At 33.8% G+C, this 141,315-nt stretch overlaps 1 protein-coding gene and 1 long non-coding RNA gene across 3 annotated transcripts; one reads left to right on the top strand and one right to left on the bottom strand.

Moving 5' to 3' along the window:
* Positions 1–24,397: 24,397 nt before the first annotated feature.
* On the top strand, positions 24,398–85,564 carry LOC132749112 (uncharacterized). Of its 2 annotated transcripts, none has more exons than XM_060738797.1 (8): positions 24,398–25,010; positions 34,632–34,817; positions 44,370–46,830; positions 53,056–53,224; positions 61,677–61,816; positions 73,648–73,821; positions 77,546–77,589; positions 82,435–85,564. In XM_060738797.1, the coding sequence occupies exons 2-8, from the start codon at positions 34,659–34,661 to the stop codon at positions 82,915–82,917; spliced, it is 3,630 nt and encodes a 1,209-aa protein (XP_060594780.1). In that variant the 5' UTR covers positions 24,398–25,010; positions 34,632–34,658; the 3' UTR covers positions 82,918–85,564. The 2 variants fall into 2 exon arrangements, with proteins under 2 accessions (XP_060594780.1, XP_060594781.1); XM_060738798.1 differs by having other exon boundaries at positions 24,398–24,843.
* A 42,697-nt stretch (positions 85,565–128,261) lies between these two features.
* Positions 128,262–129,005, bottom strand: LOC132749111 (uncharacterized). Its single transcript, XR_009628374.1, has 2 exons — positions 128,921–129,005; positions 128,262–128,600 (listed from the first exon to the last, which is right to left on the bottom strand). It is a non-coding gene; the product is annotated as an uncharacterized LOC132749111 (long non-coding RNA).
* Positions 129,006–141,315: the final 12,310 nt, after the last annotated feature.

A 141,315-nucleotide genomic window follows, 5' to 3' on the forward strand; every position in this document is an offset into this window, starting at 1 on the left:
GTGACCTTTACCTTTTTATTTTCAAAAAAAAAAGAAAAAAAAGTTGAGCTAAAAATCTTCTTTTATATATTTTACATAGGCATTGTCTGGTGGACCTCTACTATTCAAATCATAGTCCTGGGGTCAAAGTTGGCCCTGCCCTGGGAGTAATTTGTTTTCCTTATTTGTATACAGTAGAATCCCTACTTAAGACCACCCACTAATAAGACCGCATTTTTAGCTCGACTATTCGCAGAATAATCGAGCTAATGCAGTCACCCATTTGTCGGCGTCAGCGTCCCTGTGGTTAAGTTTTTGTATGTAAGCTGGTATCTCCATAACTACTGAAGGGAATGGATTGAAACTTCACACACTTGTTCTCTGTGATTATCTAAGATGATTGGCACAAGTCCCATAACTCTGATTTGCTTTTTTTCATAATTATGCCCCTTTTTCGACTTAGAAATTCTTGGTTAAGTTTTTGTATGTAAGCTGGTATCTCCATAACTACTGAAGGGAATGGATTGAAACTTCACACACTTGTTCTCTGTGATTATCTAAGATGATTGGCACAAGTCCCATAACTCTGGTTTGCTTTTTTTCATAATTATGCCCCTTTTTCGACTTAGAAATTCTTGGTTAAGTTTTTGTATGTAAGCTGGTATCTCAATAACTACTGAAGGGAATGGATTGAAACTTCACACACTTGTTCTCTGTGATTATCTAAGGTGATTGGCACAAGTCCCATAACTCTGATTTGCTTTTTTACATATTTATGCCCCTTTTTCGACTCATGAATTCTTGGTTAAGTGTTTGCATGTAAGCTTGTATCTCCAAAACTACTGAAGGGAATGTATTGAAACTTGAAGAGTTTGTACCTTTTCGGACAATTTTATGTATTCATATAGGTAAGCATTATTATACTCAATGAAACACCCTTGTGACAAATTTTCGAATAGTCGAGCGTTACTGTCCTCCGACAGTTCTTGTTAAAAAATGGAATTTTCTGTTATTTATCTCAATAGTTACATGCTCCACTCCGGTAATTCACTTTTAAGACCACCAGATTCAGTCCCCATTCTTTGATTTATTCTTTATTTGAACTCATTATTTAGACCACTGATTTTAAAGTCAACACCTACCAAGATTAGTAGTCACTTGACAACTACACATAATTATGACGTTCTCGACTTGTTCTTTCCAGTCAAGAGTGCATTTTTGTGTCGCCTCTATGGAGTAGTGGCGACAAATAGGGATCACTTCTCTGTCGTCCGTCCGTCTGTCTGTCCGCACTCACAGGACAGTAATTATGTGGCTAGAGGGACAATAGGTAACTGTTCTTTCTCTTTGATGTCATTCATTCATTCATTCATTTTTTGTGCCGCCACTATGGAGTAGTGGCGACATATAGGGATCACTTCTCCTTCGTCTGTCCGTCCGTCTGTCTGTCCGCACTCACAGGACAGTAATTATGTGGCTAGAGGGAACTGTTCTTTCTCTTTGATGTCATTCATTCTGTAATGCTTTTATGTGGCTATTTTCTTTTGTGTGGCTAAAAAGAACAATAGAGAGAACAATAGAGTAGCCACATAATTACTGTCCTGTGAGAACGTCCGTCCGTCCTTCCGTCCATCCGTCTGAATTTCGTTTCCGGAGTAGTTCTCTGGAACTACTGGCTGGAATTCAACGAAACTTTATGGGAATCATCAATATCAAGAGGAGATGCGCATATCCTCGGCTTGTTCCGGTCCGACCCTTTAACTCAGAGTTTCCGTCCGTCTGAATTTCGTTTCCGGAGTAGTTCTCTAGAACTATTGGCTGGAATTCAACAAAACTTTATGGGAATCATCAATATCAAGAGGAGATGCGCATATCGTCGGCTTGTTCCGGTCCGACCCTTTAACTCAGAGTTATGGCCCTTGATTAGTTATGTAGTATGCATATAGAGTAAAAATCGTTTCCGGAGTAGTTCTCTGCAACTACTGGCTGGAATTCAACGAAACTTTATGGGAATCATCAATATCAAGAGGAGATGCGCATATCGTCGGCTTGTTCGGGTCAGACACTTTAACTTAGAGTTATGGCCCTTGATTAGTTATGTAGTATGCATATAGAGTAAAAATCGTTTCCGTACTACTTCTCTGCAACTACTGGCTGGAATTCAACGAAACTTTATGGGAATCATCAATACCAAGAGGAGATGCGCATATCGTCAGCTTGTTCCGGTCAGACACTTTAACTCAGAGTTATGGCCCTTGATTAGTTATGCAGTATGCATATGGAGTAAAAATCGTTTCCGCGCTACTTCTCTGCAACTACTGGCTGGAATTCAACGAAACTTTATGGGAATCTTTAATACCAAGAGGAGATGCGCATATCGTCGGCTTGTTCGGGTCAGACACTTTAAGTCAGAGTTATGGCCCTTGAGTAGTTATGCAGTATGCATATGGAGTTAAAATCGTTTCCGCGCTACTTCTCTGCAACTACTGGCTGGGATTCAACGAAACTTTATGGGAACCTTTAATACCAAGAGGAGATGCGCATATCGTCGGCTTGTTCCGGTCAGACACTTTAACTCAGAGTTATGGCCCTTGATTAGTTATGCAGTATCCATATAGAGAAATATTTGTTTCCTCGCTACTTCTCTGCTACTACTGGCTGGAATTCAAGGAAACTTTATGGGATACTAAGAGGAGATGTGCATATAGTCGCCTTGTTCCAGTCAGATACTTATAACACAGATTTATGGCCCTTGATTAGTGATGTAGTATGCATACATCTCATTGGCATTTCCAGATTTTACTATTTAACACAAAGTTATGGCTCTGTTATTGCCCTAAATATTTATCAAGTTCAAAGAATATTACTGTTTATGCCATGATTAATATATAAATAAAGCCTTATGTCTTCAGTTGTTGTGTTAATAATAACCAGTACTCGGCGGGGGATATAAATTCAACGAATTTGCTTGTTTACATCTGTGTTTAACAACGGGTTGAGCGTCGAAATAATAAGAGTTACAAACCCTAATTTAGAATGATATGGTTTTCTTCAGGCCGTGATCATATAACTTTACCGTGGCCGAGGGGTTTGCACGCTCGCTTATGAATCGAGAGGTCCGAAGTTCAAATCCCAGTTGAGGCAACTCATTTTTTTTTAAAAATTTTAAGTCAAATAAACATTGAATTGACTATCAGTGTTGCAATTAGTCTTATAGCCAATTTACTACAGTTAAAACACTGGAAAGCATTGGTGGCACTTACAAAATCAAATTGGTTTATAATCTCACAACCTTCACTATTCTGACATTCTGAGACCCAAACAAATTCACCGCCTTCTGTGCTTTGATTTCTGTGTGTTGCCAGATGCACAAAAGCTTGTCAGGACTACTCCTCATAAACTACTGGTGCAATTTCATCCAAACTTTACAGGAATGATCAGTACCAAGTCTAGTTGTGCATATTGTCAGCATTTTCCGGTTCAATGATTTTTGTCAGAGTTATTGCCCTTTAATAATTGTTATTTTTAAAGTTTGTCCGGACTACTTCTCTTATACCACTAATGCAATTTCAATGAAACTTTACAGGATTGATCTGTAGCTCAAGTCCTTGCGCATATTGCACGGGTTTTCCGGTTGAATGATTTTTTGTGTTCTTGAATGATTTTCTCGCAAAAGCTTTGGATTATGTCTGATTCTTTTGAGAAGAAGTTATGTGAATTTATGTGTTCATTTGATAATCAACTTAGAAACATTGAGAAAGGTTTATCTGAGTCCAGATTCACACAAGAGTGACATTCTGAGGATTCCATTCCTCCAGCTTTAGGCCTCGTTGGCGCTAGTAATTAGCCATTTTTGTCTTCAGCCACGGGCGCTACTAGTAATCAGCCTGACTTGCAGGCCGAGTTCCAATCGTTGAGTAAGGTAAAAATTCTGGCAGAACTGAGATTAAATGACAGTAGACAAGGTATTAAGAGAAGTGATCAGCCGCTATTGAATGTCATTGTAAAATGTGGTCGGTACTGTCAAACTGGCATAAAACTATTGGGAACTTTGGAAGCTGGCAGCTCATTAGATCAAGAAACTTTGGATAAGTTATTTGTTATTCATCACACACAGGTTAAATATCTTCAAGAGGAGTTTGCTGCCTTACTTGTAAATGGTCAACACGTCAACTGCCAAAATATTCCGCAGTCTTCAGATTAATACTTTGGGTTTTGACCAAACTTCATTGGAAACCCTGCGATCAGCAGCAATGTAAGCTGCAGCTGGACGTTCATCGGGATCTAGTGACGAGCTAGGACATCGTGGACAGTCGTATTCTTATGGTCGTGGCAGAGGATGAGGATGAGGTTCGTTTTCATATAGACAGGATCGTGATGTTTTCATATAGACAGGATCGTGATGTTTTCCACAGTTTTGCCAATAGGCAATAACCTAAGCGAAGGCAACCAAGGGAGGACAACCCCAACTTGCAAGGTGTGGAGTCGATATAAGAGTTTTTTCCCTTTAACATTAAATGTATAATAGTACGCTTCCGAATCATTTAGGCGTGAGGAAAAATATCGACCCACCGTCCTACATTTTGAACTGAATACACACTTTAATAGAAATACCTTTTTCGTCATCAGTAAGTGTTAGTTTTGAACTCAATAATAAATCTTTCAATCGGAAGGAGTACACTTTTCTCAGACACGAAATATGCGGCTAATTGAAACTGATTGTATTGAAAAATGTGTTATAAAACCAAAGTGTGTTAATCCCATTCATTGTGTACCAAAAAAGAATAACAATCTTCGTCTCATCATAGATTTGCGAAAACTAAACTCTTATTGTACTGTGCCAAAATATAGAAATGAAGACATTAGAGACACTGTTTATTTAATAAAACCTGGAGATTATTTTGTCACAACTGATATAAAAGATGGTTTTTTTCACATTCCTGTTGCTGTAAACTGTAGAGATTTTTTAGGTTTCAGATTTGATAATACATATTACAGGTGGAAAGTTCTACCTTTTGGTTTGTGTGCTAGTCCATATTATTTTAACAAAGTTATCCGCCCTATTATTGTTTATCTTAGATCTGTTGGATATGTGTTACTGTGTTTGTTGATGATTTTCTGTTGGCTTTTAGCACAGGAACTTGAAATTCTATCAATATTAATGATAATATCCAAAATATACCCCCTATACAGTATATGTTTATTTATACTGTATAGGGGGTATATTTTGGATATTATCATTAATATTGATAGAATTTCAAGTTCCTGTGGCTTTTAGTAGGTCAACTGCTTCTGATCACGTTGACAGTTATTACAAACATTTGACTGAGTTACTATCAATTTTGAAAAATCACAACTTAATCCATCAAGATTATTAAATATATTAAACTGCCTCGGTGGTCAAGGGGTTAGAGTTGATGACTTCTAATCCAGTTACCTCTCTGGCATGGGTTCGATCCCCGGGAGATGCTTTGGTAGTTTAGCACGGAGGAAGGTAGTCTAGTACTGGTGTAACTCTCCAGGAACGATGGTTAGGAAACTACCTGCCTATATGACTGAAATACTGTTAGGAAAAGGCGTAAAATGAAACAAACAAACAAATTAAATATATTGGATATTCTATTTACAGCACTGTAGAAAATGTAAGAGTTAAGGCGCTTTCTATTCGTACCTCTAAACTGAAGCGTAGCATACATTAAGCGTTACACCTCAAGAGTATTACATTAAGGTTTTAAGCACAAATTTGTGGTCATTGCATATCTGTATCTTGGATTGTATCTCCTGGCAAACTTTTTCTCAGGAACGCATATCATTTACTTTCTAAGTGTAAGGGTTGTTGGTCCAATCAGGTTACACTTACACCTGAAGTGTTACAAGAATTTAGTTGGTGGTTAGAATCTGTTGATTACTGGAATGAAAAAGTAATATATACAGAGGTGGTTCAAGGGCATTGTTACGGACGCCAGCCACCTGGGTTGGGGAGCTATTTACAATGGTCATGCTGCTTCAGGCAACTGGAACAAAAGAATGTTGTACCTGTCTTCGAATGATAGAGAAATGTTTGCTATACTTATGGCTTTTAAGGCTTTTTCCAGCCTTATTCGGGGAAAGAGTATTCAGATTTTAACAGACAATATATCAGCTGTGGCTTATATAAACCATATGGGGGTTCCAAGTCCATCCCTTACCAAGTTAGCAATAGCAATATGGGCAAAAGCAATAGATCTTTGACTCACAGTAAAGTGTGCACATATATCAGAGATAAACAATCGGGAGTTGGATTACTGGTCAAGGACACCCGATAAACACAATATTGGATGTTAAACCGGCATTTGTTCAGATATCTAGACAAACTTTAGGGTCCTCATACCATCGATCGCTTTGCAAATTGTCAGAACAGTCAGTTAGAAAGGTTCAACAGTCGGTACTGGGAACCGTTGTCCGAAGCAGTGGACGCTCTTTCTCAGGTCAACTGGCACTTAGAAAACAACTTTGTAAACGCCCAATTTTGCTAACTGCACAAAGTGTTAGATGTTATTCAAAATGGTTAGGTCAGACTTGGTTCCACCGTCTAGTCAAAATGTCCATTTCCCCACCATTGAGGTTACCAAACAATCCAAGTGTGTCGGTCAATGAGAGTAGCGGAACCCTGCGCAGAAAATGGGCCCTGTATGCTTGGAGGATATATGGAGGCACAAACTTGAACTTAAGGGCTGGTCATTAGAGGTTTCTGATAGATTTCAGTTTTGTATTGCTCCAAGTACGCTTTGATCATATAACCACATATTAGAAAAACTGTATGATTTCTGCCTGTCTAGACCATGTCCTTTTCGTCCTCTATCCATCAAAGATCTTGCAGATTTTTAGCTCGACTTTTCTATGAAAAGGGGAGCTATCCTACTCGCCCCGGCGTCGGCGTCGGCGTTGGCGTCACACCTTGGTTAAGTTTTTCGTACCACCCCACTTTATTTCAGAAGTATTACAAGTATGGCTTTGAAACTTACCATACTTGTTCACCATCATAACCTCCATCTACAGACAAGAGTACATAACTCTGTCAAGGTTTTTTGACAGAATTATGGCCCTTTTTTGACTTAGAAAGTGTATTGAGCTTGGTTAAGTTTTTTGTACCACCTCACTTTATTTCAAAACCATTGGAGGTATTGCTTTGAAACTGACCATACTTGTTTACCATCACGACCTTCATCAACAGACAAGAGGACATAAACTCTGTCAAGGTTTTTGACAGAATTATGCCCCTTTTTGACTTAGAAAATACATTGAATATGGGTAAAATCCACTTATTGCCTTAACCCTTTGAGATATTGCTTTGAAACTTTTAATGCTATTTCACATCATTACCCCCATCTGTACGCAAGAGAAGGTAACTCTGTCAAGGATTTGTTTTAAAAATTAAGGCCTTTTATCGACTTAGAATCTTGGTTAAGTTTTTAGTACCAGTCCACTTTTTGACTGAACTGTTTGAGATATTAATTTGAAAGTTGGAATACTTGTTTACAATCATGATTCCCAAACATGTCCAGGAGAAGGTAATTCTGTCAAAGATTTTATTTGAATTATGGCCCTTAACTGTCAATGTTTTGTATTATAGGCAAGCACTAAAAAACTTAAAAAATCTAAAAAAATTCATTCCTATCCACTTGTTCACTTTACCATAAATTATGTCATATAAACATTGCTGTAATATTCAAGGGTATCAAACAACTAGTTCACTTTAAAAATACAGAGATTCTTGTATTGCCTTTTACTGCAAAAACTTTTTTTATTGGCAAGCAATAAAAAAGTCGAGCGCGCTGTCTTACGGACAGCTCTTGTTTGATAGGGTGTCAGTCACAAAAGCCTAACACAGTATTTCTTACTGCTACAGCTGCTATTGGTCATATATACAAAGTTCAAAGTTTACCAAACATTGCTGATAACTATGAGATAAAGATGCTGATTTGTGCTCTTGTTAAGTCAGGTACTTCCAGGCCCATGCAAAGGTCAAAGGTTATGCCTACAAGTAGTTTTCATGATTTGTTTTGAAATGGGAGGACAAAAATACATTAGATATTAAAGCCATTACTCTGCTTGCCTTGACAGCCATGATAAGACCATCTGATATAGCTCCTAATGCTCAGACTGTTGACACAGATGGTGTTAAGAAGGTGGTTTTGGCTGTTGACCAAGTTGTATTTTCTGTTGAAGATGCCAAAATTCAATTTTTTGGTATCAAGAATGATACTAAACGCACAGGTTTTGAGATTGTATTGCCTCGTGCAAGTATTGTAAAGTTAGATCCTGTTCAAACCCTGCAGGATTACAATGAGAGAACAAAAACCTATAGGCCTTATGAAAATGCCATTTTCCTTACATTAAGACCCCCTTTTTAGGCTTTAGTGGCTAGTTCCATAGCTAAGGTACTAAAAGAAGCCATAACGTTAGCTCAGGTCTTGGTGGTCAAGGTTTTTCAGCAAAGTCTTTTCGCCCCACTGGTGCTACTTCTGCCATTGGAAAGGGTATTAATCCAGAAATAGTAAGGAAAGTTGGTCATTGGAAGGATTCTGAGGTGTTTTTGCTCATTATGTTCATGCTAGAATGCGAGATAATTTCACTGACGATGTTATATTTCATGATTAAGGACATTTTATTCAGTGCTATCACATAAAAGTAATTACCTTTATAAGATTCAAGTGTACAGTCCAACCCCGATTATTCGAATTGCTGGGGACTGAAAATTTACATCGAATAATCAATGGGTTCGAATAATCGACTACTCTGCTTTGGCCAATTATAGCAAAACTACCGCTTACAACATACTTGTTTCCATTTAGCGTTACAATTACTGTAATAAAGAAGTTACAAATCTTTTGGATGTTTTGATAAATGATCATATAGAGAATTCATGAAAATTATCACTGTCATCTTCAAGCAATAAAAATATTCTTAATTTTGGGTAATAAAAGTTAATTAAAGTGTAATTATCACGATTGTCTTAAAACACGCATGACTGTTAAAAAAATTTCACAAGTCAAACGGTTAGCGAGCTGATCTGCGCCAATTAGTCTGGCTTCCAATAATAGGTGTGAAATTCTTTCATGATTGTTTAATTGGGACCGAAATTTTACTTCCAAAAGTAGGAGGTATTCAGATAATGCATTTCGAATAAAATGATTGTTTTTATATTGGTTTATATAGAGATAAAAAACAGGACTGCTGATCTACTTCAGATAATGTGGGTATTCGAATAAAGGGTTGTTGAATAACCGGGGTCAGACTGTAATAGGTTGTACCATGCTCAATGTCAAATTATATTATGTAGGTTACTGGTTTTGTAAAATAAGCACATACATACATTCTTTTTATTATGCCCCCGGGCATATAGTAATTGAACAGTCCGTCCACCTCACCGTCCGTCCGTCTGTCCGAGCAAACATTTTGGGTTTAGGGGCTATGTAACAGTAAAGAAGACAAAAGAGAAAAATTTGTTCATTCCGTGATCAAAGGGTTTATGGGCTAGTAGCCCTTAAGAAAACAAAGAAATAACAAAGAAAATAGACCCTAAACGGTGTTACCCAAAATGTTGGAACGTCCGTACGAGGTTATCCTAGAACGGCAAGTTGGATTTTTCTTAAGTTCTACCTGTACCAATGGCTTCATAATTTACATACTTACTAATCCATACAAAGTATATGATCTGGGCAAGTTACATAACTATGGCTTCCATTTGCATCAAGTTATGGCCCTTTTCAGCACTAAGAAAATGAATAATGGTTAACCTAAACTGGCAAGTTAGAAATATCTTATGTTCTATCTGAACTAATGGCTTAATAATTTTCACACTTACTTATCAATACAATGTACATGATATTGCCAAGTTATATAAACGTGCCATCCATTTTCCCAGTAATTTCCCTTTTTATCACTTTGAAAATAGGCCCTTGTATGGTTAACCTATTCCGCCAAGTTGGATTTATCAAAAAATTTCACCTAATTACTTAATTTATTTAATGATATCTTTCATATTTGGTAGGTGGATACCTTTAACGGTCCTCTAATTTTTGTGTGGTGTTAGGCTTCTCTAGGTCAAGGTCACTTGTGTAAAAAAATAAATCTAAACATTTCTGCTCATACAGCCTTTATTTTTAAGTTAATGTCTTTCATGTTTATAATAGTCATACCAAGGGAGGTCCTCTTCCTTTTCCTTTAGTAAGGGGTCATTTGGGTTAAGGTCACCAATGTCAAATATAGATTTTTTACACTTTTACAGGTGTATTAACCTTATTCTATCGACAGATGTCTTATATATTTTGTAGGAACATAAAATTGAGGTATTCTCATTTGGATGGAGTTAGGGGTCAGTTGGGTCAAGGTCATCAGTGCTAAAAAATAGATTTTTATACTTTTGCTCATACAGCCTTTATTTATTGACAGATTTGTATTATAATTGGTAGGAAGATAACTTACATGGTATTCTTCCTTTGGATGGAGGTAGGGGTCAGTTGGGTCAAGGTCACCAGTGCTAAAAATAGATTTTTTACACTTTTGCCCATACAGCCTTTATTTTAAATATTGTTACTGACAAGAATCTGAGCCGGGGGCATTTGTGTTTAACAAACATGTTTTTGTTTTTTTTCTTTTTCTTTTATTCTAATGTTTATTTTAAAAGTTTTACTCATTAAATATGGCATTATGTTAAGTATTAAATGTTCATAATAAAACATTGTACATGATTATGTTGTTGTTTTCACAGTGACGTATATTTACCAAAATAATAGTCTAGTGATCAACAACTACACATATGACGTTACACATAAGTGTGACGTATTAATTTGTTCTCGACTTGTTCAGGTGCTCTGTGTAATTGGTTATATGATAGGCCTATATTAGTATTATATAGATGTGGAATGACATGTGGAGAATATGGCATATGTTAAGTATTAAATGTTTATAAATAAAACATTGTACATGATTATGTTGTTGTTTCACAGTGATGTACGTGGGTTGTCCCAATATTCTGTGACAAGATTGTTTAAAAGCTAAATAAAATAGGTACGAATTTGATATTTTAATATGTTTATGTTATAAACCAATATAATTGAAACATTTTCACAAATTTACATGGAAAAATATCAACAAACAACAAAAATAAGCCATAAACACCATGGCAACTATCTGAATCTGAATTCTGGTCTCGTTGCACCTGCTTTTAGCTGTAGAAAATATGCGATGGAAATCGGTCTTCCTGTTTGTGTTTTCCTTATTTTTGCTTTTTGTAGCGCAAAACTCTGGTTCCGTTCACGCCTTTAGTAAACAAATGCTCAGGATATGTTGCTAAACTGTTCTATTTGGTATATTTGTTGAAAGACGTAACATGTGTCATCTTGAAAGAGGTTAGATATTTGACATGAAACATTGTGTAGTAGGCCGCTACTAAGATTGTTCAAATTATAGCCCTGGGGTCAAAATTGGCAGGCCCTGGGGGTAATTGATTTTCATTATGTACATATAGTTAAAACTTTAAAAATCTTCATGTCTGAAGGTACTTGGCTTAGAGCTTTGTTCAAATTATAGCCCTGGGGTCAAAATTGGCAGGCCCTGGGGGTAATTGATTTTCATTATGTACATATAGTTAAAACTTTAAAAATCTTCATGTCTGAAGGTACTTGGCTTAGAGCTTTGATATTTGGTATATAATATCAGCTGTAGATCCTCTACCAAAGTTGTTAAAATTTTGCCCCTTGTGTCAAAATTGGCTCCGCACCGGGGTGGTCAAAGGTTTTCATTATATGTATATAGTAAAAACTCAAAAAATGTTTTAATCTGAATTGACAAAGGCTAGAGGTTAGATATTCAGCATGAAATATGGTGTAGTAGACCTATACCAAGATTTTCAAATTATAGCCTTGGGGTCAAAATTGGCCTCCCGAGGGTCATTAATTTTCATTATGCACATACAATACTAATAGATTCCAAAACAAATGTTTTCTAAATAGGAGAAAGCTAGAGCTTAGATATTCAACATGAATTATTGTCTTGTGAACCTGGACCTGTATCAAAATTTTATAATAAAAACCTTGGGGTCAAAATTTTGCCTAGCCCAGGGGAACACTGTGACCTTGACCTTCTTTCTTGTCCTTTGTGCACAGTTTGAGAAGTAAAATTGAACTTAAAAATCAGCTGACCTGACTTACACATTAATATTGGACACCTACCTGTACTGTATTGAAAATACAGTACGGTCAGAACAAAGGAATGACGTCATAGTAGTAATTTAAGTATTCATATAGGTAAGCATTATTTTACTCAATGAAACACCCTTGTGACAACTTTTTAAAATAGTCGAAAGTCGCTGTCCTTTGACAGTTCTTGTTACACTTTGAACTTTGTTCGGGACATAACTCTTAAACTATATGAGATATCAACATGAAACTTTATAGGTAGATAGATGTCATTGAATAGAAGTGCAATGCAAAAGAGCCATAACTTTGCCTTGCCTTATCTTGGAGTTATTGCCCTTTGGTAATTTTTAGCTCACCTGTCACAAAGTGACATGTTGAGCTTTTGTGAATGTTTTTCGTCCGGCTTCCGTCCGTCCTGCGTCTGTCCATAAACTTTTACTGTAAACGACATCTCCTCATAAACCGCTAAGCCAATTTCATCCAAACTTCACAGGAATGTTCCTTTGGTAGTCAACTTTAAAAAATGTTCAAAGAATTTAATTCCAAGCAGAACTCTGGTTGCCATGGCAACCAAAAGAAAAAAACTTGAAATATCTTCTTTTAAAAAACCGAAACAGCTAGAGCTTAAATATTTGGCATGAAACATCATCTAGTCAGTGTTTACCAAGTTTGTTCAAATAAATGCCCTGGGGTAAAAATTTGCCCTGCCCTGGGGGGTCATTGATTTTCTTTATATATAAATATAAAGTAAAAACTTAAAAAGTCTTCTTTTAAAAAACCCAAATAGCTAGAGCTTAGATATTAAGCATGAAACATCCTCTAGTGGGTGTCTACCAAGTTTGTTCAAATAAAAGCCCTGGGGTAAAAATTAACCCTGCCCCATGGGGGTCATTGATTTTCCTTATTTGTGTATAGTAAAAACTTAAAAGATCCACTTTTAAAAAACCAAAATAGCTAGAGCTTAGATATTAAGCATGATACATCTTCTAGTGGGTGTTTACCAAGTTTGTTCAAATAAAAGCCCTGGGATAAAAATTGGCCCCGCCCCAGGGGGTCATTGTTTTTCTCTTTAATATGTATATAGTTAAAACTTAAAAAAATCTTCTTTTACAAACCCCAAAAAGCTAGAGCTAGGATATTTAGCATGAAACGTCTTCTAATGGGTGTCTACCAAGTTTGTTCAAATAAGGGCCCTTGGGTTAAAATTGGCCCCACTCCGGGGGTCATTGATTTTCCTTATATGTGTATAGCAAAAACTTAAAAAATCTTCTTATAAAAAACCTCAAGAGCTACTAGATACTAAGCATGAAATATCTTCTAGTGAGTTTCAACCAAGTTTGTTCAAATAAAAGCCCTGGTGTCAAAATTAGCCCCTCCAAGGGGGGGGGGGGGGTCATTGTTTTTCCCTGTATTAAGACCACTTTTAGTCAGTCCTGGTGGTCTTAATAGAAGGAAATTACTGTATCTGAAATTTAAAGATATTTCTGTAAAATACGCAGAATTTTATTTAAAGTAGCATGCCTCCAGATTCATGCTAATTTTCATGAAAATTTTGAAAATGAATTTAAAAGTAAAATACTGTGATGTGAACAAAGAACGTAATTTACACATTGCAAACCGCACTTACAATCAATGTTAATTACCAAAAAGAGGTCAAAATAAACATAAATACCTCTTACTGTGTTAGTAACGCAGTAGAATTATAATGATTGATACTGCCAAATCAGTCATTAATCGCTCATAACATGTAAATAATTAATTAAATAGTGAATCTTTTTACTTTTCATAAGATCTTAATAAATTTTCTAAAGATTGAATTTCTTGAAATATTTTGGCTCATCTGGAGGTATGCAGCTTTAAATGTAGGAAATGTTTACAGAATATGTCTAATTTGTTATAAAAACCCTCTTCTCTGAAAGAACAATGTACATAGCTATTTAGCATGCAGCATAACTTGCGATGCTCTATATCATGCCGTCCTTGGGTTACTTAGTTTATATCTATGACTTGTATTGGAAAATACATTTACCGTATATCTTCTTTTATGAAAGTACAAGGGACGATTATATATGAAGTTTTCAGCTGCTATAGATGAAATTTTGTTTTCTCTAATACCCATGACATTGCTAACTAGAAACCTTAGGAAAATTAACTGCTAGAAATTATTAATGATTGTGCAGTACAGTAGATCATGAGAAAAACTGACTAATATTCATCACCACACAGAAAATAGGCTGGCACACTGTCTTCTCAGACAGTCTGGAGCTTCATGTATTATAATAAACAGAAGCAGTCTAGACTACATGACCACAAAAAATGTTTCAAAAGATACAGAAAAGTGATTATGTAGACAGAGAAGAAGCATTTTGTGGCAGACATAAACTGATACTGGATTCTCTTCATACATCTTGAGCATGTATATGATTTGCAAGAAGAGAAAAAAAAATAACATACTCTGTAACTATATTAATAGCTTGCTTAATATTAATACATATTTGAAAAATAACATGGATAGTTTTAATAATCAAACATAAATGAATGGAAACACTTGATTTTAAGTCCAACAGAATGAAATTTTATCATGCTAAATTGTTTAGATGATGCTTATAAGGTTGGATTCCTAATTAATTTAGTGCTTGATAAGTTGGATGCTTGTTAAGTTTGATGCTAGTTTAGTTGGATGCTTGTTTAAATAGAAAATTAATAAGTTTGATGCTAGTTTAGTTGGATGCTTGTTTAAATAGAAAATTAATAAGTTTGATGCTAGTTTAGTTTAATGCTTGTTTAAATAGAAAATTAATAAGTTTGATGCTAGTTTAGTTGGATGCTTGTTTAAATAGAAAATTAATAAGTTTGATGCTAGTTTAGTTGGATGCTTGTTTAAATAGAAAATTAATAAGTTTGATGCTAGTTTAGTTGGATGCTTGTTTAAATAGAAAATTAATAAGTTTGATGCTAGTTTAGTGGAATGCTTGTTTAAATAGAAAATTAATAAGTTTGATGCTAGTTTAGTGGAATGCTTGTTTAAATAGAAAATTAATAAGTTTGATGCTAGTTTAGTGGAATGCTTGTTTAAATAGAAAATTAATAAGTTTGATGCTAGTTTAGTGGAATGCTTGTTTAAATAGAAAATTAATAAGTTTTATGCTAGTTTAGTTGGATGCTTGTTTAAATAGAAAATTAATAAGTTTGATGCTAGTTTAGTTGGATGCTTATTTAGTTGGATTCTTTTAAGTTGGATACTACATGTAGTTAATCAGGATGCTAGTTAAGTTTGATCCTTCAAGGTGATGCTTGTTAAGATGGTTGCCTGCTGATATGTTAGTTTAGTCTGATGCTTGTATATGTGGATGCTTGTTTAGTTGATTGCTTGTTTAGATTGAATATCATGTTTATTTCAGTGCTTGTTCAGTCAGATGCTTGTTCAGTCAAATGTTTGTTCAGTCAGATGCTTGTTCAGTCAGATGCTTGTTCAGTCAGATGCTTGTTCAGTCAGATGCTTGTTCAGTCAGATGCTTGTTCAGTCAGATGCTTGTTCAGTCAAATGTTTGTTCAGTCAGATGCTTGTTCAGTTGGATGCTTGTTCATTTGGATTTTTGTTTAATTGAATACTTGTTCAGTTGGAGTATTGTTCAGTTGGATCCTTGTTCAGTTGATGGCTTCTTAATTGGTGGCTGTTCAGTTCAATGATTGTTTTGTTGAATTTGTGTTTGCTCACCTGTTACAAAGTGACAAGGTTAGCTTTTGTGATCACAATTTGTCTGGCATCCGTACATCTCCTCATAAACCGCTAAGCCAATTTCATCTAAACTTCACAGGAATGTTCTTTTGGTGGTCACCTTTTTTAAATTGTTCAAAACAACCTTAAACATCTTCTTTTAAAAAACCCAAAGACCAAGAGCTTAAATATTAAGCATGAAACATTTTCTAGTGAGTGTCTACTAAGTATCAAATAAAAGTCCTGGGGTCAAAATTGGCCCGCCCTGGGGGGTCATTAATTTTTACTTATTTGTGCACATCTTTTGGAACAGTTGTTTTCTCTTAGCAATAGCAACCAGTAATGTGTGTATAAATTCAGATGCAAATATGAACTTTGTGATATCAGTTTAAGATTTAGATTTTATATCTGCTTTTGTTTATAGTTTAAAATATTTCTTGTTCCTTGACATGGAGAGTTTTTATATTCAGGTGAGCGATTTAAGGGCCATAATGGCTCTCTTGTTATACAAACGACTTCTTCAAATTTGATGAAATCGTCCTGGAATGTTCCTAGCATGACCCTCAAATGTTTCTGCGCAATTTAACATCTGGGTCAGGGGGCTAAAAATAGAATTTTAAAGTCTCTGAAAGTGCATGGCCTAGAGGTGTAGCATTATCCTATGATTGTTCAAATTATAGCCCTGGGGTCAAAATTCACCGCGCCCCAGCGTCTTGGGGTCATTGATTTTCCTTATTGGCGTCCGCGCCGAAGCGCGGGGCCCTTATGGAATGAAATCGGATTTTGTGAAAGGGCGACAACAACTTCTCGAGCCTTTTAGTCGGTCATAATAAAAGCCGATCATTCCGATCGGTATGAGGGTGCTTGATTATTAATTAAGAATGAAATGCCGCGAACTGGAGATTCGCAATGCAAACATTTTCAAATGAAATAACCTTTTCCGTCAATAAATCGCGCTCTACAGGGTTTTTATTTATCATTTTGTAGTACACAGTGGGTTATCATGGTATGTTATTGTTGACCTAAATATTCCGAAAATCTATTTATAGATATATCTATTTATCACTCCTATGGTAATTCCCGGTCTCTCCCAGTCTATTTTGACCGGGATTTACTAGTGACCGGCGAATAGTACCACACGTTCATTGTCCGGTCTCTCCCGGTTTTGGAGTAGATGTTTGATATCGTAAAAACCAACAACAACAACAATAGGCTGTTTCATTTCATCTATATGAGATAAAAACAATAAATATGTACAATAATTGCAAAAAAGGTACATTTTTTATGGTATTAATATGACATTATCAACTTTGAAACATTTTATTTAATTTGTTATCCGTGTTTAGTAAAGATGCCGAGGAATTATTCAAAGGTACAAATTAGATTTTATGAATTATTCAATTGATTGATAATTTAAAAAATGATAAAGAAAAATACAAATGTACATGTACATGGTTTAAGAATAAACAATATTATATATTGAAAGATAAACCATAATTTACTGACTTTTTCCAGTTAAGTTTTGACTTATAATCGTCGGTCAATATGACCATTGAATTCTTAAAAATTATTTTACAATTTTAATAAAAAAAGAGTAGTAAACATAAAAACTCAGTATTAATATAGCACATAAAACATAAAAAAGAAAAGAAAACAATATTCATAAAATTTGTATTTTTTTAAATTTAAATTAATAGATATTACAATTATTGTATAATAAACAATTATGCTCAACATGATCAACATGGTAATATAACCAGTGTCATATTTTACTAAGTGTGAAGGGATACCTTAAGAGGGGGGTCTTCGCTAATAGCGATAACATAATAAGGGACAATTACAAAGGTGTGGTACGTGTTGATCATGCGTTACACATATGGATTATAAATGATTGTATACATGTAATTTTCCGTTGCTATTAATAACCACGATCATAAAGAAATAACAAGTATTATTATATGATCTAAATATAGCTGCAATTGGCTGAATTGGATTTTCCCAGTCTAAAAATAGATTGAGACTCATATTCAATGACCATACAACCTTTGACTGTTAATTACGCTTGTTAATTAAAAAAAATATTGTTGCGTTTTGTTCTTTATGGCATATTTCTCGATTAAAATGTCATTACTTTACTATTTTACTTAAAGGCTACAGCGCAATGATGAGTATAAACTTGAATTACTTTGTATGCGCAGCGTTCGAGTACTCGTTGCACGCCTAACATGTGCGTCTTTTTTTCCCGCGCTTCAACGAGGCAAAATGTGTACATGTATATAAGGTTGTACTTTTTGTGATTTTTTTTAATTCTTAGCCTATTCATATAATAAAACAATTAATGACTTGTGAGCAATTGAATATGATGTGATATTCACCGGCAGAAAGTCATATTGACCTCGGCTATCGCCTCGGTCAATATGTCATCTGCTGGTGAATATCACATCATATTCAATGGCTCACAAGTCAATAATTGTATAATATTCTAATCTCTAGCATGCCAGTCAAAGTTTATAATGAACAATGTCTTTCTTCTGCTCATTCATAAGTGATATACATTTCTGGTAGTTTATAAGAATATCTTTTCATCATATTTCTACTAGTTCATCTTCACTTGCTGCATTTCTTGCTTGGACGCCCTTTGATGCTTTGCATCAATGCTTTTCTTGTATGTATATAGTAAAAACTTAGAAAATCATTTTCTCTGTTTTGACAAAGGCTTCGTAGTAGATCTCTATTAAGATTGTTAAAATTATTGCCCTTAGGTCAAAATTGGCCCGCCTTAAGGATCATTGATTTTCATTATGTACCTATAGTAAAAACTTAAAAAATCTTCTTCTCTGAAAGTGAATGGCCTAGAGCTTAGATATGTTATGTGTGTCATCATCCTATCATGCTGTACAAAATTCTCTTAGTCCTCCTCTGCCTCCAGTTTACTCTACAAAATTGTTCAAATTATAGCCTCACCCTCACCCCAGCTGGTCATTGATTTTCTTTAAATGTATATAGTAAAAACTTGGAAAATCATCTTCTCTGTTTTGACAAAGACTAGAGGTTAGATATTTGGCATGAAACATTGTGTAGTAGACCTCTACCAAGATTGTTAAAATCATTAGGTGAAAATTGGCCCCGCCTCAAGGATCATTTATTTTCATTATGTACATATAGTATAAACTTAAAAAATCTGCTCCTCTGAAAGTGCAAGGCCTAGAGCTTAGATATTTTGTGTGTAGCACCATGTAATGATATTTTATAAAAATTGTTCAAATTATAGCCCTGGGGTAAAAATTGACCTTGCCCTAGGGTGTCATTGATTTTCCTTATATGTATATAGTAAATTTTTAAAAAATTATCTTCTTTGAATTGACAAAGGCTAGAGATATTTGGCATGAAACATTGTGTAGTAGACATCTACCAAGATTGTTCAAATTATAGTTCTGGGGTCAAAATTGGCCCCGCCCCTGTTGTCATTGATTTTCATTATACCCCCCCTCACTTGCACGCCTGGTAAATGAAAGAGCTACCTTTTCGGAGGTATACGGTAAATCGTATCTAATCTTCATGGTATAGCATTCTCCGAATTTTGGTATTTGGTGTAGAGTTTACAAAATATATGAAAAATGAAAACACTTCACACTTGATTTTAGTGACATGCACTAGATCGGAAGTAGCGAAAGAGCGATATACTTCCAAAAAGGTAGCTCTTTCATTTACCAGGCGTGCAAGGGCAATAACTCTAAAATGACTAAATAAATCTGCATGAAAATACCCAGGTGCACAACTTCACATGCTGATCAACATTCCTGTAAAGTTTCATGACTCTAGGTCAAATATTTTTTAAGCTATGTGCGACACAAATTGAGAACGGACTGACGGAAGGATGGACAAGGGTAAATCTAAATGCCCCCCCCCCCCTGAAATGGGGGCACAAAAAACCTTGCTAACACTAGAGGCTTTTGTTTTGGTCCAAATATCCTAGATATATGTAAAGAATGTTGTTAAGATGATTTCTAGCTCAAATTCAAATATGGGTCATCTTGGGTCAAAAAGAAGATCATACAGCCGAAATATTGAAAACCTTGTTAACAGCTTAGAGGCTACTGTTTTGGTCCAAATATCCTGGAAATTAGTCAAAAATGTTGTTTGTATGATTTCTTGCTCATTGTTCATCTGTGGTCAAATAAGAACCTTGCTAACACTGTAGAGATACTGTTTAGGTCCAAATATCCTGGGAAATAGTAAGAAAGGTTGTTTAGATGGTTTCTAGGTCATGTTTGAATATGGGTCATCTGGGGTCAAAAACTAGGTCATACAACCCACAATCACACAATACGTATAATTATATAAATGCGTGTATAAATATGTATCTTTTCTCTCTTTTTATGCTCCCCGAAAAATTTCGGGGGAGCATATAGGCGGCGCCTTGTCCGTTTGTCCGTCCGTCCGTCTGTCTGTCCGTACAAACCAGATCTACATTATGGGGTTTGGTCTATTGTTCTCATAACAATAGATGTCTTTGATGTCATTCATTCCGTTTCTCTTGTGGGGTTATTTTCTGCATTGTGGGGTTAAAAAGAACAAAAGAAATAACAAAAGAAAACCCCATAATGTAGCTCTGGTAAGAACATCCGTTGTCTTGTCCGGAGCATAACTTGAAAACCCTTGGAGATAATTTGTTGAAACTTCATACAGTGGTAGAGGGCATTGAGGGGGATTGCAGTGTCAAAGAACCATAACTCTATTTTGCCTGGTTTTTGAATTATCTCCCCTTATAGAAAAATCTTGTCCGGGGCATAACTCTAAAACTATAAGAGATATCAACATGAAACTTTGTAGGTGAATAGATCTCAATGGGTAGATGTGCAGTGCATAAGAATAATAACTCTTTTTGTCCTAATTTTGGAGTTATTGCCCTTTGTTAATTTTAACACTTTTAACTTTGTCCGGAACATAACTCTAAAACTATAAGAGATATCAAGATGAAACATTGTAGGTAGATAGATCTCATTGAGTAGAGGTGCAGTGCAAAAGAACCATAACTCTGTTAAGCCTCATTTTTGAATTATCTCCCCTTTTAGAAAAATCTTGTCCAGGACATAGCTGTAAAACTATAAGAGATATCAATATGAAACTTTGTAGGTAGATATATCTCAATGGGTAGATGTGCAGTGCACAAGAATCATAACTCTACCTTGCCTTATTCTGGAGTTATTGCCCTTTGTTTATTTTTACTTTTTGAAGTTGTCCGGGACATAACCCGGAAATCATAAGAGATATTATGAAGAAACTTTGTAGGTTGATAGATCACATTGATTTGAAGTGCAGTGCAAAGAACAGTAACTCTGCCTTGCCTAATTTTAGAATTATTGCACTTTGAACTTTTTCCAGGGACATAACTCTGAAACTACAAGAGGTGTACTTTCCTGTGTCCAAAACCTATTCGGGGAGCATCACCCGGCTCAAACCGGGCTCTTGTTTTTCTGTAATACATATGCGGCTATATATGGAAAGGCTTATCATATTTTTCACTTAACATATTATGTATTACTTTTGTGGTCTGTAATGATGCAATAACATTATGACTGAATTAAAAGCATTCCAAAGATCTTTGTAATTTCTTTAATAAAGGACTATTGTTGTTTTCAACATTGGCTACTAGACTTGTTCATTAAAAGTAAATCAGAATGGTTCCCTTTGATAAAACGCTAAGACATATTGGTGAATAATTCTAGAAGCAACTAGATCTGTAAACACAGATGTTTGTTCAACTGTTTATGGACTAAAACGTTGTTCTCGTTGTGTTGTTCTCGGAAGTGTTGTTTATACACCACATCCCATATACATAAAAACCCACAAGGTCATTTGAGGGAGTCCGTCTGTAACACTTTTGTGTCTGCTCCATAACTTTAAAACCACTTCAAAAATTTTGAAATAACTTGGCACAAGTAATCACTATTATAAGACGATGTGCAGAGCGCAATAATTGGGTTGCTACCCCCCAAGGTCAAGGTCACACTTTAAGGTCAAGTGCTAAAAAGTCTACATTTAGTGTTTGCTCCATAAATTTTAAACTGCTGAAAAATTTTGAAATAACTTGGCACAAGTAATCACTATTATTAAATGAATTGAGTTGCTACCCACAAGGTCACGGTCACACTGAAAGGTCAAGTGTTAAAAAGTCTACATTTTGTGTCCACACCTTAACATTTAAACCACTGCAATGTTTTTTAAGATAACTTGATAGAAATTATCATCATTATGACACAATGTGCAGAACCTAACATCCAGGTTGCTACCCCCAAGGTCAAGGTTAAATGTTTTTCATTACTTTTTAACTTTATGGAAAATTCTAAATAATTTGGCACAAATAATTACTATCATGAGACTATGTGCCTATAATATGCATGGCACAACACCAAGGTGATGGTTGGTTAAAGGTCAAGAAGTACTCATTTGTGTCCACTGCGGAAGGGGATTTAGCTGTCCTTCAGACTGCCTTGTTTATATATCAGAGAAAAACTGTCCAGAAACAAATACACATGTTTAATTTATTTTGCCCAAGAAGAAAAATATTTTTGTTGGATAAAAATCATGTTTATTATTGACATAACATTAATCGTAAGTGCATTTGTCAATTTCATTGTGAGAAAACTAATTTTTAGTCTTCTTTTTTTTTATTAAATCTGAAAAATAGTGATAAAATTACTTTTAAACAAGCATTAATTTTTTCTTGCATAAGATTAATCACTTGTGCCGGAGTGTGATTACTCATACATTTGACTGTTTTGTTTGTGGTTTCTTTCTTACATTTTTTACACAAATGGAAATTTTTATACATTTACAAATCAAATATATTTCAAAGGTGATATAGATTCCTGATACAACATTAATATTTCATTTAAATTTGCAGCATATTTCACTGCAAAAATAGGAATTAAATGTACTTTTTTGCAGATTTTATTTTTTCTTTCTTTGGGAAGTTGGTAGGTAGGTAAACTGAAAGATATAAAAATAATGAACTAATGCATATAATAAAACCAGCTCTTGTTTAAGATCATTGAACAAACTTCTAACTAATTAATTTATAATGTTCAATCTATTTCACAGAACCCTTTTATAAAGAAAACAATAGTGACACCTTTATATAAGGGTGTGGTGGGGCCAAATGTCCACCCTACAAACTTTTAAAAACAGAAGCCTTAAAAACATATGGGGGGAGCAATTTGATGTCCTAGAATCATCTGCAAAATTGTTGGGTAACCAAATGCATAGCCTAGTTAAATAAAGCTTTTAACCATCAAAAAAAATCTGTGGGGAATAGAACCAAATTGTTAAGGCTCTGACTGCAAGAGAAAATAGCTGTAACTTTGAAAGTTAAGCTGTGAAGGCCTTATCATGCAAGTACTGGTAGTTAATAACAGATAATCTATAGATGTTAATAAACATTTGCTGCTTTGATAATTACAGTCACTGAACAAATTGCTCATTAATTAATCAACTTTTCAGAACATTAATATACAGTTATGATGACACCTTATGAAGAAAACAGAACAAACTGCAAGGAAATTAATTAAATAACAATGTATGTCTTTTAAAGTTTTTTAGAGGGGCAAAAGTCTGTCCTTTTAAAAACCTGAGTAGGCAAAATAATGGGGTAACTGTCAAGAGGAAAATGTCCTAGAATCACCTGGCTGCAAGAGGGTTAGCTATAAATGCGTGTATTGTAAACTTTAATTTAGTAAATATCAATCAGAATTACTTAGGTTCTGGAATAGATAATTGTTAGTGTAATTTGTTGTAACGAAAATATTGTTAACTGAAATGAATGTCCCGGCATGGCATTAAAAGTGTGGCTCCTGAGAGGCTCAAATACAGGAAGGAAGGGTTTAATTACACAGCAAGCTAGCAGAGACTTTATGTAAAACTGCTCAGGATAATGACAGCAAGAATTATATGTTATCACATTAATTTAATTATTGACATGAATTTAGCATTCTTCTTGGGGAAAATATTCCTCCTTCATTATATTGGCAACTGGTTAAGGCCAGGGAAACTCAGTTAATTGATTGTGGATAACTTCTCAACAAACATTGAAAATTTCCTTGTTTTTGTGTTTAAAATTGAAATTAAAATTTTTGTGTTTTTTTTTGTTTTTTTTTTTTTCAATTTTAAAGATTATTTGAGACAGGTTTTTTGTTAGCTTTTTTTTGGATTTTTTTTTTTCAATTTACTTTACATCATAAGTAAATCACAGACTCATATTCTCTTGTATTTTTTCCTGAGAAAAAAAAGTATTATACATGTTACATGGATTGGAACTATATTATACCAAGTCATTGTATCAAAAGCTTATTGCTTCGGTATAATAGTTGTCTATCTAGACAATATACTGTTACTTTGTCATAATACAAATTATTACTGATTAAAAAAATACATTATCTCTGGCTGTTTTCAACTATATGAGATGATCTCCCACGTATTTGTCACATGGCTGTAACTATGAAGGAGGCAAATTACTTCAATTATTTAACATGCTCTATCATTGGTCTAAAATCTTAAATCAACACATCCTTTCTGCTAATCAGGCAATAAATTAATGTTTTAATTTATTATGATTTACTGCTGAAAATAAACTGGCATGCACTTATTGTAACAAGCTTGACAAAAAAACGCAGATAAACCCTGGCTGGATGTTTAAAGATTTTAAGTATAAAAGGTAGACCTAGTGTCTAGACATACAGTCTGCTGTCTAAACAAGCTATCAGATTCACGTCTGTCGGCTTGGTATTGATTCACCTCTCGTGTATTGTTAATGTAGTCTCAAACATGGGGAAAACTGCCGTCTTTACAGTCACTAGTGTCTCTTCTTATCTACAAGTTTCTGAATTTTAATCAGGCTTGTTGTTTTTAACCATTTTTTATTGGGATATAAATTATTATATTTCCAAAGATTACTTTTTACTAAAGGTTAGTCATATTTACAACAGACGGTTTTTTTTGGAACATTATATATGTGTGTGTGTGTGCATGTGTGTGTGTGTGTGCAGACTTCATTTGGAAAGAATGTTTTTTTTGTGAAATGTCGGATACTATGTAAGGAAGTTAACCAATGAATTCACCTCAACTTTTGACAGGTATGGCAAAAAAATTTCTTGATCAAATTAAAATTGACGTGAACATCAATTCACAATTCAGATAAAATGATCTCTTATGCTAACATGTGTGTTCTTTACAAAAATGGAAAGAAGGTAATGTAGGCTATTTTAATAAAAATATAATTTAATGAATATTTTAGCTTGTGCTACACAATAGAGGGTACACAAAATATCACTATATCTCATCGTGTAGTACAATAAGTTAGACTAACCTCAATATGAGCAAAAATATTTCAAACATCAAACTTCAGAAAAACACTTGAGTCCTACAGGGCTTCACATGTAATATGCAAAATAAATTAGGTACAACTGAGTTCACTATTTTTATCATCCTGATTTAAGAGCTATTTCTGCATATTTTGATGTATAGAATCTACCAATAATCTACTTAGAATATTAAATTTCTGTGGATGGTTAGGCTAGGTAAAATCCCTCTAATTATACATTTGAAAATCTTGAACCTTTCTTATTTTAAATTTTCTTAAAGATTAACATAAACTCAGAGAAATGTCTCAATGCAGAACCAGTTTGTACGTTTTAGTACTTTTGCATATTTTCTAGCATTAATATGAATAGATTTAAACTATGTTGATGGGGACTTATAAAAGATAATTCATATAAAAAAACTAACTCGGCCCTCCGAGTCATCTCGGCCCTGTACCCACTTGGCACAGTTCAACTTTGTTTAATCTGATTTGATGAACGATATGTTACATTCTCTCTGTTCTGTATTAAATTGTGTGAAAAAAATCAAATAGTTTATACCAGATCAAAAGCCTAGTGACTGTCATCCAATTAGACAGTCAATTATTGTGAGGACAAAACCCCAGACATCAAAACACCACACCTCAAAATATGATAGAGTGGACAAAACTCCACACCAGTAAATATAACCCCACACTTTCTAATTATTTGTTATAATGCCATACAATTCATATGATATCAAAAGAACAAAGAAAAGAACAAAACAGATTATTTACTAAAGTTTGATACATTATTATAGTTACTTTATTTATTTTACACAGTTTCTTTGATCATGATAACTAATGGTATGTTATATTTTATTTCAATATACAATAATTTTATAATATGATTGAATGATAGTAGACTATACACATATTACAAACCAAAGGGTAAACATTCAAATATTACAAACTGTAAGGGTAAACATTCATTAATCTTAATTAACATTAATTATTCTAAGTGTCAACAATGTTGGTTATTTTATTGTCAATCAAAGACCTATACAAATTAACAATAAAAAGTGTGGGGTTATGTCCACTCTGTGGGGTTTTCTCCAATCTATAACGTTTTGAGGTGTGGCCCAGTTTTGATGTGTGGGGTTTTGTCCGTCTTCCATGATAAACATTGATGTTTATTGTAGATTATAGGTGATAATTGACTACCTAACCAGATTATAATGTAAATATACCTTTTGATCAAGCTTATTATTTAACTAGTCCAATTATAGACATCCTTACATATTGGTACTTTGCTAGCGAACTAACACTAAACAGTGTTTAATATAATTACATTTATTGTTACAAAATTCAATCTAAAAACTTTCTTTATGGACCAATCATAAAATATCTTAAACAAAGATAATTTCAAACAATACCGTGTTGTCTTTTTATGCCATTGCAGCATTTGTGATGTGGTGGCATATAGCGATTCACCTGTGTGTGCGAGTGTGTGTGTGTGTTATTTAGATGTACATGTGTGTTATTAAGATTATAAAGTTAAACTTAAAAAATCTTCTTGTGAAAAAAACACTTGTCCAATTCCAACAAACTTGGCAGAATTGTTCCTTGGGTAAAGAACTTCCAAAATTGTTCAAAGAATTTGATTCCATGCAGAAATCTGGTTGCCAGGGCAACCAAAAGGATTTTAAGAATGAATTATAATAATCTTCTTGTAAAGACCCACAAGGCCTAGAGCATACATATTTTGCATAAGGCATTGTCTGGTAGACCTCTACCCAAGATAATGTTAAAATTATAGCCCTGGGGTCAAAATTGGCCCCGCCCCAAGGGTTATTGATTTTCACATATAGTAAAAACTAAAAAATCCTAGTCTAAATGTACAAGGCTTAGAGCTTTGATATTTGGTATATGATATCATCTATAGGTCTTCTACCAAAGTTGTTCAAATTTTGCCTCTAGTGTCAAAATTAGCCCCACCCTGGGGCCACAGGTTTTCCTTATATGTATACAGTAAAAACTTAAAAAAATCATCTTCTCTGATTGACAAAAGCTAGAGGTTAGATATTTTGCATGAAATATTGTTTATTGGACCCCTACCAAGATTGTTCAAGTTACAGCCATAGTCAAATTTGGCCCTGCCCCAGGGGTCATTGATTTTCCCTGTGTGTATATATAGTAAAAAAAGGCTTAGAGCTTTGATATTTGGTATTTATAATCATCTATAGGTCCTCTATCAAAGGTGTTCAAATTTTGCCTCTCAAGGTGTCAAAATTGGTCCTGCCTCAGGGGGTCATAAGTTTTCCTTATATGTATACAGTAAAAACTTAAAAATCTTAATCTCGGAATTGACAAAGGCTAGAGCTTAGATATTTTGCATGAAACATTGTGATGTGATCCTCTACCAAGATTGTTCAAATTATAGCCCTGGGGACAAAACTGGCCCCACCCCGGAGGTCATTGAATTTGATTATGTACATATAGTAAGAACAAAAACTAAAAGAAATGCTTTCTGAAAAGGAGAAAGCTAGACATGAAACATTGTCTGGTGGACCTTTATCAAGATTGCTTGAATTAAACCCTTGGGTCAAAATTTTGCCTTGCCCAAGGGGACAAGTAACTTTCATGTCTTTTGATGTACAGCCATGGACCATGTTCAGAGTTTGAGATGTAAAATCATGCATGCAGCTGACCTAGATTTTGACAAATGACCTTTTATGTCATTGATGTACAGCTATGAAATTATGACCATGATGTAAAATTGAACTTTGACATCAAAGTATGGTGTTCCTACACTACTATTTAGTGTTGTATTAATGCGGTGGCATAGCATTTTTATGCTCCCGCCATAAAATGGCCTGGGCATATAGTGTTACCCTGTTCCGTCATTCTGTCATCATCAGTTTCCATTCATTATCTTAGTAACCTTTGCACACATTCAACTCAAATTTGACATATGGATATATCATAAGAAAATGCAGGTCATGTTCAAATTTGGTCATGGTCCAATGCAATCTCCTACGCAGTGATCTCCCCTTATCAGTAGATCTCTGCCATCACAAACATCAAATAACAAGATTTTGATATTTTATTTTTTTTTTTTTTTTTTTTAATAGAGGTATTGTGATAGTCGCGGCGACGTTGCCGTTGCCATCCGCAAACTTGTACCTGGATCATAACTTTTTTAGTTCTTGGTGTATTGTCTTTATACTTGGCCACAACAACCCTTGGGACAAGACCTTTCAGTAGACCACACTAACCTTGACCTTCGTCCATAAATGACCTTGACCTTCAAGGTTAAAAGTCCAAATTTGGCTTGTTCTTGCTATTATTGGCTGTAACTTTGTTATTTTTGAATGGATTGTCTTCAAACTTGAACATAATAATCTTCAAGGATATCCTTTAAAAATAAGCAGATAGACCTTGACCTTCACTGATAAATGACCTTGACTTTGAAGGTCAAATTATTGAAATTTTCATTTTTTTGGCTATTATTGGCTGTAACTTTGTTATTTTTGAATGATGACCTTGACCTTGAAGGTTAAATAACTGAATTTTCTCAGATTTGTGCATTAACCTTTCACCCCATGAGCATATTGCGAAAAATGGCCGTTTTCATTGAAAAGCCTCCTGTAACAAGTTCAAACTGCTATGAAACTTTGAAAAATGCTTCAATACTGATGAAATTTGGCACAAATGTTGACTAGACCATAGCCTCTGTAACAGCATGCTCAATCGTAAATTTCCTATCACCATGGCAACGGGGGGACGTCTCAAAATTGCCAAAAATCACTACATGTATTTTGCATTGTTTTTTTCCATCAAAACTGATTTCAAAGTGCTGCAACTTCTCAATGAATTGAGATAGAGTAAAAGGCTTTTCAGCGTCGGTTACTAGTTACCCTAAGATCGACCTGAGGCCATTTTTAGCCTGTCACATGTCCAAAATTTTCTTTGCGATGAGGCGGACGGACGCCCCCCCTTTAAACCCCCCAAATAGAAGGGCCGAAAAAGTGGTCACTTTTTTTAACAACATTTCTCAAACAAAAAACAGTGTTTGGGGCCTATATATCACTATCATCATCAACAACAACATGTATCTATTTATAGAATGTATTGCGTGTATCTATTTATAGAATGTATTGTATGTATCTATTTATAGAATTTTCTATTGATAGAATTGCGTGTTTTTATATATAGAATTTTCTATTTATAGAATTGCGTGTTTCTATATATAGAATTTTCTATTTATAGAATTGTGTGTTTCTATTTATAGAATTTTCTATGTATAGAATTTTGTGTGTTTCTATTTATAGAATTGCGTGTTTCTATTTATAGAATTTTCTATTTATAGAATTGTGTGTTTCTATTTATAGAATTGCATGTTTCTATTTATAGAATTTTGTAATTATAGAATTGCGTGTTTCTATTTATAGAATTTTCTATTGATAGAATTGCGTGTTTCTTTTATAGAATTTTTTATTTATAGAATTGTGTGTTTTTATTTATAGAATTGCATGTTTCTATTTATATATATACAGTCCGACCCTGGTTATTCGACAACCCTTTATTCGAATACCCGGCATTATCCGAAGTAGATCGGCGGTCCCGTTTTTCTCTCTATCTAAATCAATATAAATATGAGCGTATTATTCGAAATGCATTATCCGAACACCTCCTATTTTTTTAAGTAAAATTTCGGTCCCGATTTTACAATTATGAAAGAATTTCACACCTATTTTTCAAAGCCAGCCTACTTATTATTCGAAGCCAGTCTAATTTGCGCAGATCCACTCGCTGACCGGTCGACTTGTGAAAAATATCAACAGTCATGTGTGTATTTAGACAGTCATGATAATAACTCTAATCAACTTTAATTACCGAAAAATGAAAAGCAGTGCACTGTGTCCGATTTGTCACTGTTAATGCAATAATTTTCATACATACCGTATATGTAAATTTGTCAAAACATCCAAAATATTTTTTTCATTAATTGTAACCCTACATGAGAGCCTTTCATAATCCTCATCCAAAATACCAGAGTTTAGCTGTACATACCGTAGTGACAACACGGCCATTATCAAGGCTTTGCGCGAAACAAAACGGTACATAATGTAGAATAAAATGCAAGTATTTATGTCTTCAATGTTAATACAATAATTTTTACCCATCTTTTCTTTAATATTTATTTTTCTCAATTGATTACAGGAAGTAAGTGTGTTGTAAAAGGTAGTTTTGCTATGATTGCTCAAAGTGGAGTAGTTTTCGTCAATCACAATATTCCGATTTCGATTATTCGAACCCATCGATTATTCGAAGTAAATATTCAGTCCCAGGCAGTTCGAATAAACGGGGTTGGACTGTATATATATATATAAATGAGTATATTTGTATGTTCAAAATATATAGACAAAACTAATGTGACAAGACAGACCGATTAAATTTATAAAAAGGAAACGTTAAGATTTGTTCAAACATTTCTTTGTTTGCTTATAGAAAAAATAAAAAGTCGAGCGTTGCCCCCGCCCGGAGATGGCTCTTGTTTGATAAAATATAACCATATAACAGACATAGGTACGAAAAGTTAAAAATTAAACAGAAAGAGAAAAATGACATTAGATTTTCTATGTAACGGTCGATATTTACATTTGAATTTCGACGTTTCGTCATGTGACTTTCATCGTCATGGGACGTCTGTGAAGGCAGTGATTACAATTCTGCCGAGGGAGGTAATCACTGTGAGGAGTTTGGGTCCAATGATTTTTGACAGAGTTATGCTCCTGGATGAAATTTTCAGTTTCCATTCATTATTTCCCCAACAGTATAACACATTCAACTCAAATTTGACATAATTATGGATACGTCAAAGGAATGCACAGGTCAAGTTCGAATTAAGTCATGGTTCGATGATTTTTGGCAGAGTTATGACCCTTTCACTTTGAAAATAATATAAAATTTTCAGTTTCCGTTTATTATCTGCCCAACGGTATTACACATCCAACTCATATTTGACATATGGCTACGTCAAAGGAATGCACAGGTCAAGTTCAAATTTGTCGTGGTTCGATGATTTTTGGCAGAGTTATGCCCCTTTCACTTTGAAAATAATATGAATTTTCAGTTTCCGTTCATTATCTCCCCAAAGGTATTACACATTCAACTCAAATTTGACATATGGATACGTCAAAGGAATGCGCAGGTCAAGTTCATATTTGGTCATGGTTCGATGACTTTGGCAAAGTAATTCTTTTAACTTCGAACAAAAGGAAATTTTTAGTTTCCATTCATTATCTCTCTAATGGTTGTACACATTCAACTCAAATTTGACATATAGTTACATCTTAGGAATAAGCAGTTCAAGATTGAATTCGGTCGTGGTTCAATGATTTTGTACAAAATTATCACTCTTGTCATCTAATAGACTAGTTTTATGATATAGTATGGACAATCAACAAGCTTTAAAAAGTATCTAACTTAATTAGATATTGAACTGATTCGCAAGTGTTTAATCAAATTGTCATGAATGTAAATGATAATCGCATAATAAATATAGTGAATCATAAATGACATACTTATGTACACGTTTATTATTTAATTATGGCCTGCTGATTAGTGTACAGGGGATTTAATTGGAATGGTACTATCATAGCACAATATAATTGGGACAGGGTGGCAATCTAATTTTAAACTGAAAATAGAGAACAATAGAGTTCATTCCTTAAAAATAGAGGAAGGCATCAATGACCCTCTGTCTAAATCCACTTTCAATAGCAACAATTGACTTCAGTAGCAAGCATTGACTTTCAAACGCAACCAGACACTTCCATAGTAAATATTGACTCCAAAGCAACCAATGATTTCCATAGCAAGTATTGGCTTTCCAACTGCAACAGTTGACTTTCCATAGCAACCATTGGCTTCCCATAGCAACCAGTTATTTTCATAGCAATCATTGACTTTCCATAGCAATCAGTAACTTCTATTGTGACTTTCATAGCAACCTTTGACTTTCCATTGCAGCCAGTGACTTTTATAGCATTTACATGCCAGCTTGTGACTTTCATTGTAAATATTGACAACAAATATTGACATATTAGCAACAAATGATTCTACCATTGACTTACATAGCAACCATAAACTTTCCATAGCAACCAGTGATACCAGTTGAAGTTTTAGACTTAAAATCTGCTATTCATTAATAGTTGTCATTAAAAGCTTTCATAATCAGGTGAGTGATATTAGGGTCATCATGGCCCTCTAGTTTATACAAAAATATGTTGTTGTTGTAATTTCAGAAATTGAGATATTTGTATTCAGGTATCTATTTAGCTTCTTTTTTTTGTAGAAAAATTTAGATGCTGTTGTCCATTGCTATTCAGAAACTGTAACATTGGATATTATTTTTTTATTATGGAGTGTCTTCATACTTTGACACAACAACCCTTCTGACGAAACCTTCAAGAAGACTAGACTGAACTTTACCTTTACACACAAATGACCTTGACCTTTAAGGTCAAATATTTGAATTTTGCTTGATTTCAATCAGACTAAAGTTAAGATCTACTTAAGTTATTTCTTGCATGTAGATCTGATTGCCACCGTATTTGTTTCATCTTCATTGTGATTCAGATTTCCCAAGAAAGCTACTTTTAGCCATGTAATATAACCATCCTTTACAGAAATCACTGTTACTAAAAATAGAAATTCAGTTTCAGCTCAATAAATTTTGTTTGCTTAGGCCTATTGACACCAAACTTGGTGTATATGTAGCTTACATCAAGAGGCAGCTTGGGATTGCTACCCAGGTGTCTGTGATCAAGGTCAAGGTCACTGTTACTAAAAATAGAAATTAAGTTTCCGCTCAATAACTTTAGTTTGCTAAGGCCTATTGACACCAAAGTTGGTGTATGGGTAGCTTATATCAAGACGCGGCTTGGGATTGCTATCCAGGTGTCTGTGATCAAGGTCACTGTTACTAAAAATAGAAATTCAGTTTCCGCTCAATAACTTTAATTTGCTTAGGCTTATTGACACCAAACTTGGTGTATGGGTAGCTTATATCAAGACACAGCTTATGATTGCTACCCAGGTATCTGTGACAAGGTCAAGGTCACTGTTACTAAAAAAAGAAATTTATTTTCCGCTCAATAACTTTAGTTTGCTTAGGCCTTTTGACACCAAACTTGGTGTATATGTAGCTTATATCAAGACGCAGCTTGGGATTGCTACCCAGTAGTCTGTGAACAAGGTCAAGGTCACTGTTACTAAATATAGAAATTCAGTTTCCGCTCAATAACTTAAGTTTGCTAAGGCCTATTGACACCAAAGTTGGTGTATGGGTAGCTAATATCAAGATGTGGCTCGGGATTGCTATCCAGGTGTCTGTGATCAAGGTCAAGGTCACTGTTACTAAAAGTGGAAATTCAGTTTCCACTCAATAACTTAAATCTGCTTAGGCTTATTGACACCAAACTTAGTGTATATGTAGGTTATATCAAGACTTCAGTTTCTGCTCAATAACTTTAGTTTGCTAAGGCCTATTGACACCAAACTTGGTGTATGGGTAGCTTACATCAAGAAGCAGCTTTGAATTGCTACCCAGGGGTCTGTGATCAAGGTCATGGTCACTGTTGCTAAAAATAGGAATTCAGTTTCCACTTAATATCTTTAGTTTGCTAAGGCCTATTGACACCAAACTTGGTGTATGGGTAGCTTATATCAAGAGGCAGCTTGGGATTGCTACTCAGATGTGGTTTTGATCAAGGTCAAGGGCTTGTTGCTAAAATTGTAGTTTCAGTTTCCGCTTAATAACTTCAGGTGTAACTTTTGTAATCGCAGAGTGTTTAAAAAAAAATTGATTTTTAAAATGAAATATAAAAGTAACAAAAAAAGAAAGGAAGGAAAGAAATTGAAATTCAAAAGAACAAAATATATTGAAAAAAAAACGCAAAGTAAAAAAAAAAAGGAGAAAAAAAATTATCAACATCATCATTATAAATAACATGGCAGAGCGTGTTCGAACCTATGAGTTCAAATTATTTAAAGTTACAGTGGCGTTGATTTACCAACTAAGCCATTACAATAGTACACATTCTTCTTAGAATTAAACTCTAAAAATTATATAGTTGTTGACACTTCCAATCTCGGATAATATGCACACTAACCCTTTGAATGGACTTTCCCATGTACCATTTAAACCAAATTATCATCCGGGTACAATACCTACCGGTATTAAAATTTAAAAAAAAAAAGAATAACACTTTTTTTTCCTGGATTTTTTTTAAAGATTTGTTCAAACTTTATGATTGCTTTTAGAAAAAGTAAAACAAGTCGAGTGTTGCCCCCACCTGGGGGTGGCTCTTGTTTTAATTATTTTCAGAGTGACATTTATCTTCCCCAGGTATTCGCTAGACGAGGCATTCATGGAATGAAAATGACAGATGTTTTGAATCCTACTGTTTGCTTTGGAAAAAATGTTGTACAATCCAAAAGTGTTAAGGAAAGTATGTGTAACACTGATCTTCCAGTGGCTTTAAAGGAAGATGTTGAAAGTGGAAGTAATGATGATTTAGACACTGACAAACTGGTAAGTAGTAAAAGCAATGTTGGGGGAAAAAAGAACAAAGGCAATTACGATTAAGAATAGAGGTTAGGTGGTTAATAGTGGTTAAGCTTTATTATAAAAAGGAAGTAATGGTCTATTTGTGAAGATGTGAGCCTCTCAATCCAGGGTATGAAAGATCTTAGATTAAAGCCTTGGTATTGTCCTCATAATTATGGCAGCAAAACTTCTTTGTGAAGGATGATTATGGTAGCATGACAAGTAAAAAAAAACTAACCTATTTTATTGGCTACTCAGCAAGGCCATATACCAAAATATTCCCAGATGTTTGTTGTTTTCAAAACTGCAGGCATAATTTGGCATAAATGGTGGAAAACAAAGAAATCCAAGACGGTTGAGGTATGAATCACCTGTAGTGATAACTCTAGTTATTATTGGCTGGGTTGCACTGGTGCAAACCCTGGTTATAGTATGGTGAATGTCGGGCAGCGAAGAAAAACTGTTCGTAACACTGTTCTCAGCAACTATTAGTAGCCTCTTGATATTTGGCATACAGCATTGATACATGGTCCCATACCATGGGATTCGATTTCAGGTCTGTTGCTTATCCACTTCCTGTTAAGCAACTTAGTTAAATTTTCGACATTAATGGTCAATGGTAGGAAATTTTCGTAACAGTTTTCCCAGCAACTACTTATCACAGCCTTTTGATATTTGGCATACAGCATTGATACGTGGTCCCATACTGTGGGATTCGATTTCAGGTCTGTTGCTTATCCACTTCCTGTTTACCGACTTAGTTAAATTTTCGACATAAATGGTTAATGGCAGGAAATTTTCGTAAAAGTTTTCTAAGCAACTACTTATCACAGCCTCTTGATAATTGACACGTGGTCCCATATCGTGGGATTCGATTTCAGGTCTATTGCTCATCCACATCATGTTTACTGACTTAGTTAAATTTTCGACATTGATGATCAGTAGCAAATTTTTTTCGTAACATCACAGCATCATGATATTTGGTATACAAATGCAACCTGGCCTTTTCTGTATTTGACCCATTTTTTTACTGTATTGTCCTGAAAGTTTGATGCTTTGGAGAGAACAACTTTACACTTTTACCTAGTTAATAATATAAGGCAATAGGTCTTACATATTGTTTATGTCTCTCCCTTACCAGTTCCTCCCCCTGACGGTTCTCTCCAAAACCGTTTCCTCCCCTGACGGTTCCTCCCAAATTTGAAATATGCAGACAGTTCTCCCCCATTTTTAGCTCGACTATACAGTATATGGAGAGCTGCCCTACTCGCCCTGGTGTCCGCGTCCAGATTTCAGATACAAAGTTTTGGTGCAGTAAAATATTTTTCACTATAACTTTGTCATTTCTTAAGGTATCAACTTCAAACTTCAAATATATGTTCCTTATCATCAACCACATCTTATGTGACAAGGTTTATAACTCTAGCACCAATATTTTTAGGTTTATCTCCCCTTGAACTTAGAATTTTCCTCAAAAAATACTATTTTTTACTGTTACTTCATTATTTCTTAAGGGATCTTGAACTTCATACTTCAAATATATGTACTTTATGATCATCTACATCTTATGTGACAAGGTTCATAACTCTAGCACCAATATTTTCAGATTTATCTCCCCTTGAAAGTAGAATTTTCCTTAAAAAATACTACTTTTTACAGTAACTTCTTTATTTCTTAAGGGATCAACTTCATACTTCAAATATTTCAAATATATGTATCTTATCATCATCAACATCTTATGTGACAAGGTTTATAACTCTAGCACCAATATTTTTAGGTTTATCTCCCCTTGAACTTAGAATTTTCCTGAAAAAATACTATTTTTTACTGTTACTTCATTATTTTTTAAGAATCAACTTCATACTTCAAATATATGTACCTTATCATCATCCACATCTTATGTGTCAAGGTTCATAACTCTAGCACCAATATTTTCAGATTTATCTCCCCTTGAAGTTAGAATTTTCCTTAAAAAATATTGTTTATTTCTGTTACTTCTTTATTTCTTAAGGGATCAATTTCATACTTCAAATATATGTACCTTATCATCATCCACATCTTATGTGGCAAGGTTCATAACTCTAGCACCAATATTGCAAGAATTATCTCCCCATGAACTTAGATTTATTTACTAGAAAAATGTTAATTTTTACTATAACTTCTTTAGTTTTAAAGGTATCTACCTCAAACTTCATATACTTATTCCTTATCATCAATTACATTTTGTGACAATGTTCATAACTTTTGAATCAATATCTACAGATTTATCTCTCTTTGAACTTTGAATTTTATTTACGAAATATCATAACTTCTTTACTTTTTAAGGTATCTACTTCAAACTTCAAATATATATTTCTTATCATTACACACATGTTGTGTGACAAGGTTCATAACTCTAGCATGACTATTTCTAGAATTATTCCCCTTGATCTTGGAATTTATGTTAACAATATTATTTTTTTACTATAACTTAAGACATAATTATACATAATTAATTTTTCTTTCATAGTTTTGTCTTCCTTACTGTGTCCAGTATTTTATTAGTCCAGCTTTGCTGTCTCCTGTGACAGCTCTTGTTTTATAAGTTATCATTTTAGTTTTGACTTAATCTAATAATATTTCTTAATGAAGATTATTAAAAGATATTAAAAGTGTTTTTAAATTTAACACCTTTTTTCGGTATTTTAACCCTTTCCCCCATGAGCATATTGTGAAAATTGGCCGTTTTCACTGAAAAGCCTCCTGTTACAAGTTCAAACTGCTATGAAACTATGAAAAATGCTTCAATACTAATCAAACTTGGCACAAATGTTGACTGGACCATTGCCTTTGTAACGACATGCTCAGTCTTAAGTTTCCTGTTACCATGGCAATGAGGGGACATCTCAAAATTGCCAAAAATCACTATTTTGCCTCAATTTTTTCCATCAAAATTTATTTCAAAGTGCTGCAACTTCTCAAGGGATTGAGATAGAGTCAAAGGCTTTTCAGCGTTGGTTACACGTTACATTATGATCGACCTGGGGTCATTTTTAGCCTCTCACAAGTCCAAAATTTTCTTGGCGATGAGGGGGACTCTGCCCCCCTTCAAACCCCCCTAACAGAAGGGGGCAAATCCCCCTTCTGGCAACCCCCTGATGTATCTTTTGGATGGGGGGCGGCGCCGAAAAAGTGCTCAATTTTTTTAGCAACATTTCTCAAACGAAAACATGTGTTTTGGGCCCAAATAGGACATTTTTTCACTATTTGAGGTCTAAAAAAGGGGGGGGGGGGGTCAAAAGTGCGTTGTTTCAAATATATATGAGGTAAAGGGTTAATCCTATCAACACCTTCATTATGAGAGATATAGATTATTGGACAGTGATTGATATACACCTGTAATTATGTTAAGGTCTGGCTTGTGATGTTCATTCATTTGTTAAATAGCGAATAAGGTGGATAGAAAATAAATAAGTAACAACTGGTATGCAATTGAAACTTGAATTAAACATCTAAATACTTCAATAATTGGGAAAGAACCGTCAGGGAGGAAAGGTCAGGGCAGGAACTGGTAAGGGAGAGAATAGTCTGACTACCATTGTTTATAGATACAATGCAACTACATAAACTAAGAAATGATTTCTTTAGCAAAAAGGCTTTTTATGCCACTGCAGCATCTGCGATCAGTGGCATATAACGATTCACCTGTATGATAAATGAATATAGAATATGCTGGTATATTGATAACCTTGGCTTTAAACATGAGGGGACTTGAAATATTTTTTTCTGATTTGTATTCCAAATGATGTATGTCTTGACCAATAACTTTTGTGCAGCATTTCAGATAATTTGCTCACTCCGTTTTTTCCAGCCTTGCAACGCTTTTTACACGAATTGGGCTATGAATAGCACAAAAATACAGTGAGCAATTTATGACTGAGTATATTTCTTATTCATCTTTTATATATCTTTCTGTTTTAAAATGTCTCACTAGATCTACGCAAAAATTCCGGTGTTGTTGTTTTTATGCTTTTGGACCTCATTGGAGTTCCTTAACAAGAACTTTACCAGTCTGCATAATTATGTTTGACAAGATTAGTGGAAATCGCACTGAAGATCTATATCAAAGTAGGAAAATCAAAGTTTTTTGTGAACTGGTCACTGTTCTAATATGATCCTTGCTTTTCTGGATGTGATATGGTAGACAATTTCCGGGATTTCTATAATTTGTTAATACGGTACCTGCTTAGTATAAGGTTTTTAGTTTTCAACTTATGGCACATGTAGCCCAAAAAATATTTGACCTAGAGTCATAAGATTGACAAAAAAGTGGAGTGGGGGCACCCGTGTCGTATGGACACATTTCTAGTTTGCAGTGTTTCCCTTTACAAATTATCATTTTCTTAAATAAGCTTTTTCTTTGTTCAAATTCTGGAAATACCCCACCCCTTACTCTGCTTATTATTAATCAACTGCAGCAAAGAAGGCTTAACATATTTTCGACGTGATATGGGACTCCTGCTTTTCCTGTCTTGGGAGTCCCTGGACTCCTGTTTTGAAAATCCGAGTGAGAATCTTGCTAATACGACTTCTCTGAATATGATATTGTTATGGTCAAATCCCTGGATCTCTATATATCTGATATGGCAGTGGTTGATTCCAGGGATATCTATATATATAATACGCATATACGATCGCAGCTTTTTATGCTCCTCAAAGGAAGAGCATATAGTCGCCACCTTGTCCGTCTGTCCGTCCGTCAGTGCCCGTCCGTCCGTCCATCCATCCGTTGTCTTGTCCGGAGCTTAACTTGAAAACACTTGGAGATAATTTGTTTAAACTTCACACAGTGATAGAGAACATCGAGGCGGAGTGCAGTGTCAAAGAACAAAAAACTCTATTTTGCCTCGTTTTTGAATTATCTCCCCTTTTAGAAAAATCTTGTCCAGGACATAACTCTAAAACTAGATACTAAAAGAGAGATATCAACATGAAACTTTGTAGGTAGATAGATCTCAATGGGTAGCTGTGCAGTGCACAAAAAAGGAACTCTGCCATACATAATTTTGGAGTAGCTTGCCCTTTGTTCATTACTACACTTTGAACTTTGTCCGGAATATAACTCTAAAATTATAAGAGATATCAGCATGAAACTTTGTATGTAGATAGATCTCATTGGGTGGAAGTGCAGTGCAAAAGAAACATAACTCTGCTAAGCCCTGTTTTTGAATTATCTCCCCTTTTAGAAAAGTCTTGTCCGGGACATAACCCTTTGCCCTTTGTTCATTTCTACACTTTGAACTTTGTCTGGAATATAACTCTAAAATTATAAGAGATATCAACATGAAACTTTGTACATAGATAGATCTCAATGGGTAGCTGTGCAGAGCACAAGAAACGTAACTCTGCCGTGCCTAATTTTGGAGTTATTGCCCTTTGTTCATTTTTACACTATGAACTTTGTCTAGAACATGACTCTAAGGTTATAAGAGATATCAACATGAAACTTTGTAGGTAGATAGATCTCAATCAGTAGATGTGCAGTGCATAAAAACTGTAACTCTGCTTTGGAAAATCCTTGTTAACACTCTAGAAGTCACATTTTAGACTCACTTGTTAGGAAACTTGGTCAGAATGCTTGTCTAGGTAATTACTCGGATGAGTTCCTTGGGTCAGGTGAACGATCTAGAGCCATGTTAGCCCTCTTGTTGTTTTTTTTAGCTCATCTCAGGATGAGCTTTTAGGATCGTTAAATGTCCATCTGATGTCGTCCGTCGTCTGTTGTCCATCCACATTTGTTTGTTAATACTCTGCTGGTCACATTTTTGCCTCAATCATTATCAAACTTTGTCAGGATGCTTGTCTAGGTAATTGCTCGGACGAGTTTGAACATGGGTCATCTTAGGTGAAAAACTAGGTCACTGGAGCTAAAAATAGAAAAATCTTGTTAACTTTCTGGTGGCTACTGTTTTGATTCAAATATCCTAGAAATTGGCCTGAAAATTTGTTTTGATGATTTTTAGGTCAAGTTTGAATATGGGTCACCTGGGGTCAAAACCTAGGTCACATAACGCCCAAATATGGAAAAACCTTATTAACACTCTAGTGGTCACCTTTTTGACTCAATTGTCATCAAACTTGGTCAAGATGCTTGTTTAGTTTATTGCTCAGATGAGTTCGAACAGAGGTCATCTTGGATGGAAAACTATGTAACAGGAGCTAAAAATAGAAAAATCTTGTTAACACTCTATTGGCTACTGTTGTTATCAAAATATCCTGGAAATTGATCTGCAAGTTTGTTTTGATGATTTCTAGGTCAAGTTCGAATATATGGGGTCAAAAACTAGGTCACACTGCCCAGATATGGAAAAACCTTGTTAACACTCTAGTGGTCACATTTTTTAATCAATTGTCATCAAACTTTGTCAGGATGCTTGGGATGAGTTTGATACTCAGGTGAGTGTTCTCAGGGCCATCTTGGCCTCTTGTCCTCACTGGCTATAACGTTGTTATTTGTAAATGGATTAACTTCATATTAAGACACAGCATTTATTAGGTCAGGACCATCCTGTGTATCAAACTCATTGACCATGACCCTTGAAGGTCAAATTATTTTCACTGATTATCACTATAATTGGCTGTCATTTGGTAATTTATCAATGGATTATTTTCATACTTGGACAAAACAACTTTTTGGACAAGGCATTCTAAAAAGTTTAACTGACCTTGAACTTGTGCTTTAAATGACCTAGACCATCAAGTTCAAAGTCTTGAATTTTGTTTAAATTGTCATTATTTTGTTATATATGTACAGATTTAATTCATATGTGGACTAAACAACACTTTTGACCAACAAACATGTGGAATAATTTAGATATGACCTTGACCATCAAATGATTGAATTTGGACTATATTTTCTAAACTTTGTTATTTTTTATTTTTGTGCCCCCACTTTAGTGGCAGGCATTTTGATTTACCCTTGTCCGTCCGTCCTTCCGTCCGTCCTTCCGTCCGTTCACTTTTGTGTCACACGTAACTCAAAAAGTATTTGACCTAGAGTCATGAAACTTTACAGGAATGTTGATCAGCATGTGTAGTTGTGCACCTGGGTATTTTCGTCTTGATATTTTTAGTATTTTTAGAGTTATTGCCCTTGACTTAGTAAAATTTGCAATTTTATAATAAAGTCTTTATTTCATAATAATAATAATAATAAAGTCTTTATTTCAAGAGGCTACACATTTGCAACAAAGGCAATCTACCCTGTGGGCCTCATAAAATGTACATATTTACAATCATATAGTTGTGAATCACATGAAATATTATGCAATAACATTAACATAATTATTTTGATATTAGACAATAATGATAATAATTATATAAAGTGCACAAAAAAATATACAGTGAACAAGGCATTTCAAAATTACAAATAAACCTTTGACAATAACAATATTTCAATTAGAGCAGTGTTTTTCTTATAATTTTATATTTGATTTGTCTTTTTCCAATTTTCTATGTATTTATGTTTAAAGTTTTGAAGTGATTGTGCAGAGTGTATGCTGATTGGTATTTCATTCCAAATTTTTGATCCTGAATAGTTAAAACTTTTTCTGAAAAATTCTACTTTTGGTTTTGGTTGGTATATGTTAAGTTTTGAATCTGTTGAACGTAGGGTGCGAGAATGAATAGTATGGTTGAAGGTAAATTTTTGTGTTAAGTACTCTGGGCAAATATTGTTAATTGACTTATATACCATAATTGCTTGTTTATATTTGACTTGGTCTGGGAATTTCATCCAGTTTAATAAAATGAATAGATTTTCAGACGGGGCATCATATGGTTGATCTAAGTATAATCCTAGCTGCTCCTTTTTGAAATGTATTTGCTCCAAATTACAATTTCCCCAGATAGAGCAACAATAGTCTAAGTGAGGTAGTATGTAGGAGTTAAAAAATAGTTTTCTAATGGGAATGTCTATGAAATATTTAATTCTTTGCAGTAGGTATAATTTGGAATTGCACTTTTTTAACACATGATTAATATGGTTTTTCCAGTTTAATTTGCTGTCAACATGGACACCTAGAAGTTTTTCAGAGTTGGAACATTCTATTAAATTATTGTCTAAATGTAGCATGTTTAATATGGAGTCTGTTTTGTTTGATGGACAAATTGCCATTGCCTTTGATTTCTTTGCATTTAGGGACATAGCGTTCATTTGACACCAAAAATTTACATTATCTAATGCAGTTTGTAATTTAGTTTGTACTTCCAGATAAGTTGTTCCAACTGCAGAAATAGTTGTATCATCAGCAAATATATCTCTAAAAATTTCCTTTAGTTCCTTTGGAAGATCATTTATATATATAAGAAATAAAAGTGGACCAAGAACAGATCCTTGGGGAACTCCTGATTTTACATGTCCTGGTTCTGATAGTTTCCAAGATATAGATACCTTTTGAAGCCTATCCTGTAGGTAGGACTTAAACCACAGTATTGTTTTATTGCTGATATTAAGGGTTTGTAGTTTCTGAATAAGAATTGAGTGATCTACTAGGTCGAACGCCTTTGAAAGGTCGAGAAACAGTGTTCCAACAACTTTTCCATCATTAATAGCATTTATCCACCTATCTACTATTGAAAGTCAGGCAGTTTCACAGGTAAAGCCAGACTGATAGTTATAGATTAAGTTAATTTTCAACTTGTGTCGCATGTAACTCAAAAAGTATTTGACCTAGAGTCATGAAACTTTACAGGAATGTTGATCAGCATGTGTAGTTGTGCACCTGGGTATTTTCGTCTGGATATTTTTAGTATTTTTAGAGTTATTGCCCTTGACTTAGTAAAATTTTTGCAATTTTCAACTTGTGTCGCATGTAACTCAAAAAGTATTTGACCTAGAGTCATGAAACTTTACAGGAATGTTGATCAGCATGTGTAGTTTTGCACCTGGGTATTTTCATCTGGATATTTTTAGTATTTTTAGAGTTATTGCCCTTGACTTAGTAAAATATTTAAATTATACAATTATTTCATTCCTGGTCTAATTGGATTAAATGAATTTGATAATTTGAGCATGAATTGGCATTGCTTTCACTACCCTTGAATTCTAAAATTTAATTTAAATGAATGACTAAATGACATCCATAATGTTTGTAATATTGTAAAGTCATTTTTTCTCAGATTTATGTCAACTTGCCTAAAACTTCTTAATTGGTTGAACTTTGTACCATAATAACTAAAGATACCAAATTAATTTTCACTTTTATTCTTAGGTACATACTATATAGAAGTTTCATGAAATGAGTTATATCATTTGACAGGGTATTAATTAAACAAATTTGCCTGATTGAATTTGCACTAATGTTGCCAAAGGGATCAATTGTATACTGAAGGAAGAAAATATAAAATAATGTGATTTTCAATGCATAAACGTGTATATTTCAAGATGTTAAAAAGGTTTTACAGTCATATTACAAAACATACATTTATATACCATTAAATGGTGTGTTAGTGTAAACAAAACAATTTATATGTTTTTCTTTTTCCTTTTTTTTTAAGATTCCAGGCAATAGAACAGTCTTTGAAAAAGTAGAAACAGAAGAAATTAACTCATTAGGAGGGAAATATCCAGTATTTGTAGCACAAAACAGTAAAGTTTTGAATGAGAAAGTATCTCAGGAAACTATCATAACCAAAGAAGTGTCTGGACTTAATGACTTGTTGGGTGAATCAGGGAAAAATGAAAAGAATGTCTGTCAGAAGAAAGTTAATAATGAAAAAGATGTCAGATGTTTGGACACAGCATTAAATACATTACATGAAATGGAACCAGCTGAGATCACTAAAGATGTTGTTAAACGCAATCGTAAATATGTTGTTAGAAGAAAGTTGAATGGTAACATAGATCTTACAAAACCAAACATTGGTGTTGGAAAAGACACAAAGCTGTCTGGAATTAGTGAAGATGTCAATGACAGAAACAACAGTAGTTTGAAATTTGATGTTGAAGAGACAAAGAAAAGGTTAAAAAGAGGAAAGCTTTTTCCAATTAGAATTGAAGAAGATAAAGGATATGATATCTCTGAGGATGATATGGGTTTTACCGATGATTCTGATGATGACCCAGATTGTACAGATTTAGATAAACTATTTTTAAATAGAATAACAGATGTCAATTTGAAAGAAAATGTTAAAGACTTGTTGAAATTTGCTGAAGTACTTTATAAGTGTACCTTATGCACATCCATTCCATCAATTCTTACATCAGAAGAAAGTTTCATCAAACATGTTAACAGACAACATTTATCTGAAGATAATCACTGCCATACATGCAAAATGTGCTTATTGAAATTTAGAACAGAAGAAGATTTGAAAGAACATGTGATTTATTCACATACAGGAAGTGAAGAGAACTTGTCAAGCGATCTTACAGGAAGTGACATCACAGGGTCACATGACCAGGTAATTGACAGTAATAATGACAGTGATTCAGATTCATCGGGCCACAGGCAACTGAGGGCAAAAGTTATAAAGAGAAGTAAACCAGTACAAGACTTTGAAAGTCCTAAACAGTTAGTGGATCACACTGGAATAGAAACATTAAATGGTTCTCTAGATCTTACACAAAGGCATTTTGATGAAAAGCAGGAAACAGATTGTGCAAACGGAAGCAAATCATGTAAAGAAGTAAGTGAGATAGATATCAAACAAATTACTGATCAGATAATTAAATCTGATGTTCAGGGAAGAAATGTGTCACAAGGAGGTCATTCAAAGTTACCATTTATTCCAGGATTTACCCTTGAATTTGGAAAATATACAAAGTTAGTCAGAGAAGGTGGTAATATTGTGTACTTTTGTCAAATTTGTAACTGGAAATCGCCAATAAAAACAACATTTGAAGTTCATTGCAATATGTCTTCTCATAAAAATAAAGTGTTCAATGCAAACAATCCAGATGATAGTTATGATTCAAGTTTGAAAAGTCCAAAATACAGTGAAAAAAATCATTGTCTATTTACAAAAACTGACCACACTAAAGATAAAGGTAAGAGATCTTATGTGAACAAAAATATATCAGTAGGTCCCAGAATGCCAGATCAAAATTTGTTTTATGACTATATAATGAGACCAAGGGGAGGTAACCAGTATAGAGGAAAAACCCCAGTTGTCTCCCCTTATGGTACTAGTAGTTTTATTGAAGATGCAAGGTTCACTTATAAAAGACCAAATGAACACCCAGTTGATTTAGCAATGAAAAAAAGAAAAAGAAATATAAAGCATTCAGATGTTGGACATAAGTCTGATTCTGAGAGTGATGATAGTAGTGATATTAAAAACTGTTTTTTATCAAAATATAATCATTCTTCGAATATGACATTGTTAAGACAAAAGTTACTAGAAGGAAGTTGTGGTAAAAAAATGAAGAACAACGGAAAAGAATTTAAATATGTTGTTACAAATTCAAGGTGTTCTTCAGACCTATCTGCAAATGAAAATTCAAAGGATTCTAATCATTATGAGAGAAGTTCATTGAAGAATGAAAAGCTGGAAGATTTAATGTCTGAAAGTAAAGAAACCAACTCAGAACATAAGGTGAGAAATAATGTAAGTAGCTCCTTGGGAAGGGATGGTATTTCATGTTCAGCAAGTTCAGTGTTGAAATATAGAGCAAAGGATGACATTAAATTTGCAGACTCATTATTTACAATATATAAATGTCATGCATGTTCATTTAGATATTCTGATGTAAATGAATATGAGAAACATTTTGACAAAGAACATAAATCATCTGTGGCAAACTTTGTGATCTTACAAAAGGGAAATCCTGAATCCAAGCAGCCAATGTGCTCACAAGGCCACAGAGAGATTGAGACTGGTTCCGGGTTCATGGTGGAATCAGGACTAGGTATGGAAGGAAGAGATCTATTTGCTGGGAGAAATGGGGACCAGCCAGTCTCAGGGAGCTGTGAAATGGGAGAAAATTGGAGAGTGCAGAAACTGAAAGAAGTACTTCCAGGTAAAAATATATAACATGTTATACTTTTGAATGGGGGGCAAAAATAAAAAAGGACTTAAATACAATTTCATTCATAATACTTCAACTGGAAACTCATTGCCATGTGGACCTCAACAACAGTGATGTTAGTTTAGGCATTGGGGCTAACATTTTTTTATGGTGACTTGCATACTAAAATCTTGTTCTCTAAAAGAACAATGTGTAGAGTTAAGATATTTTGCATGCAGCATCACCTTGTGGTCCTCTACAAAAGTTCAATAAACCATACCTTTTGGATCAAAATTGGCTCTGCCCATTGGGTTACTCAGTTTATATAGACTTACATATTAAAACACATTTAATTCAACTTTCTTGTGTGAAATGACTGTGCCAAGGGCTTAGATATTTGTCATGAAGATTTTTGTAGCAGACATCAACAAATACTTTATAAATTATGCAGCTTGGGTAAAAAATGACAAATCCAATGTGATCTCATTACTGACTTTATCATTGAAAAATAAAAATTGTGACCTTTGTATTGTAGATTAGCAATCCAGGGCTATCTTTTTAGCTCACCTGAGCTTTAAATATCGCTGAGTGTCCAACATCTATCATCCGTTTTCTGTCGTACATTCAAATTTAATTTGTTCACACTATAGTGGTAACATTTTTGTCTCAGTTGTCAACTTGGTCAGGATGTTTGTCTAAGTAATTTCTTGGACGAGTTCGAACATGGATACTTTCGAATGAAAAACTAGGTCACATGAGCCTAAAATAGAAAATCTTCCAAGTATCTTTGAAATTGGCCAGAAAGTTTGTTTTGATGATTTTTAGATCAAATTTGAATATGGGTCTCCGGGGTTAAAAACTAGGTCACATAGCCCAAATATGGAAAAAACTTGTTAACACTCTTGAGATGAATTTACAGCTTATTAAAATATCCTGGAAATTGGTCAGAAAGATTGTTTAGATGTTTACTAGCTCAATTTTGAATATGGGACGACTTGGGTAAAAAACTAGATCATGAAGACCAAATATGGAAAAACCTTGTTAACACTCTAAAAGCTACTGTTTTGTCCGAAATATCCTGTAAATTGGTCAGGTTGTTTAGATGATTTCTAGCTAAAGTTTGAACATTGGTAATCTTGGGTCAAAAACTAGATTGTAGATCAAATATAAAAAAAAAACCTTGTTAACACTCCAGAGGCTACTGTTTTGGTCCAAATACCCTGGAAATTGGTCAGACAGGGGGTTTAGATGTTTGAATACGGGGTCAAAAACTAGGTAACTATGGATAAAACCTTGTAACCATTGTAGATGAATCACTTCTAGTCCAAATATCCTGAAAATTTGACAGAAAGGTTGTTAAGATAATTTCTATCTCAAGTTCTAATATGGGTCATGTTTGGTCAAAAACTAGATCACACAGCCCAAATATGAAAAAACCTTGTCTTACTGTCGTAAAGAGGACAGTTTGCTAGGACAAACAACGGCTTCACCTCTGTATCTGAGCAAACTGTCTTCTTACATCTGTAAGAAAACACTTTTGGAATAAAAGCTTTACAATATACTGTATTAAGGACACATTATATACACAGCAATGTTTGCTTTAATTTGTAAGGGCATGCCCTGGCGGTCACATAGTATATATGGAATAAATATATAGAAAGATACATTGAAGTTTTCTTTTGTGAAATTACAATAAATATTAGACTTGTATTTTATTGGTAAAAATGTCTTAAAAACTTCTCTGAAACTACAAAACCCAGAGCTTACATGTGTATGATTTATGAGTATGACCTTGTGGTCGTCTACATAAGCTATGTAAATGGTCAAAATAAGCCCTGCACAAGGTATAGAAAATACATGTACATTTAAGTCTCTTTTGTGAAGCTACAATGCCAAAAGTTTAAATATTTTGCATGTAGCTTTTGCTTAGAGAATCTTTATAAAGTTGTATGCCCACATGGAGATAAATTGCTTTATGATCAAAATGTCTTATAAATCTTCTCCAGAGCTTAGACATTTGGCATGTAGCATCGTCAAAATTTGTAGACATCATGCTCCTGGGGTCAACATTGGTTCCAATCCCTGTGGTCACTTACTTAATATAGACTTACATTTAAATTCAAAGAGCTTAGATATGCATTTCATAGCAGACATCTACAAATATTTAAAAATTATCATTATTATGCAACTTGGGTAAAAAATTACACACCCAATGTAAAATTATTACTGACTTAAACATTGAAAAATAAAAATTGTGACCTTTTCTACCAGTTTCTTCTCTTGTTGAATTTGATATTAAGTAAGTCAAGTTTGACCCCTGTTTGTTCAAAAAATAAAAAACTGTTTGTGATTGTTTGTGGTGGGGGTATTTATCACATTCAGCAATAGTAATTGTTGATAGCAGTGTATTTAAAATTAATTTTCCTTTTTTAAGTAATTTTTAAGTGGGCTCTAAACTATTATCTGCTTCTTTTTTTTTCAAAATTCATAAACATAATTTAGCAAAGAACAGTTCCTAATTCAATTAAAGCAGGACTTATCAATTATATAAATTAGAAAGATTAGGAAATTAATTTTAGTCTGAAGTCGTAATTGTATTTTTTTTTTCAATTTTAATTAATTATAAATGAATTATTTAGAAGAGAAATTAATTTGAAATATTCTGAAGACTTAAGAGGACACTATAAAATTTAACTTGCACAAACACACTTGAAAAATTTGTGAGAAATTGTTTTTCATAGAAAATCTTGTCTGGGTAACTAATCTAAAACACTTTCCATACAATGGTTTCAAATTATATTGCATTTTGAAATTTATATGATGTTGATACAAAAGCTACTATTATGTAAAGAAAAATTCAGTGTGTTGTTAGTATGAACTTTGCAAAAGACAAAAAAAGTTAAGTCTGTCTGGCAGATATATTGCGTGATCTTTAGAAATTTGACGTCTGTAAAAGTATTTTAATATCACTACTGTTTAGGAATAATTTATTTTGAGCTGACTTTATGCTGAATTTCAAAATGTTTTATCAGGTATGTATAGACACAAATAGCAAAATTACAGAATCAAGGATTTTTTTATTGCACTGTAAATTAAAATAATATAACTGGTGTATGTTTGTGTGTGTACATGTATGTGTGTGTGTGTTATATAGATTATATAGTGAACGAAAAAAATCTTCTTGTTAAAAACCACTTGTCCAGTTTCAACTAAACTTGACAGGATTGTTTCTTGGGTGAAGAGCTTCCAAAGTTGTTCTAAGAATTTGATTTCATACAGGATCTGGTTGCCATGGCAACCAAAAGAAATTATAAGAAAAAAATTAAAAAACCCACAAGGCCTAGAGCTTTGATATTTGCACAAGATACTGTCTATTGGATCTCTGTTTGTTTGTTTGTTTCATTTTACGCCTTTTCCCAACAGTATTTCAGTCATATAGGCGGGTAGTTTCCTAACCATCGTTCCTGGAGAGTTACACCAGTACTAGACTACCTTCCTCCGCGCTAAACTACCAAAGCATCTCCCGGGGATCGAACCCACGCCAGAGAGGTAACTGGATTAGAAGTCATCAACTCTAACCCCTCGACCACGGAGGCGGTATACTATTGGATCTCTACCAAGATTGTCCAAATTATAGCCCTGGCGTCAAAATTGGCCCGGGGCCCAGGGGGTCATTGATTTTCTAAATTTTTGAAAACCAGAAAGTTAGAGCTTAGATATTTACATGAAATATTGTCTGGTGGACCTATATCAAGATTGTTGAAATTAAAGCCTTCGGGTCAATTTTTGCCATGCCAAAGGGGACACAGTGACCTACTTTCTTGTCCTTACAGTTTGAGATGTAAAATTGAACTTTGATATCCTAGATTTTAACAAAGTGACTTACTTTCTTGTCCTTTGATGTCATGGAATTTAGGTCATGTGAATATCACCTTGACCACCAAATTCACTAGACTCTACTGCATTATGGCAAAGTTCAATTGTATAGAAAGAAAAAAGTTCTTCTGTACCTACACGACAATTTAGTGTTGTATTAATGCAGTGGATTTTAAGCTCGACTATACAAAGTATATGGAGAGCTGTCCTACTCGCCATGGCGTCTGCGTCCACGTCCAGATTTCAGATTAAAGTTTTGGTGCAGTAAAATATTTTTCACTATAACTTTTTCATTTCTTAAGGTATTAACTTCAAACTTAGAATATATATTCCTTATCATCAACCACATCTTATGTGACAAAGTTCATAATTCTAGCACCAATATTTTTAGATTTATCTCCCCATAAACTTAGATTTTTTTACTTGAAAAATGTTTTTTTTACTATACCGGTAACTTTTTCATAACTCAAGCACCAATATTTTTTAAGATTTATCTCCCCTTGAACTTAGAATTTTCCTTAAGAAATAATATTTTTACTGTTACTTCTTTAATATTTCTCAAGGGATCAACTTCATACTTCAAATATATGTTCCTTATAATCAACCACATCTTATGTGACAAGGTTCATAACTCTAACACCAATATTGCAAGAATTATCTCCCCATAAACTTAGATTTTATGTTTGAAAAATGTTATTTTTTACTAAAACTTTTTTACTTTTTAAGGTATCTACCTCAAACTTCAGATACTTATTCCTTATCATCAATTACATCTTATATGACAAGGTTCATAACTCTTGAAGCAATATTTTTAGATTTATCTCTCTTTGAACTTAGGATTTTCTTTAAGAAAATTATTATAACTTCTATACCTTTTAAGGTATCTACTTGAAACTTCAAATATATATTTCTTATCATTATACACATGTTGTGTGACAAGTTTCATAACTCTAGTGTTACTATTTCCAGAAATATTTCCCCTTGAGCTTGGAATTTATGTTAACAAATGTTATTTTTTTACTATAACTTAATACATAATTCATAATACATAATTGATTTTTCTTTCATAGTTTTGTCTTCCTTACTGCATCCAGTATTTTATTAGTCGAGCTTTGCTGTCTCCTGTGACAGCTCTTGTATACAAATGCAATCTTGTTTCTCCTAGAGACACATAAATAATGTCTTAAAAAAAAAGAAAAAAGATTGCTCTTCTGGGGTTTGAACCGCGCCCCTCCGTTTCAATGCAGTTGATAGTAGTAGTAGCCTATCTGAATACCCTTCAAAGCATTAGAAGTGGGGGGGGGGGTCATACCTTAATAAAGAAAAATGCATTCTTTATTAAATTTCTTTATTAAAAAAACGTCTTGTTATTTAAAAGCATATTATAAGACATCAAAATGAAGTTGTGACAAGGCTTTCTACAAGGTGTTGGGCTCATTTGTAGTTTTGATTGATTGTCACTTGTTACTTTCATAGTGCTGTGATGTGAAATGCTCTGTTTTACTCTTTTTGTTTCTTTTTTTTTCGTTCAACTGTTATTTATTTTTCCAAAAACCAGGTACATTTAAGTAATTCATGGTATTATATAAAATTGGGCCCTGGATTAACCCTTATATATGGCTTGGTTTGATGATGACCATATGAACTTACAACCAACATGTTACAGAATATTAGCATTAACTAAAAGGTGTTAACAGCCTTTTCAAGTATTGAATCACAATTGCTTATTTCAACTGAAAGAAAAAATACAAGGACTTTAGAAATACTTTGGACATAGTAAACCAATAACCACTCTTCACACAGATTTGAAAGCAAAATAATGGAGTACATGCATTAATATAAAGGGAATGTTTTAATTACAAAATATATATACACACATTAAAAACAAGTATGTAAAAAACTCTTTGTTTCATATCCTTTCTCTTGCATGAACAAAATCATATGAATTGTAAGGTTTTAGAAAGTGTGGGTTATGTCCACTGTATTAAATTCGTTCACTCTGTAAAATTCATGTGTGGTGTTTTGTCCACTCAATAAAATGAGGAGGTGTGGGGTTTTGACTTGTATGGATTTGTCTTCCATCACAAACATTTAAAATCTTTATACTATTACCTGTGCAATGTTGTAGAAACAATTTCTTTGTAAATGTATTTCTTCTCTTTCTATCTGTCTAGGTCACCTTCTATTAAGACATTGTCAGGGTTTTGAATGACATTCAGTGATACTACATGCATTTCAGACCGATGTGATTACATTTTATTGAAATAATTTCTTCATTTTGATTGGCTGAGAGTGATACAAGAATTTTTTAGATTACATACAATCATGCTGATAAAAAATTTATCTTTATTTTGTTTTAAGATTTTGTGATTGAGTGTGACCGGGGAAACACATCTCGAGACTATTTGTTGCAGTGCATCAGCAGCTCCTCAGGGATACAAGATGCTGTACTTTGGTCTTCTGCATGTAACAGAGCCATGCGTGAACTATTTCCTAACAGTCAAGCACAGAGAAAAGGCAAATATAAAAAATATCCTTTTACAAACATTATATTTATACAACTTAAGAGGTATACTAAAAAAGTTTGTGGACTGTGGCTCTATTATTCACATCTTTTAATTTGTGCACATGGTTTTTCAAATGACAAATATCAGAACAGGTCCTTAATTTACAGTGAAAATACATTAATAATACAATATTGTAACGTTTAGACATTTTTACTTGGCTAAATGTTTTGATTTACTGAAATGATTTTATTGTTACTTGACTATTATGTTATTTGTTTATATTGCCTCAATGTAACTTAATTTACGGTACTTTAGAATAAACGTTTGGTATACATATTTTTAATAAACGTTTGATATCATATAATATAATAATCGTCTCAGTGATAATGATTATTTTGATCAGCCAATGAAAATTAAGACATGCTTGAGTAATCATCTCAGCAGGTATAAGTATGTGATTAGAGCAAAATTTCTCAGTCTGCAAGAGGATTCACAGGGACCAGGTTATTCTATGTAACTGAAGCCTCACTTCATACATAAAGGATAATTTTGTCAACCTAATTGAAGCCAAGCTTCATAGGTAGAAACGAATAATTAGCCAAAAGTAATTAATATCAAAACTAATATCAAATTGAAGCCTTAAGCTTCATGGAAGTAGAGTTTATATATTCAAGTTTGTGAAATTGCAGTTGAGTCTGGGTACTTATAAACTTCCATATTTTCTGAAAGCCTCGCTATCAGAAAATTGGTAACATATAGGTGTTAAAAATCCAGACATAGAGTTAAAGGAATAAGCTTTGTATAGATACATATAGTTGGAACTTTGTTGTAAATCCCTACCAGCAGCTTCTAATAGAAGACAAGAGAGGTAGTAGCTGGACTATCGGGATAGGACATTATCGGTCTATAGTTTTGAATTATTTCATAGTGTTATATCTTAAACATATTTACTATATTGTGACTTTTAAGAATTTAATAGTTTATTTTGAAGTATTAATTCAAGCTGATTGTTTATGATATATGATAATTTCATAATCATTTGTATCTAATCAAACGGCAGGTAGCCCATAAAAAAATTAGATATTCATTACATATTTCACTGATACATGTTACAATGTGTTTACAAATAATTATTCTGTGAAAATTCAAATAATTTGTGACAAGGAAAATAAATAAAAAATGTCACCAGCGTCATTGTCTTTGAAACTACACATGTACTCTCTCAAAGTGTTTGTTCAATGTCTCTCAATAAGCACTGAAAATGTTTTTATGAAGCATAATATTGCAGGGCGTACACTCTCCTATATTGTCTACATATTCCTATACTTTAACCATTGTGCATTAATTTTCAATATTTTCCTATAATTTTCCAAAATTCCTATAAATTCCTATGTTTTTGGAAATAGTTCTTGTGTGTAAGCAAGATAAGCAATATTTTGAAGGAATAAATTTAATAAATGGGCTCAGAACACCTCTTTATCAGTATATGCTATTTTCTTCATTCCTACAGGCATGGTCACCCAGCCCAACCCAGCCAGTTTTTTTTATTTTATAAATAAGTAAATATTTTTAAGATAAAAACAAACATTCCTATGAAATATTTCAGAGTGCAGAAGTGACATTTATTTTTTTGCAGGTTAGTAACTTACATTAATCATTCTTATGCAGTATTAAATTCCTGAAATAGCAAAGTGGTACATGTATATTAACCCATTTTGTGAAAAATGGCTGTTTTCATTGAAAAGTCTCCCGTTAAAAGTTCAAATTGCTATAAACTATAAAAACTGCTTCAATACTAATCAAACTTGGCAAAAATGTTGACTGGACCATTGTCTTTGTAACGACATGCTCAGTCTTAAATTTTACTGTTATTATGGCAATGAGGGGACATCTCAAAATTGCCAAAAATCACTATTTTGCGTTGATTTTTCCATCAAAATTGATTTCAAAGTGCTGCAACTTCTCAATGGATTGAGATAGAGTCAAAGGCTTTTTGGTTACACGATACCTCATGATCGACCTGGCACTTACAAGTCCAAAATTATTTTGGCAATGAGAGGGACTGCCGCCATCCTTCACCAAAACGGGCAACCCCCTGATGTATCTTTTGGATGAGGGGCGGCGCCGAAAAAGTGGTCACTTTTTGTGTTGCCTTGAAAAGAGCGTCATATAGGGGTTACTTTTGTCGGCGGTGTCGGCGTCCCCTTAAGTTTGTCCGGAGCATAAGTCAGTCATTATAAGTCGGATTGACTTCAAACTTGGAATGCATGCTTCTTATAATGACCCAAAGTGCAGAGCACAAGAACCGATACCCTGCACTTCTTAATTTTTGAGTTATTGCCCTTTGTTAATTTTCATACTTTATTTTTGTCCGGGCCATTTCTCCTAATGTATAAAAGCTATGGACTTGAAACTTCATAGGATGATAGAGCTCATTAAGAAGAAATGCAGTGCACAATAACCTGTACTCTGCATTTCTTATTTTTTGAATTTTTGCCCTTTGTTAATTTTCATACAGGTCATTTCTCCTAAAGTATAAAAGCTATGGACATGAAACTTCATAGGATGATAGATCTCATTAAGAAGAAGTGCAGTGCACAAGAACAGGTACCCTGTATTTCTTATTTTTAGCTCGACTATTCGATAAGAATAAGTAGAGCTATTGCAGTCACCCGAGCGTCGGCGTCCACATCGGCGTAACCACTTATGTTAAAGTTTTTGTAATAGTTCAAATATTTTCAAAGTCCATAGACATATGGCTTTGAAACTTTGCACATTTGTTCACCATCATGACCGCAACCTGTAGACAGGAGGAGGTAACTCTATCAAGCATTTTGACAGAATTATGCCTCTTTTTCGACTAGAATTTACGTTAAAGTTTTTGTAATAGTTCAAATATTTTCAAAGTCCATTGACATATGGCTTTGAAACTTTACACACTTGTTCAACATCATGACCCCAACCTGTAAACAGGAGGAGGTAACTCTATCAAGCATTTTGACAGAATTATGCCCCTTTTTCGACTTAGAATTTACGTTAAAGTTTTTGTAACAGTTCAAATATTTTCAAAGTCCATTGACATATGGCTTTGAAACTTTACACACTTGTTCACCATCATGACCCCAACCTGGAAACAGGAGGAGGTAACTCTATCAAGCATTTTGACAGAATTATGCCTCTTTTTCAACTTAGAATTTACGTTAAAGTTTTTGTAATAGTTCAAATATTTTCAAAGTCCATTGACATATGGCTTTGAAACTTTGCACACTTGTTCACCATCATGACCCCAACCTGTAAACAGGAGGAGGTAACTCTATCAAGCATTTTGACAGAATTATGCCCCTTTTTCGACTTAGAATTTACGTTAAAGTTTTTGTAATAGTTCAAATATTTTCAAAGTCCATTGACATATGGCTTTGAAACTTTGCACACTTGTTCACCATCATGACCCCAACCTGTAAACAGGAGGAGGTAACTCTATCAGGCATTTTTTTTACTATCAAGCACTAAGAATAGTCGAGCGTTGCTGTCCTACCGACAGCTCTTGTTTGAGTTATTGCCCTTTGTTAATTTTCATACTGTATTTTTGTCCAGCCATTTCTCCTAAAGTATAAAAGCTATTGTCTTTTAACTTCATAGGATGATAGATCTCATTAAGAAAAAGTGCAGTGTACAAGAACTGGTACTCTGCACTTCTTATTTTTTGAGTAATTACCCTTTATTAATTTTCATACTTTATTTTTGTCCAGGCCATTTCTCATAAATTATAAAAGCTATGTACTTGAAACTTCATAGGTTGATAGATCTTATTGACTAGAAGTGCAGTGCACAGAAACTGCTGCTCTGCACTTCTTATTTTTTGAGTTATTGCCCTTTGTTAATTTTCATATTAAATTTTTGTCCTGGCCATTTCTCTTAAACTATATTGTTCACAAGGCGACACATCCGACTCGCAAACAACATTTCTCAAAAAAAAAACAAGTACTAGTATTGGGGGCCTAAATAAGGCATTTTTTTCACCATTTGAGACAGCAAATAGGGGAGGGTGAAAAAGGCTTTAAAAGGCGTGTATATCAAGTAATGGGTTAAGAGAAAAAATTGCTTCAATGTTAGAAAAGATTTAACAAAGGAGGAAGACTGTCTCAGAGCACACTGAAATCTTATTGTCAGGGGGAAATGAAATTTTATTCTAAGCTTGTGCAAGTGTTGCTCAAATGATTATCTTTTAAAATTGAAAAACTGAGAAAAGAAATTGATATTTAACCCTTTCACTGCCATATGCCGTCCCTATTATTTTCGGCGTATTTGCCATATGGACGGCTTTTGCTGTTTCAATAATAATAATTATAATAATAATAATAATCATAATAAATATATTGATAATTATACCATCGGCAATAATTATTATTATACTAGCAGATTTGGAAACATATATAATTATTATAATACTAATAACAAATAATAATAATATTAATTAATAATATAGTAATTTCTTAGAAAACCTTCTGGCAAATAAGTGATCAATAAATAAATGACCCTCTGGCAGCGAAATGGTTAAGGGAACAGCAAAAGGAGGTAGAAAAGGGGAAAAACAGATGTTTGAAAAGACATGTGAAGGCAAGAAACAGAAACTGATGACCAGTTTTTTTGTCTCCTTTTCAGAAAAGTACCTCCTTTAGTTCTGTGAAAAACAAAGGCAAGGGGAAGGAATTAGCAAAAGGCAAGTGGAAGCAATTAGCAAAAGGCAAAGGGAAAGAATTAGCAAAAGGCAAGGGGAAGGAATTAGCAAAAGGCAACAAGAAAAAATAACAAATAGTTTCTATTCCAGTTGTAAAGTCTACTTTGATGTTTTTTCAAAGCAATATAGCAAAGTAGACAATGAGAATGATTCAACTACTTTCTCAGGAGGTTATGTTGCACCATTCTTAAGCTTTTTGTATCAATAATTTTAATATACAAAGTCATGTATCTATAATTTTTAAATGTTTTCAAGAACAGGATAAAAGTGTTTTTATGTCTAAGGAGAGCATCATTATTTTGATAAATAGACATAAATAATGCTTATTTTACTTCATGTAAAGATTATTTTTGGGGCATCATTAAAAGTATTCAAAATTTCTAAAATTTTATTGTATCTCTTCCATAATAGTCCCTAGTGTTTTTGCAAAGATTTCTTTTGTACTTTCAGCATTGTTCATTTTTTATGCTACAGTTTTGTTTCAAGATATTAAAGTTATTGCTTGGTCAAACAGTGGTGTACTCACTGTAGGTGAGCGGAAGAAGAGGATAAACCTTCTTTGGCTTGTTATTTCTATTCCTATATTTTCCTATATTTAGGCCTTGAAAAGTCCTAATTTTGATGGCATTCCTATATTTTTGTGATGGGAAATGAGTGAACACCCTGGTATTGTTATGCACCTGGTTGTCTGTCCCACCGGTGGGAGGAAATTGAATCTACTTGGCAGAAATGTTAACCATAATGAGACGATGTGCAGAGCGTAGATTTGTCCTTTCTCAGGTCAAGGTCACACTTATTCATTTTGTAACAATATCAAATATGTATAATTACATAGAAGAACCCTGCAATTGTTCCAAAAATCACCTCGCTGTTAATAAAAAATGGAGGCTGAGCATGTGTAGACAGTATTCCATTTTGGTTGTATGTAAAACATCGCATTTTAAGGACTTAAATTTACCACCAATAATCATGCATGCGTTAGAAGGCCACATGATCAGCACCGGAAATAGCATGAGAAAAACACAAGTTAAAGACAATATATTTTGTTATTAATAAATAACATACTAATAAAAAAAACACTATATTTTTTGTGTCTCCTGCTACACAAAAGCTGAAACATGCTACAAAGTAGCATGACATAATTGTCCAATCACCCCTCAATACAACTGCTGAATTGGCAATCATCAGAATGATGACACATGTCATCTCTCTTGTTTAATATATTTAAAATAAATTTCTATTATTATACAATACACTGTCTACTTCCTGTGATCACTGCAATGATACAAGTTGAATTGTACTATATGATAAAACAAGTTAAATGTTGATGCTGCATATCAAAGACGCCGCCAAATGATGTGAACAGTCACAGGTAATGTACAAAATCTGAATTGAAAATCGTTCTCTATTACAGTTGAATATCCGAAGCACTAATCAATTTTTTCTCCATGTTCTTGTTATGTGTCTGAAATGTTTGTCTGTTGCGACAATGATTGAAACGTCTGGTCGAAGCAAAATAAATTGGATAACAAGAAAAATTGAAATTATTGGTAAACTTAAAATGAATTCAAGACAATATGTGCCGAGAATATGTCCATTTAAATATTGGTGCGAATTGCATAATGTTCATTCGAATGAATTTGAGGACGAACTGTCTCTTATTTTACAAATAGCAAAAATATGTCTGTAATATCAAAAAAGAGTTATGAATAAATTGATATATATAATCAATTCTTAGATACGTATTTTTTTCTTATTTATAAAAGATTAAACTACTTGATTAAACTAAAGATTGCATGGTCGCCTAGAATCTAGGTATAGGACCACTAAATGTAGTAAAAAATCAAGGTGACAGAGAACAATCGTCAGTCACAGAATCCTTCAAAATAACCTTTTACAAATATTTGTGATACATTTTAAAATAAACATACTTTTTTCAATCAGTTAATCTGTTTTATAACTTAAATGTTAATTATTTTCATTAATTACATGTTGAACACGTTTTGCCTGTTTTGCAAAAAATATTTCCACTGTGTCCGTAACGCCAATAAAATCTCCGTTGCGTATTTTAATGATACCTCTTGTTCCCTGCCCGACATTAGACTAGAACGATCGTCTATAGACTGGCTATTTGGCACATTATTTATTAGGTAGATAAAATTAGATAATTATAAAAAGAATATGATATTCAAATATGGCACTATCACTTCAGTTAAACGTTTATTTTAATCTCTTAAAGCTCTGTAACATGTTGTACATCAGAAAACAAGAAAAAGATGCTCAAAATCAAGTCTAAAATTTCCCCCATTGCTATATGAACAAATGCATATCTAATAGATTGCTACTAGATTACTAATTGCACGCGCCGTCTATAAAAAGAAATTTTAAGCAAGTTACCTATACATGTGGAGTGGAATAGACTAAATGTAGTCATTCTGTTTCTACACAGTGCAGTAGATTGTCACAGCTTTCATTTCATTTTATATAAGTTGTAAAAAAACAAGGAAACTTTCGAGATTGGTGAAAATGCTGCAGTTTGATTGAACCTGTTCATGTACTGTAGTGGTAAATGCTAGCTATTGGTTTGATTGAACCTGTTCATGTACTGTAGTGGTAAATGCAAGCTATTGGTTTGATTGAACCTGTTCATGTACTGTAGTGGTAAATGCAAGCTATTGGTTTGATTGAACCTGTTCATGTACTGTAGTGGTAAATGCTAGCTATTGGTTTGATTGAACCTGTTCATGTACTGTAGTGGTAAATGCAAGCTATTGGTTTGATTGAACCTGTTCATGTACTGCAGTGGTAAAATGCAAGCTATTGGTTTGATTGAACCTGTTTCATGTACTGTAAGTGGTAAATGCAAGCTATTGGTTTGATTGAACCTGTTCATGTACTGTAGTGGTAAATGCAAGCTATTGGTTTGATTGAACCTGTTCATGTACTGTAGTGGTAAATGCAAGCTATTGGTTTGATTGAGCCTGTTCATGTACTGTAGTGGTAAATGCAAGCTATTGGGTTTGATTGAGCCTGTTCATGTACTGTAGTGGTAAATGCAAGCTATTGGTTTGATTGAACCTGTTCATGTACTGTAGTGGTAAATGCAAGCTATTGGTTTGATTGAACCTGTTCATGTACTGTAGTGGTAAATGCAAGCTATTGGTTTGATTGATGAACCTGTTCATGTACTGTAGTGGTAAATGCTAGCTATTGGTTTGATTTGAACCTGTTCATGTACTGTAGTGGTAAATGCAAGCTATTGGTTTGATTGAACCTGTTCATGTACTGCAGTGGTAAATGCAAGCTATTGGTTTGATTGAACCTGTTTCATGTACTGTAGTGGTAAATGCAAGCTATTGGTTTGATTGAACCTGTTCATGTACTGTAGTGGTAAATGCAAGCTATTGGTTTTATTGAACCTGTTCATGTACTGTAGTGGTAAATGCAAGCTATTGGTTTGATTGAACCTGTTCATGTACTGCAGTGGTAAATGCAAGCTATTGGTTTGATTGAACCTGTTCATGTACTGTAGTGGTAAATGCTGCAGACTTGGTTTGATTGAACCTGTTCATGTACTGTAGTGGTAAATGCTAGCTACCGTCTGTGCCCCTAGGCTTAAACAGAACACATGAAAATGGTGAACATTTTGAATTCATTAAAAATATAATGTTTAATAGATTGTCAAATATATATGGGTTTTTTTTTGCTTACTTTTAAATTCCTTAACAGTTCTGTACAACATATTATTTTGGTATTTCTCTTCTTGATGTCCACCAAATACAGGAAGAACCGCCAGGATTAGAAGGAGAATCACTGTTATATCAGCCACATAGGGATATCAATATTGACATGGACAAAATCGTGGAACATCTTCCCTGTAAGTTGGATATTTATTTCTTTTGTTTACTTAGTAAATATAAAAAAGCGATCTCATCACATGACTTTTTTGTTGTTTAATATAATATAAAAATACACATTATCATATTACGCTTGTAAGAAAATTAATTCTCCATATAATAATATAAATACTTTACAAAGAATATCTAAACAAATTGGTGACCAAAGATCAATGATGAGATTGTAACTTTGTGTGCACCTTGCAAGACATCAGTGTTATGAAAGAAATTACTTACATAACCATTAATGTAAATTTCTGCTATTTCAATTAATGTAAATTTTAGTATGACTTTTAAAAAGAAATCAAGCTATTGCTACAGTCATGTCATCAGTTGAGAATTGCAGACTCGGTTGGATAGAGTCTGTACATGAGGGATAATGAATAAGTGCAACATCCCTCACGCCCCCTAGCACGGGCTTGAGCGGTACTCAGTTCTCAACACTTAATAGTGCTGGCATCAATAATCCCGAAGAACCAGAAAAATATAACAACACCCATTTGGTAAAAAGACTTGTAAAGTAAAGATGTTTTAAAAATCTTCTTTGAAAGTACAAAGCCAAAAGTTAAGATATTTTGGATGTAGCATCACCTTGTGGTACTCCACAAAGCTTATATAAATCATGACCCTGAGTTTAAAATTTAGTAGATTAGTTTCTATGAACATATACTGAACCAAAAAAGAAACTTTCGCAAAGTATGTGCCAGTTGTTCAAGGGTACCACTTAGATGTACACACTTATATACATGTAGTAGCTTGTAAAACTTGTTTGTTTGCAAAATAGGTCAGCTAATCCCCGTATAAAAGCCCGATATGTTTATTCAACGTAAAAATCGAGTTTCAAATGGATTGAAAAACTGTACTAGCATATCTACATTCAAACTTGGAGAAAGTTTCTTTTTTGTTTCAGTATATTTAGTAAAAAAGTTTTTGTCTTCTTTTGTGTTCAATACTTTCAAAAGCTTAGATATTTTGTGTGAAAAAAGCTTAGATATTTTGTGTGAAGTATTGTGATCCTCTAGAATATTCAAAAATGGTGCCAAGCCATGGTGAGTTAGTTTATACTAACAAGGGGGTCATTGGCCCCAAAGCACTCATCTGAAGACAGACTGTTATTTGTGTAAAAGCAGTAAAAGCATGTGTTTCACAAGAATTTGAAAGATGTTGGTCACTAGACCATACCTCAACCAAAATACATTTTTTAATTTGTACTATATACCTGGTCCTTATTTTAAAGCATCAGACAAGAAAGTAGGTCACTAGGTCAATATTTAGGTCATTTGATAAAAAACACCTGAAACTGTGCACATGGTCAAAATGTCATAGCTGTATATAAAAAAAAAGCCAAAGTAGGTCACTTCATCAAAATCTATGTAAGTTAATACCAAAGTTCATGATCCAAATTTCATAGCTGTACATCAAAGGACACGAAAGTAGGTCACTTTGTCAAAATCTAGGTCAGCTGATGACAAAGTTTAATTTTACATTAAAAACTGTGCACACGGTCCAAATTTCATCAAAGGACAAGAAAGTAAATCACTTCATCAAAATCTAGATCAGCTGAAATCAAAGTTAAGTTTTACACTTCAAACTGTGCACATATGGTCCAAATTTCATCAAAGGTCTCTCCCTTTTGGCAGGAAAAAATTTGACCCCAAGGCTTTAAGTTAAACAATCTTGATACAAGTACACCAGACAATGTTTCATGTCAAATATCTCTAGCTCCAATTTTCTCCTTTTCAGAAAACAGTTTTTATGCAACTGCAGCATCTGGGATGTGGTGGCATATAGCGATTTACCTCTGTGTGTGTGTGTGTGTGTGTGTGCGTGCGTGTGTGCGTGTGTGAATTTAAAAAATCTTCTAGTTGAAAACCACTAGTCTGATTTCAACCAAATTTGCCAGGATTGTTCCTTGGGAGAAGGTCTTCCACAGTTGTTCAAAGAATTTGATTCCATTTAAGGAATTGGGTTGCCGTGGCAACCATAAGGAATAACCGTTAGGGCAAAGGTCAATGTCATACTTTAAGGTCAAATGTAAAAAAATGGTCTCAAACAGCTTGTCCGCACCATAACTCAATCACTAGCTGGTGGAATTTCAAATAACTTGGCACAAATGTTTATCATTATGAGATGGCATGTTGCACGCAAGAACTGTGTGGCTAGGTCAAAGGTGAAGGTCATACTACAGTCTGGATTATGCTTGTTTGGGTCATAACTCTGTCATTAGTTGGCAGAATTTCAAATAACTTAGCATAAATGTTCACAATAATGAGATGGCATACTGTGTGCAAGAATTGTGTGGCTAGGTTAAAAGTCATACTTTGAGGTCAAATGCAAAAAATGGTCTTGAACAGATTGTCCAATCGTAACTCTTTCACTAGCCAACCGTAACTCTATCAGTAGCAATTGGTCTGAAAGTTTGTTTTGATGATTTTTAGGTCAAGTTTTCAAAGGGGGATGTGCCCCCTTCTGTTTGGGGGGTTTGAAGGGGGGCGGTAGTCCCCCTCATCGTCAAGAAAATTTTGTACTTGTGAGAGGCTAAAAATGACCCCAGATCGATCATAAGGTACCGTGTAACCAACGCTGAAAAGCATTTGACTCTATCTCAATCCATTGAGAAGTTGCAGCACTTTGAAATCAATTTTGATGGAAAAAATCAACGCAAAAGTGTGATTTTTGGCAATTTTGAGATGTCCCCTCGTTGCCATGGTAACCTTGTTGCCATGGTAACAGGAAATTTAAGCCTGAGCATGTTGTTGCAAAGGCAATGGTCCAGTCAATACTTGTGCCAAGTTTGATTAGTATTGAAGCAGTTTTTAGCTCACCTGTCACAAAGTGACAGGGTGAGCTTTTGTGATCGCTTTTTGTCCGGCGTCCGTCCGTAAACTTTTACTTTAAATGACATCTCCTCATAAACCACTAAGCCAATTTCATCCAAACTTCACAGGAATGTTCCTTTGGTGGTCACCTTAAAAAATTGTTCAAAGAATTTAATTCCATGCAGAACTCTGGTTGCCATGGCAACCGAAAGAAAAAACTTTAAATATCTTCTTTTAAAAAACCATAAGAGCTAGAGCTTAGATATTTGGCATTTAACATCTTCTAGTGAGTGTCTACCAAGTTTGTTCAAATAAAAGCCCTGGGGTCAAAATTGGCCCCGCCCCAGGGGGTCATTGATTTTCCCTATATGCATATAGTAAAAACTTAAAAAATCTTCTTTTAAAGAACCCAAAGAGCTAGAGCTAAGATATTTAGCATGAAACATGTTCTAATGGGTGTCTATCAAGTTTGTTCAAATAAAATCCCTGGGGTCAAAATTGGCCCCGCCCCGGGGGTCATTGATTTTCCCTATATGCATATAGTAAAAACTTAAAAAATCTTCTTTTAAAGAACTCAAAGAGCTATGGCTAAGATATTGAGCATCAAACATGTTCTAATAGGTGTCTACCAAGTTTGTTCAAATAAAAGCCCTGGGGTCAAAATTGGCCCCGCCCCAGAGGGTCATTGATTTTCCCTATATGCATATAGTAAAAACTTAAAAAATCTTCTTTTAAAGAACCTAAAGAGTTAGAGCTAAGATATTTGGCATGAAACATGTTCTAATAAGTGTCTACCAAGTTTGTTCAAATAAAAGCCCTGGGGTCAAAATTGGCCCTGCCCCGGGGGGGTCATTGATTTTCCCTATATGCATATAGTAAAAACTTAAAAAATCTTCTTTTAAAGAACTCAAAGAGCTATGGCTAAGATATTTAGCATCAAACATGTTCTAATAGGTGTCTACCAAGTTTGTTCAAATAAAAGCCCTGGGGTCAAAATTGGCACCGCCCCGGGGGTCATTGATTTTCCTTATATGTGTATAGCAAAAACTTAAAAAATCTTCTTTGAAAAAACCCAAATAGCTAGAGTTAAGATATTAAGCATGAAACATCTTTTAGTGAGTGTCTACAAAGTTTGTTCAAATAAAAGCGCTGGGGTCAAAATTGGCCCCGCCCCGGGGGTCATTGATTTTCCTTATATGTGTATAGCAAAAACTTAAAATCTTCTTTGAAAAAACCCAAATAGCTAGAGTTTAGATATTAAGCATGAAACATCTTCTAGTTAGTGTCTACAAAGTTTGTTCAAATAAAAGCCCTGGGGTCAAAACTGGCCAGGCCCCAGGGGTGTCATTGTTTTTAACTATATGTGTATAGTAAAATCTTCTTTTAAAAAGCCCAATGAGCTAGAGCTTAGATGTTTAGCATGAAACATCTTCTTATGGGTGTCTACCAAGTTTGTGCAAATAAAAGCCCTTGGGTTAAAATTGGCCCTGCAACGTTGGGGGGGGGGGGGGTGGAGGGGGCCTATATACAGGTGAGCGACCTCAGGGCCATCATGGCCCTCTTGTTATAGTTTTATAGCAATTTGAACTTGTAACGGGAGACTTTTCAATGAAAACAGCCATTTTTTCACAAAATGCTCATGAAGTAATGGGTAAATTGCTATCAAACTTTGTCAGGATGCTTGCCTAGTTAATTGCTCAGATGGGACATCTTGGATGAAAAACTAGGTCACAGGAGCTAAATATAGAAATCAAAGCACAGAAGGTGCTGAATTTGTTTGGGTCTCAGAATGTAAGAAAGGTGCAGGTTGTGAGATTATATGTTTAGTGCCACCAATGCTTTCCAGCGTTTTAATTGTAGTAAATTGGCTATAAGACTAATTGCAACACTGATATTCAATCCAATGTTTATTTGACTTTAACAATTTAAAAAAAATGAGTTACCTTTACTGGGATTTGAACTCCAGACCTCTCGCTTCCTAAGCGAGCCCGAAAACCCTTCAGCCACGGTTAAATTTATATGTAAACGGCCTGAAGAAAACCATATTATTCTAAATTAGGGCTTGTAACGACTTTTAACTGTTGTTTAACACAGATGTAAATAATCCTGAAGCTTACTATAAGCATGTATATTTATAAAGAATCAAAGGGCTTCAAGTTCTTTGGTATTTTCTGATCTTTGCAATCTAAATCGTACTGTATATCTGTATGCATTTTCCTGTATAAGTTTATTTTTATGTATTATAATTCATTTTGTAAGGCACATACGGAATTCTGCATAACTAGAGTTGCATCAAAAAATCATTTATGTACTTTTTTTACGACAGCCACACTTTATCCTTGTAAATCATGGCTACTTCCTTAACAAAAACAATTAAAAAAAGAATTTAACAAAAAAAAAATTTCCTCGACTGGGATTCGAACTCGAGACCTCTCACTCACTAAGCGAGCGCGTTACCTCTGTACCACGGAGAAGTTATACACAGAATGTCTGAATAATATCAAGTGATTCTAATTTAGAACTTCCATTGCATTTCAGGTTTGTAATCCTTATTAATTTCGAGGTATTTTGTTCAGGGTAAACCTGTTGTTTAAAATTGAAGTAAATATTTTAGCGAAAATCCTCTCGCCCAAACAGTCCGACATGTAGAATCTATATATTCCACTACTCGGTTTGTGTAGTATTCGGTAATCTACATGGCTAAAAATAGTATTTTCATTGATAAAATCATATTCATCCGCGTAATTTGTGATTGTGCATTTATTGACAATTCTATAAGCCAACGCTATTGTTTAACTTTAAATGCGTTGTAATTTGTTGGATACTTGTAACAAAATAAAATATTTCTTTCTTTTAAATCGCTAGTTTTAAGCTGTTTTGAGAACTACTTGTTGTTAGGTTTGTCATAAACTTCTGTGTCAGAGATTGAATGTCCGCTTTGTATTTAGTTATTTTCGATCAGAAAATACCAGAAAACAATATTAGAAATCTTCGACCATTCGGGAATTACTTTGCTTGAAAATTGATGCGCCTGTCTTTGACCATCTTTACGCAGTGATCTCCCCTGAATTTTTCGGCTTTAGTGTACATACAAAAGGGAAGTAACCGCTTCAAAAAAGTGGACTACTTTCGGCATTTGCAATTAAGAACATTAGACTCTGAAATTTCGCTACCATTATTTGTTTGGTCTGACGACCCAAACAAATAAAAACCATGTTAACACTCTAGTGGCTACTGTTTTGATCCAAATATCCTGGAAATTGGTTTGAAAGTTTGTTTTGATGATTTCTAGGTCAAGTTTGAATATGGATCACATGGCAGACACCTCCCAAATATGGAAAAACCTTGTTAAAACTCTAGTGGTCACATTTTTGACTCAATTGTCATCAAACTTGGTCAGGATGCTTGTCTTGGTATTTGCTCAGATAAGTTTGAACATGGGTCATTTCGGATTAAATATTAGGTCACAGGAGCTAAAAAAATAATTATCTTTTTAACACTCTAGTGGCTACTGTTTTGATTCAAATATCCTTGAAATTGGTCTGAAAAGTTGTTTTGATGATTTCTAGGTCAAGTTCGAATATAGGTCACCTGGGGTAAAAAACTAGGTCACACTCCCCAAATATGGAAAAACCTTGTTAACACTCTAGTGGTCACATTTTTAGCTTGATTATACAAAGTATATGGAGAGCTGTCCTACTCGCCCAGGCGTTGGCGTCCAGATTTCAGATTAAAGTTTTGGTGCAGTAAAATATTTTTCACTAAAACTTTTTCATTTCTTAAGATATCAACTTCAAACTTCAAATATATGTTCCTTATCATCAACCACATCTTATGTGACAAGGTTCATAACTCTATCACCAATATTTTCAGATTTATCTCCCCTTGAACTTAGAATTCCTTAAAAAATACTGTTACTTCTTTATTTCTTAACTCTTAACCTCATATAGACGTGTTTTGACCGCTTTTCGACCCCCCTCCCCTTTTGAGGCCTCAAACAGTGAAAAACTACTTTATTTAGGCTCCAAACACTGTTTTTCGTTTGAGAAATGTTGTTAAAAAAAGTGATCACTTTCTCAGCACAGCCCCCATCAAAAAGATACATCAAGGGGTTACCAGCAGGGGGATGTGTCCCCTTTTGTTTGCCTATAGCTAGCGAAAACACGACAAATTGCCAAACGGTGCAGCATGCCAAATGGTGTGATGGCATGCGGCGCATTGGCGCGATGCCGCTTGGCTTATTAGCCAATCCTTCAATTTGAACCAAGCAACAATGTGACATTGCAACAACACGCCGCACGACAACGCGTTGTTTGGCATGCCACACTAGAGACAGGAAGACAAGACGACAGCGCGCCGTTTGGCCCATTGTCCTGTTGTCGCTAGCGCCAACGCGTCACACAAAAGCGTACCAAATCAGCTAACATAGAAAAGCCTTTCACTCTATCTCAATCCATTGAGAATTTGCAGCACTTTGAAATCAGTTTTGATGGACAAAAACAATGCAAAATTGTGATTTTTGGAAATTTTGAGAGGTCCCCCCCATTGCCATGGTAACAGGAAATTTAAGATTGAGCATGCTGTTACAGAGGCTATGGTCCAGTCAACATTTGTGCCAAGTTTCATCAGTATTGAAGCATTTTTCATAGTTTCATAGCAGTTTGAACTTGTAACAGGAAGCTTTTCAATGAAAACGGCCATTTTTCACAATATGCTCATGAGGTAAAGGGTTAAGGGATCAACTTCATACTCTGAATATATGTTCCTTATCATCAACCACATCTTATGTGACAAGGTTCATAACTCTAGAACCAATATGTTCTGATATACATTGTAATTATCTCTCTTTGAACTTAGAATTTTCCTTAAAAAAATACTATTTTATACTGTTACTTCTTTATTTCTTAAAGGATCAACTTCATACTTTCACAATATGCTCATGAGGTAAAGGGTTAAGGGATCAACTTCATACTTCGAATATATGTTCCTTATCATTAACCACATGTTATGTGTGAAGGTTCATAACTCTATAGCACCAATACAGAATTACTTATAGAAGTTAGGGAATTTTACATGGAAAAATGTTTATTTTCCCAATTATGCCTTCTTTATTTAATTTATAAAAATATTTATTTAGCGACAGTTAAGATTATGCTTGACAAGGTAACTATTTCTAGTTTTCCCCATTTGAGCTTGGGGAAAATTCATCAAATTATTTTAACTTACTAAAAAACGACATAATATATTCGGCTTATTCTTTCATATTTCCCTTATGTTCAATTTTTTTCACTTTGGCCGACGCGATAATTAAAACTGCGGAATTTGTAGTTAATTGTAGTATGTTAAATTCAATTCTATGAAAATTGATGTCATAGGAGTATATAAATAATTTTTTAATTTAGGCTTCTTTTTACCTTGAAGGGAGTTTTTGATGATCATCAATATGTATATCAAAACTGGTACATCCTTTACTTGTTAATTAATTTCCTTTTTTAATAGTTCTTTGTCAGGGTGTATGATAAATTATTCCGATATGTAAATCTGTTCGCTATAAAAACTCCTGATACAAGGAACTAATTCGCTATATGCTTACAAGGAACTCCGGATATAAGGAACAGATTTTGAATGTCCCAATGAGTTCGTTATAAGCGGAGTTTACTGTATTGCAAGAATTATCTCCTCATAAAGTTAGATATTTTTACTTGAAAAATGTTATTTTCTACTATAACTTCTTTAGTTTTAAAGGTTATCTACCTCAAACTTCAAATATTTATTCCTTATCATCAATTACATATTATGTGACAAGGTTCATGACTATTTCTAGAATTATTCCCGCTTGAGCTTGGAGTTTATGTTATCAAATGTTATTTTTTTACTATAACTAAATCATGACATAATTATACATAATTGATTTTTCTTTCATAGTTTTGTCTTCCTTACTGTGTCGAGTATTTTATTAGTCGAGCTTTGCTGTCTCCTGTGACAGCTCTTGTTTACTCAATTGTCATCAAACTTGGTCAGGATGCTTGTCTAGTTAATTGCTAGGATGATGTTTAACATGGGTCATCTCTGATGAAAAACTTAGAGGTCACAGGAGCTAAACATATAAAAATCTTTTTAACTCTCTAGTTGCTTCTGTTGTTATCCAAAAATCCTGAAAATTGGTCTGCAAATTTGTTTTGATGATTTTTAGGTCAGGTTCAAATATGGGTCAGCTGGGATCAATAACTAGGTCACACTGCCCAAATTTGGAAAAACCTTGTTAACTCTCTATTGGTCACATTTTTTAATCAATTGTCATCAAACTTTGTCAGGATGCTTGTTAAAGTAATTGCTCGGATGAGTTTGATACTCAGGTGAGCATTCTAGGGCCATCATGACCTTGAAGGTCATATTATTTCATTTCCACTGATTATCGCTATAATTGGCTGTAATTTGGTAATTTATCAATGGATTATTTTCATACTTGGACAAAACAACTTTTTGGACAAGGCATTCTAAAAGGTTTAACTGACCTTGAACTTGTGCTTTAAATGACCTAGACCATCAAGTTCAAAGTATTGAATTTTGTTTAAATTGTCATTATTTTGTTATATATGTATGGATTTAATTCATAACAAAACAACACTTTTGACCAAACAGACATGTGGAATAATTTAAATATGACCTTGACCGTCAAATGATTGAATTTTTGCTATATTTTCTAAACTTTGTTATTTTTTATGGAAAGGATTCATACTTGGACAAAACAACATGTGTGACTAGACAGGCGTATTGAAATTAAAAAAAGGAAACACTTTTTTTTTCTTTAATTTTCTTTTAAAAGATTTGTTCATACCAATTATTTGTTTGCTTTTAGAAAAAATAAAAAAGTCGTAAGTTGCCCCCGTCCGGTTTCACAAATGCAATCTTGTTTTTTAACAGATGTGATTAATACTTGGACAAAAGAACACATATGAGAAAACTGACATGTTGAATATTCTGAAGTGACTTTGACCTTTAATTGAATTTTACTGTTAAGGTCAGATTATTGAATTACCTTGAATTATCATAACTTTGTTATTTATATAGATCTATGGGTTTTATTCATTCGTGGACAAAAGAACACTCATGGCAAAAGTGAATTGATAATTATTTCAGATGAGACCTTGGCCTTTGAATGACCTTGATTGTATAGGTCAGATATAAAATTCAAATTTTATATTTTACAAGAAAATTATGTTTTCTAGAATAACTTTTTACTTCAATATTCTTCCTCTGTGTTTGACTTTACAAAAAAAGGAAAAGTGGATTGTGACCCCCTGTAATATTGAGATGACCAAGTTATGAACAGCAAGTTTAAATGGCTTACGGCCATATAGTTACTTGATAATCTTTATGGCAAAGTGTTCACTATTTCTTAACATGGGTGACACAAAATAGTTCTCTTTAAATGTTTACTGTTTGTGCTTTGAAATAAACTTCTTTAAGTTAGATTATATTTTTCGTATGTACATTATCATTTTCGTTATTGAAACCTATATAAATAAATTTTATTTCAAGTTGTATAAACTTGAAACCCAGTGTGATTTCTAAAAATAGATCAGTGACATGTTATGACGTCACAGGAACAAGCATGGGAACAAAATGAAATTTTTAAACTATTTGTATTCTGCACTGTTTTGATCTTTTATGCATCTCTTAAGACTTTTTTCTGCTTATTTAACTCATTTTATATATAAGTACCATTTTGCATTTACATGCATTTGTCTTCACCTTGAGTCATGGCTAGGATCTATGTCAACAGTATTGCAAGAAAACAATTTTGTCAAGTCTCATAGTTTTAAGTATTTTAAATTACCTTACTAATTTATTACACATCATTATATCACTTTTAAGTGCCTCCTATCTATAGCGATTAAGTGTAAGATTTGATTAATTTATCCGTTAAAAGTCCCCAATAAGATATGTAAAAGTTTGTTATCAGACTAAAACAAGAGCCGGTTGAACCGGGTGATGATCCCCGACTAGGTTTTGGACACAGAAAAGTATATCTTTTGTAGTTTCAGAGTTATGTCCCAGACAGAGTTCAAAGTGTGATAATTCCAAATTTAGGCAAGGCAGAGTAACTGTTCTTTGCACTGCCCTTCTACTCAATGAGATCTATCTACTGACTTGTGCGTGACACGTCGTCTCAATATGTTGATCATTTCTGTGAAATAGTTGTAAAATCCAACTTCAAATAACGAAGTTATGGGCCGGTCACGATTTTGCTGCCAGGTCATACTGTAACCTTGACCTTCAAAGTAGCGACCCAAATGTTGCTTGCGACACGTCGTCTTAATATGGTGATCATTTCTGTGAAATAATTGTAAAATATGACTTCAAATACCGAAGTTATGAGCCAGACACGTTTTTGCTTCAAGGTCATGCTGTGACTTTGACCTTCAAGGTAGCGACCCGTATGTTGAGCGTGACACGTCATCTCAATATGGTGATCATTTCTGTGAAATAGTTGTAAAATCTGACATCAAATAACAAAGTTATGGCCGGACACGATTTTGCTGCAAGGTCATGCTGTGACCTTGTCCTTCAAGGTAGCGACCCAAATGTTGCACGTGACACATCGTTTCAATATGTTGATCATTTCTGTGAAATAATTGTAAAATACAACTTCAAATAACAAAGTTATGGGCCCTAAACGATAATGCTTAAAGGTCATGCTGTGACTTTGACCTTCAAGGTAGCGACCCAAATGTTGAGCGTGACACGTCATCTCAATATTGTGATCATTTCTGTGAAATAGTTGTACAAGAATTCGGGACTCTGTGAAATAGTTGTTAAATCCGACTTCAAATAACAAAGTTATGGGCCGGACACGATTTTGCTGCAACATAATATTTAACTTAGAAATAGCTTATATTATACTGATCTGCTGAACAAAATGGCCAATAGAGCCAGAAATAGAGAGAAAAAAACTTCATTTATTTTATCTTTGTTGCATGATATTTCAGCAATTCTGAGATGGACAGGAAATATGGAAAGTGGTGTACATCGTCAGGACTTGCTTATATTACTGTGTGAGGCTATACAGGACACAGATGCAAGTAACTGGGGTGCACAATGCAACAGAGCAATCCGACTGGTATTTCCTAACATTGACATGAAGAGGAAAGGCAAATATAAGGCATATCCTTTTTGATGAAAAAAAATCTTCAGTGTATGAGTTCTTAATCAGTAGTATCCAGTACCCTCTTTGTTGATCCAATGTTGATGTTATTTTCTTTATTATGACTGTGATAAAATTATAGTTTCAAAAATACTAGAGCCAACAACGGGTAGGGGGCAACGCTCGGCTTTTTTATGCCCCCGCCATATAATGGCTGGGGCATATAGTGTTACCCTGTTCCGTCATTCTGTCATTCCGTCATCATTAGTTTCCATTCATTATCTTAGTAACAGTTGCACACATTCAACTCAAATTTGGCATAGGATATGTCATGAGAAAATACAGGTAAAGTTCGAATTTGGTCATGGTTCGATGATTTTTGGCAGAGTTATGCCCCTTTTACTTTAAAAATAATATGAAATTTTCAGTTTCCGTTCATTATCTCCCCAACAGTATAACATATTCAACTCAAATTTGATATATGGATATGTCAAAGATATGCACAGGTCAAGTCTGAATTTGGTCATGGTTTGATGATTTTTGGCAGAGTTATGCCCCTTTTACTTTGAAAATAATATGAAATTTTCAGTTTCTGTTCATTATCTCCCCAACAGTGTTACATTTTCAATTCAAATTTGACATATGGATATGTCAAAGGAATGCGCAGGTCAAGTTCGAATTTGGTCATGGTTCCATGATTTTTGACACAGTTATGTCCCTTTCACTTAGAAAATATTATCTCATCTAGGGTATTACACATTCAACTCAAATTTGACATATGGATATGTCAAATAAATGCGCAGGTCAATTAAAATTTTGTCATGGTTTGGTGATTTTTGGTAGAGTTATGCCCCTTTAACTTTGAAAAAAAAAAGGAAATTTTCAGTTCCCATTCATTATCTCCCCAACAGTGTTACATATTCAACTCAAATTAAAGATATGGATATGTCATAAGAATGCATTGGTCAATTTCCAATTTGGTCATGGTTTGATGATAGCTGACAGAGTTATCCCTCTTGAACTTTGAAAAAAAATCAGAAATTTTAAGTTTCCGTTCATTATCTCCCAAATGGTTGTACACATTCAACTCAAATTAGATACATCTTAGGAATAAGCAGTTCAAGTTTGAATTTGGTCGTGGTTCAATGATTTTGGACAAAGTTATCTTTCTTGAAAAATTTTGAATTTTCAGTTTCAGCACTCATACTTTTGTGGAAATGTATAGTAGCCATTATTTTGGCTACAAAATTAATATGCAATATGCAATTAACAAAAGGTTAACACTGAATAGTTTCAGTGCCTTGAACTTTGTTTAAAAATGGTTTGTGTTAACATTGAATAGTTTTAAGGGCTTTGAACTTAAAATGAAAAAAATAATTTGTGCAAACAAATTTGAAACTAAATATTATAACATCTGAAATTTTGGCTGCATGCGGGGGCATCCGTGGCGTGACGACACATTTCTAGTTTCTTTACGATTTGTTTAAATTTATAAAAAGGAAACGTTAAGATTTGTTCAAACATTTCTTTGTTTGCTTTTAGAAAAAGTAAAAAGTCAAGCGTTGCCCCCGACCGGCGGTGGCTCTTGTTTATGGTTTTATATCATAAATTTGATGCTCTTGGACCTCTACATTTTCTTTCCAAATAATAGCCCTTAGGTCAAAATTGGCCCTGCCCCGGGGAACAAAGATTTTCCTGTTATGTGTATGTAAAAAACTTTTTAAAAAATTCTCTAAATCTACAGAAGCTAAAGCTTAGTTTCCATAGCATAGCAGTCGTTGACTTTATAGAACTGTAAAATTTCATAGCAACCAGTGACTTCCATAGCAAACATTATCTTATCTACCATTGAATTTCCCTAGTAATGTTTTTACATCTGTACTATTTCAGATACAGTTATGGACTTTGTGATATCAGTTTAAGATTTAGATTTTCTATCTGCTTTTGTTTAAAGTTTACAATATCACTTGTTCCTTGTTATGGAAATTATTATTATTCAGGTGAGCCCTCATGGCCCATTTGTTACTTGCATGATTGCTCTATATTTAAATATTACTCTGATTTTATGTATGATTTGTCGTCATACTTTTTTTCAGCCCACCTGTCTCAAAGTGACATGGCGCTTTTCTTCCAACTTTTTCTTTAAACTACATCTCCTTATAAACCGCTAAGCCAATTTCATCCAAACTTCACAGGAATGTTCCTTTGGTGATCACCTTTAGAAATTGTTCAAAGAATTTAATTTCATGCAGAACTCTGGTTGCCATGACATTGATTTTCCTTAAACATATAGTATAAACTTAAAAATCTTATTTTAAAAAAACCTAAAAAGCTAGAGCTTAGATATAAAGCAAGAAACATCTTGAAATACCAAGTTTGTTCAAATAAAAGCCCTTGGGTCCAAAATGGACCTGCCCTGGGGGGGGGGGGGGGAGGGGCATTGATTTTCCTTATATGTATATAGTAAAAACAACAACAAAATCTTCTTTTAAAAAAACCCAAAGAGCTAATGCCTAGATATTCATCTTAAAACATCTTCTAGTGAGGGTCTACCAATTTTGTTCAAATAAAAACCCTTGAGTCAAATTGATTATTGATTTTCCTTATAAGTATAAAGAAATTTTTTTAAGAATCTTCTTTTTAAAAACCCAAAGAGCTAGAGCTTAGATATTTAGCATGAAACATCTTCTAGTGAGTGTCTACAAAGTTTGTTCAAATAAAAGCTCTGGGGTCAAAATTGGCCCCGTCCAAGGGGATCATTGATTTTCCTTATATGTACACATCTTTTGGACCTGTTGTTTTCCCTTAGCAATAGCAAGCAGTAATGATTGTACACATGCACTATTATAGATACAAACATGAACTTTGTGATATCAGTTTTAGTTTTATATTTTATATCTGCTTTTGTTTATAGTTTACAATATTACTTGTTCCTTGTCATGGATTTTTTATATTCAGGTGAGCGATTTCAGGGCCATCATGGCCTGTTTATGCTTATGGCTTTAATTCAATAAAAGCTATGTATGGTTGTACTTCGACCGAAAGAAAAATGTAGCAATTGTTATGATGCTTACTTACAGTCATATATATGATCTTCAATCATAATTTTATCATTAAGGTAAATGATTTGTGTAATTAAACTGAAAATAAACGCTTTCAACAGATCACGACAAATTGTATGTGTTTTATATGATAAAATCTTATACTGTTTGTTAATTTGGATGTTATTTGGTTGACAACGTCTACAATCTCAGTTGTTGTCAAATTCAATCTGTAGTTATTGCATAGTTTCATACATTCCTGAGGGGGCATCCATCGCAAAACCAAGCTTGGACCCTGCTTTGCAGTTAGTTTTGTTTTCATTTACGAACTTTAAATTAATCGTGTGTACAATAATAATACATACATGTATATTTTTTTCTCAAAAATTAAATTACATTGTTTCCTCGAAAATAAAATTGAACAAATTTCCTTTTGTTTTGAATGCTGTGTTTCTGATAATATTTAAACAAAAAAATTATTCATAATGCAAAAATGAAAAAATACTGAGAAAACTGAAATAATATAATTGTATTAGATATATCAAATGTCATCAATGTATTATTTAATAATCGCAAACTGTGTACCATAAAGTATAGATATATAATAAATATTTATGTTAAAATTTGAAAGAAATTGTTGACAAGATAATCATGTTTTATTGTTTCAAGATTTCTAAAACATAGTTTCCTTAACTGTATTCACTACCATGTACTTAGGCGTTGAATTCCAGAGAGACGTTCTTAAGGTATGTTCGTTTTATAATAACTTTGTTCCTGGGTAGGAGAGGAAAATTACAAGAAAGCCATTCACCTTGTTTATTTTTCTAGCCTGTATACTTAAAGCTTTTGTCATAAAAGTTTGTGTGGAGTCCACCGTACATCAGTTCAGAACTTAGAACATCCAATGGCTTATAAGCTTAATTCCATCAATAATTTTAGTTAACAAAAAGAGGGAAACCACCTAAACCAGATGCTTTATGTACTAATTTTACTGGCTTAAAACAGCAAAAATGCATCAAAGATCAATGAAATTTCCCTGGGATGTTTCTAGCATAAATGTCTGCTAAATTTTTCAGATGGTTCTGCTCCATTGATCAGCTGGGTCAGGGGGGTTAAAATACATTTTAACAAGAGCCATTGCCAAGCTCGACTTTATTTCCAAAGTCAAACACTTTGGAGGAAGGATATTGTAGTAAAGAATACTCTATTCACTAAAACATAACTGTCTTGAACAAAATGTATTTCAAATATCATATTTGACCTTGACTGTCAAGGTCACATCTAAATTATTCATCACGTAAGTTTAATCATACATGTTCTCTTGTCTATGAATGATTCAAATTTATGAATAAATAACAAACAGTTATGAAAGTTTTAGCAAGTTTCAATTTGACTTTGAAAATAAAGGTCAAGGTCATATCAGAATAATTCAACAGATCAATTTTATCAAATATGTTCTTTTGTCCAAGTATAATTCAAATCTGTAAGTAAATAAAAATTGACAATTCAAGCAAATTTCAAAAATTTGACCTTGACAGTCCAGGTCAAGTAGACTGGTCAAAGACATATCGTAATAATTCAACATCTCCGTTTAGTCATTATTGTTCTTTGTTCTTGTTGGTTTTGTTATTAGTGTACCATTTTGGAGTATAAATCAATCCATAAATAATAAAAAGTTATAACATTCTAAGTTAATTCAATAATTGACCTTGATGATCATGTTCTTAAATGGGTCAAGGTCATATCTAAATAACTAAACATGTCAGTTTTGTTATAAGTCTTCTTTTGCCCAAACTGTATAAATCAAATCCATAAATAAATTAAGATATGGACAATAGTAACAAATTCATCATTTTGTCCTTTAGTATCAAAGTTCTTGGTCAAGTTCAAGACAATAGTAACAAATTCATCATTTTGTCCTTTAGTATCAAATTTCTAGGTCAAGTTCAAGTTAATATTGTTTGATGTCTTGTCCCAAGGATTATTGTGCCAAATAATGTGACAATTCATTTATTACTTACAAAAGTAATAGCAAACAACTGTGAAATTACTATAATTTGACCTTCAAGGTCAAGGTTATTTATGAGTCAAGGTTAAATTGAGTTTGATTTTCTTTAAGACATTGACCTTAAGGTAGTTGTTCTCATGTATGAAGATTATCCATTCTTTAATAATAGTCATAGTCAGTTATAGCAAAACAATGATTTGACCTTCAGGGTTAATGTTATAGCCAATAATAGCAAAAATCAAGCAAGATTCATTTGACTTTGAAGATCAAGGTCATTAAGAGTCATGGACAAGTTTAGTCTAATCACCTTAAAGGTCTTGTCCACAGGGTTGTTGTGTCACATATAAAGGCAATATGTTTAGAAATAAAATCAAAGCACTGAAGGTACTGATTGGGAGGCTATGTTCAGAACTGTAGACAGAATGTTTTTTGACAGTTAAAGTTTCTTTATATGTATACATTGTATAGTAAAAACCTTAAATGTATATTGTAAAAAATTTAAACAATCTTCTCTGGAATGACAAAGGCCAGAGCTAAGATATTTGGCATGATACATTGGCTAGTGGACCTCTATCAATATTGTAAGTCCCCTACCAGTTTAACCGGAGGGGACTTCAGGTTTAACCTATGTCCGTTTGTCGGTCCGTCCGTACAAACCAGAGCTACATTATGGGGTTTGGTCTATTGTTCTCATAACAATAGATGTCTTTGATGTCATTCATTTCGTTTCTCTTGTGGGGTTATTTTCTGCATTGTGGGGTTAAAAAGAACAAAAGAAATAACAAAAGAAAACCCCATAATGTAGCTCCGGTAAGAATGTCCGTTCATCAGTCCATCTGTCCACATAACGCAAAATCCGTCTGTTAGCAATTTGGTTTCCGGAGCATAACTTAAGTTCCATTTGGCCCACAAGATTCAAACTTCATAGAATGATTGTCCATATTGGGTAGAAGACCCCTATTGATTTTGGGGTCACAAGGTCAAAGGTCAAGGTCACTATCACCTTAAAATTGAAAACAGTTTCCGGAGCATAACTTAAGTTCCGTTTGGCCCACAGTGTTCAAACTTCATGTGATGATTGTCCATATTGGGTAGAAGACCCCTGTTGATTTTGGGATCACAAGGTCAAAGTCAAGGTCATTATTACTTTAAAACTGAAAACAGTTTCCGGAGCATAACTTAAGGTCTATTTGGCCCACAATATTCAAACTTCATAGGATGATTGTCCATATTGGGTAGAAGACCCCTAATGATTTTGGGGTCACAAGGTCAAAGGTCAAGGTCACTATAACTTTAAAACTAAAAACAGTTTCCAGAACATAACTTAATTTCTATTTGGCCCATAGTGTTCAAACTTCATAGGATGATTGTCCATATTGGGTAGAACAACCCTATTGATTTTGGGGTCACAAGGTCAAAGTTCAAGGTGGCTTTTACCTCAAAACTGAAAACAGTTTCCAGAGCATAACTTAAGTTCCATTTGGCCCACAATATTTAAACTTTATAGGAGGATTGCTATTTGAAGGAGGTAATACCTTATTTAATTTATGTAATATCTTACAAATGCTTCATCCTTACTAAAAAAAATAAAGAAACATTTTTGGGCATATAATGCTCCGCCTAGCGGTGCTCTTGTTTTTCCTATATTGAAAAATTTGGTTACTTATGGCAACGAACAGACTTAAAATATGACCTTCAGGGTTAATGTTATAGCCAATCATAGCAAAAATCAAGCAAGATTCATTTGACTCAAAAAGTACCTAAAAATTTTTTATGTAACTTGAAATATGGATAGCTTGCAGTATGGAAATAAAAGGTTCATAACTCCACCAAAAATATAAGATTTACCCCCCCCCCTTTGAACGAAAACATATTCTTTTATTTGTATAACTTATTTATTTCTTAATGTATCTTGACAAGGTTCATAATTCTAGCACCTATATTATCAGAACTTAGAATTTTCATGAAAAAAATGTTGAAACTTCAAGTATATGTTCATTATTATCACTTAAATCATGTGTGAGAACCTTCAATACTCTAGCTTGACTATTTCCAGAATTACATCCCCATTGAACTAAGATTTTTTTTCTAGAAGTTATCATTATGTATCCCAAAATTTTTGGGAAACATATTGTTTTTGCCTGCGCCATCCGTCTGTCTGTCCAGCCGTCCGTCTGCATTAAGCTCGTCCGCCCTTCACAGGTCAAACTACTTCAACCAAATTTTACAGGGGTGATCAGTATCTAAAAAAAAACAAGAATAAAGATCAACAAGGGAAGGCGACATTCCCAGGACGCAGCCCCCTATAAGGGTGAAAAAAAAAGGGGGGGAGCGATAAAAAAATTGGAGAAGGGGGTGTGTGAGAAAATACCTACTGTCAACTAAAATGCAACAAGGCAGACATCACAAAACATGCAAACAAATTTTGAACTTAATATTATAACATCTGAAATTTTGTCTGCATGCGGGGGCATCCGTGGCGTGACAACACATTTTTCATTACTTTTTTCCGTCCTTAACTGAGTGAATGGTTAATTTTTTTTTTAAATATCGTTAGTGACAAGAATATGAGCGGGGGGCATTTGTGTTTAACAAACACGTTCTTGTTCACAATTACAAAACGCCAGGACTGTCTAGTTATATAACTGCCTTTACAATTTCTTGGCAATTTTCTGTCCATAACTGTGTGAATGGGTAAACATATTTTGAAAAATTGTTTCCGACAAGAATCTGAATAGGGGGCATTTGTGTTCAACAAGCATGGTCTTATTTTCGTTGACTTTGATTTTGACCCAGTGATCTACTTTTTGTTTACAGAGGTAAAGCTATGAAATTTTGACTGTATGCACAGTTTCAGGTGCAGAATTGAACTTTGACCAATATTTTGACCCAGCGACCTACTTTATGTGGTTAGACTTACATGTATGAAATTTCTTCTACATGCACAGTTCCAGATTTGAACTTTCATATCAGTTTACATAGACTTTGACATATTGCCTGCCTTTCATCCACAGTTATCAATAGCATCTGTCCTCTGTTATTTTAAGCCTCTATTTATTTTGAGCCTTTATACCTCAGTAGAGCAGTCAAGGCCATCATATTTTGGGGAACTGTGCCTGTATTTGTAAACAGTACCTTGGTATCAAACCACAGAGAACTGGAAGGGTATACCATTAATACCATGCTTCTCTAATTAGTTTCATCTAGATTGTGAATATTTATTCATTTCTTAACTACAACAATATTTGTCTTTAGTTTTAACACAGGAATTATCTTTCTAATGTCTTCAAATATGCTCTTTAAATGGATAATCTTGATCATTGGAGCTTGATACTTCAACTGAAATTACATGAACCAGTACATAATGCACACAAAAGAACAAGTTCAGGGGTGGAATGAAGAATCTCTGTACTTTCACATTACTTCAAAAATGACAATTACAACATGAAATGGCTAATCCATTAAGCCTAATTGCTGATTTCCAACAACAACTATATAATATATTGTGAAAAAGTAAACTTTGATACTTAAAATATTTTATTTTTTGTTGTTATTTTTATGGGTTTTTTTTGTTTTTTTTCAGAGACTATCCAAATACAGAAAGGGTTGTGTTGACAGCAAGGGGTGTGTTGACTTAAAATGTATAGATTCGAGCAGCAGAAAAAGTCCTGTTCAGAATTTAGTAGATAATTTAAAAGACCATAAAAGGGTAAAAACCCTTGAAAGACTGCTCACAAGGAATAGTAGCTGTCTCGAAATTGTGCCACAAAGAGAGGAGACTGTTAATGAAAAATGTTCAACAGTAATAAATCATCAATGGATAAAGGAAAATGACCAAATCGAGATAGATGATTATCTGTCTATGTTTGGTGGGGTTTCCATGTTTAAGTTCCAAAACGGCGTATCAGAATCAAAGGTTTTCAAGGAAAATGTATGTGATAAAGAAAGTGTTGACCAAAGTGACGAGAAATGTGATGAAGAAATACAAATTGATAAGGGTGATGATAATGATGGAGATGATGAGGAAGAATCTTTAGACAATGTGCAGAGTTGTCAAGGAACTTAACCTTTTGCAATGGTAAAACTGAAAACATAATTGCAATGCCTTTGTTACTGAAAACATAATTGCAATGCCTTTGTTACTAGTATAAAGCAAAACCAGCATGCACATCGCTGACAAGACTATATTTTGGCCAACAATGCTCTAATTTTTAGCTCACCTGTCACAAAGTGACATGGTGAGCTTTTGTGATCGCTTTTTGTCCAGCCATCGTCCGTCCATAAACTTTTACTTTAAACGACATCTCCTCAGAAACCGCTAAGCCAATTTAATCCAAACTTTAAACGAATGTTCCTTTGGCAGTCAACTTTAAAAATTGTTCAAAGAATTTAATTCCATGCAGAACTGAAAGAAAAAACTTAAAAAATCTTCTTTTAAAAAACAGAAAGAGCTAGACCGTAAATATTTGGCATGAAACATTGTCTAGTCAGTGTCTACCAACTTTGTTCAATAAAAGCCCAGGGGTCAAAATTGGCCCTGCCCCAGGGGGTCATTTTTTTCCCTTTATGTATAAAGTAAAAACTTAAAAAATCTTCTTTTAAAAAACCCAAAGAGCTAGAGCCAAGATATTTAGCATGAAACATCTTCTTATTGGTTTCTCAAAACTGTGTTCAAATAAGGGCACTGGGGTTGAAATTGGCCCCGCCACGGGGGTCATTGATTTTCCTTATATGTGTATAGTAAAAACTTAAAAAATCTTCTTTTAAAAATCCCAAAGAGCTAGAGCTTAGATATTTATCATGAAAGATCTTCTAATGGGTGTCTACCAAGTTTATTCAAATAAAAGCCCTTTGGTTAAAATTGGTCCTGCCCTGGGGACCTATATAAAGGTGAGCGATTTCAGGTCCATCATGGCCCTCTTGTCATTGTAATATGATGAATGGTGATAGACATTTTAAAATAATAGATTGACCCGTCTTTTTGGAAAAGTTAAACTTTAAGCTCAACTGAGCACAAGGTGAAACAAGAGGGCGATGATGACCCTTAAATTGCTTACCTGATTTAGGCTCTTAATATTGTAAACAATGAATGAAAAGCAGATATTAAGCAGATATTAAACTGATATTATAAAGTTTATATCTGCACATAAAATAGTGCAAATGTAAACAAGATGTATCCATATTTGGTCTTTGTGACCTAGTTTTTGACCCAAGATGACCCATATTTGAACTTAACCTATGTATAGTTTGGTGACAGGAAGAAACAAGAGCACTGCGGGGCAATGTATGACTGAATGTAAATTTGTTTGAGAAATCAAAAATAATTTTTCAATTAGGGCAGAGAACCATTCAAGAAAGTTGTCTGAAAATTGTTTTATCTTAATTATCCTTATGATGCTATAATGACCTCCAAGGTGTAGAAATTTTTTATCTTAAGTGCATAATTCATATAACTTTTATAGTATATAAGTATAAGGCAATGCCAAATATAGAGGCATAGTATTATCCACAAAAAGATAAGATGTGTTGTTATCTTGTAGACCTTGGTCTACTTAAAGCAACTGACTCCCTGAGGATAATGATTAATAAATCTTTTGTAGAAATCTACAGTTTGATGCTACATGCCAAATATCAAAGCTGTAAGCTTTATAATTTCACACAGTAAGACTTAAAAGTGTTTTCCTATAATCATTGACCCCAGGGAAGACCAAATTTGCAGACATTCACAAGGTAATGCTACATGCTAAATATCTTGGCTCTTGTCATTGTAGTTTCACAAAATAAGACTGAAATGTTTTTCTGATACAAACATAAATCAAAATAAAACAAACCTTTGATATGGTGGAGGTATATTGACAATATTTTTATGATTTGGCCACACAGCAGACAGGAATTGTATTCCTTCATGGCCACTTTAAACAGTTTCTGCCCGGCAATCAAATTTACACATGATGAAGACCTCAGGTCAGCACATTTTCTAGATATACACATAACAAAAGATGATGTAGGGAAACTACATGCTAGTTTGTATACAAAACCTACCGATGCACACATGTACTTACATTACACTTCCTTCCATCCTGAACACCAAAAGAGAAGTATTCCGTACAGAATATGCGGTATATGTAGCAATGACCTATCTTATGATGAATGCACTAATTGTCTTTATGAGAACCTAAGATCTAGAGGCTACCCTTCCAGTCTCATACGTCATGCAATAAATAAGGCCAAAAAAAACACAACAGACTTGAATTTCTTTCTAAACAACAAAAGTACACGGAATAAAAAAATGTTATCCCTTTCAAAACAACATATAACCCCTATGTTCCAGATATACAACAGATTCTCAGCAATTGTTTAAGAATATTAACAAAAAACATATCTACGCGTTTTAAAAATAATTCCAAAATAATTGCTGTTCACCGGAAAACTAGAAATATTAAGAATAATCTTGTCAAAACAGACAACAGGATATAGGGACTTTTCATTAACAATTAAGAACTTTACAACAGACCACTATTTAAATAACTCTTGGCATGTTGCCAATTTAATTCTATTTTTAGTAACAAGATTCTTATAATTAGTAACAACATCATAAAGCGTAGCTGTTTTTTTAGCACTTTAATAGACAAAATTTTGATTGAAATTGTCCTGATGAAGGTCATATAATTGACTGTAACTTAAGTAGACTCAAATAAAATATTGTAAACTTGCCCTGGTGTTGACTTGTATTACTTGTGTATTACTTGTTATTTTGAATTTACCTTGGTTGAAAAATAAATCATGATTAATACCCAAGGGGCATGATTCATGAGTTTTATAAAGGTCAATAAGGCAATGCTACATGCTTAAATATATAAGCTCTGGACATTGTAGTTTCACAAACTTTAATGTGTTTTCCTATATCAGTCTATATAAATTAAATAATCCCTGGGGTGGGGCCAATTTTATTTCAGGAAGCATGAACCTGTGTTCTGCACAAAGACCATTTTCATTATAAGTAATATTTCTGCCAAAAATGTTTATTTTTTTCTCTCAGTTCAAAAGATCGAACAGAGCGAAATTAAATTTTGAAATTGGTACAAAATGACTTAGGGTGACCTTTACCTAAGAAAGAGCAAACTTGCGCTCTGCACATCATCTCATTACAGTCTGCCAAGTAGTTTTAATTTCCGTCTACCTGTTCAGATACAGAGGGGATACACAAACTCCTATACAAATATATAAATGAAGTAATCCCCGGGTCATGTCCAATTTTTATCTCAGGAAGCCCCAACCTCTGTTCTGCACACCGATACTTTATATATAATATTTCTACCAAAGAGTTTTAATTTCTTTCTATCAGTTCAAAAGATACAGAGCCACAGGCGCTAGTCACATAATCAAATATTTTACATAATCGGTCTATATATGTATATAAAGATATAAAAAGCGTTGACACTTGGATTGATCCTTTCAGATGGCGACCAGAAAGAGATAACCGTGATCTGGTCGTTTATTGCAGCAGTGTTCTTGTTTGTTCTGCATGATGTTTTTGTTTCGTTGGGGGCCTTATATCTTTATATACATATATAGACCGATTATGTAAAATATTTGATTATGTGACTAGCGCCTGTGTACAGAGCTGTGGGACACAAAATTTTGAAATGGATACAAAATGACTAAGTGTGACATTGGCCATGACCTAAGAAAGGTCAAACCCGCGCTCTGCACATCGTCTCATTATGGTTAACATTTCTGCCTAGTAGTTCCAGTTCAAAAGATACAGGCCGGATACGAAAACTTACAGATGACCTGAGGTGCATAACAATATATGCTGAAAATTTTTTGGGTGTATAAAATGAGACTTTCAAAATGAAGAGACTTTCAAAATGAATTTTTGAGAATCTTCTGAAGAATTACAATACTCTTTGGTTGTCAACAAAATTATGTGCAATTTACTGATTACCATGAGGTCAAAATGGCCCCACCAAGTGATCACTAAGTTTCAAAATGGCCCCACCAAGTAATCACTAAGTTTAGGAAGGAAACAACATTTAAGCTTTCTTTTATGAAACTTAGATATTTTGCATGTATCATTGTCAAGTTGACATTGATAAAACATAACCCTGGTGTCAAAGTTGGCCATGCCCCTGAGGTTACTCAATTTATGTACACTTGTAAAAATATCTTCAGAGACTTATTTGTTCTCTGAAACTACAATGCCTAGAATTCTCTAGGATATTTGTCATGACACATTTCATAGAAAACATCTACAAATATTATAAAATTTATGCAACTTGTGTAATAAAAATGACAAACCTCAACTCCAATGTGACCTCATTTACGAGTACTGTCACAATAAGTCATGGACTTTAATACAAATTACTAATCATGCTTTTAAAAATGTTTACCAGTGTTTAATACGTGGCCATTTCTTAGAAACCACTGAAACAACATAACATAATGATATCATTATACCACCACAAAACATAGTTTTAGGGGGCTATATAGGAATCTTTTGCTAAACTTGGCTGTAACTTTGCTATTAGTGTATGGAAATTATTCATACTTGTACAAACATGAAATAAAAATGCAAAATTACAAAACTAATGTGTGTGTTCCAAGTTACATAACTTAGATAGTTTAGTTTACCATAATTATGCACTCTTTATAACTTTAGAAATATCCCAAAAATATACCAAAGTGGCCCTAACTTAATTATTTATGAATGAATTGTCTTTATACCTGGACACATCAATCATCTGGAATGTTCCTTCAAGTTGACTACATTGACTTTGATTATAAGTCATAAATGAACTTGACCTTCATGGTCAAATTATTAAATTTGTTTATGTTTAGCTCACCTGAGTTAGCTCAGGGTCAGCTTGTAGGGTTGTCCATCGTCTGTCCATATTTGTTCATTAACACTCTAGTGGTCACATTTTTTCCCCAATCATTATCAAACTTTGTCAGGATGCTTGTCTAGGTCATTGCTCAGATGAGTTCGAACATGGGACAGGACAGGAGCTAAAAATAGAAAAATCTTGTTAACACTCTATAGTGGCTACTGTATTGATCCAAATACATGTATCCTGGAAATTGGTCTGAAAGTTTCTTTTGATGATTTCTAGGTCAAACTCGAATATGGGTCATCTTTGGTGAAAAACTAGGTCACACTGCCCAAATATGGAAAACCTTGTTAACACTCTAGTGGTCACTGTGAGTTTTGCCTCAATCATCATCAAACTTTGTCAGGATGGTTGCCTAGGTAATTGTTTAGATAATTTCGAATATGGGTCATGTTATTGGCATTTGAAATGATAGTTTTCATATCTGGACTTAAATACCTTTCACTTAAAATTTTGCAGAAAATTTAACTGACCTTGAGATTTAAGACACTTTATCTGGCATGATCAAATTATTGAACTTGAATTGTCATATCTTTGTTATTAGGTATCAATCCCATTCATTCTTTATCAAAAAGTCTCTTTTGACCCAACCAACATATTGGATGATTCAAATATGACCTTGACCATCAAGGTCAAATTATTAAATTTTGATTTTTTTTGTCACAACATTTTTTTATTTATTCATTAATTTGATTTATACTTTTGACATTGGAATATTTTTGAAACTAATAGAGGTTTGACCTTCCTCAAGTCAAGTTCATGCTTAGTTATTTTGTATTGCTATCAAAATTTTGTGTCTGCTATTGTTTCTTTTAAACGGATAGTAGGGAATTAAGTCTATTTGGTAGAAATATTTATATTTCTGAGATGATGTGCAGCGGGCAGTTTTGGACTACCTTGGGTTAAGTTCAAGGTCACACTGACTCATTCAAAATCCTTATTTAAATATATATATTACAAAGGGAGATTATTAAATGTTGGACATGAATGATGTCTGAAGTACTTTACCCACAGTTGTTAATTTACCATGCTACCTCTGTTTCGCCATTTATTGGTCAGCCTTTCTCTTATTGAAAGACTGATATGGGTTGAAGGGCTGAAGTACCTGTTTTATAATACATTAAAACAAAATATATGTTCAAAGGGAGGTGATAAGAGTATACCTTTTCATATGCCCAAAAATATTATATTTATGTTAACAGTTAAAGCTTAGATATTTTGCATGAAGCATGCCTTGTTGACATATACAAAATTGATATATTTTATATAACTTTTATTTTCTTGTATGTATTCTTTTGTAAAGTTACAAATCCCAGATCATAGTTATTTGGCATGGATCATTACATAGAAGAACCCCGGCATTTGTTCCAAAATCATGTAACTGATATTAAAAAATGGCTGTGCCCAGTGGGTGGGGGGTGGGTAGGTTTCACACAGTTTACATGTATATAGATTTATACAGCATACATGTTTTAAAGTCTATTCCTACAACATGCTCAACATAGTTTTTTAGCATGTATCATCACTTTGTAAAAGTAGAATTATTATTTTACATAAGATGGATATTTGTGTGAGTATTGATATTAAAAATGTAAAGGGAGGTAATAAAAAAGAATATTATTTGTAAGCATAGCATTTTGATTATTCTTAAGGCTTATATTATGTGCTTTTAAAATTTTTGTACATGTTTTTTTTTTAATTTTTATCATTTAAAAAAATATTGATGTTTTCAGTCAGTTTATAATATTAAAATCCGTCACCACTCTGTGCTAGGAAATTAGCCCTTTAAGGGCTACTCAACAGCGAAAGTACGACAAAAGCCCCCCCCCTCTCCCCGGACAGAAGCCCCCCCCATCTAAAAATGACAAGATGGACAAAAGCCCCCCATGAAATTTACACATAGGACAAAAGCCCCTGTATTTTTGATGGGGGGGGGCTTTTGTCCTAAGTTTAAATTTTTTTTGGGGGGGGGGGGGGCTTTTGTCCACCTTGTCATTTTTAAATGGGGGGCTTTTGTCCTACGCTCTATCAATATAGATCTATATACTGATAAATGAAATATTTTTAAAACATGTTGCAGACAAATGTTATAAATGGGTATCCTCTCTGTTTAAAAATTATTTTTGACTACTTTAAATCTTATTTTCTTAAAACAAATTTGCATTCGGGCGTATATTGCCCGCCAGTATGCAGTGCTCTTGTTTTCAACACCTCTTATATATTTCTAATAGAAACGATCTCAATACACTCTGGTTATTCACACAGATTTTTTTACTTATTTATATGACCATTTATTTTTCAAAATTAGTTATTGAACTGCTTTGATATTAATTAACAAAAGTGTCATATATGTATTTTGATGAGGGCATTATAGGGACAGTTAAATGACATGTGTTGTATAAACTACAGATGTATTGTTCAATGATAACCTTTTGTTACTTTAGGATGCAAGAGCTATAAAATAATTATTGAAGAATACTGTAAAGTTACATACCTAACCTCACATTAAAACTTCCAATATTTGTCTGCACATTTGAAAACGTTTTATTCTCAAAATTCTTCTATAACTATAATTATGTAACTGTAATATTTTAGACTTTTAGGGTCTTAACAGTGATTGTATGAAATGTTCTTGTAAGATACATGTATATCTCAAAGTAACCATCGCAAAATCAGTAAATATAAAAAATTATGTTAATTCCTGTACGGTGCCATATAGGGGCTATCAGAAATTTTTTATCTATCATGTGCGCACATGACAGCTACAACGTGTGCATGTGATAGCCTCTACGTGTGCATGTGATAGCCTCTACGTGTGCATGTGATAGCCTCTACGTGTGCATGTGATAGCCTCTATGTGTGCATGTGATAGCTACTATGTGTGCATGTGATAGCTGCTATGTGTGCATGTGATAGCTACTACGTGTGCATGTGATAGCTACTATGTGTGCATGTGATAGCTACAACGTGTGCATGTGATAGCCTCTACGTGTGCATGTGATAGCCTCTACGTGTGCATGTGATAGCTACTATGTGTGCATGTGATAGCTACAACGTGTGCATGTGATAGCCTCTATGTGTGCATGTGATAGCTACTATGTGTGCATGTGATAGCTACTACGTGTGCATGTGATAGCTACTATGTGTGCATGTGATAGCTACTACATGTGTATGTGATAGCTACTACGTGTGCATGTGATAGCTACTATGTGTGCATGTGATAGTTACTATGTGTGCATGTGATAGCTACTATGTGTGCATGTGATAGCTACTATGTGTGCATGTGGTAGTTATATGTGTGCCTGTGATAGCTACTACATGTGCACACGATAGCTACTACATGTGCACGCGATAGTTAATACGTTTGCATGCGATAGTTACTATGTGTGCACACGGTAGCTACTACGTGTGCATGCGATAGTTACTTTGTGCTCATTAGATTCTATAAATTCAAGCATAAATTTGCATGCTTTGCTACATTTGAATCCTTGACTTCTTAGTTACACATTGTCAATAAGTGACCAAATTATGTAACACAATTTCATATAATCATTTTAAATATCATTAATTTAATTTATTTATCATACCCCCGAAACGAAGTTTGGGGGGTATATAGGAGTCACCCGGTGGTCGGTCGGTCGCATTTTTCTTGTCCGGAGCATAACTTGAAGACTAATGATTGGAATCCAATATAACTTCATACAATGGTCAAGTACATTAAGAGGAAGTGCAGTGCACAAGAACCCTAACTCTATCTTGACTAATTACAGAGTTATTGCCCTTTGTTACTTTTCCTTGTCCGGAGCATAACTTGAAAACTACTGGTTGGAATTCAAAACAACTTCATACAATTGTCAAACACAATAAGGGGAAGTGCAGTGCACAAGAACCATAACTCTTTAACTCTATCTAAAGTTGTTACAGAGTTATTGCCCTTTCTTACTTTTCCATTGCTTTCTTTTGTCCGGACCATAACTTGAAGACTAATAGTTGGAATTCAATATAACTTTATACAATGGTCAAGCACATTGAGAGGAAGTTTTCCTTGTCTGGACCATAACTTGAAAACTAATGGTTGGAATTTAAAACAATTTCATACAATGGTCAAGCATAATAAGAGGAAGTGCAGTGCACAAGAACCATAACTCCATCTTGACTAATTATAGAGTTATTGCTCTTTGTTACTTTTCCTTGTCTTTCTGGACTTAATACAGAGTAATTCAATAAAACTTCATCAATGGCCAACCACATTGAAAGGAAATGCAACATACAAGAACCACAACTATCTTTAATTGCCTGTGCACAACCATAACTCTACTTCAATTCTTTACAAGGTATTCTGTTACTAGTAACATCCTCATTTCTGAAGCAGTCTTGCAGGGGGAGGGGGGTGGCTATTAATCACATTTAGTGATAGTTCTATTTTATGGACTTTAGATAACTATAAGGCTCCAGTCAAGTGATCATTTCAAAGAAATTGTTTGTTAAACATGCTTTAATTTGAAAATCTTGTGTCACAATGATAAGACTTGAAACATTTGTGTCAGATTGTTTTGTTACAGCTTTTTGTTGTTTTAATTCTGGTATACAATGTCAAAGAGTGTGTAACTATGTGAAAAAAAATAAAGTCAATTTTTAATTCTCTTGTAGATTTCCTTCTATCATCTTTCTGACATTCTGAGACCCAAACAAATTCAGCGCCTTCTGTGCTTTGATTGTTAATGGTCGGTAAGACTCGGTAGCTTAAATTATGACTTTGAAACTTTACATACATATATAACGATAAGTTTTGCCTGCACAGTCCATTTTAAGGCCAAAGTGAATGTGACGTTAAATTCAAATATTTCCTTATTTAGAAAATGTGCAGTATGCCATCAGTAATACAAGGAATATTGGCGCGAAACTGTACTACCGGTGCAAGGATAGAATACAGCCTTTAAAAAAAGTCCCGTCAATATTTCAACGCATTGCTCATTTGGTTCCATATATTGGAAAAGTGGATTCATATACTAGCAACCTATGTTAATATATTGAGGAATTGGTGTCAATCAACATATACATTGATCAAATGGTTTCATATATTGTTAAAACGAATAAATATATTGATAATTCGGTTTTATATAAGGACATCTGGTTCCGTATATTGCTACATTGGTATCATATATTGAAGAACTGGTATCATATAATGTGATTATCAACTTATATATTGCTACTTCGGTGACATACATTGATAAACTGGTTTCATATATTGTAAAAATGAATTAATATATTGATAAATCGGTTTCATATAAGGACATCTGGTTCCATATATTGCTACTTTGGTACCATATATTGAAGAACTGGTACCACATCAGGGCCGGATCAACTTATAAATTGATATTTTGGATCAATACATCGATGAAATGGTTTTACATTATTGTGAAATTGAATAAATATATTGATAATTCGGTTTCACATAAGTGCATCTGGTTCCATACATGACTTACTTGGATCCATATATTGAAGATCATAATTATAATGTGATAATCAACTTATATATTGATACTTTGGTTCAACACATTGATAAAATGGAATCATATATTGTAAAAATGAATTAATATATAGATATTTCGGTTTCATATAAGGAGACCTGGTTCCATACATGGCTACTTTGGTTCCATATAGTGAAAAATTGCTATCATATAACGTGATAATCAACTGATATATTGCTACTCTGGTTCCATACTTTGATTAAATGGTTTCATACCGGTATATTGTAAAAATGAATTAATATATTGATAAATCGGTTTCATATAAGGGCATCTGGTTCCATACATGGCTACTTTGGTATATATTGAAGAATTGGTATCATATATTGATAAAATCAACTTATGTATATTGTAACTGTGGATTGATATAATGGATTCCGGTTAAATAAGAAGGTGTTTTCAAATCATATATAGTCGAAGTGAACTTATATATTATCCAAATGGTTAAATAAATTGAAAAAGAACAATATCAGACAGCAATGGCTTTCCTACGGAAACGTATACTGACCCCCCCTTATATGTGTTGCTATTTAGTTGATGTTTTTATCATTTTATTTGTCGGCACATATTTATAAAATAAATCAATAACGGTCATTAAATAACTGTTAAGAAAAGTAACAGTCTATGTTCAAGGAAATTTATATTTGACATGATATTTATAATTCGTATTTGTTAGATTTATTTAAACCGATACAAATAAAAGTGTGTTTACAAGACTTTAAATATTTCGCACAATAGATAACTCTTCGTGATGATGCAGATTATTAATTCTTATCCGCGCGAGTAGTGTAGTGAGGAGAATTGAAGAAAGTGGAAAAGGTTTTACAGGTATTTTATTCTTTTTTCATTATGTCATAGTTACATCATGTATAAGCAGAATGAAAACTGTAAGACAGATTTTTCAAAACGTTTTTTTAACAATATCTAAAAATATGTATTATGATATCATAAAAATACAATCACGGAAAGGGGTCGTTTTCGAGTTATCTGCCTTTTTTTTTCTTGTCTGTTAAAGGGCAGATAACTTTACCCTTAGTCTCACACACCTCATTTATACAATTAGTAGAGGATAAAGAGACTGACAATGACAATTCTTTAATAATGGGTATTTGAAAAAAATGGCAAAGATAAGGATATTGAAACAAACTACTTTTCACTAATTACTAAAATGTTGTACGGTTGACAGGAAATCAGCTACATAAAAAGCAGAAAAATAAGAGAATATAATTATCTGTTTTTGTAATAAGCAGGTTCTAAAACAAGCTCAGTGATTCCCATTTCTCCTCTTTATATGTTTTTGATACTCTAAAAATATTTCAAATGTCCTGTAGGCTATTTAACATTTATTAAATTTGCCTTTCGGAGATCAACGTAAGTATAATCATGTTATATATATGCATTGATTAATTTAATTTCAATAAATTTCCTTTCAGGCGCCCCTCAACAGTTCAAGATGTCCCATCTGTGACGAGAGGAACAGAGGATATTTGTATATCACGTGGTCACATCCTCTGCAAATTATGTGATAAAACACAAAAATCCAGTGGCAATAATCTGTGATTGTGCCCTTTTCGCCGGACAACCATCCAGAGCATAGGAAATATTCACTGTTAAAATATCAGAAAACAAGACATAATCATCATTCTTAGTTGTATTTTCATTACGATGTTTTTCTTTGTAAACATTCTGTGCAGTGCATTGCTCACTTTTGTATAATTTTTATTGCACTGTTTTCATTTTCAATTTGTGTCGAAAATTTAAAAGAAATTTTACAGCCAGAATAAACTTATAAAGATGAAACGCACCATAACACTTTTATGTGATAACCCTCTGTGTAAAGTTGTTTTTTTTCTTTTTTATCTGGAACAAAACTGAAAAAAGGTACTTGATATATCAAATTGAAACTTCAAAGATTTATTGATCTTTTTAAAGAAAGGAGACTTTTTCAAGAACAATAATTCTTTTATGCATAATTTTGGATTTATCGAACATTGTATTTGTTCATAAAAGTTAACATGTCCCGGCCATGATAATGGCAAGGGAAAATATAGTTTTAACCCTGTCCGTCTTTGTGTGCGTAATTGTGAAGCTTGATGAATTGGTTTATCATTTGCAAGTCCTAAACCCATAGCTTCAAGATAAAATTCACATAAGACAAACGGTCAAAGGTCAACAGTGAGAAAATATTGCCTGACCCTTATCGCTGTCATGTATCAGGGGATTTTAAAATAACTTTGCAACTTGATGATAACCTAGACCTAGACTAGCTCCAATGTAAAGGTCAGACTTAGAGGTCAAAGGTCAGTAGTCAGAACATCGTGTCCGGCCGAAACTGTCATGTAGCGAGAGATTTCGAAACAAATTTGCACAAATCATATTGAGACGGTATGTGACGTGTAAAAGCAATACGTCTACCTCCAAGGTCAAGGTTACACTTAATCTGGGGATTATAAACTTAGCATGAGGAGTCGGTGTGTCATGCGCAAGACCTAGAACCTTTGATCCAATGTAAAAGTCACTCTTAGAGGTCAAAGGTCAGCTGTTAGAAAATCTTGTCCAGCCAATATTCTTGTCATGCATCAATGGATTTTGAAATATATTTTTGTAAATAGTACACATGTGTAGCATGATCAAGGGATTTTGAAAAATGTTAGCGCATTTGTTAAGCATGACGAGATAGTGTGTCAATTGCATGACATAGACCCCTAGGTTCTAGGCCAAAGATCACACCTAAAACTTAAAGGCTAGAAAATCATGTCCAGTCTAAATGCGAGATTTTAAAGTCAGATGGCAAATGTGTTAAGCATTATGAGTCCTTGTTAGCAATTGTGACATTCAATGATTTGACAATACTTTACTTTGTCTTATCATAAATTTGGTATCCTAACATATATAGCGGGGACATCCGTGTCTTTCAGACACATTGCTAGTTTTACTTTGTAATTTATCATGTTTATTTTTTGTCTACAGCTAATAAAGTCAACACGATTTATCAAGAACTAGATATCACTTTTAAGACTCCGATAATTGTTTTGTTCAATCTTTAATTAATTGATACATGAGGATATTTATCCCACAATCAATATAATGAAGTAAATCAGAGTTTATGTTGTTAACAGTATGATTTTTCCTGGTCTAATTACATTAACTGATGATTCAGTGACTTTTATAATATGGGCATAAAGATGCTTTCATTGTACTTTTAATCTTGAGATTGTAATTGTAATAAATACTTTAAATAAATTAACAAATCACAAAAAGAATGTTTAAAAAAGTATGTTAATGTTATTACATGTATATCTAAAATGGATGACATTTTGCTTGACTGGTTGGCTTTTATATCATTATAACACTCTGATATACATAATACTAAGTAGCTTTTTTAGATTTTAGAGTATTTCTTGTAATTTTGTTCCTAGACATTATTTATGTTTTTATTTTTTTACCATTTACAATTAACAAAATGACTTTTAGAGGTATGTATGTCAACATTTTTTAAATCTTGTATTAACGCATGAACGCTAAGTAGACTCCCTTTATACAGAATCAGAAATGGCACATCCTTTCCAACACATTAAACCAATGTCTATGTGTTCTTTAAAAACATGTTCAAAGGTACATACATAACATGTAAAAGTATTGATCAAATATTTTATCGTCTATAACTTTTACTATAAACGTTTGGCAAAAGTCAGTCCCTCTAATCAAGCAGCATGTTATGAAAAGACAATGGAATTGAAAATTTGTGTTTGCAAGTGGTTGCCATTTTGTTTGATCATTACAAATATGCCATTGCTGTTAGTAATTTACATATGTTGTATCTTTTGGTTCGTGTCATGATAACATTATGGCCAAAGAAAAAAGGTTGCCTTAAAAATACTGGAATTAAATTATATAAACAGAAGATTTGAAATGCTTAGTGCAAGAACATGCACTTCATTCTGTTTGCATGATAGAAATTTTGCATAAAATACAGTATTAAAGGTTAATATTAACACAAACTACAACAGAAACAACATACAATCCTGTAATAATTTGTTGCCCTTTCACTATTGTGTGGTATTTTGCACTTACTCTATTGCCGTCTGTGTTTGTTTGTTTGTTTCATTTTACGCCTTTTCCCAACAGTATTTCAGTCATAAAGGCGGGTAGTTTCCTAACCATCGTTCCTGGAGAGTTACACCAGTACTAGACTACCTTCCTCCGCGCTAAACTACCAAAGCATCTCCCGGGGATCGAACCTTGCCGTCTGTGGTTAAGGAGTTGCATGTATTAGAAACTAGGAAAAATTACCCTTAGTCATGATAATTATATGTCATATGTTGCAGTTTGGATAAGAATATCCGTCGCGAGGTTACCCACTATTTGGGCTTGCCGAGTTGCAGGTAATGGGCGGGTATCAAAGAGAGAGATATTTCGATCTGAACCGCAAATACATGTCAGGTGTTTCCGTAAAACTAACATGGGGGTGACAGTTTTCAATGGCGTCATTTCAGCACACTTCAGGAATGACCTCTGGAAATACATAACAAGAATGACATATATGTAAAATGAAATATTTTTCGCAATGATTGAGCGTTTAACAAAGTAATTAAAGGCCCTGTATGCTTCACTACTGCTTTTAGTTTATGTCTTTACCGCTCTTACTTTATTTCTCAAAGTCTTTTATTTTTAGTGTACTTACAGTTTCCAAATAGTTATTTATTTACCAATGGCCTGAACCATCTTTTTGTTCTGTTGTTTTTTTGCAAATTGTGCAGTTATAGTGATTTGGTATTCTGTATGGAAGTCAAAATACTACTTTGTTTACATTTTGAAACCTGTATGACAAATCAGCTCACATTTAGCTCTGCTTTTCTCAAGCAAAAACAATCTAATAGTTTCACAACAATTATTTAAGCATTGTTAAATTCATATGAGCCGCGTCACGACAAAACCAACATAATGGGTTTGCGACCAGCATGGATCCAGACCAGCCCGCGCATTCGCGCAGTCTGATCAGGATCCATGCTGTTCGCTTACAAGTAGAGAAACTGATAGCGAACAGCATGGATCCTGATCAGACTGCGCGGATGCGCAGGCTGGTCTGGATCCATGCTGTTCGCAAACGCACTATGTTGGTTTTGTCATGACGCGGCTCATATATGCCTTTTCTAAAGAAATAAGCATTTATTCTTTTTTTGAGGCATAATGTGCCTTTAAACATACTTGCCAATATTGTAATAAAGGTTAAACCTATACAGCAAATTAGCAAATTGCTACATATCGTAAAAATATATTAACGTATAGTTTACTTATATGGCATGGTCTAACATGAAATAAGTACATATTACATACATATACGTTGTTTTTCTTTCTCACTTCTACATTGGGCATTTTAAGCTCACCTTACTTGTAGGTTGTTAATATGTTGATGACAGTAACTGAACTTAGAGATCATTGATCATACGTTGAGTGAGAACGGTGAAAATTTCTGAACATGCTTAAAATCTTGGTAACTAAAAATAATTTGATCTGAAAAATAGTTAATGTAAAGATCATTAAGTTTTTACTTCAAATTTTATTAACCTGATGCCAATGTATTTGTGTTCGATAGTAGTGCCGCTGCTTTCATTTTCAGTATAAATGAAGGTTTCATTCTTTCTTGCGATGATATATCTAGACTATAATAATAATTTGCCGTTGCACCTAAATTTCGTTACGTCAGTTATTCACAGGCCTGTATATTATTAGTTATAAAAATTTTTGACAGGTTATATGGCCCTATATAAACGATTGTTTGTAAATATAACCCGAGCTGCTAGGCGAGGGACATATTGCAAACAACCATCTATATACAGCCATATAACCTGTCAGAAATATTTATAACGAATTTATAATACAGCAAGCATCTTTTTTAGAGGAATAAAGCGAGATTTCTTTAGGACACAAAATGTACCCTCTAACAGACTATGTTAATCTTTGACCTCTAAGTGTGACCTTAGATGTAGGAACCCATGTTTTGGGCCTGACATATCGTCTTATTATTGTGATTATTTGTGCAAAGAGGTTTTAAAATCCCTTGATCTATGAACAAGTTTTGGACAGGACACAAAATTTAACCTATAACAGATGTAAATCTTTGACCTCTACATGTGACCTTGACATTATGATGATTATTATTATTATTATTATTATTATTATTATTATTATTATTATTATTATTATTACAGTCCGACCCCGGTTATTCGACAACCCTTTATTCGAATACCCGGCATTATCCGAAGTAGATCGGCGGTCCCGTTTTTATCTCTATGTAAATCAATATAAATTCGAAGGTATAATTCGAAATGCATTATCCGAATACCTCCTATTTTTCGAAGTAAAATTTCGGCCCCGATTATACAATTATGAAATATTTTCACACCTATTATTCGAAGTCAGACTAATTGGCCCATATCCACTTACTGGCCGTTCTACTTGTGAAAAATTTTCAACAGTCATGCGTGTTTTTAGACAAACGTGATAATTACGCTTGGGTGTTCTTTTATTACCGAAAATGAAAAATTATGCACCGTTGTTACTGTGAAGATGACAGCGATAATTTTCATAAATACTCCATATGTGAATCTATCAAAATAGCCAAAATATTTATTTTTCTTCTTCATTAATTGTAACGCTACATGAGAGCCTTTACCCTCATCAAAAATACTAGAGTTAAGCTGTAAAAACCGTATTGACAACACGGCCATTATCAAGGCTTTGCACGAAACGAAACAATACATAATGTAGAATAAAATGCAAGTATTTATGTCTTCAATACCAATAATTTTTGTAATGTATCTTTTCTTGAATATTTATCTTTCTCAATTGATTGCAAGGAAACAAGTTTGTTGTAATCGGTAGTTATCCTATGATTTGCCAAAGTGGAGTACGTTTTCGTCTGTCAAAATTTCCGATTTCGATTATTCGAACCCATCGATTATTCGAAGTAAATTTTCAGTCCCCGTCACTTCGAATAAACGGGGTTGGACTGTATTGTAAAGCAGAGACGAAACAGAAAAACAAATAGATGTATATTTGATACTTATAGATTTAACTATTTTTCGACATTATGAATTTTAACTACATATAACGTAAGCAGATTGCTCATGCTTTTGGTGCCCTCCATCCTAGTAGTTGCCCACTGTGAAGTAGGTATATTTTCTATTGGTTCCGACTGTAAATCAAAGTGCTGAATGCACAGAATGCGACGGACATGCAACTGGAGAGACGTAAAGGTTGTTATTTTTAGAAAGAAAAAAAACACAAAAGATATAACAGAGACAATTTGTTCCATACAAGTTCTATTTCTTGGGCTGTTATTCGGTTGAGGACACTTGCTCGATTGTAGCCGACGAAATACCATGTGTAAATGGCATAGCTCTGAACGCGCATGAGGGCGCGTCCGTCGCAAAAATTGTGCTGAAAAGCCTGCATAAAAGGGCCGGGCCCGAGGTTCGCCAGCATTCTTTACCATTATTCACAGTTAAAGGCTGGTAATAAACTGTGTGCCAACGGCCAGAGCTAAAGATTGTGTTCTTCCATAAATAGAAGAACGTCCTGTTTAGTTAATATATTAAATGAGTGGAAATGTATTAAACATAAATTTGCTGAGGTTAGCGTCATAATGAGTTTCTCAGGATTTTTACCTTCTTCAGACTACGCTTTTTGAACATTTGTAAATCATATACCATTGAAGGTCTTTCTGCTAACTGGGATCAAATACCAGTATTTATCTATAGCAAGGCGGCCAAAATTGCATGATGACCTTAATCTTGCCATACTGGCCTTGAAATACCCTAGATTCTGTTACTATATATAGTAACATAGGTATTTATGGGTCTTTATTGCGAAGAAAAATGAAATGAAAATATGTATCAGCATAAAATGTATTTTAAAATATGAAAATTTAAACAAAAAGTTTATGTTTGTCTGTGGTGACGCTTTTCTTTGACTGTCTGTCTAAAAATTTTCTTTTCATTCAAAGTACGGTACAAAGAGCATTGATGCAAAGCATCAAAGGACGTCCATGCAAGAAATGCAGCAAGTGAAGATGAACTAGTAGACATCTGATGACCAGATATTCTTATAAACTTTTCAATGGTTAATTGGTTTTTACCAAATTGTTGGAAAGATATTGTTCATCGGCATGCTAGAGATAAGAATATTATTTTTTCCCCTCAGGATCTTGAAATTCTATCAATATTAACGATAATATCCAAAATATACAGGTCTATAATATCCAAAGTGCAATTAGTTGTATGAATATGTTTCATTTTTCATATTTCATTTCCTGCAAAATTCTCCAGTTCGTTATTTATAACCATAGCGCTTCACGAATGACCGTTTCGTTAAACTAAAACTACTTCTATAAATAGATTTTCGGACTTTCACAATGTTAAGGTCATCATTCTATTTATAGTTACAGCAATACACAATAACCCACTGTGTGTACTACAAAATGATTAATAAAACAAAACCGAAGAGCGCGATTAATTGACGGATAAGATAATTTCATTTGAATATGTTAGCATTGCGAACTCCAGTTCGCTATTCATTGTTCGCGACATTACATTTTGATAATAATCAAATATCCTCATACCAATCGGAATGATCGGCTATTATAACCGACGAAAAGGCCCGAGAAGTTGCTGCCGCCCTTTCACAAAATTCTGATTTCATTCCATAAGGGGCGCCAACAATTATTATTAAACTGTCGAGTAACTTTTTGATATTGATACATATGAGACTGAAAAATGCAATTACCTTCGCTGTTTGCTACAAAAATAATAATAACCAGCAAAAGGCAAATGGCGTAGAACTAGTAAAATAAAATAAAAATTCCAAAGACCCATTTGTTAGTGTTCATTACTGCTGTGTCGTTCTTGGCCAATTAGATTTTTTAAATGCTTACTATGTAGTAAGAGTGCATATCTTTTGCCCCTAATAGTATCTCATTTTCAGTATAATATATAAGCAATGGTTTTTTATCCTTAGCCTTATTAATAAAGTCAAGTATTTTTTCATGAAGTGTATGCAGGAATATAAGCCGGAGTCACATTGAATTAAGGCTTATTTACCTCTATCTGTTAAATAATGACCCAACCACGCGTTAAAAAATTGGCCCCGTCTGAAACTGATAAACTATTCACAAAGACAAATATGGCGGCATTTTAATTAATCCCGTGTGCGCTAGATACTGTGCCATGCGCACGAGTTACTAAGTCATGCACACGAGATAATTAAGTCGTGCACGACATAATAACTCGTGCGCACAAATATGAACGAGCGACATTGCACACTATTCCAGCCTCGTAATCCATTCCGAAAAGGCATTTTGAACTGTTTTTGAGTATACTGTTTATACACTGGTAGAGAGCTGTTCCAACGGCACTACGGGTTTCAAACCGGCGACTACCAATGCAAGATATGATGTATGAATTTAAATAAAAGTCACAATGAGGGAGGTCAAAACTACAGGCGGGATGTAGCAAAACCTAAATTCTCTGCTTCTCATACTAAGCTTAAACCAAGGCTGGCCGGTGCGCAGGTGCATTACCATGGAGTAATCTGATCTTGCACACCCGGACCTTGGTTTTAAACGACAAGCAGCGAGTACATGGACTCGTGAAAATATTCCAGTGGCACCTCCACTCTCAGACACAGCGACATGAACCATTATTCAATCACTGTACAGAACTCGTTTAATGCCCCTGCTGAACGATCACCCTTTTTTTAAAGCTGCCGCCTCCAGCTGAGCAAAATATTTCAAGAAAATCAATATTGTAGACAGGACTGATTTTAAGAAAATATGAATGCTAGAGGCATTTTATAGTACAAGTAATATCTTGAGAGTTTTAACCTAATATGGGTATGCTGAAGACGATGAGGGTGGATACCAAGAAAATAAAATTGACCTTGATCTTCAAAAGGTCAATTCAAAATGGCCGCTTAAAAATACTAAAATAGGTCATTATAACTATGATACAATATGATGCAATTAATTATTCTTGTCAAAATCAAATGATTATTCAATATGATCAGATTTTAATTAGATTAGCCACCAAATATAACGATAATAAGCCCAATGGCTCAATAAACAGTAAAATACAGTACTGTTTTACTAGCGCGTTAAGGTATAAGACTAAGATTGAAAAAATAATTACTTTTTATGTTTTGTTTACTTGACTTATATTTTTTAAACAATAAACTTAGTTTCAAATCCTTCTTTATAAATATTACCAAAGAATGAATATTTCATAATAACAAATTAATATTTCGTAACTACGAAATAATATTTCGTAATAACGAATTTATATTTCGTAATTACGAAATAATATTTCGTAATAAGGAATCAATATTTCGTAATTAAGATTTTATATTTCGTTAAAACGAAATAATATTTCTTATTGGGAATTACTATCTCGTAAAAACGATTTCAAGTAGAAAGTGTGGAAAATGTCACTTAAGGTGTTCCGTAATTTTCAACATTATTTGTAGCTATGATTTTTTTTAAGATGTTCATTTTGTTTTCATTTATTTTGCACTTATTAAAGTATTTATGGTTTAAAATTAATATTTAATTTAATTATTTTGAAATGTCAAAAAATGTCATTTCAATGCCATAAACACAACACAAACCGAGACAAAGGTGTTTTAAAATATGTACTGCAACGACCCCACCCCTACCCCCAACCCCGACGCCCCCCCCCCCCAAAAAAAAAAAACAACAAAAAAAACAGTAGGTCTTAAAAAGGGAAACAGTGAATCGAACCATAGACCTCTCACACATCAGTCAATCACTTAACTGGCAATGCTACTGCGGTAGTAACGATAACGTTTACATTTTTTAGCAAATATGACTTCCACTAAACATTAGTTTTATAGTTTACTATACTCGTGGGAATACTGTTTTTAAAGCCCACTCGATGAAATAAAATTTCATCTTACAAATAAAACAAACAAATATCCTCTATTAATTCTCGTAAACTTTACTAACGAAATCGAAGTGGAATCTTATATTTCAATGAGTGCTGTAATGTATTCATAATTGACAGGTCAATAAAATAAGATTACAAAATAAGCAATTAGGCTGTGTATACAAACAAATAAAATAGTGTTGTTCCAACATGCAAAAGCGGGATTAAGTATGCGCAAAATCACCACAAAATCTTTTTAAAGGCGACATGTGACACATTATGAAATTTATATATAAAATAAAAGATACCAAGGCTTTTCTCTAGAAACTATTAACTAAAGACATAATAATAACATAATTGCACGTATTAAAAAAAATGAATTAAGGCAGTACAAAATTTTAAGAATATGTTTATCCTACTGAAAACATTATCAGGATCAAAAACTCCTGTTGTAACCCAAATATCTACGACATTATGGCTCTATCTCAATCTATGAAAGTTGTTTTCTGCCTCAGGTTTATATATAATCAAAGTGCTGCAGCACTGAATGCGACGGACATGCAACCGGAGAGACATTAAGGCTTTTTTTTTAGAAAAAAAAACAAACAAAAATAAAACACAAAATATATAACAGAGATTTTTAGAGCAATATATTTTGTGTCCCAATCTGATATAATTCAGACTTTCTACTTTCAAGCATTTAAATACAGAATGAAATTTATGCCTAAAAACTCTGGTCAAACTTGCAAATCAGTGTCCTTATCGATTTATTCCAAGAAATGATATGTAAATAGAAAAAAAACTGTCAACGAAATATTTCTAAAATAAAACCATGCAAATAAACTTCAAGCATAATATATTATACATGTGAGAATGTTATTTAGAATTGCTTCGTGTTATAACATAGTGGGCATATAGACAATAAAATATAAGTCATTTGTATTTTTATTTCTCTTGGATATGTCTCATTAAAAATATTTTTGGTATTTTTTAAGATTTTTTTTATTTACAAGGGCCAGCTAGAGCACATCGTTTTTATTTTAATTTAAATGTCACTTAAGCACTACGGTGTTTAGTTGTCTTTTCATTTTCACACTAAATTCCATTTTCAACTTGTTTGCTTCTTACAATTGTATAGAATTTCTAAAAGTATTGCATGTAAACAAAGTAAGTATCCGCTGGTTTATTACATGCACTAATCGCCTGTCCGAAAATCAGCACAGGTGCAGCAGAATCTATTTTTAGAATAGCGAAGGTTAACTCATATCGTGACCTAGAAAAATATGTAAACAAACCACAAGACTGATATTATAACTTCCTTCATGAAAGACTACATGGTGGTAAAGTGTTGAAAAACCCTCTTGTTACATGCATTTTCAAAAATAGATATTTAAACTAACCATTGTACTGTATCTAATTTATTAATAACTGCTGAATATTCAGCTAAACCCGCGGTATGAGTCACGAAAATAGTTCTTCTTTTATTAATGCGCGAGTTATTCTAGAGTCACGAAAAACTTTTGATTTGTTAATTATAATGTTTTGTATAATGTAGAAATATTTATTTCCTACTAATAATGTCTTGGAACTCAGAGGTTACACCTTTATTGTAGTATAATTTGCTGTCCTACTTTTTCGACAGCGGTAAATCGTTTCGGCAGTAATTTGCATATTGCGCAATAATACTACGAGACTACAACGTTTTTATCAATAATATTCGTTTATATTTTAACTTGGATAACTTAATTTGAAATTGAAAAGGCTAAATATGGAAGATTTTAAGATATCCAGACAAAGTATGGAAGTTTTGAAGGATAAAATTCATGTACTATTTCTTGGGCTGTTAATCGGTTTAGGACACATTGAGCGATTGTAGCCAACGAATTCCCATGTGTAGATGACTTAGCTCTGAACGCGCCTGAGGGCGCGTCCGTCGCAAAAATGTGTCAATTGAGTGTTGAGCAAACTAGGTAAAAAATAGCCAACTTACAAATTTTTACAAATCCTACTCTTTAAATGGTTACAACAACATTTCTGTCCCATTAATTTATAAAATGTGTAACTTGCTGAAATATTGAAATTAATTAAGAGCCGTTTTTCAGCACATTGTGAACATTACACATGTATGCTGCATGTAAGTTTTTTTGTGTGTGGTTTTGTTTGTATTTGTTGTTTTCTGCTGAAAATAATGTCTGCATAATTCATTTTTTAGATTCAATTATAACTGCATTAAGGTATACGATGGATAAAAAGTCATCTTAAACTTAGAAGTGTATACTTCATCACATTCTTAACAAAAATTACAGAAAACACCAAATGTTTACCATCTTGTTTAAAAATAAGTGACTATTTAATTTGAAATTTAAAGTTAAAGTTAAAAACAACAACAACAATAACAACGCCATATTTTCATCGAGTCATAAATTGTCTGAAACCGGGAGATTACTATTTGTGCTTGCTTTACCATGGCAGCTCTCGAAAATTTTGGAATTCAGTCACGGTTTTGAGAAAATTCTACAAGAAGATCACATCATTTGATATACATTAGAATTCCGGGTACCCTCCAATAAATCCAGGATATCTTAAAGTAACAGCAAAGTTATCTATAAAAATATTACTTGTAATAAATCGAGTAATATTTACTCTGACCATATATAAAAGTCACGTGGGTTGGCTACATAGTAGAGGTGTTAAAATATAATTGTAATACACCCTTTGTTAGCCATTGAAATAGTATTTAATGTATAAAGGACTTTCAAAAATGGTTATTATTCAGAGCGGGCGCTATGGTGCAGTGGTAACACTGTCTGCCTACAAATCAAGGGGTCGTGAGTTCGATCCCCCGCTACTCCACCGAACGAATAAATGACTACAAGACTGACAAAACCAGGACATTGACACAGAATGACGGCAACCATAGTATACAAGAGAAGACCTTAACGGAACAGGAAACAAGTACCGAAAGTACAAGACCGAAGACGACGACCGATAACAGAAGGAAGAACGGAGACAACAACTGACAGGGGATAACAGAAAAACTGACAACAAGCGAACGGAGACGAGGACCGATAACAGAAGGACAGAGACGAAGACTGAAAACAGAAGAAGAGAGACATGGACCGTGACCACAAGAACTGAAACAGAGACGTCGACCAATAACAGAAGAACAGAGACAGGGACCGATAACAGAAAAACTGACAACAAGCGAACAGAGACGAGAGAAGAAGAGAGACATGGACCGTGAACACAAGAACTGACAACAAGCGAACAGAGACGTCGACCGATAACAGAAGAACAGAGACAGGGACTGATAACAGAAAAACTGACAACAAGCGAACAGAGACGAGAACCGATAACAGCAGACCTGACACGAGGACCGATAACAGAAGAACAGAGACAGTGACCGATAATAGAAGAACTGACAACAAGACAACGGAGAGAGGATTGATAACAGAAAAAAAGAAACGAGGACCAATAACAGAAGAATTGACAACAAGAAAACGGAAACAAGGACTGATTACAGAAGAATAGATTTGGGAACCGATGATACATGAACGGACAAGAACGAAGGCAGAGAACATCTGACAACAAAAGAACTGAGACCAGGACCGATAACAGAAGAACAAACACGAGAACTGATAACAGAAGAACAAAGACGACGACCGTAAACAGAGACGTGAACCGATAACAGAACATCTGACAACAAAAGAACTGAGACCAGGACCGATAACAGAAGAACGAAGACGACGACCGATAACAAAAAACGAGCATCAAAACCCAAGAGTACTCAGAGAAAGGTGCCTTTAATTAATGTATATTTTGTATGCACATGTTTAACCTCCTCACACATACGCAGTAGGAATCTGAGTAGTCACGTTATATGCTTGCATAGAGTGCCAGATAAAATACATGAAAGCCCTATATCAAGCAGATAGGGCAGGGAAGAGTGAAGTGTTCGCTGCGTAAACCCTAAATACAGGTCTCTTATGTTTAAATGCCTTAAAATTTTCAGTACTATCTTTAATATTACTTCTATATTAGTATTATATTGGCCTATAGAAAAATGTCCACCATCTTGGATTATTCGGCCATATTGGATTGTTTTGTTTTTTTAATTCTGGTTGGTGTCTAATTTGTTTTTACCTAAACATGCTTTGTGACAAATTTCAGGCTTTTCCTTTCCTTAAAAGTTTTATTTGATATATCATCCATTTGATATATCATCCATTTCATGTTAAAGAAATTTGGCGCCCATTTTAGTGGTCATTTCAAATGGCCATTTCAATGGTCAAGATCAAGTTTTTCAATTTGGTATCCACTTTTACCGGATTCAGCATACCTTAAATAGGTTAAATACACCAATATACCACTTGTACTACAAAATACCTCTAGCATCTTATAGGGAGCCAAATTCTCAAAATCAGTCCTGTCTATTGAGGAAAAATTACTAACATTTTAAGAAAGGTAAAAACATTCACGATCCAAGTAAAATTTTACATGTTATGTGTGGTTTAAGATTGATTTTGCAGTATTTAATCACCATATTTCTACGTTACTAACGCAGTAAGGGCTATTTTTGCAATTGTAGACATTTTTTTGATATTTTCTTGAATATTAAGTGCCGGTTGCAACATGTAAATTACTTTATTTGTCCACCTCAAAATATTTTACTTTTAAATACATTTTCAAAATGTTCATAAAAATTAATATGAATCTGGAGGCGTGCTGCTTTAACTTACATTTTGTTACTGAGTGCTAATGTCTTTTTCAGAAGAAGCGGCATCTAGCTGCCAAGAGTGGGTACATCTTAAACACTGACTTCTCCATAAACAAAAGCTCGATTCGTTTTTATTTCTGACGCGCATTTACTCAATAACCCACAAATTTTGCATTTAGCTCTTTGCTCCACTCAATGCAACCCAGCCTTGTATTTAAATGACATGCTAAACTTTTATTTCACGTGCAAATCGTGCGAAAATAGACTGTTGGTTTGAAAAGTCAATAATCTTTCCAACAGTAAATTTTACATGTACTATTATGGAACGCCATAGCTGTCTCATGGTGTTACATTTCGTTTTTTTCCCGTAAAAGCGTCTTATTATGTATTATAGTAGTGTTGGCTTGCCAACGTTTTATGAGAACCTGTCTTAACGAAGTCTTATTAGGTCAAATATTCATGTTATCTTGTCAAAACGTGGTGCTGACATGTCCAAACACTGTCTTATTATTTCAAAACGTCATGTTATCATGTTCAAATCCGGTGTTAACATGCCTAATGGAAGTCTTAATATGTCTAACATGCACACCATCTTTTCGAATTAAGATTTCAACATGTCTAAACACAGCCTTGTTTAAATGTGGTGATGAATTGTCTGGAAATTGTCTTATTATGTGAATCAGTAGTTTTGTCTTGTCGGAACTTGGTGGTATCTTGTCCAAATGTGATCCTGGTTTGTAATGACACTGTTGTATTATGTTATACTGTCGTTTTATCTTGTCTAAATGTGGTATTGACTTGTCTAAACACTGTCACATTTTGTCAGACTGCAATGTAATTGTGTTCAAATTCGGCGTTATCTTGCCTATAGAATGTCTTTCATGTCAAAATAGCATGCTGTATTGTCCAACTGTGGTGGTAAATTGTCTAGAAATTGTCTAATTTTGTGAAACAGTAGTGTTATCTTGTCGGAACTTGGTGCCAACTTGTCAAACTCTTGTCTTATAATGTCGGCTAGTAGTGATATCTTGTTCAACTGTTATATTGACTTGTCTGGATATTGTCCTGTTTTGTCAAACTGTTATGTTGCTTTGTATGAGGCAGTGTTATTCTGTCACAATACAGTGGCGTTGACTTGCCAATTTATTAAGTTAACTTGTCTTATTACCGTCCCATTATGTCAGATAATCGTGTAATCCTGTCTAGATGCGATGTTGTCCAAATTTAGTATCACGTGACCAGAGCCCGCGCAGAGCGTGAAAAGATAGAGCAAAAAAGATAACGGGACAGTGTAACAAAATCAGACAGCGCTTTCTTAAGACAGAATTAAATATGAACAAAATAACACAATTACTAGACATAATAAGACTATTTTTGTTTTTTACAGGAAAACATCAAATTTTGACAATATAGCACTTCTGTTTCACATTATAGGAAAGGGTTTCGACAAGTCAATACCACATTTCGACAAGATACCGTAATTTTTTGACTTTATAAAACTGGGTTTTAACAAGTCAAAAACGCTTTTCGACAAAATAGCATACAGTTTATAACAATAAGGCATGATTTAGTCCAGTCAACACCCCATTTCGGCAGCATAATGCGAATATTTGATATAATATAACAATTAATGTATATTTTGCATGCACATGTTTAACCTCCTCACACATACGCAGTAGGAATCTGAGTAGTCACGTTGTATGCTTGCATAGAGTGCCAGATAAAATACATGAAAGCCCTATATCAAGCAGATAGGGCAGGGAAGAGTGAAGTGTTCGCTGCGTAAACCCTAAATACAGGTCTCTTATGTTTAAATGCCTTAAAATTTTCAGTACTATCTTTAATATTACTTCTATATTAGTATTAAATTGGCCTATAGAAAAATGTCCACTATCTTGGATTATTCGGCCATATTGGATTGTTTTGTTTTTTTAATTCTGGTTGGTGTCTAATTTGTTTTTACCTTAACATGCTTTGTGACAAATTTCAGGCTTTTCCTTTCCTTAAAAGTTTTATTTGATATATCATCCATTTGATATATCATCCATTTCATGTTAAAGAAATTTGGCGCCCATTTTAGTGGTCATTTCAAATGGCCATTTCAATGGTCAAGATCAAGTTTTTCAATTTGGTATCCACTTTTACCGGATTCAGCATACCTTAAATAGGTTAAATACACCAAGATACCACTTGTACTACAAAATACCTCTAGCATCTTATAGGGAGCCAAATTCTCAAAATCAGTCCTGTCTATTGAGGAAAAATTACTAACATTTTAAGAAAGGTAAAAACATTCACGATCCCAGTAAAATTTTACATGTTATGTGTGGTTTAAGATTGATTTTGCAGTATTTAATCACCATATTTCTACGTTACTAACGCAGTAAGGGCTATTTTTGCAATTGTAGACATTTTTTTGATATTTTCTTGAATATTAAGTGCCGGTTGCAACATGTAAATTACTTTATTTGTCCACCTCAAAATATTTTACTTTTAAATAAATTTTCAAAATGTTCATAAAAATTAATATGAATCTGGAGGCGTGCTGCTTTAACTTACATTTTGTTACTGAGTGCTAAAGTCTTTTTCAGAAGAAGCGGCATCTAGCTGCCAAGAGTGGGTACATCTTAAACACTGACTTCTCCATAAACAAAAGCTCGATTCGTTTTTATTTCTGACACGCATTTACTCAATAACCCACAAATTTTGCATTTAGCTCTTTGCTCCACTCAATGCAACCCAGCCTTGTATTTAAATGACATGCTTAACTTTTATTTCACGTGCAAATCGTGCGAAAATAGACTGTTGGTTTGAAAAGTCAATAATCTTTCCAACAGTATATTTTACATGTACTATTATGGAACGCCATAGCTGTCTCATGGTGTTACATTTCGTTTTTTTTCCCGTAAAAGCGTCTTATTATGTATTATAGTAGTGTTGGCTTGCCAACGTTTTATGAGAACCTGTCTTAACGAAGTCTTATTAGGTCAAATATTCATGTTATCTTGTCAAAACGTGGTGCTGACATGTCCAAACACTGTCTTATTATTTCAAAACGTCATGTTATCATGTTCAAATCCGGTGTTAACATGCCTAATGGAAGTCTTAATACGTCTAACATACACGCCATCTTTTCGAATTAGGATTTCAACATGTCTAAACACAGCCTTGTTCAAATGTGGTGATGAATTGTCTGGAAATTGTCTTATTATGTGAATCAGTAGTTTTGTCTTGTCGGAACTTGGTGGTATCTTGTCCAAATGTGATCCTGGTTTGTAATGACACTGTTGTATTATGTTATACTGTCGTTTTATCTTGTCTAAATGTGGTATTGACTTGTCTAAACACTGTCACATTTTGTCATACTGCCATGTCATTGTGTTCAAATATAGCGTTATTTTGCCTAGAAAATGTCTTTCTTGTCAAAAGGGCATGATGTCTTGCCCAAATACGGTACTAAATTGTCTAGAAATTGTTTATGCGAAACAGTAGTGTTATCTTAGTGCAAACTTGTAAATGTCAAACTCATGTCTTATTATGTCGATATGTAGTGACATCTTGTTCAACCTTTATATTGACTTGTCTGAATAATATCCTGTTTTGTCAAACTGTTATGTTGCTTTGTATGAGGCAGTGTTATTCTGTCACAATACAGTGGCGTTGACTTGCCAATTTATTAAGTTAACTTGTCTTATTACCGTCCCATTATGTCAGATAATCGTGTAATCCTGTCTAGATGCGATGTTGTCCAAATTTAGTATCACGTGACCAGAGCCCGCGCAGAGCGTGAAAAGATAGAGCAAAAAAGATAACGGGACAGTGTAACAAAATCAGACAGCGCTTTCTTAAGACAGAATTAAATATGAACAAAATAACACAATTACTAGACATAATAAGACTATTTTTGTTTTTTACAGGAAAACATCAAATTTTGACAATATAGCACTTCTGTTTCACATTATAGGAAAGGGTTTCGACAAGTCAATACCACATTTCGACAAGATACCGTAATTTTTTGACTTTATAAAACTGGGTTTTAACAAGTCAAAAACGCTTTTCGACAAAATAGCATACAGTTTATAACAATAAGGCATGATTTAGTCCAGTCAACACCCCATTTCGGCAGCATAATGCGAATATTTGATATAATATAACAATTCAGCAGTGTACGTTGGCTAATTAACACTAATGTTTCACACAATAAGACAATGTTAAGGCATTTAAACACTGGGTTTTTTTGGACAAAATAACATAGCAGTTTGATAAAATAAAGCAGTGCTTTGACAAATCAACACCAAATTTCGACAAGAGAATACTACTGTTTCAAATGGTCAGACAGTCTTTTGACAAAACAGCTCCACAATTTGACCAAATAGCGCGACTATAGTTAACACAATATGACACATTTGAGACAAGCCAAAACGACATTTTGACATGATAACACTACTGTTTGAAATAATTAAACAATGTTTAGACAAGTCAATAGATAAAATTACTGTCACGCATAATAAGGCAATGTTTAGACCTATCGACAAAATACTTTGGCAACACAACACTAATATTTTGACATAATAAGACGCATTCTAGGCAAAATAAAAAGAGATTTAACAACATCAGGCAGCTATGGCGTTCCATATATACTTTCGCGTGCAATGAGTTGTTATTATGTCACTAGTATTGGTTATATAATGAGAAATACACCATACAAGCGCTAGGTGTTCATTGGTTCAAAGCGTGAAATATTTTAGATTTTGGTAGAAATAAAATCACTATATAATTATTATTATTATTATTATTATTATTATTATTATTATTATTATTATTATTATTATTAAGCAATTTGCATATTCAAAACAAAAGAAAAAATAACTAATTTTCGGTTTGTTGAATCGTATTGTTTTTTCTCATTCTTTTCAATATACAGTCACAGTCACCGTAATACGGAAGCGTCCTGGTGCCAATTTAACATGTTCTATAAAAAAAAGATAACTCCTACTAGGACTTTGTAACTCCTACGTAGGAGATAAAAAAAAGCCTAATTAGGAGTTTATAACTCCTACGTAGGACTTTAAAACTCCTAATTAGGTTTTTATATCTCCTACGTCGGAGTTATAAAGTCCTACGTAGGACTAATAAAGTTAAAAAAGCCTAATTAGGAGTTACTAAGTCCTACGTAGGAGTTAAAAAGTCCTACGTAGAAGTTAAAAATTCCTACGTATGCGTTTTAAACTCCTAATTAGGCTTTTTTATCTCCTTCGTAGGACTAATAAAGTCCTACGTAGGAGTAACAAAGTCCTACGTAGGAGTTTAAAAGTCCTACGTAGGACTTAAAAAGTCCTACGTAGGACTTGTAGGAGTTATAAACTCCTAATTAGGCTTTTTTATCTCCTACGTAGGAGTTATCATTTTTTTATAGAACATGTTAATTGGCACCAGGACGCTTCAATAATAACGAATCAATATTTCGTAATTAAGATTTTATATTTCGTTAAAACGAAATAAAATTTCTAATTGGGAAAACGAATTTTCATCTCGTAAAAACGAATTCAATTCCGGGAGAAAGTGTGGTAATTGTCACTTCAGGTGTTCCGTAATTTTCAAAATTATTTGTAGCAATCATTTTTTTTTAAGTTCATTTTGTTTTCATATATTTTGCACTTATTATGGTATTTATGGTTGAAAATTAATATTGAAAGATTATTTTGAAATGTCAAAAATACCATTCCAATGCCATAAACACAGCACAAACCGAGACTTGATTGATTGAAGTTAAATCTTAATGAGGGTCCATCCAAAAGAAAATTGGTTTGTTTGTTGTGTCAAATGTAATTTTATTTCATCTCGTGAACTTCAAAAACAGTATTCTCACTCGTGGCTACGCCACTCGTGGGAATACTGTTTTTAAAACCCACTCGATGAAATAAAATTTCATCTTACACACAAACAAACAAATATCCTCTATATTCTCCATATTAATTCAAACGAAATCGAAGTGGAATGTAATATTTCAATGAATGCTGTATTGTATTCATAATTGACAGGTAAATAAAATAAGACAAAATAAGCAATTAGGCTGCGTATACAAACAAATAAAATATTGTTGTTCTAACACGCAAAAGCGGGATTACGTATGCGCAAAATCACCACAAAATCTTTTTAAAGGCGACATGTGACACATAATTAATTTATCTATAAAATAAAAGATACCACCTTTATTAAGCCTTTTTTCCAGAAACTAACTAAAGACATAATAATTACATAATTGCACGTATTTAAAAAAAATGAAATAAGGCAGTACACAATTTTAAGAATATAAGCTTGTTTATCAGAACAGAACAGAACAGATACTTTATTTTTGACTTGTACAATTATACATCGTCATACATAAATAAACAATGTTACAATACATACTAACATAAATCACAAGATCGGATCTAAACATGTCTCTTTCATATCAATATAGAGGATGAATTATTAATATATTAAGTTATCCTTCTTAAAACATTATCAGGATCAAAAACTTTTTGTAACCCAAATATCTACGACATTATGGCTCTATCTCAATCTATGAAAGTTGTTTTCTGTCTATATTCTGTACCCCAGGGTTATGTATAAAAATGTGTTAATTGAGTGTTGAGCAAACTAGGTAAAAAATATCCAACTTACAATTTACAATCATACTTTTTAAATGGTTACAACAACGTTTCTGTCCCATTCTTTTATAAAATGTGTCACTTGCTGAAATACAGAACAGATCTCTTTATTTCTTTCCCAGGGTACATGGCAATACAACATGGGGATATACTATAACAGATACAATATGATAAACAAACTTCCGATAGTACTTTATCAGCTGATGAATAGTGTTTTAATTCAAAAAATAGTATGAAGATTCAGTAACATTTATAGATAATAATGTTAATTGGGGGGGATCCTTCAATAAAGATTTAATATGCACATTATTCATCTGATGATATAGTTCTTATCAATATAAGTATTTAAAAAAAGCAAAAAAAAAAAACAACTAAACTTTTTTTTATTGACATATCATGGAAAAGAAACCTTAATATTAATGTGTTCAAATCATTACTATGTTATTGTATGTTAAAACAAGAAAAAAGAAAAGAAAAAAGAAATGACCAATAGCACACTAGAGTGTTTTCATTAACATTTTTTTTTTTAATTTTAAGCTAGTTATCCTTTGAAAAAAACATCAAAAAAAAAACCACGTCAATGTACAGTAATACATAAACACATATATATGATTAAATATATTTGCTACCCACGAGTGCTTTGCGCAAATATATATTTTCTATGAACTGTTAAGATCAACTAAAAGATTTCTAGGAAAAAAAATGTAGTTTCTTTAAGTAGGGAGAGTTTGTGGGCTATTCACGTAAAAATCGTGGACTTAATACATGTAATTTTACAACGAAAAAGAATGTCATTCATAAGTTTGTGTAATATTTACATGGATTTATTACAAAGGTAAAGTTCTTTTGTCGGAAAACGGTAGCTATTATAAATGTATACACAATGTCTAAGTGCTGTAATATGATAACACGTTCATTTAGAAAAAAAAAATAAAAAGAAGAAAGAAAAATGTTGAAATGTTGAAATTAATAAAGAGCCGTTTTTCAGCACATAGTGAACATTACACATGTATGCTGCATGTAAGCTTTTTGTGTGTTGTTTTGTTTGTATTTGTTGTTTTCTGCCGAAAATAATATCTGCATAATTCGTTTTTTAGATTCAATTATAACTGCATTAATTAATGTATACGAAGGATAATCGATAATATTAAAAAGTCGTCTTAAACTTAGAAGTGTATACTTTATCACATTCTTAACAAAATTACCGAAAACAACAAATGTTTACCATCTTATTTAGAAATAAGTGACGATTTAATTTGAAATTTAAAGTTAAAGTTAAAAACAACAACAACAATAACAACACCATATTTCCATCGAGTCATTAAATGTCTGAAACCTGGAGATTGCTACGTGTGCTTGCTACACCATTGCAGCTCTCGAAAATTTTGGAATTCAGTCTCGGTTTTGGGAAAATTCTACAAGAAGATTATCACATCATTTGATAGACATTACAATTCCGGGTACCCTCCAATAAATTACCAGGATATCTTAAAGTAACAGCAATGTTATCTATAAAAATATTACTTAAATCGAGTAATATTTTCTTTGACCATATATAAAAGTCACGTGGGTTGGCTACATAGTAGAGGTGTTAAAATATAATTGTAATACACCCTTTGTTAGCCATTGAAATAGTATTTAATGTATAAAGGACTTTCAAAAATGGTTATTATTCAGAGCGGGCGCTATGGTGCAGTGGTAACACTGTCTGCCTACAAATCAAGGGGTCGTGAGTTCGATCCCCCGCTACTCCACTGAACGAATAAAATGACTACAAGACTGACAAAACCAGAACATCGACACAGCATGACGGCAACGATAGATACAAGAGAAGACCTTAACGGAACAGGAAACAAGTACCGAAAGTACAAGACCGAAGATGACGACCGATAACAGAAGGACGAAGACAAGAACTGACAACAGGCGAACAGAGAGAGGGACCGATAATAGAAGAACTGACAACAAAACAATGGAGACAAGGATTAACAACAGAAAATAGAGACTAGGACCGATCACAGAAGCACCAAGACTGATTACAGAAAAATAGAGACGAGAACCGATGACAGAAGAACTGCCATGCCAACAAACGAACAAAAAAGTCAACGATAACAGGAGAACAGAGACAGGCACTGATTACAGAAGAACTGACAACAAGACAAGGATTAATAACAGAACAATAGACACTAGGACCGATAACAGAATGATGATGAAATTCCATATATTTTAATGTGCTTTATACGTAGTTATATATAGAATATACATGTACATGTTCTAATATGTTTTATGTTGTATTATCAGTGACTGATTAAAAGTAGCTATAATTAAAAAGCTCGCGGTAGAATATTATTACGTCATAATAGTTAATGAATGGTGAGACGTGTCCGGGGTCCGTACTCTCAGTGTCTGGGTAAAGGCTGAACTAGGCACAAATACTTAAATCAGAAGAAATAACGAGTTTGAAAAGGGTAATACAGACACTTTCTGTAAAGTTAGCTAGCATGCATGCTGTTATGAATTAATAATAATCTAAGTCATTCAAAAATCACTGCGCCGAAATGAAAGCAAATCATATGGAAACAAGATAACACTTAAACACAAACAATGATAGTTTGACAAATAATGAATGAAAACAAAGACATAGAATAGTTAAATGTGAATTACGTTACCTTTTTAGTAGTTTAATGAGATGATAACTAAGAAAACAACATGTGCATTATGCCTTTGCTTATAAATGAACGCCTTTTTATGTTGTTCTTTTGTTTACCTTGCCCACGTATTTTATAAATCCGTACTTTGCCTGACTTTTCCATTAAAATATATGCTGAGATGAGATCGAATTATTTAAAAAAATATGTGAAATACAAATCTTATGTTGTAGAACTGCTGTCATAAGACAGATTCGATGTCTCAAATAACAGGTATGCTGTCAAGAAAGGTAATTTACTACATTTCAGACGTAATTGAGTTACTTCCCCTTAATCGTTATGCTATATATTTTACATGTACCTTTCTGATTCTTAAGAATTCAAAAATAAAATAAACATAAAAGCTAGAATATTGGTATCATCCATGCAATATAGCAAAGCCATCGCATTGAAATATCTAATGCTATTACTTTACTGAAATGTTATACTGGGATATTACCACAAACTTGAATCATCGCCAAAGTGTAATCCGACATGCTTAGTAATGTAGATGTACATTTTAAACAAATAGTGCTACTTAAAGAAAGTGCCTTTTCTTATGTAACACTCCATCAGCACTACGCGAACTATATTCCAAGGTCCATTACTAGAAAGTCACGAGGATTCAATGGGGCGGAGCAATTTTATCATAAAGTCTTGTTTCATAATCTCCAGCAAGATGTTGGATTACAATTTCTAAAGGTACGTTTGTCGCGTTGCACTTGTTTTACTACATATGCTAGTAATGCCGCCATGAAAGATTTGAAGAACTGGCATTGCAAAATCGGCCTATCGTACATAGTACTCAAGCCCTCCTTTGTCTACGGTGGCACTTGTGCGTATTTGTTTATCTCGTGTGCACGAGATTGTCGTCACCAGTTACTAAGTCTTGACCACGAGGTAATTAAGTCATGCGCACGAGAAACACAACTCAGTTTAACTTTTAATATGAAATGGTAATTTAGGTAACCGATTACAATATTTCACCATTTTCATCACAGAATAATACTTGGAAAAAACTTTGAGTTAAAATAATTTATTTTTAAGAATTAACTTTCTTTTTAAAAAAAATGAAATTATGTCCATCCAAAGGTGTATAGTGAGTACGGTGAATTTCCAGAAAAAGTTTATATTTTGTGTCATAATTCCATTCAATTTTATTATTTACTTGGCACTCACGTGACCCATTGAAATTTATGTAAATAACAATCGGAATGTACCTGTAACGTTCAATTCATTAAAAGCATGGGGCAGTCTTTTTACATTTTATTATCCTAACCATTGACCAAGATCAGCTTTTGGTCAGTCACCAATATAACTTTTAATCTTTTAAAATATATATTCTGGTCAGCTCAGTTCGACTATAAAAAATTGACCACACTGCCACCCGATATACTGCACGAAAATATCGTGCACTCATGTCACGCTTTACTAAGTAGCTTTACGGTGACTGACCTATCTTAAGGGAAAATAATTTCCTTCTCATTGGTACTGAATGAATCTGCATCATTCTCAATTGACACTTTCTTAATTCCTGCTTTTCATTGGTTGAGGCATCGTTCCGCCTGGTTGCGCTCGTTTTAAGATTTGGAGGGCTTTAGAACTGTGTTGATGAGGATCTATTTATTTCTTTATTTCTGTTTGTTCATCTAATTGTTTATGGATTAAATATTTTTAATAAGGTATGTTTTTGATCTACTGTTGGTAGCAAGTCATTTATAGTTTATTTGTAATGATTTCGTAGACGTTTGGCTTAGAATTATTAAAAAAAATATTACAAAATGGCGGTAAAATGAGTAATTATTGACTTAAAAATCCAAATAAAAATCTAAATATCATTCTATATCTTTAATATCTTGACAATTTATTTATAACCTCTTTATCTACAGTTTTTAGGGACAGTCCGAGGATGTCATAGGTATCTGGAATTCGTGCATCTGGTTGTTGTTGTAGTGGACCGTGCCGTGCACAGGTAGGTTATTTTGACATGTATATTATAGGACAAAACCCAATACGTCAAAACACCACAACAAAACACTACGCCTCAAAATTTTATAGAGTGGACATAGACCCACACTTTCAAATTATTTGTTATAAAACCATACAATTCTTTAGATTTTGATCTTGCAAGAAAAGAACAAAACAGAGTATTTACTAAAGTTTGATACATTATTATAGTTATTTTCATTATTTTACACAGGATGGTATGTTATATTTTATTTCAATACAAAAATAAATATTACAAACTGCTGAATCAAAATCAAAGGGTAAACTTTCAAATATTACAAACTGTTAAATAGATTAATAAATTAATTGTCAATTAAGTCGTGATTTCTTCTATCATTAAAGTGAACCCTCCAAAAGATAGTAAAGTTCATCACCAATCATATTCTTATCACAAAAAGTACACATTCTTAGGTGTCACTGTAAACCAAGATGCTGACCAAGATGCTGACCATTTTCTGATGGCAGATAATGAGTCATTGTTCTAAATTTAAATAAAATTTTATTTAAATTAACAGACAGGATATTCAAATAATTTTCAAAGCAGAATGTAGTTTTGTACATATTATACAGGCCCGTCATCACGATTTTGTGATTCGTGCGGCCAATTTGGTGGTTCCAGGAGGGTACAGGGACATGCTCCCCGAAAAATTGTTTATACTAGAATCCTCTCAGGAGCGTTTTCACTGTATTTGGCACAGTTTACTGTCTGTCGCTAGTTAATATTATTTTGGCATATGTCACTGATTGTTTACAAATATTTGTGCATCGTGGTGAAAGAGAGGATTATAAGATTTTTTGTAAGTTAAGGAATCAGATTCAAAGAGATATAAAGACTGCTAAGTCAGAATTTTTTACTAACAAAATAGAGGAAAACAAATTGAATCCTAGCAAACTCTGGCAAAACTTAAAGACTTTGGGATATAAAAATGACAAGAAGAAATCTTCAAATATTGTATTATCAATTAATGGGGAAAACTGCCATGACGCTGATACTGTTTCAAATTATTTTAACGATTTTTTTACAAGTGTTGCGTCCAAACTTGTTGAGAAATTACCTTCAAGTAAAAAATTGTATGATTTAAGGTCTGAAAAGCTTTTCAATTTTTATAGTAAAAGAAATCCTGATAGTAATATTTTAAATCTACAACATGTATCTGAAAATTTTGTTTTTAAGGAACTATGCAACTTAAATGTTAGTAAAAGCACAGGATTAGATGGTATTCCTGCCCGATTTTTGAAGGATGGTTTAGTGTTCTGAAAATACCAATTACTTACATTGTTAATCTATCTTTTTCTGAAGGTAAAGTACCAGATGAAATGAAGTTGGCTAGAGTAAAACCACTTTACAAGAAGAATAGTGTTCTAGAAGTTGGTAATTATAGGCCTGTCAGTATTTTAAGTGTAGTTTCAAAAATTTTAGAGAAAGCTGCTTATGTTCAACTTGAAACATTTTTGGTTTCCAATAATTTACTGTATGAACACCAGTCTGGTTTTAGAAGGTGTTATTCTACAGATAGTTGTCTTATTCACTTACAAGATGTTATAAGAATTAATACTAGTAAAGGGCTATACACAGGTATGGTGATGCTTGACTTGCAAAAGGCGTTTGACACTGTAGATCATGATATTCTTAGTGGAAAGTTAGAATTAATGGGTGTTCAGTCTATTTCCTGGTTCAGATCATATCTTTCAGAACGTTCACAAATTGTTAATATAGGAAAGACTTACTCTAAATCAAAAAATGTAACCTGTGGCATCCCACAAGGTAGTATTCTAGGGCCGTTGAACTTGCTTTTTCTGTGCTATGTAAATGATATGATTTTAAGTACTGATAATGATTGTAAGTTAATACTATATGCAGATGATAGCACTATTTTATTCTCACATAAAGATCCAGATTTTATCTCAGAAAAACTTGGTGCAGCCCTAGAAAGCTGTTCAGAATGGCTCATGGACAATAAGCTGTCACTCCACCTTGGTAAGACAGAATGTATGCTGTTTGGCCCCAAAAGAAAATTACGAAAGCAAGAACAATTTACTGTTACATGTAATGGTCATAGCATAAAGGGTACTAGTTTAGTCAAGTATCTTGGTCTTTATATCAATAGTGATTTATCTGGGGAAACTATTGTTAATAACGTTATTTCTAAAGTGAATGCCAAGCTCAAGTTTTTATACAGGCAGAGCAGACTTTTAGATACTAAAACAAAACAGCTTTTATGTTCAGCCCTGATTCAGTGTCATTTTGACTACTCTTGTTCCTCTTGGTATGAAGGTTTATCAAAACATTTGAAAAGAAAGTTACAAATTACTCAGAATAAGGTATTAAGATTTGTCCAAAACTTACCGCCCAGAACTTCTGTAACAGTGTATGAGTTTGAAAAATTAAATTGGTTAAATGTAGAAAACAGAGTCAAACAGTTAAGACTAAATCATATGTATAAGATTTTTTACAAAAAGAGTCCATCATACCTTAGAGCCGACTTTAGATGTTGTGCTGATGCAAGATTTTACAATACTAGATCAAGCAATTTTAATTTTATTGTCCCCCAGTGTAATTCTGTGATGAAACAGACCTTTTATTATAATGGAATTAAAGACTGGAATGATCTGCCAGAATATATAAAATCCATTTATAATTTCGTGCAATACAAAAAATCTGTTAAAAAGTACCTACTAGAAAGCTATAAAAGTCTTTCAGAAGATATATATGTGTACAACTAATGTGTTAGGCACTGTGATCAAATATTTCTGTGATAGTAATACTAGGCTTATTTTAAAAAGGGCATACTTTTATAAATATATTTCCTTTTTCAACCAAAATTTTGACCAAAGTTAGTGTTTATTTTTTTATCTTGTTTGTTTTTTAGGGGGGAAAAGGGTTAAAATTATGTTAGTTTTTTTTGTTTTTTTATTTCTATGGACCCCATTGGAAATAAGCATTTAGCTTAATGGGCTATCCATAGGTGCATAGTACCTCTTATTTTATTTTTTATGACAAAAGTGTGCTCTTTTATGCTGTTTTATGATCTCATTTTATATATATGATTTATTTATGTTATCTCTTAACTGTATGATTTTATATTTGTATCTTGTGCTATGTTCCTAAAATGTATAAATAAAATAAATAAATCGTAAGTTTAAGGAGTAAAAGGTTGACTACCAATTGTATAACAGACAAACAGTTGCACATAAAATATATTATTTGGCAAATGAAAAATAAACATTAATTTATGTTGTTATAATTCTTCATTTTTATCTGATAATTGTTCATTATTAAACATATACAGTGGAGCCTTGCTAATCCGAACCCTTCTAATCCGGAATCCTTTCTTATCCGAACGAAGTGTCCAGTCCCGATTTTATTCGTTCTATTTTCAATAGTAAGAAACCTTTCGGATCCGGAACCTGTCTACTCCGAATTCCGGACGATTTTTTCAATTTTTGTTCTTGTTTTACTCTAAAATTTACCTCTCGGATCCGAACCTATTTTATGTTACACCTTCATTCAAAATAACAAATAATCACACATCTTGCAGGTGTAAACATACACCAAACTGATGTGTTATTTCGCTTGATTAATGGGTGAAACGTATGATCTGCGAAGGTGTGAAAATTACACTTAGCTTGCCTTCATGTCTTCTATAATTGCTTAATTGATTGTTTTTCGTCACTTTCAATAAATATTTTGATATAATGCAATTGAAATATCTTTTATTTAATCCTTTGTAATGCATTCAATGATACGTGATTAAGCAATGAAAATTAATGGAAATTGTCAGTTAAGTCGGATAGTCGCTAAATCGGATAAGAGTAAACAACAATTGACAAATGCTGGTACGAATATTTAATCATGTCTCGGCCTCCTGTTTAACATCGTAGGTTAACTTAAACTTAAGGACATAATATTTTTGCTTATTTATTTATTTTTATTTCTTTATTTTTGTATTCACATGTAATAAAATGAACGATAAGAGACTGCAAAAATAAAATATCTAAATTGCAATTTCAAATGCATTCCCGTTTTCTTTCCTTAAACTATTTTACAAATACATGTAACATGAAAAAACATGTAAAAAACCTTCTAATTCGGAAACCTTTCTAATCCGGAAACCTTTCTAATCCGAACTTTTCTTCTAGTCCGGACGAGTTCGGATTAGACAGGTTCCACTGTACAAGAAATATTACATACAAGAACAGTTAAGTTTGCAGATTGTGTTCTTTAATAATTAATTGATGAGTATCATTTTATGTGAATTTTCCGTTTTGGAAATGAAAATTATTTTGGTTGATTTGGTGGAACTGTGTCACATGTCACGATATCTTTATATTTTAAACATTTTATATTTAATACTTATATGTGAACAGCAGTAAAATTTAAAGAATTGTGATGTTATACATAATTATATATAAACGGTAAACTGTCCGAAGCTACGTCAATATCAATTAATGCCATTTAAGAAAACTTCACTACCGTCAATTAACAGTATCCAGTTGTATTATAGCGTCTTTTTTTGTCATTTTACAGCGCATTGCATAAGGGGACAGTTGATTTTCCCCGCTAAAGTCCAGACATTTTTGGCCAAAATATTGGTCAGGCCTTGGCCGGACCGTCGACGACGGCCCTGTACATTTGTGTGAATTTTTGATTTTACTCTACCATTCCTGACCAAGCTGAACCTCTAGTCTCAAAAGATTTCTTAAACTGGTCAAAGCGAATGTTTTGACTGTCACACCAAAGCTATCTAAAACCTATTTTAACAAATCAGATCCATGGAAAAAAAATTATTTTGAGATGATAATGCAGTGTTTTACAAATTTTTACATGCCTTGTTATTTGTTATCTTTTGACAGTGTATCTTTAGCACTAAAGCCAGCTTTAAAATTATCTTCGTTTTCCCTCCAGCAACCTATGCCAATTTAATCCAAAATAATTTTTTAATTCTTTTTATATCTTAAATTATACGGATTTCAAAACAAATTGTGAATGGTTAGCATCTGTTTAAAGTTAGAATTAAAGTTTTATTCCACATACATGTATATCCCAGTTTGTATATTTACACTTTAAAAACATGAGACTATAAACATGTGATTTTCATTGACAGACACTGTCACTCTGCCATTGTGTTTTGTAAAAAAAAATCTTTTGTTTGACAAGTTTGTTGGGGTAGCTGTGATTTATGTGGAAAGATATCAGGAGGAGAGACAATATTTTATTTTATGCCTTATCTTAATAGCAACAATATTACCTGATGAAGACTTTTTAGTACATTTTTTATTTGAAACTAGAGTTGATTTCTATATTCAAACTTACCTTATTAGCAACCACCCAATTTCCCAAAAAGAATAACACACAATTAGGGGTAAAACTTGCAAGATTCAAGGTAATTTTTTTCTTTATGCCCCCACAATGTGGGAGCATATAGCGTTGCACTTGTCCGTCCGTCCGTCTGTCCGCACTAACAGGAGAGTTATTATGTGGCTAGAGGGACAATAGGTAACTGTTCTTTCTCTTTGATGTCATTCATTCCGTAATGCTTTTATGTGGCTATTTTCTTTTGTGTGGCTAAAAAGAACAATAGAGAGAACAATAGAGTAGCCACATAATTGCTCTCCTGTTAGAACGTCCGTCCGTCTGTCCGTCCGTACAAACCAGAGCTACATTATGGGGTTTGGTCTATTGTTCTCATAACAATAGATGTCTTTGATGTCATTCATTCCGTTTCTCTTGTGGGGTTAAAAAGAACAAAAGAAATAACAAAAGAAAACCCCATAATGTAGCTCTGGTAAGAATGTCCGTCTGTCCGAGAAAACATTTTGGGTTTAGGGGCTATATAACAGTAAAGAGAACAAAAGAGAACAATAGGTTCATTCCGTGATCAAAGGGTTAATGGGCTAGTAGCTCTTAAGAAAACAAAGAAAATAACAAAGAAAATAGCCCCTAAACCCAAAATGTTGGAATGTCCGTCCGTCTGTCCGTACATCCCAAAATCTTGTGAATAACACAAACCGGATGGCAGATTTTGCTTAAACTTACAGGGATGAACAACCTTAATGTGTAGATGGTAGTAAAGGAAGGAATTTTCGCTGCGACCAAATTTAACAGAATTATGGCCCTTTGTTGATTTTTTCACTATATACTATGTAGAAATTTTGTGAACGCAACTCCTCTTAAACTGGATGGCAGATTTTGCTTAAACTTCCAGGGATTAACAACCTTAATGTGTAGATGGTAGTAAAGGAAGGAATTTTCGCTGCGACCAAATTTAACAGAATTAGGCCCTTTGTTGATTTTTTCACTATATACTATGTAGAAATTTTGTGAACGCAACTCCTCTTAAACTGGATGGCAGATTTTGCTTAAACTTCCAGGGATTAACAACCTTAATGTGTAGATGGTAGTAAAGGAAGGAATTTTTGCTGCGACCAAATTTAACAGAATTATAGCTTTTTGTTGATTTTTAGTTTTCAACTTGTGGCACATGTACTAGTCCAAAAAATATTTGACCTAGAGTCATAAGATTGACAGAACAGTGGGGTGTGGGGGCATCCGTGTCCTATGGACACATTTCTTGTTTTTTTTATCTGTTTAAAACGTTCATTTGTTTGCTTTTAGAAAAAGTTAAAAAGTTGAACATTGCCCCAGTGTGGCTCTTGTTTTTACCTCACCTGTCACAAAGTGACATGGGGAGCTATTGTGATAGCTTTTCGTCCAAACTTTTACTATAAATGACATCTCCCCAAAATCTGCTAATCCAATTTCATCCAAACTTCATAGGAATAATCCTTTGGTGGTTAGTTTTAAGAATTGTTTAAAGAATTTAATTTCATGCAAAACTCTGGTTTCCAAGGAAACTGAAAGAAAAAACTTAAAATATCTTCTTTTAAAAAACCCATTCAGTTAGAACTTAGGCCTGTATTCAGAATCAATGCTTACACTCACACTCATTGAGTAAATCCCATATAATTGCCTAACGGTCAAGACAGCCCTCAACCTTTCAGTTAAGTGGTATTCAGGTTATAAAGTAAGCATCGAGTGAACTCAGGAAAGTTGAGAATCTGTGAGATTAGGAGGGGGCTACCTTGAGGTGATTTCAAAAAAATAATACTGAATACCACTTAGTTTTGAGTATTGATTTTGAATTAAGTTTGTCCCATATACATTTAAGTGCATCATATACGTGAACTGACAGGTTTTTTGAGTTTCGTTTTATCCATAAAAACAGCTAGTCCTGTGTTTGTCAATGCGACTGTCCATGATTCTGGACCCAAGTCCTCGGTTGATTTGTCCTATGCGTCTACATATAGGCCTATGATATATATTCATGTTTTAAATAAATGCCGTTTAGTTATAAGTTTTTATTGTTTTGTTTATGAAATATTAAAAAATAACAGTTAGATACAAGTTATATCACACTGTTTGAATTTTTGGATTGATATAGAATTCCCAATCCATATATTTAAAGATATTTCAAAGGAAAAATTCTTATGGCGTCATGAATAACCATGCCAAAAAGTTAAAGTTGATGACGTCTGAATATTTTGATAAAAAAAAAAATAAAAATCCACATAGCAAAACAAAATTTTGAACATTTCTTTAGTATGATTTCCCGGGTGTAAAAAGTCCATGCTTTTCCAGGGATTTCCATGGAAAATAAGAGGCTGGAGTATTGGAACAAAATTTTCCAGCCTTTTCCAGGCTGTAGCTGGGAAAAAATGGGCTGGAAAGACAGGGAAAAAACATGGAACATTTTCCATGCTGCATGGAATATTTTCCATGTTCTCCATGGAAAAGCATGGACTTTATTCCATGCTTTTCCATGTACATGGAGTATAGGAACAAAAGTATGGCTTTTTTTCCAGGGTATTCCATGTGTCTGCCAACCATAGAGGCTGGACTTTTCACCATGGTAAATAGTCCAGCCTTGATGGAATAACATGGAAAAAAATCCAGCCTAATTCCAGCATCCCTGAATGTTCTTAAAATGTAAAATTCTGGGGTGGAATTTTCATGAGTTTAACATGATCACATATTTCTTTCACAAAATTTAATACATATCCTTTAGTCCAAATACAGAATAGAACACCCTACATTCACTATAACACAAACAGTTTTTTTCTAGCTGCAGGTTTTGGTAGGTTCTGGTTTTCTTAGAATCCAACACTTTGTTTTTAGCAATTATTTTGCTCTTAGTCTGTCAGTGAGAAACTGTTTCAATCTTAAATTTGTTTCAAATGTTTCTGATTATTTAAATTACTATTTCTTTTATCGATGTCCATTTTTAGTCCTCTGCCTGTGTTTCCTAGAACTTCTTGTGGTTGTGCTCACCTTTAAAGATAAAATTCATAATTAATTAAACACAGATGCGGTAATGAATTATGTTTTATTGCATATATGCAGTTATATTTCATATCTTTTAATAACATTAAATCTAATGTATCAACAGTATTAACTATTAAATATTAACTATGCTTATGCATATTCAAAAAATACTAAAGCAATGCAGTATATCTTATTTCAATGTGCACAAGTGTTTAAGACTTTCTCTGTATAAGAATTAAGTAAATTTGTGACAATATTTATTACCCAGTATGTATTTTTTCAAGAAAAGATGTGGAATAGAAAAGTATTGAGATTTAAAAATGTACCTTTTCAGGATTAATACTGCACTTCATTATTAAACACTGCCAGTAATTCTCAGTCAGCACTTATGTCCCAGCCTGCAAATTATGTATGTATAATGTAAAATGTTACTGAACCATTGAAAACACAACACATACGGTGTCACCCCGGTACGGAATTAGACCCAGCCCATTGTAGTCTAGAAAGTAGTTCTTTTAAATTTTGAAATGGCCTATTTCAAGTTATCACAATTAATACTGGTTATATTTTAAGTATATCTTTAGTAATTTAAATTATGTACATGAAGTTTCATTTCTGAGTACTTTAAAGGTTGTTTTTGATGTATTTTTGCAGGATTTCATTTCTGGGTGGAAGGTTTCAGGAGGCACTATGCACAAGAATACACACCAGTTACTATTTGGAATATTCTATAGTGATTACAGAAATTAAAAGCTGCAGAAAAACTCCAAGGGCTAATGTATTATTTCTTTGTGCTAAATTTACTTGGACTGCGTTGGTGTTTAAAGAAATGGTCATGAAGTTCCGGTACCGGATATGCTTTGTCCAGAATTTAGCCTTAAATGTGATGGACTTATTATAGGATTTATATTACGAAAATTCAGTGGGCCGTCTCCATACATGTAAAATAACAAATGATTATGATGACCCTGTTCAGCTGTACAAAACTACTGATTGTACCATTTAGTCCGATTTAATCAAATTGATTTAATTTGTTTAATTTGCAGGAAATGAAAAAGATCTACTAACATGCCATTTAAACAATATATACACAATCATTATAAAGAAATCATTGGATAATTTATACTTTACAGATTATACAGTCATGTATAGATTAAAAACAATGATCAGAAAAACAAATGCATGAAGTTGAAAATATAAAAACAACCTTGATCTCTTGTTACAAATGTTGATAGTTTGATATATAACCTGTTTCTGCATTAATGTAACTTAAGGTTTATAAATACCTGATTCTGTTGTATATCTTCTTGTCCCAGGTGATTCTAATATTGTTATCATACCAATACTTAAACACTTTAAAATCTAAAACAAAACTGCACATCCTCTGTAATTTGCTCTCCTTGCTGACCCAGATATCTTAAGCTACAGTCTCACTTACATCCCGGCAGAGCCCCGGTGATCCGGGAACGACCTGGGTACGACCAGGAACAACCGGAGTACATCCGTAATTCTGCCAGCAACGTCCAGGATGATCCGGGAACATCCGGCATTCGACCCCGGATGGAATAAAATATTTAATATCACGGGGGTGGTCCGGGATGATCCGGGAAGGTATAGTATGCCGGCTTCATCCTTAGCTCTGCCCGGAACGACCGGGGTTATACCGGGGAAGCACCGTAGCTCTGCCGGCACAAACCGTGGATGATCCGGGGTATGATATAGCCGGTAGAGCTACGGAAGAGCCCCGGTAGATGCAGGCAGAGCCCCGGTAACTACAGGCAGAGCCCGGGAGGATAAAGGTAGAACTACGGTTGATCCCAGTAGAGCCCCGGCAAAGCCCGGATCATTTCAAAAGAATTACGACAATTTGCGATGAATGCACTTGTTTGTATTAAAACCCTTCCCATTTCCCTTCTATCCAGTATGGCATAAGGATTTTTCAGAAAATCATCATGAATTACTATTTTAAAACAATAGATATTATATTAAATTAAAATTATGTATCAATGTTATCATTTTCGGGCGTTTTCAATCCACCGGGGTTCTACCGGGGCTCTGCCTGGATCGTCCTGGGCTCTGCCTGGATCGACCGTGGCTCTGCCTGGGTCAACCTGGGCTCTTCCGGCGTCATCCGGGAATGACCGGGGAGCAAGGGCATGAACCGTAGCTTCACCTGGGCTCTGCCTGGATGATCCGGAGCGCATCCTGGGTCGTTAGTTGGGAACTACCGTAGTGCTGCCGGGGTAAGTGTGACCGCAACAATAATGAAGGGATTTTGTAAATACTTGCCACAATTGTTCACAATAATGAAACCATGCGTTATGCGCAACAACAGGTCACCTACCTCCAAGGTCACGGTCCCACTTTGAGGTCAAAGATTAACATAGTCTGTTATAGGGTATATTTTGTGTCTGGTCTATAACTTTTTCATAGATCAAAGGATTTTGTAAATATGTGCCACAAATAGTCAGTATAATAAGACGATGTGTCATGAGCAACAACTGCATCCCTACCTCCAAGTACAAGGTCACACTTAGAGGTCAAGAATTAACATAGTCTGTTTTAGGGTATATTTTGTGTCCAATCTACAATTTCTTCATAGTTCATGGGATTTTGAAAATACTTGGCACAAATAGTTACAAAAATGAGACGATATGTCAAGCACAACACCTGCACACCTACCTCCAAGGTCAAGGTCACACTTAGAGGTCAAAGCTTAACATGATAGATTTTTAGCTCGACTATACGAAGTATATGGAAAGCTGTCCTACTCGCCCCGGCGTCGGCGTCCGCGTCCAGATTTCAGATTAAAGTTTTGGTGCAGTAAAATATTTTTCACTATAACTTTGTCATTTCTTAAGTTCTCAACTTCAAACTTCAAATATATGTTCCTTATCATCAACCACATCTTATGTGACAAGGTGCATAACTCTAGCACCAATATTTTCAGATCTATCTCCCCTTGAACTTAGAATTTTCCTCAAAAAATACTATTTTTTACTGTTACTTCTTTATTTGTGAAAGGATCAACCTCATTCTTCAAATATATGTACCTTATCATCATCCCCATCTTATGTGACAAGGTTCATAACTCTAGCACAAATATTTTCAGATTTATCTCCCCTTGAACTTGGAATTTTTCTCAAAAAATACTATTTTTTACTGTTACTTCTTTATTTGTTAAGGGATCAACCTCATACTTGAAATATATGTACCTTATCATCATCCCCATCTTATGTGACAAGGTTCATTACTCTAGCACCAATATTTTCAGATTTATCTCCCCTTGAACTAAGAATTTTCCTTAAAAATATTATTTTTTACTTTAACTGTTTTTAAATTTAAAGGTATCTACCTCAAACTTCAAATACTTATTCCTTATCATCAATTACATTTTATGTGACAATGTTCATAACTCTTGAAGCAATATTTACAGATTTATCTCTCTTTGAACTTAGGATTTTCTTTAAGAAATATTATAACTTCTTTACTTTTTAAGGTATCTACTTCAAACTTCAAATATATATTTCTTATCATTACACACATGTTGTGTGACAAGGTTCATAACTCTAGTGTGACTATTTCTAGAATTATTCCCCTTGATCTTGGAATTTATGTAAACAAATGTTTTTATGCCCCCACAATGTGGGTGCATATAGCGTTGCACTTGTCCGTCCGTCCGTCTGTCCGTCAGTCCGTCCGTCAGTCCGTCCGTACGTCCCGAAATCTTGTGAACGCAACTCCTCTTAAACCGTATGGCAGATTTTGCTTAAACTTACAGGGATGAACAACCTTAATGTGTAGATGGTAGTAAAGGAAGGAATTTTCGCTGCAACCAAATTTAACAGAATTATGGCCCTTTGTTGATTTTTTCACTAGATACTATGTAGAAATTTTGTGAACGCAACTCCTCTTAAACCGGATGTCAGATTTTGCTTAAACTTCCAGGGATTAACAACCTTAATGTGTAGATGGTAGTAAAGGAAGGAATTTTTGCTGCAACCAAATTTAACAGAATTATGGCCCTTTGTTGATTTTTTCACTATATACTATGTAGAAATTTTGTGAACGCAACTCCTCTTAAACCGGATGACAGATTTTGCTTAAACTTACAGGGATGAACAACCTTAAGGTGTAGATGGTAGTAAAGGAAGGAATTTTCGCTGCGACCAAATTTAACAGAATTATGGCCCTTTGTTAATTTTTTCACTAGATACTATGTAGAAATTTTGTGAATGCAACTTCTCTTAAACTGGATGGCAGATTTTGCTTAAACTTCCAGGGATGAACAACCTTAATGTGTAGATGGCAGTAAAGGAAGGAATTTTTGCTGCAACCAAATTTAACAGAATTATGGCCCTTTGTTGATTTTTTCATTATATACTATGTAGAAATTTTGTGAACCCAACTCCTCTTAAACCGGATGGCAGATTTTGCTTAAACTTCCAGGGATTAACAACCTTAATGTGTAGATGGTAGTAAAGGAAGGAATTTTTCGCTAATACCAAATTTAACAGAATTATGGCCCTTTGTTGATTTTTAGTTTTCAACTTGTGGCACATGTAGTCCAAAAAATATTTGACCTAGAGTCATAAGATTGACAGAACAGTGACGTGTGGGGGCATCCGTGTCCTATGGACACATTTCTAGTTTTACTATAACTTAATACATAATTATACATAATTGATTTTTCTTTCATAGTTTTGTCCTCCTTACTGTTCAGTATTTTTATTAGTCGAGCTTCGCTGTCTCCTGTGACAGCTCTTGTTAAATTCTGTGTTTCATTTTATTTCTTTAATAAATTTATTATTGCATTTGCAGATCTAGCATTGATCATAATTTTGGACTGAGAGTCCAGAGATCCATACCTCAATCTTTTGAAATAGCACAATTTTATGCTTCATGTAAAACTTCCCCTAGGCGCTCTGTTACAAATTCTTGTTAATCCAATTTTACCTGTCAATAGATAACTGTTAAAGGTGGTCAATTGATTTATAATTGATGGTTAAGGATTACATCTAAAGTATTGCCCCCAGCACAACAGACTTTTCCTAATGTGACAAAATACAGGGTCACATGATTTGATTTTTTGGCACACTCACAAGATAACGGTTAATGCCAAGTACATTTAGTATTAAGTTCAAATGACCAACAACATTTTGAATTTAGTTATTTGTAAATGGTTTACACGTAAGTAGCTTATATTTTCATGGAGAAACATTATAAGAATGTTCATCAGAACAACTTCATTGTAAAGTTTAGGTATTCCTATAATGTTTTATTGCCAAGTGGTTTATTTTCAGTTAAATTTGTAAACACATTCACATATCTGCACAACATTTATAGCAAAATTTCTGCTATTTTCAGGTGGATGGTGGCAACAGAAGAGAGAAGCCAATGATATAAAACAGGACAGCTCTCATCAACAACCAAACTCTTCGTTTCCACAAGGGTATTGCTTTACACATCAAAATTTGATCAAAGTAGGTCCCAGTGTATTGTTTGACAATATTGACCTGAGACTCATTGATTTTCAGAAGCTTTTTCCTTAGTTTCTGTAATTTTATTATGATTTACTAATTGATTTTTATTGATAAGAAAGTTCTTGATACTTTAGTTATACTATGGCCAACATAGCAATGACGAAGTCTCATGTTTAAGCCTTCAGATTTCTTAAATTATTTTCTTTTATCCTATGCAACATTAGTGGATGAATCATTTCCTTAATTTCTTGTGTCTTTTCTTTACAAAATCATTACTTTGCAAGGCTTAATCCCCTGTAGTTCATCCTTTTCCTGTGTGAGGCCTTAGTTTTCCACATTAAGAGTCAGTGGTGGGAAATTTTTTTGTAACAGTTTTCTATGCAACTACTTACCACAGCCTCTTGATATGTGCTTCACAGCATTGACATGTGGTCCCATATTGTGGGATTTGATTTCAGGTCTGTTGCTCATCCACTTCCAGTTTTCAACATCAATGGTCAATGGTAGAAAATTTAAGTAACATCACAGCCTTATGATATTTGGTATACATATGCAACCCGGCCTTTTCTGTCTTTGACCCATTTTTAGCTCACCTGTCATAAAGTGACATGGTGAGCTTTTGTGATCGCTTTTCGTCCGGCGTCCGTCCGTCAACTTTTACTTTACACGACATCTCCTCATAAACGACTAAGCCATTTTTATCCAAACTTCACAGGAATGTTCCTTTGAAAGTCAACTTTAAAATTGTTCAAAGAATTTAATTCCAAGCAGAACACTGGTTGCCATGGCAACCGCAAGAAAAAACTTAAAATATCTTCTTTTAGAAAACAGGTAGAGCTAAAATATTTGGCATGAAACATCATCTAGTCAGTGTCTACCAAGTTTGTTCAAATCAATGTCCTGGGGTAAAAATTGGCCCCGCCCGGGGGGTCATTGATTTACCTTATTTGTACATAGTAAAAACTTTAAAAAAATCTTCTTTTAAAAAACCCAAATAGCTGGAGCTTAGCTATTAAGCATGAAACAACTTCTAGTGGGTGTCTACCAAGTTTCTTCAAATAAAAGCCCTGGGGTCAAAATTGGCCCCACCCCAGGGGGTAATTGTTTTTCCCTTTATGTATATAGTAAAAACTTAAAAAAAATCTTCTTCTAAAAAACCTTTAGAGCTAGAGCTAAGATATTTAGCATGAAACATCTTCTAATGGGTGTCTACCATTTTTGTTCAAATAAGGGCCCTGGGGTTAAAATTGGCCCCGCCCAGGGGTTCATTGATTTCCCTTATATGTATATAGTAAAAACTACAAAAATCTTCTGTTAAAAAACCCAAAGAGCTAAGGTTTAGTTATTTAGCATGAATTATCTTCTAGCGCGTGTCTACCATATTTGTTCAAATAAAAGCCCTGGGGACAAAACTGGCCCCACCCATGGGGGGGCGAGGGTAATTGGTTTTCCCTATATGTGTAAAATAAAAACTTAAAAAAATCTTCTTAGAGCTAAAGCTTCTTAGAGCTAAAGCTTAGATATTTATCATGAAACATCTTCAAATGGGTGTCTACCTCCCAAGTTTGTCCAAATAAAAGCCCCTGGGTTAAAATTGGCCCCGCCCCGGGGGGCCTTTATACATGTGAGCGATTTCAGGGCCATGATGGCCCTCTTGTTTAGTTTGACTATTCACAGAATAATCAAGCTAATGCAGTCACACATTTGTTGGCGTCGGCATCCCTGTGGTTAAGGTTTGCATGTAAGCTAGTATCTCCATAACTACGGAAGGGAATGGATTGAAAGTTCACACACTTGTTCTCTGTGATTATCTAACATGATTGGCACAAGTCCCATAACTCTGATTTGCTTTTTTTGCATAATTATGCCCCGTTTTTGACTTAGAAATTCTTGGTTTAGTTTTTGCCTGTAAGCTGGTATCTCCATAACTACTGTAGGGATTGGATTGAAACTTCCCACACTTGTTCTCTGTGATTATCTAACATGATTGGCACAAGTCCCATAACTCTGGTTTGCTTTTTTGCCTAATTATGCACCTTGTTTGACTTAGAAATTCTTGGTTAAGTTTTAGAGTGTAAGCTGGTATCTCCATAACTACTGAAGGGTTTGTGCCTTTTTGGGACAATTTTATGCATTCATATTAATAAAGCAGTGATTTACTAGATAAAACATCTTAATAACAAGCCTTTGTACCTTTTTAGACAACTTTATGTATTCATATAGGTAAGGTTATACTCAATGAAACACCCTTGTGACAACTTTCTTGAATAGTCAGGCGTTACTGTCCTCCGACACTTCTTGTTATTTCATGTTATGATTACTAGTGAATATGTTTTTGACTGTCTAATACATAGCAGTTTCATCGTCGCTGATGATGATGATGTCCAAATTTTCACAATTCATCTGCTGCAACCAAGTGTATATATACTTACGTTCCGTGAAAATCATACATATATATAAAAAAAAAAGAAAAGAAAAAAGTGCCTACCTACTGATCCACTCCTTGTGACCCTGGGTTGGCAATTAGCCAACAGATATATTTTTAAGGGTGGCTTTATATAAACATCACAATTTTTCAATGAAAAAAGATATTACAAACATGAAGTATTATCAACTTTTTGTATGGCCTACGACAGTATTCATAGTTTTATTGTGCCCCCACTTTAGTGGCGGGCATTTAGAATTACCCTTGTCCTTCCGTTCGTCCGTCCGTTCTCTTTTGTGTGGCCTGTAGCTCAAAAAGTATTTGACCTAGAGTCATGAAACTTTACATGAATATTGATCATCATGTGTAGTTGTGCACCTGGGTATTTTCGTTAGGATATATTTAGTATTTTTAGAGTTATTGCCCTTGACTTAGTAAAATTTTGCATTTTTCAACTTGTGTCGCACGTAACTCAAAAAGTATTTGACCTAGAGTCATGAGACTTTACAGGAATGTTGATCAGCATATGTAGTTGTGCACCTGGGTATTTTCGTCTGGATTTATTTAGTATTTTTAGAGTTTTTGCCCTTGACTTAGTAAAATTTTGCAATTTTCAACTTGTGTCGCATGTAACTCAAAAAGTTTTTGACCCAGAGACATAAAATTTTACAGGAATATTGATCAGCATGTGTAGTTGTGCACCTGGGTATTTTTGTCTGGATTTATTTAGTATTTTTAGAGTTATTGCCCTTGACTTAGAAAATTTTTGCAATTTTCAACTTGTGTCGCATGTAACTCAAAAAGGATTTGACAAAGAGTCATTAAACCTTACGGGCAGGTTGCTCAGCATAACTATTTGGAACCTGGGGTTTGGCTTGTGGATTTATCCAGTACAGTAAAGACTGTTTACAGTGACCTTCGATGGGAGAAAAGAAAAAAGGTCATTATAGACAGGGAGTCACTGTGGACAGTCTTTATATAATTCGGATATATGAACATATCATACCAATATTTTGTTGAAAAGCAGGATAGTACCATACTAAGGGTTTAAGTTAAAATTGCATGTATAATTGGTTAAGATTATAAACTACACCATAACATTAGTATCTAAAAGTTACATATTCATTAAAATGTAATTTATATTGATAAATCTGTTTGTAAAAAAAATGTTTAATTTCAATTTTACTAATGAGATGTTACTGTAGAGACATTTAATTTTGTATAATCAACCTGTTTACTTTACGGAGTTCAATGTATTAATAAAACATTAGATACAAATCTCCAAATAATTTCTAGATAAGTGCCTCGAAAAAAAATTAACAATCGAGGTTTCAAACATAACCACGCCTTTAAGACGTTTGGCATTGTTTATCTTTACTCGCCAAAACACCGCAGCAATTATGTATATGCATGTGTCTTTAATCATTTTATCGGCGAAAATTGATTGAATTTGTCGCCATATTGTGTAATTGTCAACAAACAGCCACAGTGTATTAGCGTGTCGCCGATTGGTCAATGCAAACTGCCGTAGATACAACGCGCGTTCTGATTCGTCAATCATGAATACGTAATGAGAAAGATAAACATAGTGAACTTTTGCCTTGCGGCGTGTATTGAACTTTGTTGATGTTGACACGCGTTCTTAATTAGCGGATTAACGGTAATTGGTTGTAATTGAGAGGTAAACAAATTATTAACAGATCTAGCGGCGTAAATAAGTATGACGGAAAATTATAAAAATCGGGCGACTGAAGCAAAGTCGCTGATCCGAAGGCGACTTCTTAGCCAAAGACGTCACATAGTTCAAGTCATGCTCCCCTTGCAAAAGTCGCTGTTCACGGCTCAAATACCGTAACGGGTGACTAAATCATGGTCGTTGTACGGACTAGACAGGGAGTCGCTACATACAGACCATTTATATAGTAAATACTGTTCGGCGCACCTAACTATGGTCACTATAGACAGAACGTCGCTATATACAGGGGGTCGCTAAGACAGTCTTTACTGTATTTGTAGAGTTATTTCCCTTGACTTAGTGCTTGAGTTAGAATCAGCCAACTTTACAGGAATAATGATCAACATCACTAAATTACAGGAATAATGATTCACATCACTGTGAAGCTATGCACCTGGGACTTTGCATGTGGATTTTTTTAGAGTTATTGCCCTTAACTTACAGTAGTATAAATTTGCAATTTTCAACTTGTTCATGCATAGCTCAAAAAGTATTTCACTTGTAGGCCTGAAAGTTTACAAGAATGTTGGTCAGCATGTGTACTTATGCACCTTGGGGTTTGCTTGTGGATTTATTCAGTATTTGTAAAGTTCTTGCCCTTTACTTAGTAAAAGATTTTTAGTTTTCAAAAAATATTTGACCTAGAGTCATAAGATTGACAGAACAGTGGCGCAGTGGTGGCACCCGTGTCCTATGGACACATTTCTAGTTATAATACTGCACGTGGTAATGTTGATTTTCATTGGATAACCGTGACATTTTGTTTGGGTCGTCAGACCAAACAAATAATGGTAGCGAAATTTCAGACTCTAATGCTGTTAATTGCAAATGCCGAAAGTAGTCCGCTTTTTTGAAGCGGTTACTTCCCTTTATATGTACACTAACGCCGAAAAATTCAGGGGAGATCACTGTGTAAAGATGGTCAAATGACAGGCGCATTAATTTTCAAGCAAAATAATTCCCGAATGGTCGAAGATTTCTAATATTGTTTTATTCTTTATAGATATACATGCTTATAGTAAGCTCCATGATTATTTACATATATGTTAAACAACAGCGCCGTTACAAACCCTAATTTAGAACAATATGGTTTTCTTTAGGCCATTAATATATAAATTCACAGTAGCCGAGGGGTTTGCGCGCTCGCTTGGGAAGCAAGAGGTCTGGAGTTCAAATCCCAGTTAAGGAAACTCATTTTTTTTTCAAATTGTTTAAGTCAAATAAACATTGGATTGAATGTCAGTGTTGCAATTAGTCTTATAGCCAATTTACTACAATTAAAACGCTGGAAAGCATTGGTGGCACTATACAAAATCAAATTGGTTTATAATCTCACAACCTTCACCTTTCTGAAAGTCTGAGATCCAAACAAATTCAGCGCCTTCTGTGCTTTGATATATAAAAGGTTGCTCTTAATTTATGAGGAAATCTTACTTTTCTTTTCATAAATAGAAGTTTGGTATATTATAAAGTCGTAAGATATTCCTGACAGGTTATATGACTGTATATAAACAGTTGTTTGCAATATAACTCTTGCCTAGCGACTTGGGTTATATTTACAAACGGCCATTTATATGGGACCATATAACCTGTCAAAAATCTTTATATCTAATTATGTAAACTCATCTTTCTGAATGGACAAGAAGATTAATCAGGAGCTGTACATTATCATAATCTGTTTTCATTTATTTTATCTGTTTTTGCAGAATTTAGACATTCAAAGCAAACTTATGATTTTTATGCCCCCACAAAGTGGGATGCATATAGTGTTGCACTTGTTCGTCCATCTGTCCGAGCAAACATTTTGGGTTTAGGGGCTATATAACAGTAAAGAGAAGAAAAGAGAATAATAGGTTCATTCCGTGATCAAAGGGTTTAGGGGCTAGTAGCCCTTAAGAAAACAAAGAAAATAACAAATGAAATAGCCCCTAAACCCAAAATGTTGGAATGTCCGTCCGTCAGTACGTCCCGAAATCTTATGAATGCAACTCCTCTTAAACTGGATGGCAGATTTTGCTTAAACTTCCAGGGATGAACAACCTTAATGTGTAGATGGTAGTAAAGGAAGGATTTTTTCGCTAATACCAAATTTAACAGAATTATGGCCCTTTGTTGATTTTTTCACTATATACTATGTAGAAATTTTGTGAACGCAACTCCTCTTAAACCGAATGGCAGATTTTGCTTAAACTTGCAGGTATGAACAACCTTAATGTGTAGATGGTAGTAAAGACAGGAATTTTTGCTACGACCAAATTTAACAGAATTATGGCCCTTTGTTGATTTTTTCAGTGTATACTATGTAGAAATTTTGTGAACGCAACTCCTCTTAAACCGGATAACAGATTTTGCTTAAACTTCCAGGGATGAACAACCTTAATTCGTAGATGGTAGTAAAGGAAGGAATTTTTGCTGCGACCAAATTTAACAGAATTTTGGCCCTTTGTTGCTTTTTTCACTATATACCATATATATGTTGTCAGTGGGGGAATCCGTGTCCTTTGGACACAGTTCTAGTGTAGTTTTATTTAGCTATCAAATTAATAGCTTTGTAATTTGAATTATTTTCAGACCCAGTGTTAGTTAGAAGACAAGATTATACTATTCCAGTACAGCACTTCAACAAAAAAGGTTTGTGGTTTTCATTTCCTACTTAAAGGCCCATTATGCCTCAGAAATGCTATCATTTTTATATCTCAAAAACTACTTGTGTTTATGCTCCCTGAAGGGTGAGCATATAGTCGCCGCTTTGTCCGTCGTCCGGCCGTCCGTCCGTTCACCCACTATTCTTGTTCGGGACATCACTTTGAAACATAAATCTCAGTGAGTAGAAGGGCAGTGCGAAGGAAGCATAACTCTGTCTTGACTAATTTTGAAATTGTTCATTTTTATCCTTTGAACTTTGTCTGGGACATAACTCTAAAACTATAAGAGATATCAACATGTTAACTTGGTAGGTAAATAGACCCATTGGATAGAAGTGCAGTGCAAAAGAACCTTAACTCTGCTTTGCTTAATTTTTGAGTTATTGCTCTTTGTTCATGTTCACACTTTGAACTTTGTCTTGACATAGACCTC

The sequence above is a fragment of the Ruditapes philippinarum genome, unplaced genomic scaffold (genome assembly GCF_026571515.1).
Source record: "Ruditapes philippinarum isolate M1 unplaced genomic scaffold, ASM2657151v2 ctg1093_1_1_1_1, whole genome shotgun sequence".
NCBI classification, from domain to species: domain Eukaryota; kingdom Metazoa; phylum Mollusca; class Bivalvia; order Venerida; family Veneridae; genus Ruditapes; species Ruditapes philippinarum.

What these genes read in the sequence shown, in the direction of transcription:
- LOC132749112 (XM_060738797.1), top strand. Translation starts at nt 34,659, where the DNA reads ATGAAAATGACAGATGTTTTGAATCCTACTGTTTGCTTTGGAAAAAAT. An exon ending in ACTGAAAGAAGTACTTCCAG is followed by an intron (nt 46,831 to 53,055) that starts GTAAAAATATAT and finishes TTTTGTTTTAAG; the next exon opens with ATTTTGTGATTGAGTGTGAC. An exon ending in TCCAGAGAGACGTTCTTAAG is followed by an intron (nt 77,590 to 82,434) that starts GTATGTTCGTTT and finishes GTTTTTTTTCAG; the next exon opens with AGACTATCCAAATACAGAAA.